General features: G+C 35.9%; 1 protein-coding gene, 1 non-coding gene and 1 pseudogene across 4 annotated transcripts; 2 read left to right on the forward strand and 1 right to left on the reverse strand.

Moving 5' to 3' along the window:
- Window positions 1-42,956: 42,956 nt before the first annotated feature.
- Window positions 42,957-43,034, forward strand: Trnaa-ugc (transfer RNA alanine (anticodon UGC)). The gene has a single exon. It is a non-coding gene; the product is annotated as a tRNA-Ala (tRNA).
- A 14,231-nt stretch (window positions 43,035-57,265) lies between these two features.
- Tnks2 (tankyrase 2) lies at window positions 57,266-114,264 on the forward strand. Of its 3 annotated transcripts, XM_047552385.1 has the most exons (28): window positions 57,267-57,754; window positions 67,658-67,882; window positions 70,931-71,026; window positions 72,305-72,341; window positions 72,804-72,879; window positions 73,441-73,535; window positions 75,700-75,766; window positions 79,031-79,217; window positions 80,196-80,317; window positions 82,764-82,855; window positions 82,944-83,022; window positions 86,096-86,267; window positions 89,310-89,389; window positions 90,632-90,691; window positions 91,874-92,019; window positions 92,797-92,962; window positions 95,024-95,243; window positions 97,904-98,013; window positions 98,646-98,834; window positions 100,772-101,024; window positions 102,047-102,129; window positions 103,184-103,304; window positions 104,599-104,696; window positions 105,515-105,589; window positions 107,499-107,604; window positions 108,991-109,177; window positions 111,231-111,387; window positions 111,922-114,264. In XM_047552385.1, exons 1-28 carry the CDS (start codon window positions 57,556-57,558, stop codon window positions 111,982-111,984), a joined length of 3,561 nt encoding a protein of 1,186 aa, XP_047408341.1. In that variant the 5' UTR covers window positions 57,267-57,555; the 3' UTR covers window positions 111,985-114,264. The 3 variants fall into 3 exon arrangements, with proteins under 3 accessions (XP_047408343.1, XP_047408341.1, XP_047408342.1); XM_047552387.1 differs by lacking the exon at window positions 98,646-98,834 and having other exon boundaries at window positions 57,266-57,754; XM_047552386.1 differs by lacking the exon at window positions 90,632-90,691 and having other exon boundaries at window positions 57,268-57,754.
- LOC124984590 (single-stranded DNA-binding protein, mitochondrial-like) lies at window positions 62,552-62,996 on the reverse strand (annotated as a pseudogene).
- Window positions 114,265-141,785: the final 27,521 nt, after the last annotated feature.

Consider the following 141,785-nt stretch of genomic DNA (forward strand, 5'->3'; position numbering starts at 1 on the left):
ACATGTCCTCCCTGCTCTTTCTCCTAGTGAGTTTCTGGGGTCTTAGAGAAAGCAACAGGTGTCAGGAGTGGGAGGACCAGGGAGAGGAAACCCAAAGGAAGTCAACCATGCCCTATTCCCCACCAAGCCCCAGGGCTTGACATAGCTATGTCTTAAGGAAGAATCTTAAGTGAAATATAGAGTTCTAACACTTATGATTATAAAGTTTTATTACTGAAGAGAGATTGTCTTTGTGACAGCAAACAACTAAAAAACCTTGTATTAGCAACAGGTCACTAGATACACTAGGGGACAGAAAGGAATCAGTTCCACAGAGCAGGTTCGAGCAGGTGGTGGAGAAAAGAATGAAGTTGTTTTCCCCTTGTTACCCTCCAAGAATCTGCTCTTACAATGTAATGATTGCCTAGTTTCTCCTGGAATCCCCAATATTCTGCCAAACCAGCAGGTTGAAAGATGTCATCGGCATGGTGATTGGCTGGACTTGAATCCCAATTCTGTACTTTCAGGTTTACAGGAAAGTAGGTAGGATGTTAATTCTCTATGTGCCTCAATTCACTTACTGGTAAAAAGTGGGTAATTATAGGACCTACCTCATGGAGCTGCTGAGATTCAGGATTCAATCACTGAACAGGGTCTGGCACATAATAAGTGTTCCATCAATAATAGTTATTATCATCATCCTCATCTTGACGATATTGAAATTGATCAATGATTTGTTCATTATCTTTTAAAGAAGAAGAGAAAGAGGCTAGGAAGCATTTGGAATCTTGCTTCAACCAGAAAAGGGCTGATGACCCTCGATGTGAGTCTCTCACAGGGAAATAACATCATCTTTGCCAGCGGTCTATTTCCAAGAGTTCAATGTTCTCTCAGAGTCACCACCAAGAAATAATTGTTGAGCAAATGAGTGAAGAAGAGAATGAATGGATGTCTACTCTGCCTCTGCTCTGGCCACCTTGATGTGGTTTCTGCAAAGCCAAGTGAGTGGTAAAAATTCCTAATCTTGCCTTACCCTCAATGATTTTCCTGGGGCTCTTCAGAAACTTCCCAGCATGAGTCCCTCACTCCAAATTGTGACAGCTAAAACTTTAGCAGGCCGCCAAAACACCTGGAGTGCTTATTAAAATGGATCTCTGGGCTCATCCCAATTTCTGGCTTGGTAGGACTGGGCTGAGAGTTTGCATTTCTAACACTTTCTGGGTCCTGGGGTCACATGTTATGAAATATTGTTCTAATGCATAGTTGCATCACCCACTGATTTAAAATCATAGAGAGTTTCCTTTAAGACTAAAAGTTCAAAGTAAAGGCCATACTCCTTAGACTGAGGACTTTTCAACATGGCCCCAGTCCAGCTTTCTGGTCTTGTTTCCTTGTTTCCTTGTTTCCCCCTCAATTCTTTAGCCACACTGAGCTACTCTCCATTTCATGAATACTCTAGCAGCCCTGCCTCTGCACTGTTCTTCACCCTAGAACATTCTTCTCTCCTTCTGTTAATAAAGTCCTATTCATCCTTGAGGGCCTAATCCAAACATCAACCTGAGTCACCTTCCCCAAGTCCCTCTGGACATATTGTGTGGCCACAATACATTGTACCTAGCCCTATCGTCACCCATGTGCATTATCTTTTAGGTATCTGTCATGTTACTTGACTGACTTTTCTCCTCCAGCCATGATCTTATATTATTCCTATTAATGCTCAAAGCCCAGTACAATGCTGGCAAGAAGTGGTTTAATGCAAACATGATGAATAAGTGAATTTCATTCTGATATTGCCCAGTTGATATGTACAACCTGCTCTACAGATGTTTACAGTAATAATTAGCTATTGTTAGAAAAATATTGCATCACACACACACACACACACACAGATACACACACACACACACACACACACACACACATTCCAACAATAAACTTTTGTTTTTTTTCACTCAGCTAGGGCAACTCTGCTTCAGACAGCAGTTTGACTAGGCCTGGATCCAATTTGCAGGATGGTGTCAGTCTTACTCTCCACGTTTCCTCATCCTAGGCCCAGGAACTGTGTGGGACTTTTTCTTCTTGTGTTGGATCACAGGAGCCCAAGATGCCAAGCCAAATTACACAAGCACATTTATAGACTCTGAGTACATCACATCGCTAACGTTCCATTGGCCAACACACATCATGGCCAAGACCATCAATGAAGCAGGTAATAAACTCTGTCTTCCACAGTGTCAACAAAGCCACATGGCAAAATATATGAAGGCATAATATTATAACAAGGAGTCAATCAAGCAGTGGAAAGGAAGAATTGGGAATAATAATCCAGCCTACCAAATGTACCTTTTCCCACTGTGGAACTTCATTCGACTTTATTCTCTTCGGATGACTCAGCGGAATCCCAGACACCGAACAAGTCTCTATTACTAACCCCAAACATTGACTGGGCTATTTCTGAACCTCCATTTCTGCAGCCACAAAATGGGCAGATTATGTTCTTTAAAAAGGTTATGAAAATGTCTAGAAACCAGAAAAACAGTTGTACCTGATCTTTTGATCAGAAACAGAAAAGTTGCACTCTAGCTATTTCCACCACCTTTCTTAAGAAAATGATTGCCACTGGTTATACAGAAAGGTTATTTTGAATTGGATTTCTGTTGAGCTGAATCATGTTTAAGATGTGACTAATGACTTTGAAATCCCACTTGAACTTCAGCCATGCCTACAATTGTTCAAGTACTTAAAAGTTCACCTAAAATATTAGAATTTCCAAAATAAAGTGCTGTGTTGTGATCTAAAAGTCATTTTAGTTCAGCTGATGGTTTATAAGCTGTGGGATGGTAAGATCCAGCTGAAAGTGTCCATTAGGATGACAGAGAGAACAAAGAAATCAAAGGCCCCAGATAGACGCATGTCCTTCTCTCCACAGCTAGGAAGGAAAAAAAAATCTATTGTAGTACTAAATATAGTACTTGTCCTCTGAAGACAAAATTATTTTTATAGAGTGCTGAAGAAGTAATCTGGAGCAGAGGGCACTGTGACCCATTCTTTGGTAGTTATGTAGACATAGACCTACCAACTTTCCAGAGAGCCAGTGAACTTGTTCATGTCTCATTGCTTCAACCTATGCCTGGGTTTGGAAACCCAGAAGGAGTGGACTGAGGCATTGTATTTTTCCCATATTTTTAATTGGTGCTTTATCGTTGTATATAATGGTGTGATTTGTTATTATGTAATTGTACATGCACACAGCATAACAATGTAATTCTGCCAATGCCATTCCCTAGTATTTCCCCTTTCCTTCCCCTCCTCCCTCTCCCTATTCCCTTTCCTCTACTCTACTGATCTCCCTTTGATTTTTATCAGATTCCCTACACATTTCTTTTAGGCATCATATTTTTTATATTTTTTTTTAGTTGTTGGTGGACCTTTATTTTAATTATTTATATGTGGTACTAAGAGTCAAACCCAGTGTCTTACACATGCTAGGCAAGCACTCTACCACTGAGATACAAGCCCACTAGGCATTGTATTTTTTTAAATCAGAATTTATGAAGTCAATATATTCATTAGTAAAACCCCCCTTTCTTAGAGAAATAGCACTCTGCCTGGTTCTGTTGAATACACAATCCTGGTTCTTTTGCAAAATGTTATAGAACCATGAAATTTCTCTTTATCAGTCCAACCCTTCTATTCATAATGCTACTTTTCTGAGTTAAAGGCCTTACGCTATGCTTGTACCTTTGTCTAATCCAAAGACTGACAAGTAGCCCTGCCTAAATAAGAAGGGGATCAAATGGCTCTCAGAGTATTTCCATAGAAAAAGCAGCCAACCCACCCCACCCCCTCCACACCCATACATGTGTTTCATTGCTAAGGATTATGTCACAATATAGGTCTTCTCCAGGACAGGGCAATGACCCCTAAAAGATTGTTGTGTCCCTTTTTCTGTTTTTCAGAGACCTGTAGCACGTAGCACACCTCCAGTCAGTAAACCTCTCCTCTTCCCACTACTCAGTCCCTTACCTGCTTTTAGAAACCAGCCAAGAAACCATCCCACATACATGGAGATTGCCAAAGAACAGAAGGCAGATTCTATGTCAAAGCAGACAACATGCAGTGTAGTCCTAAGATCCCAGGAGTCAGGGACCACTGACGGCATGGTGACTATGAGCGTGTCCCTTCACTTTGCTGCGCCTTCATTCCCTTTCTGATCTCTTCCTTGAAGGAGGTCTCCCAGTCTTCTCCATATTAATCCATCATTTGACTCCTTCATCACTTAACATAATTTGTAATTTTTTGATCTATTGACTGGTCTATCTTTTTACTTGCTCTGAATCTGTTCTCCACTAGAATGTAAGCTCTTTGAGGCCATCTGAATCCCCAGGTAAACCTGCCACCTGGCATATGGTCAGTGCTCAATAAACATTTGTTTAATTAATGAACAAATAAATGATAACAAATGATCTACTGTTAATATTCTGTGACTTTAGGCAAGGCAAAAACAAAAAACAAGCATGAGGATAGGAAATAAAGATTGGCTCCCTTTTGTAGTTTCCAGAAAAGAAATGGGTCAATGGATGGCAAAGTGAAAATTCCCTATTTGTCAGCTACACGTTCTCATCGCATTTTGTGTAGCACTACAGCAACAACTTATTGTTTTACACATTTGTGCTTTTAACACAACATGGGCAATTGTTGTGAGAGCAAATCAGAAAATCTCTCTCATCTTTTTGGTACTTTCTTGTCTTTCTAGTATTTCTCATCTGATCTGATAATTCATTTGAATCAACACTTAAGTACGGGACCTAACCTATTCACCAAGTCTATTCATTTTTCCACTTCCATTATGCACTTATTCATCAGAATTTTTGCATTTGTTCTGCTCAGTCTTACCATCAACCCAGCAAAAGTAAAAAATAATTAATGTAGCTGGGTGTGTAGGCACACATCTGCAATCCCAACTACTTACGGGGCTGAGGCTGGAGGATCACAAATTCAAGATTAGCTAAGGCAACTTAGACCCTGCCTCAGAATAAAAAACAAAAGAGCCGGGAATGCAGCTCAGTGGTAGAATGCCCTTGTGTTCAATCCCCTGTAACAAAACAAAAACACTGAATGTAGCCCTGTGGACTGGAATCATTTAATTTTTGTGTTAGCATAAACCATCTGGGCAAAACCACCAAATAAACTGCCATTAGTTACTTTTTAATATGATATTTAATTCAGACTGTGCTGACGGTTAAGCCATGGCTCTGGTCTCCATCCTCACATCACTCCACTGCCATTCGATTTGTACTCAATCAGGCCATCCCAATCTAATGGACAAATCACAGATAAATGCAGCTTATCTTTTTCCCTAGACATTCTTGTCTTCTTTCATTTGGTGACTTTGGATAGAGTTTTATCTGCTCTTTACTTATTTATTTATAAATAGTTAAAGTTATTTATGCTTCTGGTACTTGCCATTCAGAGTTGCTTCTGACACAGAAGTGGAGAGTCAGTTCTCTTTGAAATGTCTTCTCCATAAAAATATGGTTGTCTAATCTACTGAACTTCTCTTCTCCCCACCCCTTTATAGTGGTTTACTTTCCACATATCAGCGAAAACATTTGACCTTTGGTTTTTTGGAACTTAGCATGATAGTCTCCTGATCAAAACTACATATATATATGGTTGTGATCCTCCGTTCTAACCTTCTGAGAACTTCTGGCCACAGCAAATATATACATGCAGTACCAGATACTTGTGCAAAAATTTAAGCAAATTCTGGTGTTTTTATTTAGAGCTTGGCCCATCAGTTTTTCATCTCTCTGGGCTTATTTTCCATCTTTCTTCACTCTACTCAAATCAAACTATGCCTTGCTTCTTCTATAAGCCTGGTGTTTCCCTGAATCCTTGCATTCCAAATACACATCCCTGAAGTTTCAACTAACCTGCTGCCTTCTCCATGAAATTGTCCTAGGTCATCCCATTTGGAAGTGATCCAAACTCCCAGGAGACTCTTACCTCTATTGTAGGACTTTGCTTTGTCTGCCTTATTTTACAGCTATTTACAAAATGTCTTATCTTCTCTATCAACAATAAATTACTAGTACATAGGGGTTATCTCTTTTTCATCTTTTTGTTTCACAGAGTGATCAGTATCATTGATTTGTAGAATGAATAAATAGCTCTCATTTGCGATGTGAACTATTTGTTCTACAATCGGAGCCCAAAACATGTTATTAATAACAGATAATCTTCTATCATCCCTTTTGGACTCCAAGGTCAGCAGGGAGGTGGAAACCTAGTCAATGAACTAGAACAGTACATAAGGAGAGTTTTTTGCTTTAGTGTACATTCAGGTGCCTAGGATTCATCCAGGTATATCACAGGTTTATGGCAGAAATATGAATTCCATACTGAGCCAAGTGATAATCTAAGGCTACAAATAGAGGACATCAGCACCTCCTGCTGGAAGAAATAGGGTATACAGGTACTGACAGAGAAGCCTACTCCAAATGGTAAGGAGTACAACTCCTTTATTGTCCTTGTTTGGGTGATTCTGTTCATGTATACCCATGAGTTCAAAGCACAGTGAGTGAAGTGTCACCAGGATGGAATATAGGTGGGATAGTTCCAGGGGCCTTCTTAAGCCTGAAAAGAAACATTACCCAAGATAATCTGTGAATGGATAACCAGACCTGAGAGCTGAAAGCATAATCAGGAGAATCTTCCACATTGGGATTAGGAAAAATGGAAACAATTGGAGAACTAAGTATCTGAGCAAAGAGGAAAGAAGAAAGAGGATGAGGGTTGGGGAAGCAGAGTGGGGCTGGGTCTCTGATTAGCAAAGTTGGTGATCTTGGGAATCACAAGCAAAGAAAGGAGTAAGGTTTGGATTGTTCAGGCAATTTTGGGAAAGTAACTGCTTAGAGAAGAAAACGACATACAACCCAAGACCCCCAAGATCTCATTCCTTATGTAGCTTTATTATGCTCAGTGAAACTTTCATTTCCACACTCCATTTCACAAGTCAGGAAGCCAAATTTTTGCTTCATTTACTCATTCACAACTGACTAAATGAAACATTATTGAGAGATGTATACAATACTTGGTTTTAAAAAGATGTCCACTCTTCATAGTTATTATAAAGATGTTAATTCTTCCCCTACTTGCAGTTAAAACCCAACAGATTTTTTTTTTTACTTTAGACAATAGACTTAAAGCATATATGGAAGAACAAACAGGCAAAATTAATTTCATAACTTTTGAGATAGAATGCTTAGAAAGGGTTTTGCCCTACTGGCCATGAGAATATATTATAAAGTTGACATAATCGAGTCAATATGGTCCTACCACAAGAATTAATAAAATCAATTAAACAGAGTAATTAATCTAGTTATATACACCAACATCTAAAAGAACATAATATATAATGAAGAAAGCATTACAAATGAATGGGAAGAAATATTATTTAATAAATGGCAGTAAAAAAATTATTTATGGGAAAATCAGCTTATAGCCTCACATTTTGCACAGATAAATTCTGTGTATTAGAAAGAAAATGTAGAAATCAAACTAAGAAAATATAGGTGAATTTCGTCATTTGCTACATAGTAAATGACCTTCTAAATATGACAGTGTAAAAAATAAAAAAATATATTATTTACGTTGAACTTTTAAATTGCTATACTTGAAAATAAGATTGTTAAAACTAAATTACAAACTGGAAAATATGTACAACAACGACAATACTCAATAAATAAAGGACTTGTATAAGTCAGTAAGAAAAACACCAACAAAATTAATTTCAAGATACATAAACACACAATGCACCAAAAGTAAATATATTACTGATTAGTAAGCATTAATGAAATGCAAATCAATATAATAAATATTCTCCAATGATGATGTTTTTCAAATAATAACATTCTGTGCTGGCAAAGAATTTAATAAGAAAAATGCTCTCATGTACTACTAGTAAGAACATAGAACTTTTCTGCTCAGAAATCTTATGATAACTAATAAGAGCATTAAAAAATTCACATCTGCCAGGTGTGGTGGTGCATGCTTGTAATCCCAGTGGCTCTGCAGGTTGGGGCAGGAGAATCGCCTCAGTTCAAAACAAGCCTCAGCAACTTAGGGAGGTCCTGAGCAACTTGGCAAGACCCTGTCTCAAAATAAAATATAAAAAGGTTGTCCCAGTGGTCCTGGGTTCAATCCCTGTTACAAAAAATATATTCATATCCAGGCTTGAAACAGGTGCCTTTGATATCCCAGATGCTCCAACCTTGACTGGTAAGTGGTGATTACCACCCTTGAGTTACTTCAGCAGTAAAGTAGGGAAGTGATGCCCACAGCCCAACATTCCAGAATCACAGGACCCTCTAGAGCACCTGGGGGGGAAAGATGTACACAGGAACTCAACCTAAGCCTGCTCAAATGCATATCTTTCTGAGCTCCCAAGAAGATTATTATGTCCAAGATGGCCCAGGACATTTCATTTGAATAAAGAGGAGAGTGTGAAGGTTGGGGAAGCAGGGTCAGGGTAGGTCCCTATGGTACAGCAATGAAAGCCATGAATGAGCTGCCTTTATTCAAATTTCAGCTCTGCCTCTCACTTAGCATTGTATCCCCTGACCACTTATTTGACCACCTATTTAACCACTCCAAGCCTGTTTTCTCACCTGTAAAACCAAGCATAATATTGCCTACCTTATTAAAGTATTAAATGCAAGAAGACTTGCTATAGCATAGACAAAAAAATATTTGATAAACACTCACCTTTCTATTGCCGTTGTACTCTTTCTAGTTCTGGAGGATAGGTGACCATTCCTCATCAGGCCATGCAGAGGCCAAGAGCACTGCTAGACAGCTGCCATCAACTTTCTCTGCAAGGGGAATCTCTTTCTCCCATGCAGGTCCTTCAGAGATAAAGCTCCTTGAAGCCCAGGACCATGAAGTTTTACTAGCTCTGTGGGAATCCAGGTGAGCATCCTGGGTCCCAGGCCTTGGCTGAGGGCTTCTTGGGGGCCTAGTAGAGTCAGAGTTTGTGTGAGAACCAACAAGGAGATGCAGACAATGGCCAAATTCCTTTCCTACCAGAAACCCTGCAGTCCATACTGGCTCATGCCAGAGAGGTTTTATCAGGCTGTCCTAGAACAAAGCAGGATGACTTTGTCTCAGGGCCAAGTCATAGACCATGGGCCAGACTCAGCTACCTTGGAGCTATTGGATCACAGAGAAGCTCTAAGACCATGCTCCACCTACACTCTGCTAGGGGCAGCCTTGTGCAGGGGCATGCTGGCCAGGAGTTCCTCAAAACTTTCACATGTGGGGTTCCCTGTAGGAGGGGAACAATTACCAAACTCTCGGCTCTGTCAATAGAACATGAAGAACCTCTGTTCTCAGCCTCCCCAGGATGATGGTAGCCTCTGCTCACAAGGATTTCTTGCAGAAACTCACTCTGTGGAATGCTGTGATCTTGGTGGTGGCTATGCTACTGTGAGGGCAGAGCTTGATCCAGGATAGGTATCAGTTCTAGAAGTCCCCTCTGCCCCAGTGAGGAGTTTCCCAGTGCCTTTGGGATCATAGATATTCAAGAATATGTGCAATCACAACCCCCTGTTCCTCACAGTCAGGGAGAAGTCAGTACCCCAAAACTTAGGCTTGGAGCTTGACCCATTAGGGTTTTGCAAGGGAGGTATGCACAAGTGACCAGTCCCTGAGAAATCAGATGTCTAAGAAAGGAGTCCAAGGAAACAGGTCAACAACTTAGAGATTTATGGACTATGTTACTATGGACTAAATTATGTCCCCCCCACCCAAAATCACATTGAAGTAATAACCATAATATTATGGTATTTGGAGATGGAACCTTTGGAAGTCATTGGGTTTAGATGAAGTCACAAGGATGGGGCCCTCATGATGGAATTAGTGTCCTTAAGCTGGAGCTGTGGTTCAGTGGTAGAGCGCTTGACTAGCAGGTGTAAAGCACTGGGTTCAATCCTCAATACCGCATACAAATAAATTAAAGGTATTATGTCCATCTAAAACTAAAAATATTTTTTTAAAAAAGAAGGAACACTAGAAAGATTATTTTCTCCCTCTACATAAGAACACTCTTGGCAAGAAGAACCTGATTAAGCCACTCTTGGGCAAACAGCATTCAATTTGCAATACTGACTCAGTCCCAGTGTATGCTTAGAGCTGCACCCAGCACTGGGCACATCTTTGAATAAGACCAACCTACTCTCTGTCTGCACAGAGTTTCCCACAGGAATTAGATTGCACCAGGAATTACAGGTGCACTGATAATTGCAGAAAAGACTTGTTGGCAAGAAAAATAAAGGTCTTCATCCACTTCACTCAGTTTTCCTAATGAAGATAATCTGAAAATAGGTATCAGACATAACAAATTATTTATACCTAGTGTCCTGAGAGGTAATGAAAGGTTATTTTGGAAAAGGTTGGGAATTCTTTGTGGTGGTGATTTACCCTGAGTGTCCTCGAGGCTGATCAATAATCCATGTCAGTTTTATACTCCATGGGCACCTAAATCCTTCCTGAACTTTACCTACTTACTAGTTCTTTCTATTTTACCATTGCTGATTTAAATAGCACTTGTGAATTCATTCATTGTCTCTAAATCTTTGTCTTTCTGTGTAGAAGAATCCTTAACTCTTCAGTGGATCATCTCCCTTTACCAATTAGCACCCCCTCGATTTTTCTGCCCCACTAGGTCATTCTTGAGAAGGTTGTTCAGAAATGGTAGAAAATGCAATTTCATTGCTGATGCCATTTGCTGGAATCTGCCCACATTCTTCCTGTGGCCAAGTGCAAGCTCTTCCCTGCCTGCCTCTCCAAGCTGATGCTGTGGAACTGAATATTGGCATCTCAGCTGAAGTTCCTATTTCTATCTAGCACTAAGCCATGCCCATAATAATGTTCAATAAACATTTGACCAATTGGTAGAAAATCTGTTTATTTTCTGACCCACTGCTTCCCATTGCCCTGACTCATATGCTTTTTTTTCCATATTTTTATTGGTGCATTATGGTTGTACATAATGGTGGAATTTGTTATTGCATATTTGAACATGTACACAATATGACAATATAATTTGGCCAATATCATTTCCCAGTGTTTTACCTTTCCTTCCCTTTCTCCCTCCCTCAGTCCCCATTCTCTACTCTACTGATCTTCCTTTGATTTTCATGAGACCCTATCCCACATTTCTTTTTCCTTTTTTCACTCTAGTTTCTACATATGATGAAAGAAAACATGCAACCATTGGCCTTCTGAGTTTGACTTATTTTGCTTAACATTATGGTCTCAAGTTTCATCTATTTTCATGAAAATGACAATTTCATTTTTATTTATGGCTGAATAAAACTCCATTGTGTATACATGCCACATTTTCTTTATCTATTCATCTGTTGATGGACACCTGGGTTGGTTCCATAGTTTGCCTATTGTCAATTGTGCTGCTATAAATATGGGTATACACATATTGCTGTAGTATGATGATTTTAATTCTTTAGGACATATACTAAGGAGTGATATATTTGGGTCATATGGTGGCTCCATTTTTAGTCTTTTGAGGAACCTCCATACTGATTTCTTTAGTGGAATTTACAATTCCACCAACAGTGTAAAGTGTTCCTTTTTCTCCCCATTCTCTCCATCATTTATTATTATTTGTATTCTTGATAGCTGCCCTTTTGACTGCCGTGAGATGAAATCTTAGGGTAGTTTGGATTTGCATTTCCCTATATGCTAATGAAGTTGAACATTTTTCATATATTTGTTGGCCTTTTGTATTTCTTCTTTACAAACATGTCCGTTTGTTTGCCTGTTTATCTATTGGGTTGTTTGTTTTTCTGTGTATGTTAAGCTTTTTTTAGCTCTAAATATTCTGGATATAAATCCTCTGTCAGAAGATTAGCTAGCAAAGATTTTCTCCCATTCTGTAGGTTCTCTCATCACATTCTTAATCATTTCCTTTGCTGCACCAAAGCTTTTTAATTTGATGCCATCCCACTTTTTAACTTTGGGCATTATTTTCTGAACTGTAGAGGTTTTATGAGAAAGGCGTTGCCTGTGCCTATATATTGGAATGTTGATCCTGTTTTTTCTAGGAGCTGCAGTTACTGGTCTAATTCCTAGATCTTTGCTCTGTTTTGAGTTGATTTTTGTGCAGGGGGAGAGTTAAGAGTCTAATCTCATTCTTCTACATACAGATGACCAGTTTTTCTAGCACTGTTTGTTTAAGGCTGTCTTTTCTCCAATATATGTTTTTGGCACTCTTGTCAAGGATCAGATGACTATACATGTGTGGGTTTGTCTCTGTGTCTTCTACTCTGTAGCACAGGTCTATGTATCTGTTTTTATGCCAATACCATGCAGTTTTTGTTACTACGGCTCTGTAGTATAATTTAAAGTCAGGCTTTATGGTACCTCCAGCATTGCTTTTTTGGCTTAGAAAAAACTTTGACTATTCTGGGTCCTTTATTCTTCCAAATGAGTTTTAGGACTGTTTTTTTTCTAGTTCTGTGAAGAAAGTCATTGGTATATTTTGATGGAGATTGAATTGACTCTGTATATTGCTTTTGGTATAATGACTACTTTAACAATATTAATTCTGCCTATCCATGAACATCTTTCCATCTTCCTGTGTCTTCAATTTCTTTATTCAATGTTCTATAATTTTCATTGTAAGGCTCTTTCACCTCCTTGATTAGAGTTATTTGTAGGTTTGTGTTTTGTTTTTGTTTGTTTTGTTTTGTTTATACTATTGTGAATGGGATTCTTTTCCTGATTTCTTTCTCAGCAGATTCATTATTGGTATACAGGAAAGTTATTGATTTTATATGTTGATTTTGTAATTTGATACTTTGCCATTTGTTTATTAATTATAGAAGTCTTTGGATCTTCTAAATATAGGATCATATCATCTGCACACAGTGTTAATTTGACTTCTTCCTTTCCTATTTTTATACCTTTAATTTCCCTCTCTTGCCTAATTGCTCTGGCTAGAATTTCTAGTACTGTACTACATATGAGTGGTGAAAGTGAACATCCTCATCTTGTTGCAGATATAAAAGGAAATGCTTTTTTTTTTTTTTTTTTTTGGTGTTTTTCCCATTCACTATGACGTTGGCTTTGGGTTTTTCATATGTAGCCTTTATGATGTTGAGGTAGGTTCCTTCTATTCCTAATTTCTTTAGTGTTTTTATCATGAATGAATATTGAATTTTGTCAAAGATTTTCTCTGCATCTATTGAGATGACTGAGTGATTTTTGTCCTTAATTCTGTTTATGTGATGATTTAAATTTATTTATTTGCATATGTTAAACCATTCTTGCATCCCTGGGATAAAACCAACTTGGTCATGATGCACAGTCTTCTTAATATGTTGTTCAATGCAATTTGCTAATATTTTATTAAGGATTTTTGCATCTATGTTCATGAGGGATATTGCTCTGTAGTTTCCTTATCTGGTTTTGGTATGGAATGTGACACTGGCTTCATAGAATGAATTTGGAAGTGTTCCATTCCATTTCATGGACTAATTTGAGGAGCACTGGTATTAGTTCTTCTTCAATGGTCTGATAGAACTCAGCTGAGAATCCATCTGGTCTTGGGCCTTTCTTTGTTGGAAGGCTTTTATTGTTGTTTATATCTCATTGCTAGTTATTGATCTGTTTAGGTTTTCTACGTCCTCTTGATTCAGTTTTGGCAGATCATATGTGTCTAGAAATGTATTCCTTTCTTCTTGGTTTTCCAATTCACTGGAGTATAAGTTTTCAAAAAATACCCTAATGATCATCTGGATATCTGTGGTATCTGTGGTGAGGTTTCCTTTTTCATCTCCAATTCTATTAATTTGGGTCTTCTCTCTTTTTCCTTTGGTTAGTTTGGCTAAGGGATTTTTTAATCTTATTCATCTTTTTAAAGAACAAACTGTTCATTTCATGGATTCTTTATATTGTTTTTTATTCTCAATTTTATTGATTTTTTACTTTGGTCTTAACTATTTACTTCCTTCTACTGGTTGTTGAAGTGGTTTGTTCTTCTTTTTTAAAGGTCTTAAGATGAATCATTAGGTTGTTTATTTAGGATCTTTCTGATTTTCTTACATAGGCACTCATAGCTGTAAACTTTTACTTAGAACTTCTTTTGTGGTGTCCCAGAGATTCTAGAATGTTGTATCACTATTCTCATTTGATTCTGAAAATTTTTTAAATTTCTCCCCTGGTTTCTTCTATCATCCATTCATCATTCAAAAGAGTGTTGTTCAATCTCCATATTTTTATATATTTTCTATGGTTTTTGGTGTTGATTTCTAATTTCATTCATAGCGGAATGAAATTAGAAATGATCTGATAAAATGCAAGGAATTATATCTTTTTTTGTATTTAAAAGTTGTTTTGTAGCCTAAAATATGTTCTATTTTGGAGAATACTCCACGTCAGGCGTATATACTCTTTTTTTTTTTTTTTTTTTTTTTGGGGGGGTGCTGGGGACGTATATACTCTTAAAGACCTAATTTTAGGTCAGTTTTTGAGGTGGGGCAGGTACCAAGGATTGAACCCAAGAATACTTAACCACTGAGGCACATCCCCAACCCTTTTTATATTTTATTTTGAGACAGGGTCTCTCTAAGTTGTTTAGGGCCTCACTAAGTTGCTGAGGCTGACTTTGAACCATCTTCCTGCCTCAGTCTCCCTAGCCTCTGGAATTATAGGTGTGCATCACTGCACCTGGCCTAGGCCAAATTTTTGACAAACTATCCCAATCTTTCCAATTCAGAGACTCCTGTTTCTTACTATTATCAGCATTGTTTTCAAAGAGTACTTAGTATGTGCAAAAAATATGGAGTTCCCAATTATTTGAGTGTGTAATGTAGACTATACTGGAGCAGAGGGAACCCAAAGGCACTTAACACAAAAGGGATTGAGGGTGGAAAAGATGAAACATTGGATAGGTAAGGAAAGTACTGAGTCAGACTTTAAATATTAGTAAGAGCAGTGAAGAAGGATGAGAGAAGACAATCTAGACGCAGAATATAACATGTGCAAAGACACAGAGTGTGAGAGATTGTGGTACCCTGAGGGTTCAACATGGCCAGAGGACAGGTTGGGATGAGAGTCCTAGGAGATAAGTGTATTTTTCTTTTCTTTCTTTTTTTTTTTGCCTATTCTTTGTTTCCTCATAGCTCTCTAAAACAATTCACTACCAAGACAAAACATGGCCTCTATTCATAATTATCAGTCCCCCCCAAAAAAAATATCAATTGTGAATTTTTAAAAATAGAATTCAGGGAAATTTTATAATATGATCCTTTATTTACAAAATAAATTTATTCTTCAATATTCAACAATAGAATCATTCATAGAAAAAAGAAAACCGCATTACTTGATTTTTTACTTATCTATAAATTATAGACATTTCCCAGTATCTTTACTATTCTTACACACCATTTTTATAATGATTTTATACCATTTTATAGCTACATCTTAATTTACATAACCAAATACCTTTTGATGAAGATGTGAGGTTTTTCTTTCAGTCATAAGTTATACTAAAATAAACTGTCATGATAAATCAAAGTCTCTATCCATAATTATTTCCATAGAATAAATTCTATTTTTTTCCAAGCCAAACTGTATCGAGCTTTATTAGAGATACTTTTCATAAACAAGCATGGTATTTCAGGCAGGACATGGGCAGACAATCATTAACAGTATACAACAACTTTCAAACTCCCTTCTTGGATGGACTACCAAAATCAGAAAGCCACTACAAAACTCAGTGAAGTCTTCATTTGATGCTCTGAGCAGGGAAAGCTTAGAGTGAGGGTTGATATTTCATTTTAACATGTTGTTTAACAACTTTTCACAAGCCAACCCTGACTTTCAGGAAATGAAATGAAAATGGCAAAAATTATTTATCTATAGATCCACAATCTACAAAAGGAACTACTGCTCTTCTGAGGGACATTATCTCAATGATGTCACTGGAAAATCCAGATTGCCCGACACACTGGTAAAACCAATTTTTGGGAGACAGATCCCAACAGGCCTGAGTTTAGGAGAGATAATTCTATGCCGAAGGCAGAGAGGGAGAGGAGGACATAAGATGAATTTGAGTTTTCCCATACAGCAAAGCATTTGTGCCAAGGTGGCTATGTGTGCCAACCTCAGGTAATCCCTCCTCTTGGGAGACAAGAGGAAGTCTCTCAAAACTAGAAGGGAAAGGTGTTTTTCCCCACAGCAATCCATCCAGCTTTGGAAACATTCTACTAGTGACCTATGCTCCTTCCCCCGAAAACAATAATGAAGTGTTCTGTGTACTAACGACATAGCTAAAAAAAAAAAGTAAAACAAAATTCTACATTTTTATAAAACTTGATAAAAATAGTATTTCAAACTGTACAGTCACCAGAAGTACACAGTTATCAAAAATGCCCATACTTCACTTGGCATCTCCAGCACCTCAGCTTTCTGTGCCTGGTTGTTTTGGCATCTCTCTTTTCTGCGGGGTTATTCCCATCCTTGCCAGCATCAGCTTTTCCCTTTTTTCCTTTGGGTACCTTCTCTCCCTTCGTTGCAGGGGCCTTTTTAGGCTTGACCTCTGACTTTGGAGGAGCAGGTTTATAGCAGCAACCTTGCGGATCTTCTCCGTGGCTCGTCCTTCACCTTGGCTTTAGCTCCTTTAGCATCCCCTTCAGGCTTTCTCTTGGGCATGGGGACGACGTGGCAGGACGACGTGGCAGGACGACGTGGCGGGACGCAGGCGCTGGACGCAGGGATGCAGCGGGGTGCGGCTTTGGTCATCCCGGGGTTGGTTCTCGCCTCTTGATAAATTCTTAGCAGTGAAAATGCTGAGTGAAACCCATTAAAGACTTAAGATATATATTGCCTTATTATTTCCCAGAAGTGTACTGGTTTGCCAATCATAGTAACTATTTTTCTCTCCAGTATTATTATCATAAAATTTAAAAGTCCTTTCCGATTTGAATGGCGAGATGACATCCTATTACTTTGTGTCAAAGACTTTCTGAGGGCTGGGGTTGTGGCTCAGTGGTAGAGCGCTTGCCTAACATGTATGAAGCACTGAGTTTGATTCTTAGCACCACATATAAATAGATGAATAAAATAAAGGTCTGTCAACATCTAAAAATATTTTTTAAAAAAAGACTTTCTGAACGTCTAAATTTTGTTAATTGGTTTGCCTTTGTTCATTCACTTATTTACCATCTCAAAAAGTTCATTTCTCTGACGCTCCACACTTGTCTAGTGTTGTTATTTGCAAAGTCCTGCACTAAGTACCTTTTCACAATGGGTTATGTTTATTTTATGCTTATTGATCATTTATCTTTGATTCTATCACATTGTCAAAAATTATAATGACAGTAACTCAGTCCATACTTCCCACAATTACATCTGGAACTTCCTCATAGATACGACTTATGTGGCTAATTCACTAGTTATCTGGTAACATTCTGTAATTATGAAGTTTTTATTTAAGCCAACAGTCCCACAGTTTTTCCTCTGGAAAGAGCTTGGTGAATGCCATTTGCTCAAATGATTTATTTACATCTAAATGGTCAGTTGATCTACAACATTTTGTGACTCTATCACCATTTGACATACTCCATCTGAGCTGACAGCTACCAAAGGCAATTTCAGTGTCCAACATTTTTTCTGAGGTTCTGTTGCTAGAGGCATATAACAATAATCATGTGTGAACTGACAGGAATGAAAACCAAGTCTTAGGTTTAAAAAATAGTAGTGATAATAGAGAATCTCTCTAAACTCAGGAATCAATGGGTTTATTCCAGTACTTGGAAAATGTTGTCAGTGTCTAGAGTACACATTAATCAGAGTTTTCTTGGGAAAACAGAGCCCATGACAATGGATTTAATGCAGAAAAGTTCATACTGGAAATCAGTTATAAGGTACGGGAAAAATTAAGAGGCCAAACAAAGGATGATGAGGCAATCCAGAGATTCAAAACTAGCAAACCCAGAAGACAAGACAACAGAGTGGCGGATGGGAAATTCAAGATACTCCCGAAAACAGAGAAGTGAGGAATAGAACACCCTGACTTATCCTTTGTTTTTATTTTCTCCACCCTGCCTCCTAGGTGAAATGTAGATAGAAATTAGTTGGCCAAGAAACTTGGGAAATGCATTCTAGAAGGGAAGCCCGCTTGAGATTTAAAGTACATATGGGATCTCATGTCAAATAAGCAAACAAGTATCACAGAATACCCTCAAAGAGTTGGAATGTCGCCATAATAAAGATAATTTTTCTCTGATCATGGAAGAAAGTTTAGTGTCTCAGTCTGTCTAGATGTTCGAATTTCTTGTCCTCAAACTCTAGTCTCCCCATGAGTAGTTCCCCCACATGAGCCCAGACCCATTTGTACTTGCCACTCTTGATCTCTGTTTGCACTTTGATCACTGGTACTTACATTTCATCATCTTTGTCCATAGAGGCTGATCTAGACTCTAATCAGCTTGACCTCCATGCAACTTTTCAAAGGCCCTAAACTTTGTGCTTATATCCACATTTCTGACCTTAATCCATCCCTACGATCTATCTGCACTTCCCCATTTCAGCTGTTCTTTCCTCACAAAATCAATGTAACTAATGTTACAACTAAACTCATGTATACCTATCAAATACTGGAAGGAGTAAGGAGAGAAGGTAGAATGGTATGAATTAAATCCTCACCTGATGCAAGAGGTTAACAGGTAATATTTAAAGTTGATAAATCAAAATGGAGCTACATATACATATTAATTTGGGACCTGGAAATAAACACCAGAACTGAAAACAGAAATAATTGAGAAGAAATAAGAGAGTTGCCTTTGGGTAGTGGAGCAGTCAGAGTAAGAAATGGAAGAAGGGTCCATAGTTTTTCATTACAAATCCTCTGTATTCACTGATAACTTTTCCATCATAGCCTCTATACTCAGATTTTGCACTTACTGCCTGAAATATTCTGCTCAGATGTTCACATGTTCATTCCTGCAGTTAGTTCATTCAGGTCTTTGCCCAAATGTCACCTTTTTAGTGGGTCCTTCCCTGAGCATCTATACCACTAAACACCTTTTAATCTATATGATTTTCTTATTCATTTTGCTTCTTATCTATCCAGCCCAATTATAGTGTAGCACAGTGGCTTTGTCTCTCTTGTGCACTGGTAAATGCCCAGCACCTGCATCAATGACTAGAACCACTGACAAACTTCATGAACAAATCATGCATGGGTATTATAAGGTGAAAAAAAATTAATAACCAATGTATGTTTTTTTAAAAAAACTCATTTTTTCTTTATTTTTTCTCATTTGTTTTTGTTTTGTTACGTTTCTTATAGGAGTAATTATGCCTGAAGTTTTCCAAGTTGGTTACTCTTTTGTACACTTGTCCTTCACATCAGACTGGCCAAGTGCAAAAATTAGTATCACTAGGCAAGAAAGAAGAAAGCTCCCTGGCAAAACATCTCCTACCTATGAGGATACAGGTTTCCCATGATGTCACTCAAGGAAAAAAAATTTTTTTTTTTTTTTTGCGGTACCGGGAATCGAACTCAGGGCCTTGTGCTTGCAAGGCAAGCACTCTACCAGCTGAGCTATCTCCCCAGCCCAAAAATTTTTAAGAGGAGGTCAAGTTCCAATGAGGAATGACATAATCGAAGAATATAGTAAGTGTTAGGATTTGTTTGTTGTCTCAAAATAAACCATTATTTAAGTCTAAAAAACTTACAAGAATTAGAGATTAGACAGTCTTATTAGCTTAGTGTCTTTTAAATAAGGAAGTCTAAAAACTGCACTTTTCAAGGACCTTAATTCACTGGAGTCAATGCGTTCTTCTCCAAGTTCATTGAAAAGACAAGTAATTTCTTATAAAGTAATTCACAGATACTAATAGCATCAAACAAAAGCTACTCTTTCATTTTTTCAAAGAACTTCGCCTTCAACTTTGCTTAGTGAGCCCCTGATCTGCTGGAATCATTGACTCAAATCAAGTAGATAAGACAGACTAGAGTGCAGAAAAAGACATGCCAGTCTGGGCACAAGGTTGCAATGGTTAATTTTATGTGCCATCTTGACTGATCACAAGGTCTAGTTATCTATTGTATCATTTTAAACATGTTTTAATATCTTTCAGTTTTTTGATCTCAAATATGTGGGTTGCTAATTCTCTTATTTGGTCTGCTGACTCTCCCTCAGGGAGTATTTCTTCCTTATAGGTTTGTATTTCACTGCAAGCATGCATCTAACAAGGATTTAGTGGGGGCTGGGGTGCCTGTGGGAATGTCATGTGTTCTGTATTACAGAAGAGCTGCTACAGAGAGGTTTGTTACTTGCTTCTACATGGGTTCTAGCTCCATGAAGAGGTCTTAGATTTAGTTTCCTATCTTCTAAGGATCCAAGGTCACAACTTCTGTCCTCAAATATAGATATTAAATCTTCAGCCCCTGGTCCCATAGTGTATTTCCAGACTCCTATGTTCCTGAACCATTGTGATATCAGGTTAAGTAGTTACACATCAGGCATCATATTCCTTAATTGCTTTTGGCATCCAGGAAGTTCTCTTTCATTAGTTTGAGCTTGGCTATTGGATTTAAATTTTTTGTTGCATTATTTTGTCTTTTATTAACATGTACTTGAGATGAGGAATGAAGACAATATGGAGAATCTCAATAAGCCATGTCACCAGAACCCAGGAAAAAAATGTTTTTATAAATTTTTTTATCAAACAGAAAGCATATATTATCTTGACAAAATTCTTACCAGAAAGCAGGGTTTCCATTTCCCAAACTATTTTGTTTCATTTCTTCAGCTGAAATTCCTTCGTTAAAAATAAGCAGTAGATTCAAAATTTGGCACCTGTTATATAATGCAATCTTCAGATTGCCCTTTTGTATGTTGCTTTTATCTTGAAGCATTAGAACATAGCTGTTTCCTGTATCATTAAAAATTCATCAGAAGAAATAATTTTTATCTCACTGAAGTATCATAATTTAGCATTCCCTTATACTAAATATGGTCATATTTTCTAGTGCTTCATGTAGATAACACTATGATGATTATCATCATACTTAAACATTTGCCCATACTTTTGATTGTTTACATATTTGTAGACATGTATTTACATATATTTGTATTTACTCATTTAAGCCAGTGAGAAATTGGGAAACTTTTTCTTCAGCAAGAATTTAATCTAACTTCTAATGCACTAACAGAAAGAGAATGATTAGCAACTATCCTCCAGTAAACCGCAATGTCATAAGAATATTGTTTGTTTTACCAAAAGTTGTTCCTTGATTACGAGTCATGAGGAGTCAATGATAAAGGAAGCCCTAAATAGATTTCATAAGTGTGTGTTTGAATTTCACAAGCTTTTCATATCTCCCCAGAAAGCCAAATTCATTTGGTATTTTAATACACTCTTCCAACTTTACTTTGTGAAGACTGTCCTTCATTTTCCTCTCCACATTTCCAAATGACATCAGTCTTTAAAGTCCCAAATCAATTGCTATTTCTTTCAGTTGCTCACCTTACTAGAATAATTACCAAACTTCCGCCTCCTCTATGCCCACAGCACTCCTTATACTTAGAACATCAAAATACTTCCACTGTGTCTTATCATAGTTGTGTCCATATCTGATCTCCCACTTTCAACTCGATGATTTGAGGAAAGAATCTTTATCTGATCCATCTTCATATGCCCCAAGTACCTAGAACTCTAATTCTGCCTCAGCTTGGAAAGAACTCAAGGAATCATTCTTATAGAGTTCAATACATAAATGTTAACAACTCTAACCATAGAGTATTATTTTTATTAACAACCAACAATATGTATTTCTACTTTTAAAGGGTAAAACTTAATTTTTACTCAACTATATTGAGAAATTTTGTCCTTTGGAATGCAAATACAGCCTGGATAAAAGCACCAAGCACTAGATTTGAGGACATCAAAATTTAAGTAAATTTATGTGATTCAGGCAGAACTAAAGTAAAATTCAGAAGCTTGGTTAATCTGATTTATCCATTTAACATTTAACTAATTTTATCTATAAGATGGCTGAAAATAAGCCTAATTATAATGCTAAATAGAAAAACTAAATGATTTTTCCCTCTTTGAATTACTTATAATCTTTTTTAACAATAGTAATAGTCCTTAACTACTTAAGGAATGAATCTAAGCACTAAATGACTTTTTTTTCTCCAGTACTGGGAGTTGAACCCAGGAGTACTCTACCTTTGAGCTATATTTCCAGTCTTTTTATATTTTATTTTGAGAGAAGTTCTCACTAAGTTCCTGAGGCTGGCCTCAGATTTGCAGTCCTCCTGACTCAACTTCCCAAGTTGCTGAGATTGCAGGTGTGAGCTGCCATACCCAGCTACCAAATGACTAGTTTATATTTACTAGTTTGTATTTTTCCCCTGTTAACAATAAGGTTATGGGCTGGGGAGATAGCTCAGTTGGTAGAGTGCTTGCCTTGCAAACACAAGGCCCTGGGTTCGATCCCCAGCACCGCAAAAAAAAAAAAAAAAAAAAAAAAAGGTTATAATGGATTGATGGATGAATAAGTGATAAAGCAAATATATCACATGTTAAAAACTGATCATTTAAATCAGGGATTGATAAACTTTCTCTGTAAAAGGTCAGACAGTAGATACTTTAGGTTTTGCAGTCTGTCAAAAGTATTCAACACCGCTATTTTGCAAAAGCAGCCAGACACAGATGGGAACTAATGGTCATGAATGTGTTCCAATAAAACTTTATTTACAAAAACAGATCAAGGAAATTAGAATTGACCAACAAGCTGTAGTTTGTCAACATTTAATCTAAATGGTGGGTATAGAGATATTCACTATGCAATTCTTTTACCTTTTCTGTATATATTGGAAGCAATATGTCCATGAATTATCCAAAGTTTTTTAACAATCATGCAAAAAGTTAAATATTAAAAGCTTATAAACTGTCCCCAAGTTTTGGTTCTTATATGTGTTCTTTGATAGAGTCCTCATATGATAAAATTTAAATATCGGATTTCCTTAGGTTTTGATATTAAAATTATTCTGAGCAGGAATAATTGATCCAAAAATGGTTAATCCTTGACAATGGTAAGAAAATTTTCCTCCCTGTTTTTCTTGGTCAAAGCTACAGTGACTTTCCACTTAATTGTGACCTTTTCATTCTCATCAGGAAAGGGGAGGTGAATGTTTTGTACCACTATTATATTATACACAATGTATGTGCCTTTTTGCAGGTTTTTTTACATTCCATTTTTTAAAGCTGACATTATCTAAAGTTGACAACAGTGACTTTTCAAATTATGTTATTTCCCCCTTTGAATAATTTCATCTATATGGTGCTCAATATAATTTGAAATATTTTCACTTTCTTAACAATGTGGACTTTTTTTAAACTACATTTTATGGAAGTTGTGACCCTGATTACTTTAAAATGTTAAAAGGAATCTAAATTTGTGTGTGTTTAGAATATTATCAGCTCTGGTAAACACAGCAAGATGACAACCAGGCTTTAACACACACTTTAGGATCATGTGACCTTCTTGAATTGAGCAGAAAAATATTCTGTTTTGTAGTCACTGCCTTAGTTCAAAATCCAAACCAGATGTTAGGTGTCTTCTTCCCCAACAGAATATTTCTTCCAGCCTATGAAATCATCTGGCCTTAGTGCCAACTGCTCAGACCAACTGGTCACTATAGGAAACAAAAAAGTATGAACAGGGATGAAAATAGTCTATGTTGTAGGATCAATTGGGCCACCCCAGTCATAAGTGCTTCCATTGTGATTCCCTGCCTAACTTATGCTTCTTAGCTTTTTTAAATAAATCTCTTGTGTAAGACCCTGTGAATCTCTCTAGAGGATCCAAGGATTTGGCCTTTGTCCTGTGCCACAGTCACTTACACTAAACACCCATGTTCCTCATTCTGGGTAGTTATTTTAAGTAAAGAAACTGAGGTTGAGAGGAGGTATTACATGACCTCCCCTCCTGCTCTGAAAATCCTGCCAACCCTACTCTTCTACGTCTGACTCAGCATCACCACTTCCTGAGAGGACAGCTATCTTACAAATGGCCACTTTGAGTTCAAACTCTGAAGTCAAATAATCAGAGTTCAGCTCTCACAATTACCCTTATGAGTTCTAGATTTTGGTTAAGCTACTTAATCCTACAGAAGTAGACAGATAATGGCTCCAAAGGGTAAGTCCAGGTTTTAAACCCTGGAACCTGTGACTGTTACCTTATATGGTGAAACTTTTGTAGATATGATTAATTAAAGGGCTTGAAGTGCAGAAACTATCCTGACTGTCCTAGGGGGCCCCAAATGCTATCACAAACATCCTTAAAAGATACACAGAGTAGACACCACACAGAGGAGAAGGCAATACGAAAAGGGAGGCAGAGATTGGAGTGATGTGGCCATAAGCTAAAGAATCCAACAGTCACCAAAAACTAGAAGAGCCAAGGAATGAATGCTTCTCTGGAGCCTCCAAAAAGGGCCAGCTCTTCCAACACCTTGATTTCAGACTTCTGGTTCCCACAACTGTGGAAGAATAAATTTCTGTTGTTTTAAGCACTAAGTTTGTGGTAATTGCTAAGCCTCAGTTTCCTCATCTGTTAAACAGAAATAATATATGCCATGCTGGATTGTTACCATAACAAAATTAATAAATATAAAATACTAGTTCATTGTCTGGCACATAGGAGGCATACAGTACACAGCAGTAGCTACTCTTTCTCTTACAAGTATCTTTATTATTCTTGAATATGGATTTTTTTAAAATATGGTATCTTACCCTAAACCTAAAAGTATTGTTTTAGGAATCAAAACAGCCTGTAATTCCTACTATCCAAGAGGCTAAGACAAGAGGATAACAAGTTTGAGGACAACCTTAGAAACTTAAGGAAGCCCTGTCTCAAACTTTGGAAAAAAAAAAAAAAAAAAAGCACTGGAGATGTAGCTCAGTGGGTAGAGTTCCCCTGAATTCAATCCCCATTACCAAAAAGAAAAGAAAAGAATCAAACAAAATACCCATACCCAGTGATATCATATTCATATAGGAAGAACTGCAATACATATTTATAATTCACAGCAAAATAACATCTTTCATCAAGAAGCTGTCTTCTTGCTATATTATTATGATATATCAAATCTATTCATGCCAATAATCAAATAAGCCATGTTACATTTTTCCAAGTATCTAATTGTGCATTTTACCATAAATTATATGTTGAAGATGGAAAATAAACATTTGCAGCTGTCTTGAGAACAGCAAATCTAAATTTGAATTGCTGAATTCTAGAAAAATGACAGATCTTGTTAATATGCTACAATTTGTTTAAACCAACATCAATTCTTACTTATTCAGAAGTTGAACATTCACTGAGATATAATTAGGGGAGAGTAGGTGTTTTATGTGATGGAAGATTGACCCTTTGAACACAGAGGTGTAGTATATAGGGAAGTAATCATTCACCTAATAAATAATGAAAGCTTCATGCTGAGTACTACAGGGTACAAGGGTGAATAAGAGGGACTCTTTACTTTGAAGGGACATATACAATAATAAAGGACATATAAATATAAACAGATAGACTGAAGTTCAGAATAATAGTAAAGCTAACATTTACAAGGATTCATTATGTGCCAAACACTGTATAATCCTTTCTATGCATTATCTCATTTGATATACACAGTGGGGTATGAGTTTGTTGAGATGAACCCAACTATTATATATAAGCAAAAAGTTCTAATTAAATAATAATAATAATATACACAGTGGTGTTTTAGCAAGCTTAATTTACCCAAGTCACATAGTTTAAGAACAGGAGCATAAAAAAACCACAAGATCAATTTAAGAAAAATGTAATGGAAAATAAAATACAGCAGTTCACAGGAGAAATTAATTCAAGTGATTAATTGTTTAAATAAATGTTTCATTTTTTAAAAAAAACAATAATGTGAGAAGGAAAAACACAAACATACAGCACAGGGAATGATAAAGGAAACACAAACAAATATAAAGATTTTAAATCTCTATTAAATAAAACCTTTCTGTACCAGGCACGGTGATACACACCTTTAGTCCCAGTTACTTGAGAGCTTGAGGAAGAAGAAGCAGATCACAAGTTTCAGGCCAGCCTCAGCAACGTAGCAAGACCCTCAAAATAAAATTAAAAGGACTGGGGATATAACTCATTGGTAGAATACTTGTTTAGTATGTGCAAGGCTCTGGATTTAATTCCCAATATCAGAGGGGGAAAAAAGAAAAAGAAGAGAAGGAAGGAAGGAAGGAAGGAAAGAGAAAAGATATATACACACACACACACACAAACACACACACACACACACACACACACACACACACATAACATGTATATATAAAGATATATACACATATATACATATATATAACATGTATGTATAAAGATATATATATACACACACACACATATAATGAAATCTCTAATGCAAAGGTAGTAGATGTGCTAGAACAATATCAAAGAATTTTTTAAGCATGCCAAAAAATATCCCCCCAAAGATATTAGGTTATAGTCCCATGTGGTTTCACAGATTGGTTCTTGCACATCTTAAAGAGGAATACATAATTCATATGCTAAAGAGTATAGAAAAAGAAATATTTCCTCATTCATTTGACCAGGTGGCATAACCTTGATAATAAAACCTTTAAAAATGGGGAAAATATAATTAACTCACATATAAGAATTTTAAATCCTAAAAAAATTATTGAAAATTATAATCCAGTAGTATATTTTAGGATTATCTTCATTTGTAATTTAATTAATATAATTCTCCATATTACCAAACTGAAAACATTAAAAACTATATGATCATCTCAGTAGACATATATATAAAGCATTTGACATAACCCAACATCCATTCCTGCTGAAATTTTCAGCAAACTAGGAATAAAAGGGAATTTCCTCAACACGATAAAAAATAACCTTGAAACCTACAACTAATATCAAACTTAATGGTAAAAACCTAAATTTTTGCCACCTAAGAACAGAAACACAACAAGAATATCTGCTTTTACCACTCCTATTTATCATTGTACTGAAGATTCCAGTCAGTGTAATAGGCAAGAAAATGAAATAAAAACCATCTTGACTGGAAGAAAGATATAAAACTGCCTTCATTTACAGATGACATCTCTGTAACAATCTGATAGAATCTATGAAAGAAGCTATTCGAACTAATAAGTGAATCTAGCAATGCTACCGTGTGCAAAATCAATATACAAAGATATAGTTCTAAATATACTAGCAATGTGGAATCAGAATTAGAACTTTTAAAATACCATTTACAATCACAAAACAACTGAACTATTTTAAGGACAGATCTGACAAAAGTTAAGGAAGACTTACAATCTGTAAGCCAGAAAACACTGAAGAAAAAATGAGAAATTAATATGGAAAGATATACCAAGTTATTGGGTTAAAGACTCAATATTGTTAAAATGTGAATGAGTTTTCAATGTTCTTGTACATGTCTTTCTGTGAGTTATGTTTTTATTTCTCTTAGGTAAATGCCTGCATGTTAAATATCTGCATTATATGGTAGGTGAATGTTTATTTTTATAAGATATCATCAGAACTTTTCCCAAGTGACTATCCTGCTTTTTATTCTCACCAATGATGTATGAAAGTTCCAGTTTAGGGTGAAGTGAAGGTAGGAGTTGACTAAACACAATCATGGGCAACTTTTTGGGGTGCTGAAATTGTTTTATACCTTTATGTGGGCTTGTGTTGTACACATGCACGTATTTGTCAAAACTCAGCAAATGTACACTAAAACTTGTGCACTTTAGTATATGTAAACTTTATATCACAAGAAAAGTATTCAAATATTGAATACTAGTTAATGATATGCTTATTGAAATACCTAGTATGAACTAGACTGATGTTTGCAGTTACTTTTAATGTAAAGAAAAAGGAATAAAAATAAGATAGATTGGTGGGTAGAGGAATGATTGCAAGGATTGCTATCTGATAAAGCAAGTACATAAAGTATTAATGATGAAAGTTTGTGGTTGATCACAGGTGATCACTGTAAAAGTGTTTTTAATTTTACCATGTGTTTAATACATTTTAGTATATTTATATAATCTATATTTTATGCATAAATATATAAAAATATTTCTTGCTGTGCTGCTGGGGAATCAAACCCAGAGCTTCATGCATGCCAAGCAAGCACTCTACCACTAAGCCACATCCCCAGACTTGTTTAATAATTTTTAAGTTAAACATACACCTATTATATGAACAAGCCATTCCACTTCTAGGTACTTATTGGAAGCATATGTATATACAAAGACTTATTCATGAATAAGTTTTTAATTCATGAGTAATATAGTTCTTAACAACTTTATTTGTAATGGCAAAAAACTGGAAATAACCCAAGTATTCATCAACAAGTAAATGGATAAAAAGAATATAATATATCCATATTATGCAATAGTACTCAGTGACAAAAAGAAATAAATTGTCAATGCATTCAACAACATGAATAAATCTCAAAATAATTATACTATATGAAAGAAAATACACCAAAAACATTCATACTGCATGACTCCATGTATAGAAAATTCTATAAAAAGGAAAAAAATCTATGTTGACAAAAAGCAGAAAAATAAGTGCATAGAGATGAAGTATGGGGAAGAGAACAGGGAGAAAAGAATTATAAATGAGAATGAGGAAACATTTGGGCCTGGTGGTGATTGCTTTACAGTTATATACACATGTCAAAACTCATCAAATTTTATACTTTAAATAGATGCAGTTTGCTTATGTCAATTTTACTTCAATAAAGCTGTTTTTAAATTCTAAGTAAAATATTAAAATTTAAATCCAGATGGAGATCCAAGATGGCGGACTGAAGGGAGGCTGTGTTCCTTGTCGCTCTGTAACCCGGGTTTCAAGCAGAGGAAATCTGTTTCTCTGTGAGACAATTTTTGCTGCTTATCAAGCCCCTGCTGTGACCCCATTTGTCCACCTCAATCACCTGGAGTCTGCCAGTATAACGACTACATTTTGAGTGCAGATCGCTCACTGACTGCCACTTATCTTCCACCATTTGCCCATTTGCCTGCCTCTTGCCTGCCCATTGCCTGCCTTTCACCTACCTATCACCCACTGCCCGAGGTCCACCTGCCAATCATCCACCAGTAGCCTGCAGACTGCCTGCAGACCACCAGTGGATTGCCAGCTGCCTGCTGTTGCCTGGAAGTCCACTGTCACAGTACCTGCAGGTTTGGTTACATGTGGCTGCCACAATTTTGGAACAACAGCCAAGACCTACAGGACCCCTCAGCCTGACCAACATCATCCCTCCTCCAGGACCCCAGCCCCTTCGACCACATCCCACATGAACTCGGCACCCGCACTGTAGCTCCCCATTTGCCAACACGTTGGGAAGTCAGTGTAGCCATCTTGGATTATCCTGGAAGTGGAAGCTGCCATTTTTAGGTGGTGCCAATCCCATCCTGAGATGCCTGCTGGAGACTGAAAGCTCATTTTCAGGTACCTATCATGCATCAGGCTACTGAAGACTGGGAGGTTTGAATAGTACATGACTGTTATAGTGTAGGGGTTTTTTCTCCTCTTTGAAATTTTTTGAGTTTTTATTTATTTTTCTCACTCTCTCTATTTTCCTTTTGTTTTCCTGTTTCCTCAGAGTATCTTTCTCCCTTTTCTCATGCTAACAATCAACTTCTTTTGATTCTACTTTCACTCTTCCTATGATCTAGTACTTCTATATACTCTTTTCTTATACCATTAACAGTTACATCCTACATCCCTCCCCATCCTCTTTGTCCACCATTAGAAATTGTAGACTTCATTGCAAATTTATTTGTTATACTGAACATAATAATTGGACTCATCCTCTCTGTTTATTATGACAATATTGTTAACATCTTCATAGGGGCTATTTCATTTAGGGCTGCATATTGTCTGTACTGGGTGCTGTAATATTGATCTCCCCACTAAAGAAGATGTTTTGGAAACCTGCAGGGTCACTATAAGCCTATGGGGGGAAACTGCAATGCCCCAGATCTGCACTGCTAGAGGGGAAGATATGTGAACAACATGAAAAAACAAGGGAAGAAAGTGTTCCAAACAAACCAAGATTCTATATTAATAGAATCCAATGTTGTCACGGTAGAAGAAAGATCAGAAAAGGAGTTCAGACTGTACATAATTAAAATGAACCACAAAGCAAAGGATGAGATAAGAGAACAAATGCAGGCAATGAATGATCATACCAATAGATCATTTCAACAAAGAGATAGAGATTCTCAAAAAAAAAAAAAAAAACAGAAATCCTTGAAATGAAGGAAACAATAAATCAAATTAAAAACTCAATGGAAAGCATCACCAACAGACTAGACCACTTGGAAGACAGAACCTCAGACAATGAAGACAAAATATTTAGTCTTGAAAATAAAGTTGCCCAAACAGAGAAGATGGTAAGAAATCATGAACAGAACCTCCAAGAACTATGGGACATCATGAAAAGACCAAATTTAAGAATTATCAGGATTGATGAAGGCACAGAGATACAAACCAAAGGAATGAACAACCTATTCAATGAAATAATATCAGACTATTTCCCAAACCTGAAGAATGAAATGGAAAATCAAATACAAGAGGCTTACAGAACACCAAATGCACAAAATCACAACAGATCCACACCAAGTCACATTATAATGAAAATGCCTAACATACAAAATAAAGATAGGATTTTGAAGACTGCGAGAGAAAAGCATCAGATTACATATGTGGGAAACCAATACGGATATCAGCAGATTTCTCATCCCAGACCCTAAAAGTTAGAAGGGCCTGGAACAACATATTTCAAGCTCTGAAAGAACATGGTTGTCAACCAAGAATCTTATACCTAGCAAAAATAACCTTCAGATTTGAAGACAAAACAAAATTCTTCTGTGATAAACAAAAATTAAAAGAATTTACAAATAGAAAAAGCCTACATTACAGAACATTCTCAGCAAAATATTCCATGAAGAGGAAATGAAAAACAACAATGGAGGTCAGCAAAGGGAGGAACTACCCTAAAAGAAAAGCCAATCAAAGGAGAAACCAAGTCAAGTTAAAAAACAAAAATAAGCCAAAATGACTGTGAATACAAATCATATCTCAATAATAACCCTGAATGTTAATGGCCTAAACTCATTAATCAAAAGACATAGACCGGCAGATTGGATTAAAAAGAAAGACCCAACAATATGCTGCCTTCAAGAGACTCAACTCATAGAAAAAGACATCCATATACTAAAGGTGAAAGGATGGGACAAAACATACCACACACAAGGACTCAGTAAAAAAGCAGGAGTCTCCATCCTTGTATCAGATAAAGTGAAGCCAAAGTTAGTCAGAAAGGATAAGAAGGACATTTCATACAGCTTAAGGGAAGCACAAATGAGGAAGAAATAATGATCTTAAATATTTATGTCCCAAACAACAGCATATCCATGTACGTCAAAAAAATCCTTCTCAATTCCAGGAATCAAATAGACCACAACACAATAATTATGGGTGAATTTTACACACTGCTGTCAGAATGCATGAGAAAATGCTTTCCTCTCCTGAGTCCTATCAATAGAGTATGTTGGCTATTTTAGATTTTTGCCAATGGAGAGAGAAAACAGTCTTTCATTCACAGTTTTAATTTACATTTCTCTTTTTTAATGAGTGAAGTTAACGATCTTGTTGTTTATTAATAGCAAATTTTATTTCCTTTTTCTATGTTTTAAAAGGGTTATGATTTTGTCAATTTACATGTTAGGAATGATAGCTCTTTGTGATATGAACTGTAAATATCTCCCTTAGTGTCTTTTTAAAAAGTTCGTTCATGATTCTTCTTTCCACAAACAATTGATTCTTACATAACAAAAAGTACCAGTGAAATAATTTATGACTTGGGGAGTTTGAGTCTTGAAAGGTTAGATAGTTCTTGTTAACTACAGATTTGTAAAGGAAAAAAATTTCAAGTTTTCTTATTATTATTTAATGGTTGTGTAATTTAAAAAATATCTTTGGTACATATGGAATTTATCATGGTATATAAGGTAAGGCAGGAATATTACTTTAATTATCCCTATAACATTTATTGACCACATCTTTTTCCCAGTGATTTGAGAGGATGTCATTTTATACATTCAATTTCTATATGTATCTGAGTGTATTTACTTCTAGGCATTCTGTTTTGCTAATTGACCAGTATGATACTCTTAAATTATTTAGGCTTTTAAAAATGTCTTAATGTGTTTTAGTGCTCGTTCCCCTTCTATGCTTATTTTTTTTCACTAAGTTTAGCATCAGGTGATATAGCTTAAAACCATTAAGTTTTCATTGACATTTTGTTAAATTTACAAATTAATTTACACAATAATATGGACCTTCTATTTGTAGAAAGTCTATTTTTTTTCCTTCAGTGGTATTTTAATTTTTATTTTTAATAGGTCTCACATTTTTATTGACAAACATATTAATATATTTTTGTTAGTTATATATGAAATCTTTTCTTCCATTAAATATTCCAAAAGATTGTTTGAATAGATGTAAACTACTGATTTTTATATGTTGAATTTGTACTTGGTAATCTAATTGAGCTATCTTACTGTTTGTAGTAGCTATTAATAAGATATCTTGAATCTTCAAAAAGAAATTTAAATCCAGAAATTTATTTTAGGATTTTTTAATCAAGTGAGATTTATGCAAAGATTATAATGTGGAAATATACTAATTAACATTATCAGCTGTATTAAGTAATTGAAATACAGATCTCTAACAAAATAAAGCACCTTATTAGAAAAACATGCAAAATCATAAAGAATGCATTTTTAAGAAATAGAAATGATGAATAGGCAAAGAAAAATATAAGTAACACTATTAATCTCAGAAATGCATATTAAAATAATGAGACAAAGATATTTTTGCCTGTTAAATGGGCAAAGATATAAAAGCATAAAAACACTAAGTATTTGCAAAAGTGACTTTTTGTTGCACTGGACAATAAAAGCACCAACAAAAGATAGAAAATAGGAGATTTTGACATTTTTATTTTAAACCACTCATGACTGTTTTCCTTTAGATGGCCCTTTCTCATAGCTACAGATGTCACCAGATCCCATAAAAGTTTCTTTTCCCGTCCTCTTGCGGGAGGGAGGCCTGGGATCCTAAAGGGTTCCTGCAATGTCTTGTCCTTAGAGGTTTCCACATCTGCTGACTCCCCTAACCTTGTTCCCATGTCTCTGTAAAGGGTCCCTCTATTAAACTCCCTTCAATGACCCTTTGAGTGTGGTTTCCTGGCAGAACCCTGACTGAAACAAAACCCTATCATATAAGTTTATTGTTGAAACATTCTCTGTGCTTGTGTGTTTGTGTGTGTGTGTGTGTGTGTGTGTGCACGCATGTAAGATGAAAGCAGACTTAGAAATGGGCAGAGACACACAGAAAAATATCAAAGTTATATATACCAAAATGTTATGGGATAGAGTACATAAACACACACACACACACAAGCACACACTCACATTTCAACTCAATAAATCATAATGAACAATAAATAATAATGAACATAGAAAAGATAGAATGAATCAGACCTGATTTTCCTATGTGTATATATGATTATATGACCAATATCATTCTACATCATGTACAATCACAAGAATGAGAAGTTATACTCCATATAAGGATAATATGTCAAAATATATTCTACTGTCATGTATAACTAATAAGAACAATTAAAAATAAATTCATTTTAAAAAGAACAGAATAATTGTCAAAAATAAGGCTATTGTTTAGCTTCTTGTACAAAAAGTTCATTTAGACCTTTACTATATACAGACTGTTTAAAAAATGCATGCTAATGAGATATAGTCAGGTAGAATTAAATGCACACACACACAGACACAAACACACACACACAAAATTAATGCTCATAAAAACTGGTGAAATCTTAAGTGCATTGGATTTTATCAATGCTAATTTACTGAATATAAAGTTCACAAAATAAAAGGTGACAATTTTTATACCCCTTTGTTAAACAGTCAGGCCTCATCTCTCTCAAATTCTCCTCAAATCCAGGCCTGTCCCTTTGGTTTGGATTATTTATTTCTTCCCTGCTCAACATTCTCCCAATCCCCCTCCCCATGCCTATCAACTCTCATTTTCTATACTTGACTTCCCAGGCAGATGTCTCACCTCCACTCTCCTTAGTTCCTTCCCTACCTTCCTGCTTGCTCTATCTCCCTTTCTTTTTCCAGTTCTCCTTCTCTTCCCAATCTATAAAGAGTGGAGTTATTCCAGGTCTCTCTTTGTCCCACTGTATACTAGACGATCTCATCCTTTCTCAATGATTTTAATATCAATTGTATGTTACCAACTCCAAATTTTTTTTATCTCCTAACCAAGTTCTTTCCTGACTTCAAAATTCATATCACCAACTGCCTTATTGACAACTCCACTTGGATGCCTCATAAGCTTCTCACTTCTCAGATGTCAAGAATGGAACTCTTGGGCTGAGGATGTAGCTCAGTGGCATAGGGTTTGCTTAGCACCCATGAGGCCCTGGGCTCAACCCCCAGCAATGCCACCAAAAAAGGAACTCTTGTTCTCTGTATCCTCTTTCCCATCCAAGGCTATTGTGCTATTCTCCTGCATCTCAGTAAATGACATTTCAATTAAACCAGTTGCCCAAACCAGAAACCTGGAAGTCATTACTGATATTTCACACTTCCTTAATTCCCAGATTTAATCCATCATTAATTCTTCCCGATTTTACCTCCAAAATATATCTCAACCCATATTCTTCGACTAAGGATTTGGCCTGTCCCAGCCACCTTTGTTCCCCTCCATAGCCCTTGTCATAACCTTTTGCCTTTATCATTTCACTTCCACTCTTCCCCCTCCCTAATCCACAGCACACTTGCTAGGAAAATATTCTCAAAATGTAAATCTAATCAACTCTCTTCAGTGACCTCTTAATAAAATTAAAATGAAAATCCAGAATCCTCACATCTACATCACCTGGCTTCTTGGATCTTTTCAGCCTCACCTCGTCTCTTTCTTTGATCTCCCATTTTCCTTCCATCACATTACTGTTTTTTCAAGTCTTCAAACATACCAAATTCCTTCCACTTCAGGGGGTCTGTATGTGCTTTTCTCTCTGCCAAACCACTCTCTGTGAGTCTTTGCCCATCTAACTCTTATTTATCCTCTGGCTGCAGTTTACATGTCACTCTCTCAAAGAGGCTTTCCTGACCATCATAATTCCCAATCTACATGAGATCTCTCTGTGACACAATCTTGTGCTTTGCTTTCATAGAATTTACATTGGTTTGCATTGTATACCTACTTAAAAGTTTAGTGTGTTTTCCCACTACAACTAGTTTTTGGTTTGGGGGGAGGTTTTTTAGTTGTTTTGTTTGTTTGTTTGTTTGTTTGTTTTTTTAACACAGATTGAACCCATGAGCACTGACATCCCCAACTCCTTTTATTTTTGATTTTGAGAAAGGGTCTCACTACACTGCTTAGGGCCTCCCTAAGCTGGCCTCAAACTTGTGATCCTTCTGCCTCAGCCTTCTGAGTCACTGGGATTATAGGCCTGCTCCACTGTGCCCAGCAAGATGAGATTATACAATGCACGAGGACAGGTTCCAGAAAATATTGGTTTGACTCATCACTTTTATACCCAGCACTCTACCCTGGCACATGGTATTCTGTTTTTGATTTTCTTTTTTTTTTTTTCCCATGATTGGATTAGTGAACATGTGAAGATTCAGCCCAAGCTTCACTTCTTCTATAACACAATCACCCTCACTACCCCCCCACACTGGTAGATTTTAGCACTTGTCTCTTTGTTCCCCATTTTGTTCTGTACCTATAACTCACACTCCTCTCTACTCAACTTTGGTGTCTCAGTTTAGACATCATTTCCTCCAAGAAATCTCAATACCTCCCCCACATTCTTCATTAATTATCCATTTGGTTAACTACATCCTTTCTCCAGAATGTGACTTTATGTCCTGTGTCTGTCTTGTCCACTGCTATATCTCCAGAACACAGCACAAAATATTTCACACAGTAGGTAACCGGTAAGTATTTGCTGAATCAATTAATTGTAAATGCTTAATAGTTGTTAATTTTTAAAAGAAGAAAATTGATGGGCTAAGGTAAGTAGTTTTCCAATTCTAAATTATCTCTTCATTAACCAAATGTTCCAACTCACATAGTTAGAATTAATTAATGTTGGAGAATTAATTAAAAACCTGCTTAAATACTTCCCTCCCTAGAAAGAGGAGAGTAGACCTGCTTCTACTGAATCAAATCAAAACTTTTCTATGTGACAAACATAATCTCAATAGGGAATTCTAAAATGACCCTCTACAAGTTCCAGAACCACACTATGCTGTTAAAAATATTACCAATTTAATTTCATCTCCTACTAATGGAATAGAAATAAATAAACAAACCAGATTCTCTAAATTGGCTTCCAGGACAATTTCAGGGGATACTGCAATCATTGCATAAGATGAGTGCCCAGTTTTCCACACAATTGATTTTTTTCAGAAGAGCAACCAACCTTGGAAGGATCCAGAAATCAATTGATTAGACAAATGCACACTCAGCAACAGCAAAGTTAGCATAGTGTTTAAATCAGCAAGTGAAAACCAGGGAGACCTTCACAGGCACTATTCCAGTAAAGACATACCCTGAGAACAGAGTACAGCAGATAGAAATGACTAAAGATGTGCTGATACTAACTCAATCACCAATGGTATATGACAAGTGCTGTTTTTTATAACTATGTTGCAGGCACCATAGTTTGGCTCGTTTGGCATCCATCTCTTCCTTTTCTTTCTTGGTTTCTTCTACTATAATAGAAGAGCTAAATAAGCTCTTATCCAGTTTCTCTTCCACTTAGGGGTGGGTAAAGGAATAGTCTGGGATAAATAAGACACTGGGAAAGCATTTCCTGATAAAGGAGGCAGAAGTAACTAGCTCTACCTTTCCCTCATCTTTCTGCTTAGACCATGAATGAAATGCCTGCAACAATAGTAGCCATCTTGAAACCATGAGGCAACATACCAATATGCAGAAGATGACCAGATAAAAAACCTGGATATTTGATAACATCTACCCTGGACTGCCTACTTCCTGATCTTTTCACTGTATAAGAAAAACAAACCCTTATCTATGTGAACCACTATCCTTGCAGCTGAAAATATTTCTGAGTGATACTACATCTACAACAATACTACTCAAAATAGGGTCTGCAAGCCAGCAACATCAGATTCAGCATACCTGGGCACTGTTGGTGAAGGAACTTCTCACCTCTGTCATTCCCCCACCTCCATCCCCACTACTGCCCAAGTTCTATTTCCAGCCTTCCAACCTTTCCCCTTTCTTCCAGTTTTCATCATGTCACTTCTTTGATATTTCACTTCCTTTCTCCATGTTTTTATTGTCCAAGCCACTGAGACTGAAAAGATTAAGTATTAGATGTGCATAATGCATTATTGGTAAAAATAGAGGGTTCAAAAGAAAATCGTAGACAGTACCATATATCTGGTGTGCACTTCAAATTTTTTAAGTACAAAACCAAAGTCTTGTTTTTTTCTCTTAAACTGCTCTTTCCCTTGTGTTAATTTCAATTAATGACACTTCCATTCTCCCAACTGCTTAAGTCAAAAACTTGGAGTCATTCTTGACTCTTCTCTTTTTTCTGCATACCACACTTGATCCATTAGCAAATTACTTTTGCTCCACTTTCTTAACATATCCCCAATCCAAACACTTCTCACCACTTTGCCACTTCTACCCTGGTCTCAGTCAGCATTATGTATTGCCTGAGCCATCACAGTAGTTTCCTATTTGGTTTCTCTGCCTCCATCTTTGCCTCCCTACAATCCATTTTTCAAAATATAGCTGAAGTCATCTTTTTTAAAATTCAAAGTTTATTATGCCTTGTCTCAAACCTTCCAATGTCTCTTAATGTGTGAAATATGAACTCCTTGTCATAATCTAAAAGGCCTTACATGATCTGGCCTCTGGCTACCTCATCAACATCAGTACCGACCACTCTTCTCTTGTCCACCCTGCTTCAGAATTATTGGCCTTCTTGATCTCACTTAGCCATGCTAAGCACATCCCTTATCAGGACCTTTCTATGTTTTATTCTCTCTACCTGGAGTATTCTTCCTCCAGATATATTTTCCCTCACCTACTCAATTGTTACCCTATCACAGTAGCCCTCCCCGAGTACTTTCTTCTAGAATAGAATGCTGCTCATCCTATGCTACCTTTTACTTTCTTTTACTTGATTGCACACATCACTACTTGACTTTATATTAAATATGCATTATTTACTTATCATCCCCACCAGTGTAAACACAAAACACACATCCCAGCATCTAAAAAAATGTTTGACATGGAATTATATCTGTTAAATTAATAAACTTCCTGTAGACCTGAGTTAAATATACCATATTACAATTCTCTACCATTTCCTCTACTTTTTCTAAGTTGATAGTTAAGGCAAATTTTATTCCTTAGCCAACCAACACTCAAGTCTCTTATTCCACTTTCTTGACAGTAAAATTCTATTTGTCAATTAAGCACAGGTTGGTTTCAGCTAGTCATTGGTAATCTTATCCTATGTTTCCATAGATTGTTAAATAATAGTTATTTGATCTCATCTTATAAAATGAGACATAAGGGTCACTTTACTAAAAAGTTTCCCTTCTCAAATAAAAATACAGAGACTTGGAAGTATCAAATTATTTATATCTGTCCATTCCTTCTTGGAACATAAATTGAAGGATATAATGCCAGAGTTGGGGGCTGCTATCTTGCAGTTACCAAGTGAGATATATATATTATATATATATATAATATATATATTAAAGATTAACCCAATAAGGATAGCAAAGTGGAAAGATAGGCCCTAAGTCTTTGATGACATCATTGAGTCATCAGCTATGACTGGAACTGCCCATTTCCAGAGTTCTTATTAAGTAGCAATAAATGTTCTTATAGTTGAAGCTATTGTTGGTTGTTTTTCTTTATTCACAAATGAAATCCTAATTAATTCAATTATTTTATTCAAGAATGTTTGTGAGAGGAAAATGTGATTTTTCCTTTATGTACAACAGTCTAGATAAGAAATGGGAGACAAGGAGAAAGCAATCAAGGGAGGAGGAAGGAATGAACAAACCCAAGTAACTTGCGAATGATATAACCCTGAAAATGAAGCAAGTTACAAGAAGGAGGGAGGAAAATATTCAATCTTCCTCGCTCATCATGTAACCTCAACTTCCTCCATTCTTTCCTGAACTGATCCTTCTTCTAATAAAGAAGAACCATAAACTGAAATGCTGCTTTTATACATCTACTACCACAATGTAAAACCATTAATAGTTTCTCATTAATAGCTTATCATCTATGACATAACATTTGTCTAGTTACTAAAGATTCTAAAAACCTAGTCACACCAACCCATTGAATTTATCTTCTACTCTTTTCTTACCTAAACCCTCCAGCTTAAATAAAAATGAAAAACTCTCTTTATTGTCCTTTTACTCCTTTACATCTAAACCACTGATCCTTCCACTCCCAGTGGTGAATGATTCAATAGACAAAGTAAGTAGATATTGAAGACACTAGCAACTATACTATTTAATGATAATGGACTGATTCAGAATTTTCCAACCAGAAAATCTGGAATAAATTGTTTCATCAGACATGTACATTTTATGATTTACAATTTTAGAATTGCTTTATTTTCAATTATATATGGTATGTGTACATCACATTGTAATTTTTCTTCTAAACATTACATTGGGCCCTGACCACTTAGAATACATGCGTTCTTTCCTCCTATCTAAATCCTTCTTTATCCCTTGGGCCCAAAGTCCAGTCTTCTCCAAGAAAACTTTCCAGACCAGAGCCGGGTCTTCCCTTTATTGAATTTGTATGATTTTTATACTCAAATTTTCACTTAAATGTATATATGTATTTGTATCATAATATTCTATGTGAATTATAACATCTCTCTAATGAGATTCAACGTTTCTTACAAAGGAATCCTCTAGAATGCATTGCACTTTTTAAAATCTCCCACATAATAACTAACATAGTAAGAATGTAATGCACACTTGTTAAATGGAAAGATTATAGAACCCCTGACCTGCCCATTTATGTGCGGATGGATGTTTGAATGTAAAAGCTTTATTTTACAAAGAATTATCTGCAATTTATTGAGCCAAAGAGAAATTCTAGCTTAACCCATAAAATAGTTCACCATAATCAACATCAATAAATAAAGAGTCAAATTCTCCTTTGGGAAGTGTTGCAGGAATCCATCAGTTTTAACCAATTGCTCCTTGCAAAGTCTTTCCTAACAAGGAAGAACCACACAAGCACTTATTTGATCAGACATCAATTATCTTCACCCAATACCAGTCCTTCCAAAATGCCCAGAACCATTACCAAATCAAAGGTATGAGTTTTAAATCAGAATATATATTGGCAACCAACAGCATTTTATGCTGTGCCAAATTGACTGCCAACATATTTCTCACCCTCTCCTGCTTATGACAATCTGGTACCTGTTTCAGTGACAAAAATTGGCAGCTAACATATTCCTTTCCCTTTCAGTGTTAGTGGACTATCCTGCTCTCTTCCTATCTAGGAATCATAACCAAAGACACTCTCCATGAGCCATCTTCAATATGCCATAGAGAAAGAACAAGAATTTGGGCACCCCAGTTTTAAACAGTGCCACTTCATGAGGTATAAGGAAGACCATATGTTTCTTCTGACGTGGACAGGGTCTGTTTCCTTTTTTGTATTCATTAGTTGATGTTCTTAGCAGGGAACATGTAGAATAAGCTTTTCCATGATGGGCTTATACGTTCGGAAATACATCATCCAAAATAAAAAGCCAAATTTCTGATTGTTTCACAGTTTGCATCCACATAGGCACCAAACCACCTTATTCTTTTTTTAAATTTTTTTTTAGTTGTAGATGGACACAATACCTTTATTTTATTTATTTTTATGCAGTGCTGAGGATTGAAACCAGTGCCTCACACATGCTAGGCAAGTGCTCTACCACTGATCTACACTTCAGCCCAAAATACCTCATTCTTTAAAAAATATTTTTAACAAAATATAAAGCCAAATTCATAGTTCCTTCTGCCTATGCCCAATGGCAAGTCATTCCAATTCTTACTTTTTCTTTTTTGTCTATTTTCTTTCCCTTCTACTCAATTAAGAGAGAAATTTTTTGTCGCTGGTATTCACTGCATTTCCCTTTTTCCTTTTCTGATTGGGTACCTAGGCCTCACTTTTCCTGCCCTCTATCTGAATAAAACAAAAAAAAATTTTTTTTAACTAGACTAAATTGTAGGTAATGTATAATCGATATTTTAAGTTTAAGATATAAAAACTGACTTCCGTCTGATATCTTTAGATTTCAATCCTTCTGTATTTTATTTCTTGGACAAAGAATGAAAAACGTGTCAAAAAAAAAAAAGGACTTATAGGAGGGGAAAAATCAGAAATTTCTATTTCTCACTGATTTTTTTAAACAAGGAGCATGCGAAAGGATTTGCAGGACCTGACATCTGTTTTTTGAAGGCACTGGGCATTGAGAAATTCTAATTCTAAATTTGCATATGTTTAAGGTGAAATAAAGTGTTAAATTAGAATTTTAAGAATAAAATTTATATTTTGTACCCAAAAAAAGAGATTAAAAACCGAATGTAAATATAATTTGATTCATTAGATAATTTCTGTATACATCTGAATCTAGTCACAAAGTATTTTTAAGGAGAAACTAATTATCTTTCCTCAGGAAATCTGTTTCAGAAGATTGTGTGCTGTCAATATCACATTATAATAAGATAACAAAAATAAACTACTATTAAGTCCTTCCTATTGAAATCAGTGGCAGGAGTTTAACAGGCAATTCAGGGCTCCAGCTTCAACTCTAATCAATATCAATGTCAACTCTCTGATTATCGTATGTTCCATTTAATGAGTAACTAGCTGCAGAGTAAGATCTCAATTTGATTGCAGCATGTTATGTACAAACAGACCACTGGTCTTTCTATTTTTAACACAGTTAAAGAGTAACAAATATGTTTTTAAAGGCCATGGAAAAGTACCACATGTCTGGGAAAACTGAAAAAAATAAATGCTCCTAATTATAAGGCAAAATATTTTCATATTCTGGACTTGATTTTTCCTCAAAATACCAAGAGGATACAATATGAAATATTGAGCTACAGAAATAATAAATAACTTCCACCAACATTTATATTATTTAAGTCTTGGTTGTCTAGTGTGAGGACTAGGTCAAACAAGTTCAAGCATAACCAATATATTTTTTAAACTTCCTTTGAGGACTTATCAAGATTTGAGTCCCATTTCTACAACTCAAGAGCTGTCACTTAAGAACATAAGTAAATTTTCTGGTTCTCAGTTTTCTTATTGGTAAAATAAAGATCATACCCCCGCCAATGGGTTGTTGAGAGAATACGCATAAAGTATCTAATTTAACACCCAGGATATACTGAATTTCCTTCAAATTCTTTTCCCACATGCCCCATCTTTAAACTTTCACTCTTACTGTTAGGTACCAATATGGGTATATGACTATCTCTTCCACTCCTTGATAACAATGAGTTGGACGAAAATCTTTTTGTTGACAGATGTCCTTGCAAAATATATCATTTTGTGTACATGTAATTTTAATTTTTATAAACAATACTGTGTAATATATCTCATTCTACTTCTTATTCTTTTCTGATTGTGGGTTTGGAGGAATTCTTTGCTTCCTATTGTGATTTGGGAAAAATATAAAATCTGTCTTTCATGGGCTGGGGAGATAGCTCAGTTGGTAGAGTGTGTGCCTTGCAAGCACAAGGCTCTGGGTTCAATCCCCAGCACCCTCCCCCCAAAAAAAAGAAAGAAAAAAAATCTGTCTTTCACAATTCCTTTTCAAAGGCAATTCAAAAGTGAGATTTTACAAGTCAGAAATGCCCAAACTTGCTTGGAACAACTTTATCTGAAGAGATTAGATATACATGCAGAGTAAATACATGATGAAAGAGTGCAGAAGTTTTTTATCTTAGGACTTTTGTGGGAGGAGGGGTGGATGCCCCAGGTGCACAGAGTTGGGTTAATCATATTCTTCACTTGGAGTCCCATTATCATTATTGGTTTGTGCAAGGCCTTGCCCATATTTTATTAATTCATTCTCCCATTAACCCCCATTCCCCACTCCTTCCTCCTTTATCTCCCTGTAGGCAACTATGCCAATGAAAATCTTTTTGTTTGTGTTCTTGCAAAATACGTGGTTTTGTATAATGATAAAGGTGTTTGAATTTTCTTAATAGTGTGCCTCTGTCTATTTCTTTTGTTTTATTCTGCTTTTAGGTTCATACATATTCCATATGTTATCTACACAGCTACTTCTAATTCTTACCTTGTTCGAATGGTATGCAATCTCCACATTTTACCTAACTGCTCTCCTAGTGTTGAACACTGAAGAGAACATCCAAACATCGACCACCATAAATAATGCTGAAATTAATATTCTTACATGAGCTTCCATGTGAACAGCCAAAGCTATGAGGAAAGGTGTATGTACACAGTATTTCAATAAGAGAAAGCTGACTCACCCATGAAGAGACCTGGAGATTCTAGATACAGAACCAAACCAGATAGAGAAATGGACTTAGAGATCACAATCTTAATTTTTGCTTAGTTTTGTTTTAAGAATGAAAATGTAAAGATTTCAAATGTTGCTTTTTTTAAAATTTGACCATACAATAGTAAAATGATCTTTGGGGAAAATCCTACCTATCTGCTTTATTAAAATTATCATCTGAAGGGGGGATTTAAAGCAAAAACTACTACATCAAAAGCCATCACTAGTGCAGAGTTAGTGAACCAAAATTTTATGGTTTAAAACAAAAGCTTTTTAGAATTAATTTTTAGAAAGTAAAAGTTACCCCCTAAAAACACTCTTATATTTTTCACTGTATACAGTTTGTCCATAAGAAATCAAATTTTTAGAGAGTTGACTATCTTCTTCATTCTTTATTCCTAAATAAATACATAAAATTCTGTCAAAATTCATGCTCTTATAAAAGTTACTGAAAATAATAGAGATCATGTGCTATTAAAAATAACTATGCTTTAAATAACTTGACATGTACATCTGTTGACTCCATTAAAGTTACATTATCCTTGAGGATATACATTTTTTTATTGATTGATTGCTGATGTTTATTACTCATTTTCTAGATCCACCTGTGCTAAAGCAAGATATACAAGTTAGTAATATTATCATAGTTAAATTTCACCACAAGTATTGTCTTCTCTTTGATGAGAATGTCAGACTCATCTAGGTTTTCCTGCTCACACAGAGGGAAAAAATTTGTATCCCAAAAAACCAAAAGCCAAATATTTTCTCTGATATGAGGATGTACATTTTGAATCTAACTTAAGAATATATGTATGTATCCTAAATCATAATAATTTCCAACAACAATTAGGCTACTTCTAGGAATAAGGCAATAATAGATCAAAAACATCACAATTCTATAACCAGGATGTCTTATAATTTTAAAACTAATGCATAAACAAAAATAAAAATGCAGCATTTTTTAAAGTAATAAATTTTAGCTAATTTAAATATATGCCATTACATATTCACAAGAATGGCTAAAATCAAGTGTGACAATATCAAGTGCTGAAGAAGATACAGATCAACTGAATCATACATTGCTGATGGGAATACATGCAGGTACAACTCCTTCGATATACAGTTTATAATGACCTTAATTATGCCCACCCTATGGCCCAGGAATCCTACTTTTAGGTAAGAAATGAAAATATAGGAACACACAAAGACTTCACACAAATATTCATAGCAGTTTTATTCATATTAGCAAAAATTGGAAACAACTACATGTCCATTAACAGGAGGAAGGATAAACAAATTGTGATATGTGTGTGTATATACATACATACATACATATACACATATGAATGCAATTCAGAAATGAAAAAGAATGAAATATGTATACTCAAGACAACATGGATATGTCTCACAGACATTAGACTAACAAGAAGCCAGATACAAAAAAGAGTTCATACTGTATGTTTTTATGAAATGCATGAATAGGCCAAGCCAGTAGCTAACACTTGTAATCCCAGCTAGTCAGAGGCTGAGGCAAGAAGATTGCAAGGCCAGGGCCAGTCTGGGCAACTTTCCAAGACCCTGTCACAAAATTTTAAAAGGGCTGGCTGGGGATGTAACTGAGTGGTAGAGGGCTTGCCTAGCAAGTATTGCAACAACAACAAAAAATAGGCCTTGGAGGGACGCAGAAAGTCTAATTGAGAAGGGGTATGATGTAACATATGATGTGTTGCCGCCCACAGCAACAATCCCGCGGGAATTTATCGGAGGTGGACTGGAAATGAACTACTTCTATTACTTTATCTGTGCTGCTTTCTTGCTTGCTTGCTTATTTGCTAGTTTATAGAGGAAGAGAGGCTTTGCTTAGAGGAAGAGAGACTTTGCTTAGAGGAAGAGAAACTTTGCTTAGAGGAAGAGAGACTTTACTTAGAGGAAGAGAGACTTTGCTTAATTTTAGAGGTACTACTCTTTCAGAGAGGCTATGCTTATCAAAGGTCTACTGCTTCTTAAAGGTGGGTCGCTTCTTGGAGGTGCGGGTGCAGCGTGGGGCATGTGGCCTGCGTCCTGCAACCTGCGACCTGAGACCTAGAGGTGTATTCTTAGTCCAGCGTTCTGCGATCTGCGATCTAGAGTTGTCTGCTTGGTCTTGCGTTCTGGGATCTATAACCTGCGACTTAGAGGTGTGGCTTTAGTCCTCCGTCCTGCGATCCCCGCCCAGGTGAAGAGAATGTCTTATATACACTAAGGCAGTCAATCAGCTTAGGATTAAGTAGCACGGTTGGAGCATGCACCACGGTACCAATCAAGAAAGAATGAGAAACATCTGTTGACCACTAGCACAGAGGAGACATTAACTAATCAGGCAAAAGTAGATCATGCTGTGTTAACACTAATTATGCGCCACCTCTTGGCTCAATGCCAGCTGCCATCCTAGGGCTACTTAAACATGTCTCTGCATGATGTAACTCTCTAGGACAATGGATATGTTTTCTATCTTGATTTGGGTTGTGTTCACACAGGGAGAGCCATAGGTAGAATCACTGAGTTATACACTCAGTGTATGACATCTCAGTGTCGAAAATTCCCATTCGCAGTGCTTTCTTGTTGTCTTTAAAACCCAAAACCACTTATTCTCATACAAAATCAACACAGTTTAAATTGCCAAAATCTATGACTGTGATTCCAAACTGGTATTCAAGGAATCTAAAGGCAATTTGCCAGTTTCAGAGGGAAAACACAATGAATAGACTTTTTTTACACACCTTGGAAAATTTTGAAGTTCAAATTTTATTTTTCACAGAAAAAAAATCTCTTTAGTGTTAAAAGTTATTCTGTTCTTTAAATTTTTCATATGTGTTACAAGAACTTTATTAGTCAATTCATCACTGATAAAATTCAGTAGAGTAAAATTTACCTAAACTAACTTGTTTATATCATTTTGCATTAATTTTCGTATTTATAAAATTTGAAGTTTTTTACTGTTGTTGGATTATATTTCCCTGGTTCAAAAATATATATCAAAGCTCAAAAGTGATTCATGGTAATATAAAAATAGTGTCAAAGATAACATAAATAATATCATTAAGAATTCTATCGCTAGGGCTGGGGTTGTGGCTCAGTGGTAGCATGCTCACGTAGCACACATGAGACCCTGGGTTTGATCCTCAGCACCACATAAAAATAAAAATAAAGGTATTGTGTCCACCTACAACTAAATATATATATATATATATATATTTTTTTTTTTTTTTTTTTAAAGAATTCTATCGCAAATCTACAATGGGAGTACAGAACTAGAAATTGATACAGGGTACTTTGAATATACTTGTTTCACGTGAAAGCTGCAAAAGAAAAATACCACTAAGTATAATGGCTGATGCCTGAACATAGGATTTTTGATAACTGATGATCCATTTGCTCTTAGTCTCTAGAACTCATCTGTTATCAAAATGTTTCAAACAGCTCACATCATTGAAACATTAAGGTAAATAAAGTACCATGATCTATCCAGTAACTAATATGCAACAAAATGCTGTTTTCCAGTCTTAAACTGAGATATCTTGATTGCCAAGGGTGAACAAGAGACCAAATTTTAAAGGCACCACTTAAAATTTCATTCCTTGTAATAAAATTCAGTATAAGTTATAGTATTGGTAGGAAGTTTATAATAGCCATAATCAATAAAATTGATGTTTTTCTCGTAGAAAGAATAATGGGCTATTAGCAAAGTTTATAACACTGAATTCTGAATATCCTGAATATAACTGTAGAAGGTAGTTACTATCACATATCCATGCTAGAAGTAGCTCTTTATGAATCTCTTCATAGCATACATATGGATTACACATAAAACAGAATGTACTTGATGATTTGTACATTTATAACTGAGAATCCATGCTGCAGAAGAAGAAACTATGGTTAGTAAATATCTTGTGAAATGGAAAATGTATAGTGTGTGGATTTAGTATTGAGAGAATGCTGGGTATGAACAGAACAAGTACGTGTTGCAATGCAAATCAAAGAGGCTGCACCTGAACATCAACATACAGGTGGCTGTAGTTACAGAGCACAGCCCAAAATTGACGTATGCCTTCTGACATTCACTCAGCATTGTAGGAAACAGAGTCTACTGTTACAATGAGCAAGGTGTGGCTAATATTAGTACATTAAGCTTGAGATAAGAACAAATTTTAAAGGGGTCAAACTTTTTCATGCTAAATATGACAACTGATCATATAAGCTTTTAAAATAAAGACAGAATAAATTTTATTCTAGATTCTGATAATGCTGGTAAAGATCATTTTAAAGACTTCAAAAGGCTTCCATAAGCTGCATATCTGTGTAATATACATAGTATCTTGACAAGCCAGAACTTATTTTAAGGTAAAAATATGCTGATAATCCTGAGGTGAAAGTGTTGGGATTTCATGAGAAAACAGATTTGTAATAAAAGAAAACTTATCCTAGAACTCTTGCTGGACTGATAGCTGCCAACTGAACTTACTACACTATAGCCAGGTGTTGGTTGTTCAGCTTACATCAAAAAAAAATATTCTGCTATACTACAAAATTATCTTCTTCCTGTCATCTTAAGGAGCATTCAAAACAGCCCAAAGCAGTGCATACTTGAACACAGTACTGCTTCTACTCTAAGGACACTCTATTCCCTGAACCAATGTAGGAAGCACCAATTTCTCCCCCTAGGCCAAGACCCCTTTCCCCACTTCCAGACCTGAATATAAGATAAAGAGCATCAGAATACTAGGTGCTTCTTTTTATATACTTAAACATAGCAGTTTGCAGTTGAACTGAGGGTTCGTATTCATTTTATTTGTTAGTCTTTTAAAATTAGTAGAACTGTTTCCACTAGATGGCTGTCTTTACCAAGAACTGTAAAAGCTATTCCAGCTTGTGATGATTTGCAAGTTTAAAGATATGTACATGTGCAGCCATTTAGAACGTTTATTCATACAAAGCATCTATGATTTTATTTTTTCATATCCACATTGGAAAAAGTCAGTATGTTGAAAATATAATGGGACTTTCAAAGAATAAATTTCATGTTGAAAATTTTCTTAAGAAAATAATGAGTTTCACCCAGAAGACAGGCTGAAAGCCAGACATATATAAAAATTATCTGTGTAATTGTTAATGTTTTCAGATCAATTGTTCATCATAAACATTGTGTTCTCATATTTAAAGGAAGAGATTGGCTATTGCTATTTATAGTAGGCATTTGTTTGGCATCTTTAGTGGTAAAAATGGAATTTATTGTATGTTACAATTTCTATTGAATGTCAGTGAAATTTGTTTCTTCCCATCACATGCTTTGTTATTTGATTAGTACTCGATGCCTTGTTATTGTACTAGAAGAAAAAATTAGCACCATGTTTGGAGAGGAATGGTTCAAGGTTGTTCAGTAAATATTTTATTTAAGTGTAACAAAACTAAGAAAAATGCACAAATCATAAGCATATAAAGAAAACCTTAGAAGATGGAAAGATCTCCCATGTTCTTGGATAGGCAGAATTTTTTTTCTTTTTTTTGCGGATTGAACCCAGGGCCTTATGCTTGCGAGGCAGACATTCTACCAACTGAGCTATATCTCCAGCCTGGATAGGCAGAATTAATATTGTCAAAATGGCCATACTACCAAAAGCACTATACAGATTCAATGCAATTCCAATTAAAATCCCAATGACATACCTCATAGAAATAGAGAAAGCATATTGCTTGATTACTTTTCAAATGATGAAATTAATGTAAATATTTTCATGCAATTGTAGATTTTATCGTCTTAAATTTTTTTGCTATTTTTCTGGTTACCCAAATAGCAAGCACCTAGAATAAGAACTAGGACTCTACCAGCTACCCAGCTTATTTATGCTTCTTCCAAGAAACTTCCCCAATGGTGACCATTTTCCTGACTTTTAGTATAATAGGTGATTTTTGCCTGTTTTGAAGCTTACCTGAATCAACTCACTTCTTTTGCTTTCCACTCTGTTTGTTAGTATTCTCCGTGTTATTTTCACAACTTATTCATTCTATTATTTCTGGACGGCCTGTCTAGTTTCCAGTTTGGAGCTGTTTTGAATGGTGTTTTTATGAAGTTTTGGTTTTGTTTTGTTTGTGGTGCTAAGGGTTGAACCCAGGGCCGCATGTTAAGTATGTTCTCTATCATCAAGCTACATCCCCAGCCCATAAGGTCTTACATGTACTGTAAGTCAATGGGTGTGGGCATTTCTTTGGGTGGGTATAAACCTAGAAGTGGAATCTCATGCTAGGTCATGAGATTTGCATATATTCAGCTTTAATAGATACTGCTAATTTTCTAAGTGTTTGTACCAATCTACACTCCCACTTGCAGTACATAAGGGTTCCATTACTCCAATTTCTCTTAAGCACTTGGCATTGTCAGTTCTTTAAATTGTAGCCATTTCAATGGATATATAGTGATAGCTCATTGTAGTTTTAAACTACATTTCCCTGAAGACTGATGAAGTTGTTTATACATTTACTGGTTGATAATGTTCCAATCTTTTGTTCATTTTCTATAATATTTTCTCATTTTTTTATTAATCTGTACGGATGAGTTCTTTATATATCTGAAGGTCATCATGTCAGTGGTAAGATACAAATATATTGTAACTATCTTATCCTACTTTAGGGCTTGACTTTTTATACTTTTAATGGTATCTTTGATGAAAATTCATCAAATTATTTTCCTTGATGGTTAGCATACTCTTAAAAAAATCTTCTCTTATTCCAAACTTATGAATACATTCCTATGTGCTTTCTTCTTGGAGCTTCATTATTTAACCTTTTCTATTTAAGTCTAATCTAGCTTCAATTGCTTTTGGTGTATGGTGTGAGGCACAGGCAAAAGTTTATCATTTTATATGGGTATCAAATTGTTCCATCACCATTTATTGAAAAGACATCATTTCACTACTATATTACTGTTTCTTATTTGTCACAAATCAGAAAATTGCACATATAGTCAGTTTTTTTCTTGTCTTTCTATCCTATTTCTTTGATCTACTGTCTATCTTTGGGTCCATGGCCTTCGTTATTAAAGTAATGTAACAAGTCACGATATCTAGTTGTCTAACATTTCTCTCCCAGCTTTGTTCTTCAAGATTATCCTGACTCTAGAATGGAGGAAGGAGGAACTGTATAGAGGGGAAAGAGGGGTGGGAAGGGGGGGAAGGAAAAAATAACAGAATGAGTCAAACACCATTACCCTATGTAAATGTATGATTACACAAATGGTATGCCTCTACTTCATGTACAAACAGAGAAACAAGTTGTACCCCACTTGTTTACAATAAAAAAAAAAGATTATCCTGACTGTTCTTGATCCTTTACAATTCCATATAAATTTTAGAGTCAATTTATACATTTCTACAGGAGGAAGAAAAATAACTGCCAGGATTGATATTGGAAATGAACTAATCAATAAAACAATTTGAGGGAAAACATACCTATGTGGCTTCATATTGTGTCAATTTAGCTAGGTAAAACTACATCTTCCCAAATTCCCTTCCCTAATCATTTTAGGTTAGGGTGGACTACAGAAGACTTATTTTGCAGAAAATTTGGAGAAAAGAACAAAGAAGTAGCAAAAATTTTTGTGTTCCAACGTCAGAACAGGCAGGTATTGTTATTGCTCATGTACGTTGAGGCTTATGGTTTGGCTCCTCTTACTGGTATGAGAACAATAATCAGACCTGTAATTACTCCAAGTTCCTCTGAATCCTTTCAGCTTCTCCATTTCCTAGGCAAAGTTCACCTCCTGCTAGACACCAACATCACCAAGGTTGGAAGTAGAGAGAGCTGAGCTCATTCAGGTTTCTATCCTAGTCTACCTCTTAATATTCTTCCTTTCTCAACTGCCTGCCATACAGATTTCAAGTTCTAGCATTAGATACAAGGACAGCAATCTTACAGAGACTGTTTTACCAGCCCCCTCATTGTGGAAATTCACTTTTAACAGCTGTATATTGTGTTGGGGAAGACACTAGGAAAACAAAAAGTTAACCATATATTACGGTTACTGGCTGGATTTAGCAAGGTATTAGAAAATAGGATGATCTCCAATGAAATTGACTGATTTCAAACAAAAATGAAAAGGAATAAAAAGAATCCATAATTGTGGGCATTAAAGGACAGAAAAAGAAATTGAGAAAAACTGTGTGCAACAAAGAGCCAATAAGATTGAGATGGGTTGTGCATATATGAATATGTAACAACAAATTCCAGTATTATGTATAATTATAATGCATAATTTAAAAAGTAAAAAAATTAAACTAAAAGTTTGGCACCATAAGTCTGGAGGAAATATAATTAAAACACACTCAAATCCACATCATATGCCTTTAATCCTAGTAAGGAGTCTAAGGCAGGAGGATTGCAAGTTTAAGGCCAGCCTGGGCAACTTATCAAGACTGTTTCAAATTTTTTAAAAAAATAAATAAAAAGGGCTCAGTGGTAGAGTATCCATAGATTCAATTCCCAGTAAAGCAAAATGATGATGATGATGATGGTGATGATGATGATGATGATGATGATGTCGAGACAAGTGGAAAAGAAAAGAATAAATAAAAGGGTTGGGCTTCCTTCCCAAGACCAATGGCCTTAAAGTAGCTATCATTAAGAGAGAAAAATTCAATGGCATTCAGGAAGCAGGAAATAGTAAAGTCTGAGAATTGTATCTGCAAAAGAATTTAAGTGCTATTACAGGTATTAACTAGAAGGAAATTAATCTGAAACCAATTAAGTTTAGAAGGAATTGTTTTGCCAAAAACAAAAAGTAACAGGGTCAACAATAGAATGTAGACTAAAAAGCATTCAACTATTCCATCTTAAAACAAACTTTGGGTTCTAAAATTTGCATAGCTGCAAGCAGGCTGAGAAAACTGTGCAGTCCCCATGAAGGGTATATTAAGATAGTATGGTATTAGAGGAAGGATAATAAATAAATCAGGTGAATGAAAGAGAATCCAAAACTAATTCATGAATATGAGGAAGTTTGATATGGCATTGTAATTCTCTTCTTAAAGGAGGGAGCACTTAATAAACGGTACTAGGAATATGTATTATCCTATAATAAATCCCAAAATCAAGTCTATGAGTACTAATAACTTAAGTATAAAGGTCAGAAGTTTTAACTTGCAGAAGAAAAAGAATAGCTGTACAACCATGGGGTAAAGGAGAATTCTTAACAGAGACAAAAACTCTAGGTGAAAATATTTATAAATTCAACTACATTAAAATTGAGATATCTCATTGAGAAAGTGTGAAAAACAAACTACCTACTGGGAGAAGATATTCTCAACACATATAACTGATAGGATTAGTATCCAAAATTTATAAAGAATGCTTATAAATTGATAGCAAAAGGTAAACAACACAATCAAAATGGACAAAAGACAAATGGGCCTTTTACTTAGAAAAAATTACAAATAGATTATACACATATGAAAAGATACTGCTATGATTTGAATGATGGTATCTCCTTCAAGATTCATATTGAAATTTAATCTTCAATGCAATACTATTAAAAGGTTTGGCCTTTGCAAGGTGATTAAGGCTTGAGGGCTCTACCCTTATGAAGGGGATTAATGCCCTAAAAAATGGTTTAAGTTTGAAAGGAGCTCTCTCTTGCTTTCCACCCCTTCTGCCATGAAAGCACACAGTGTTACTCCCCTCTACAGGATGCAGGAACAAGACACCATTTTGGAAGCAGAGAGCAGTCCTCACAGGACACTAAAGCTGCTAGCTAGCACCTTCATTTTGGACTTTCCAGCTTTCAAAACTATAAAAAATAAATGTTATTGCTTAAAATAACCCAGTCTTGAATACTTTGTTATAGCATCACAAACTAAGATACTCAATTTTATTAGCTTTTTTTGCCATCTTAATCATTTTTGTTTTCCCTTGGTACTGGGCATTGAACCCAGAGGCGCTTAACCACTGAACCACATTCCCGGCCCTTTTTACATTTTAGAGACATGGTCTTGCTGAGTTGCTTAGGACCTCACTAAATTGCTGAGGCTGGCTTTGAACTCACCATCCTCGTGCCTCAGCCTCCTGAGCTACTGGGATTACAGGCGTGTGCCACCATGCCAGGCTCATTTTAACCATTTTTAAGTATATGGTGCAATAATCTTAGGTATACAGTATTTTCCCAGAAATTTTTCATCTTATAAAACCAAAACTCTGTAAGTATTAAACAACAATCTTCCATTTCCCTTTCTCCCCAGCCTCTAATAACCACTATTCTACTCTCTGTTCCTGTGAATTTTACTACTATAGATACCCTACATTATGAGTTGAATTGTGTCCCCAGCCCTCCACTCTTGTTGAAAATAAAAATAAAAAGGGATGGGGATGTAGTTCAGCGGTTAAGCACCCCTGGGTTCAATCTCTGGTAGCTCAGAATGTGAATATATTTAGAGAAAGAGCCTTTAAAGAACTAATTAAATTAATGGGGTCATTTGTTGTGGGTTTTAATCCAATCTGACTGGTATCCTTATGAGGTGAGGAATTGTGGACACAAAACAGACATCAGAGTTGTGCATACAGAGAAAGGACATGTAACAAAGAGACAGGCCTCAGGAAAAACTAAACCTACCAACTACCTGATCTTGAACTTCTTACCTCTATACTGTGAGAAAATAAATGCCTATTGTTTAAACCATCCATTTTTTGGCATTTTCTCATGGCAACCCTCAACAAACTAAAACATTTCATACAAGTGGAATTGTCTGTGACTGTTTTATTTCACTTAGCATTGTATCCTATAAGATTCACTCACGTTGCCAGGTGCAGTGGCACATACCCATAATCCCATCAACTTGGGAGGTTGAGGCTAGAGAATTCCAAGTTCAAGGCCAGCCTCAGCATTTTAGTGGGGCCCTAAGCAATTTAGTGGCACCCTGTCTCAAAATGAAAATAAAAAGGGGTGGGGATGTGGCTCAGCAGTTTAAGCACCCCTGGGTTCGATCTCTGGTAACCCCCCAACCAAAAATAAGATTCACTCATGTTATAGCATATGACAAAATTTCCTTCATTTTGAAAGCTCAATAATATTTATGTATGTGTGTGTGCATGTGTGTGTGTGTGTGTGTATGTATCACACTTTGCTTATCTATTCACGGACATCTGTTTGTATCTCTCGGCTACTGCAATGCATTTAGGAACATGAGTGTGCAAATATCTCCTCGAGATTCTGCCTTCAATTCTTTTACATATATATACTAAGAAATAGATCAGATGTTTAATCTTTTTGAGGAAATACTATACTATTTTCTATAATAGATGCACAATTTTATGATTTCACAAACAGTACCAAAGGATTCTAATTTCATATTCTCATCAACACTTGTTCTTTCTTGTATTTTTGGTTTTGGATTTTTTTTAATAGTAGACATCCTAATGGTATGAGGTTATCTCTCTTGTGGTTTTGATTTGTATTTCTCTAATGATCATTTGCTATTTTTAAAAATGTCAACTAATACCTCTCTGAGGTACCATTTACATTTACCAAGATGGAAAAATAGTCTGCCAATTCCAAGGGTTGATGATAAAAAATGGAAACTCCTATACACTGCAGGGGGATAGACATTAACAATCTCTTTGAAAAACAATGGGTGTTATCTTGTAAAGTGAACATGTAGGTTTCCTGTAATCCATTATTGCAGTGTTTTTCAAAACTTAGGTCACCACTTACTAGTGAGTTCTGTGATGTATTTTTTGAGTCCCAATTAGCACTTTTTAACACATAGAACAGGAAATTAGTGTTTCAGTATTTTAAGAAACTTTCATTGAATATAGGTAAGTGTTTCCCTGGTTGAAGACAACAAAGGTATTTCTTATATTCTGAGTAGTGGCCATACTAAATTCTTCCACAGGTACACTAGAAGAGTAGATAAGAATGTTCATAACAACAAAAAATTGGGAACAAACCAAAGGTCCAAAATTGTAAAATTGTGGTATGTTAACTTAAAGCAACTCTATAAAGCAATGAAAAGGATGCATAAGTCTCAAAAACCTTTAAGTGAAAAGAAATTACAAAGACTGATAATTGTATAAAGCTCAAAAACAAGTAAAGCTAACCAAGCACAGTCGCTCAGCCTATAATCCCAACTACTCAGGAGGCTTAGGCAGAAGTACCACAAGATGGAGACCAGCTGGGCAAATTAGTATGACCCTGTCTCAAAAAAAGAAAAAAAAAAAAAAAAAACAAGTAAAACTATAAACAATGTGTTATTAGGAACACATACATCAGAAACAAATGCATAAGTGGAAATCACTAAATAAGAAACAATATAAAAAGTTGGCAATATATTTGGTAAGCGGGTAAAATGTGGAAGAAAAACAAGAAACAATCATATTCATAGTGTTCTAGTACTTAGGTGCATTCATATGCACCAAAATTTTAATTTATACTAAGCATTTTAAAGCACATATGATTACATAACTTACATATTTATAACAACGCTCATATTTATAAAAGTGCTTTTGTAAAAAGTGGACATTCTCTTCTAGCACAGCAGTGAGTCAACACTCCCAAACAAAAACTGGATTTCCTGAAAAACAGGTTAATACGATAGGGGAGAAATGCTTGTCAGCATGCCAAAGGTCAACATGAATAGTTATGTGAGCAAAATCAACATCTTCTTTTCAGTTTCTTGAGGTAAGGGGAGAGAGGAATAATCTTATACAACTATGTCTCTCCATTCAGCACGAAAATAAATTAGGTGCTTTCCTTGTATTCCTTGGACACAGAAAAAAAAATAATAATAATAATAATCACGCTTCACAAACGTTTTCTGGAGATGTGCATGCCCAGTATATTGGCACTACTGCTGTATACCGTAAACACTCATGTACAGGGAGGTCTTCAGTCAATACTGTGCAAATAACTTACTATGAAAAAGTAATTCAACAGAGCTACTTTAGAATTGGAATAACTTTCATCACTTTGATCTTCTTTATCTTGGGGCAGTTCTTCCAAATTTCACTCACTTCTGAAAAGTGGCTTACAAGAAACAAAGCAGTGGCGGGGGCTTAAGGAGTGAAACACGGTAAAGAAAACAGAAAAGAAATCCTGCAGGAGAAAAGGATTGTGGAAGCTTAAAATACAGAAAATTTCCACACTGACACTTCCAAAAGAATATGCAAGATCAGGGGACTTTCAAGGGCTCTTTTTCAGTGTATTAACAGGAAGAAAATTTCATCTTGGGAGATCTTTGCGCTTTTTTTTTTTTTAAAGACAATAAGCAGAGTCGCTCAGCCGCGGCCAAACCCGCTGTAAAGATGGCGGTGGGACGAAACCCCTTCTCCTGCCGCCACCTAAGACTTTCGCCTCACATTTCCCACAAACCCCTCCGCGCAGCCCCACTCGCCCCGAGCTGCCGGGACGGCGTCCGGCAAATGCGCACGCGCGGAACGACATCACGTGAGCTCCCAGGGCTCCAGCGAGCTGGCAGGAGGGGCTTTGCCAGCTTCCGCCGCCGCGTCGCTTCAGGACCCGGACGGCTGGTTCTCGCTGCTGCCGCTGCCGCGGGGCAGCCGAGGAACACCGACCGGAGCGAGGGGCGCGCGGCGGCGCGGCCATGGTACTGCGCCGAGTCCGGTGACAGTAGGGAGCCCAGCGGCCCGGGCCCTGAGCGCGTCTCCTCCAGGGGGCCTCGCCCTCCTGCTCGCGGGTCCGGGGCTCCTGCTGCCGTTGCTAGCGCTGCTGCTGGCGGCGGTGGCCAGGATCATGTCGGGCCGCCGCTGCGCCGGCGGGGGTGCGGCCTGCGCGAGCGCGGTAGCCGAGGCCGTGGAGCCGGCCGCTCGCGAGCTTTTCGAAGCGTGCCGCAATGGGGACGTGGAGCGAGTCAAGAGGCTGGTGACGCCCGAGAAGGTGAACAGCCGTGACACGGCGGGCAGGAAGTCCACCCCGCTCCACTTCGCCGCAGGTAACCCAGGCCAGCGCCGCCTCCCCTTGCTCCCGAGCCCACCTGCGCACCCCGGACTTGCAGGCCCAAAACCACGCAGTGCTCCTCTGCCCCCGACCTTTCGCGCAGGACTCTGGTCCTGGCGATCTCACTTCCATCTAAGTGGGGATTAAGGAGATTATGGGCGGGGAGCGTGCTGTACTCTCTGGAAATGGGTTTTTGGTGTGTGTGGTTTTTTGTATGGGGGGTTCGGACTTTATTTTCTTTTACAGTATCAACAATACCTGTATCAACTTCCGGTCTTGCTACCCTGAGAGGCCCTTAACACACAGGAAAGAATGGGGAACATAATAGATGAACCTTCTGATTTGAAAGACAAATACTTTCAAAAATTTATAGTTTTTCCAAGCTCCACTATAACTCTTATCAATCCTTTGAATTAAGTCTAGAGGCCTTTGTAAAATACTAGGTTGTAATTTAGAAGTTGGTTAATTCTGTTTGACACATTAGCGTTAATCGGTTTATCCGAGTACCCAGCAAGTTTCTGCAGAGACTAGAACTGGAAAAATCAAGTCGGAAAAACTGAAATCAGACTTAAATTAGGTGCGGGTAGTCGCTGCAACACAGCGAAAAGATGGTGCAGTTTCTTTAGCTTGGGGCTAACTTTGCCTCATTCTGAGATTGGGATCATTTGACTTACTTTTTTTTTAGATTCACTTTACAACGTTAGAATATTAAATTGCGTTGAAGTATTTAAAAGAGCCAGAAATGGGACTCTCACCTTAATTCCATAAAACCTGTATGCTTTTCACTTTCAGGAAAGGTTGTGACTATTTCTAACTTCAAGTGATTGACAATGGAAGTAAATCCTCATCCTTCGATAATCCTGGTATTTTACTTGGTGTATATCATTGTTTTAAAACTTTTTTTTTCCCCCAAAGCTGGGGGATACATTTTAAAGTATCCTTGTTCTTTGGAGGTAGGAATGAAGCGCTTGAGAAAGATTTCCTTGTTCACAGACATTGCTTGTACAGTTTCTACCAATTGGAGATTTGTTTGCTTTAACCTGTTCCCATTTTAAAATGTAAATACTACCAGGAAACATGCTTTCTTGATCAATTGCACCTTTGTTCTGTTTCTCACTGCGGAACTTTTTTAAGAGAAAAAAGCTTTGGGAGAACTAAAAAAAGCTTGTGGGCAGTGGAAAGAAAAGTGAGAATACTGAAGTCTTATCTCACCTCTTTCGCCATTTTGCTTTAGATTTGGGTGGTCCTTTTTTCGGTTAATTTGAATTGTCCTGTTTGACCATGTAGTCAACATTTAACCAACTGATTTGGCAAACTGTCACAACCAACTGATACATAATCCAAAGGGTAGTATTACTTAGATTATGTTCACTTGATCTGTGAGATAAAAATAACCAAGGAAGATCTTAGTTGCTACCTTTCAAGAATTTAGTGTATTAATGAGTTCATAAACTGAAAATAGTAATATTTAGAGGTGTAATGTTATGGTATTATCTTCTCACTGACCTTGTTCCTCTTCCACCTTCCCACTTTCAGTTCTGTTCCAACATTTCAAAGTATTTTTTACATAGATTTCATGTTCAGGTTGAAATGGAAAACTTAATATTTTAGGAACTGATCCACTGCTCATAATCTACTCAAATTCTCAGGTTTAGGTTATAAGATTAAGGATATAAGATATAACATTTTAGCTATAGCTTTAAAGTCCTACATTTAAACCCTGGCAGATTAGAAATGTATTTTAAAGATAGCTTTGTAAACAATCTAAAATATTAATTATATTAAGGAGAGGCACTTATTTTCTTAAGTAAGTACACCCAGCTGCATTTTCTCTTTAATATTGGAGAATACATTTCATAAACTGTTTTGTAAGACGATATTTATCAGTCATGTTAATGTATATGGAAGCATTCTGTCATTGCTCAACACAGGTGGTGGTACTGTGTAACTGCCTAACCAAGTAGTTACTTGTCTCTGCATATGGTAAAAGAGCATGGGGAGGGGAGTTCATTCTTTTAAAAAAATCTTTTTAGCCAGTTAAAGTTTGGAGATTTTATTGGGGGAGGGGGGCATGTTTTGTCTTTGGTTTGCTTCTCAAGGAAGAAGGAATGAGATGTATGCAGACTACAGAAAATGCAGAACAGTTTAGAAAAAATTGTTTTGTCTTTTCATTCAAAAAACAATTAATCAGTTCCAGCCCTAAGGGAGTTAAATTCTGTTAATGAAAAAGGTAATTAACACAAACAGAAATTTTTCTTCTAATATGTGTTTTTTTTTTTTTATTTTTTACTAATGAATTAGATTACATATGATTTAAGAAGTCATTTCTTAGGATCAAAGTTACTCTGAAAATACATCCCTTTTCATCCACCATCTGCCTGCCCCCCAACTACACACAGGATATGAATGATTTTTTGGTGACACATCGTAGAACTTGTAGAGGCAAGTTGGTGGTAGGGTGGCTTTAGCTTTAATTCTACTAAAAGGAAGAATATCTGAAATTCTTGACATTGTAAGCCCCAAGAAAACAAACTTAAGAAAGAAAAACTGCTTCTCTAACTTATTTCTGAAAAATAGGAAATGACACCACCTTTGGGAAAAAAAAAAAACACCTTGGTGCCCATTATAATAAAAGAAATATGGCCTTCCTTAGAATCTTAGAACTCAGGGTAAGTGGGTAGAACTCCATGGCTTAAGAATCTTAACTATTCTTTGGAGCATACACAGAAGTAACATTCAGTACTTCTGAATGTGTTTATTAGGTTCACAAAAGTTGGGTATATATATGGCACAGAGATGATATGTGTGATTGGGAGAATTACAAGTTGAAAATAAACTCGCATCACGAAGTCCCAGCTGGTTAATACTTGTTTTGATTTGTAGTAATGTTATTGTTCCATATCCATTTAGACGGGAATTCAATTAATATATGCAGTTGTGTAGATTGAATACAATAGGGAATTTTCCCCCCCCACCCCCCAGAGAAGGAAAGTAGAATTAGAGCTTCTGGAACATATGCAAACAACAGATAGGAAAACCGGGGTTACTTATTCGAGAAATGAAAAACCAGACCATTTATTGTCTTCACGTATGTGGAAGAGTCATGTATGAGTGTATATGATTAGTGTGCCTTCAGCAATCAAAACTAAGGCCAGTAGGACAAAGGTTACAAGGATTCAGACAAAGAATCTCCGTTGTGGAACTGGCTGGAAGTATTTATCCAAGCAGCAACTGGATTGGCATCTTTCAGAGATGTTATAGATGGTATTTCTGCATTAAGTTGGCAGTTTGTCTTAACGGTCATTCATTATCAGACTTGTACCAAAAAAGTAGAACAATTCCTTCAAGATTTTGACAGGTCAGCTGCTAAAGACAAATGAAGTTTTTAGGGTCGCTATTTATATCCTTCCCCAAAATGAGCCTATCAAAGACCTCTAAAAATCCTTGAGTACCGTTTCCCCCTTTAATTATGGGCCACCATCATATTTATGCACGTAGTGTATCTACTCTACCTGTGACTATAATTATAGATTATTATTTTCAGGATTGGGGTTTTTCATGTGAGAAATAATTAAATCTTATATGAACAGAAAACCCCAATATCAAGTAGAGTCTGTTCAAGAATTCAGAATCCTAGCCAGGCACAGTGGTGAACACCTGTAATCCCACCAACTTGAGAGGCTGAGGCAGGAGGATTTCGAGTTCAAACCCAGCCTCAGCAATTTAGCAAGTCCCCAAACAACTCAGTGAAACCCTGTTCTAATAAAATATAAAAAAGTGCTGGGGATGTGGCTTGATAGTTATGCACTCCTGGGTTCAATTCAGAATCCTTATATGTGACCAGTGAAATTCCACATCTTATACAACTGCAAGAATGGGATCCTAATTAAAATAAATTATACTCCAAGTGTGTATTTCTCAGAATACACTCTACTGTCATATATATCTAAACAGTACCCCCAAAAACACATTATATCTACAAATATGTGGTAGTCAAAAAAAATTTTAATTGAAAATGATTTGTTAAAACAATGAAATTTTCGGGAATGTCAATAATTGCACATATTGAGCAGGCCTACTTACTAGACAGAGTACAAATGCTGCATGTCATCTTATTTCATTCTTATGACAGCACAATCATCTATCTAAACCACTGTTAAATCATATTGGCTGACAAAATGCACAGACTTTTCTATGTTCAGTGGTTTTTAAAACAATATTTTCATTAATTCATTGCTAGGTGATCTCATGAACATTAATTATGAACTTTGAGAGGATAATTTTTTTAGTACTGTAAAATAGGTCTTTTTATCACAAAGCAATTGAGATAAAATAAATTATTTTAGCCTTAAAGCACAATAGAGTATTGGTTTCAAAGGATTTACAAAATCAATCAATTTTATAAGTAACTGCCATATTATATAGTGAGATTTGATGCCTGGGAATGAACTTCCCTGAAAATACCAGTTTTAGTCCTCACCATGATGTTTGATGTTGACATATAAACATTTATCACTGTGTGTCCTAATGGATTTTCAAATTTGTGATATCTCTTATTAAGCAATAAATGCCATTTGGTGTATATTTTTTTAAAAAATACAGAATTCTCTTTTTTTTTGACAGGATCTACTGATGTTTATGCCACAAAAAGGGGAAAGGCAGTGACAGGAAAAATGTTATCACTCATTTATATAAAAGGGCATTTTAATTCTTGTCCTTAGAAACTATAGAGACTACACATGATTCGGAAATGGGACTGTACCAAACAATAGCCAAAGAAGAATCGTCCATTTTAAGCCTTTTCTTTTGTCTGGTCACTCAGAAATATAATGTTATCAGCTATGATTGTTGTTGCTTGTTTCCCCACATTATTTTTATCCATGTATTCACCATAGTCTACTTTTCCTTCCACATAAATTTGAGATCCCTTTTTCACATACTGATATGCTACATCTCTAAGGCCTGGCTGGAACACTGATATCCTATGCCATGTTGTCCTTTGACTGATGTCACCCATTTGGTATTCTTCACTCCCCTGATCGCCATATCTCATTTGTTGTTAGAGAAAATATTGTTACTGAATTTTTTCCTTCCTTCTGTCTCAGGAACTGGTCCTGACCCACTGACCCAAGTAACTGCGCACGATTAAGAGATCTTTCAAGAACCAAATTGCTGGCTATTTCAGACTCATGTCTTACAAAATGATGAAGTACCTGTAATACAGGTCTTTGAAACATGGCTTCTATTTTCTTTTCTTATAATCTAAACTTCTAGTTTTTCCTGATGCTGTAGCCCCAAAAATATAGAATTCTTGACATGCTAAATCTCCCAGTGTCTTATCAAGATCTTGAACTTAGCCATTTTCCTTAATTCTCCCTGGATATAGAGTAGACAGTTGACTTCAGTAACTAGTTTGAAGTACTCTTCAGTGTTCCCCAGTTCAGATTGTCAGAATTTCATCTTTCTAGTGCCATGACTTAATCCTTTTCCAAGTTTCTTATCTTGCCAGATACTGTCTGTCCCAAGTTGAGATAGGCAAAGCCCTCTCCCTTATATTCCTTATTCTATAGAGATACATGTGAGAAATATCTTTTGATAAATTATGTGATGCTGGCCTACCTTTAGATTGGCAAGACATCATCATCTTATATTGGACCATTTGTATCATCAGTGGCCAATCCCACCTTTGTACTATAAAACAGGGATGGGGAAGTGGCATTAAGTGAAACCTCTTCAGAGGCTAGGTTGGTGTCTATGTAGTGACTTCTACTACCTCTGTGCTTTTTGGAAGCTAGTTAGATGAAAGCTTATTTCCAGTATTGCCACAAAATATGATACTGTTAACAGTAGTCATGATTGGCAAGACAGTTCCTGGAATTGCTGAAGTTAATGGCATCTGGGTAGTAAAGAAAATTTGACAGGTTAGGAGGTGAATAAATTGCTTTAGTTATTGGTCAGAAGTCATCAACTCTATTCTTGGGTTCTTGGTTTGCTATTCCAACAAAATATGAGGCATAGATTAAACAAATATATATCAAGCCCCATTGTTTGGTGGACATTGGCCTTGTCACTGAGTAAACTGAAATAAACACAATATCTGCCATTAAGTGACACAGTTATTGATCAAATAAACTTTATAAATAGACTTTCACTTCTCTGTTGGAACTTTATTGTAGATTCATACTTGATGTATGATTTCCTTAAGATTTTTACACAAAGCAGTGTTTGACCATGAGTGTCGTTCCGTAATTATAAAACAAAGTATAATGTGTCCTGAGCATTCACAGTTACCAACATTATATTTCTGATTCCTTTGTAAGGAGAGTCTTAGAATATTGAAATTGGCATTGACTCTTAGGATACGACTGTTCACATTCTACCTGACCAGCGAGAACATGATCAAAATATATCCTGTAAAACTATCTTCTCTGCCCCCCCCCCCCCACACACACACACACTCCCGACCATCAGTGGGTACTTAACAGAAGTGCTTTAAACTGTTCTTGAGACCATAAGAATAAAGATTTCATCAAGGGATTACCTGAGAGTATGGGAAGCATCTTAACTCTTAAGGTTTCACCAATATCCCAACAGTGGGAGATTTTTTTAGTTGTAAGAGCTGCCTTCTGGCTCCCTCCAAGTAATTTCCTTTAGTGCCAAAATGTGTCTTTAATTATTCAAAATCATCATCTACTGTATTAATGTAGTAAATTATCTCCATTCAACATATTGGCCTTATGATGAGACTTCGGAATCACTGTTCTCTCTCAGTATCCAGACTGGTTTAAACATCTTAATCATTAAGGAACCATGTTAGCATAATTACTGACTACTAGCAACAACTAATTGGTAATTGGGTGACCTAATTGAAGAAGACAGTACAATCAATAATGCCCAGGTAGTGATAAAGGAAGACTGAAATCAGCGCTGATGATAACTGATGACTTCTACAGTGCTGTTCTTTTACTTTACTCTCTGTTCTCATAGCCTGATTTATTAATATAGCAAATATCAACAAATGTTATGTACTACATACCAGGGAAGCAATGATGATCTAAGAGATACAAGACTCTTACTCTTTGTGGAACTAAGAATATAAGAGATAAGTAAGCAATAGTTACAAATTTTAATACTGCTGTAGAATTGATATTACTATAAACAGCAGAGACCAAAATCTCTGCTTTTATGGAACTTGCAGTCTAGTGAAGGAGATGGAGAAACATTAATAAAGAATGTTAATATAGAAAATAATGTGGGCGGTCAGAATGGAATGCTTTAGATAGGATGGATGGTCAGAGATGACCCTGTGAAGGTAGTGACATTTAAAAGACTAGATAATAAGTAGAAGTGAGGCATGATATATCCAAGGGAGAGCATTCCAGGCAGAAGAAACGGCTTTTACCAAGTCCCTGGCACACTTGATAAACCAAAAGAGAGCTGGATCATAGTTGGGAAGGAGAAGAGTGGTATAAATTTAAGTTAGAGAAGGTGATAAAAACTTGTTCATGCAGGGAATCTTGTAGGCTGCAATAAAGGATTTGAATTTTATTCTAAGAGCAACCATTTGAAACTAATGAATTATTTTAAACAAAGATATATTTGTTTTTGAAAGATCACTAGGGACAGAAGTAGAAATGAGAGGAGACCTTTTTAGGACACTGTTGGAATAGTTCAGGATGGAGGTGATTATGGTTGGAATCAGTGTCTGTGGAAATGGAGAAAAGCTGGGAACATGTGGAGTTTTATATACCTTTGAATTATCAAGATGAAGGTATATGAAGTAAACATTCTGAAACTTAGGAAGAAAGTCTAGACTGGAGATTTACATTTGAAGGTTGTATAGTCAGGTAGTTTTTAAAGTCATAGGAGTGGATAAGATCATCTAAAAAGATAATAGTCTTGAGGAATTCCAGCATTTAGGAATCAAGTAGAGAAAGAAGCAGTCCACAGGGAGATACGACATGTCCAAAGCTTGACCTCCTCATCCTTTGCTACAAACCTATGTCATCTGCAGCTTTCCCCCTGCTCGATTGATGGCAACCATACTGTTCCATCACTAAGACCAGAAACTTTGAGGTCATCCAAGACTCCTCGCTCACACTCAGTGGCTCTTGTTCTCTCTCATTCTCACCCCCTGTTCAATCCATTAGAAAACTGCTGGCTCTATCTCCAGAGTATCCAGACTCTTAAACTTACCACTATTCTGACAAGTACCGTAAGATTATGTTCCATGCCACCATAAGCTCTCACCTACTTCTGCCTATAACCTTCTGTAGTCTATTCTAAGAGCAGTCAGTAATGTAAATTATGTCAGGTACTTAATCAGCTCAGAACCCTGTGGTGACTCTCCATTTTCCTCAGTGAAAACAAAAAAAGTTCTTACAGTGAGCCTCAAGCCTCTTAATTTTTTGTCTTTATCTGGTCCTCATCACTTTTAACCTCATGTCCTTCTACGCTAACTCTTACTCTGCTCCAGCCACTCTGGCTACATTACTGTTGGCCAGTAAGGTAACTCCCTCATCTCTTTCAAGCCTTTAATCAAGTGTCACCATCTCAGCAAATATGTCTAGTCAGATAAGACAAATATGTCCTTTGGATTTGGCAATGTGGAGATTATAAGTGACCTTATTGGAAGAAGTTGTAAGGAAGAAGCAGAGCCAATTGAGTTTGGGAGAATAGAGAATGGAGAGTCATATAGATTGGGTTATGTGGAATAGCAGAGAAATGGTAAAGTGACCTTAGGGACAATACTTTTTATAAAATGAGAACATGTTACAACAGTGAACATGTTTACCTGTTAAGAATGACTTAGTTAGAGATAGTGTTCTCTAGTCAACTTTATTAATATTTATCATGACTTCAAATACCGTCCTTATGGTCATGACCAAAATATGTCTCTAAGCTCAGACCTAACAAGATTAAAACAAAGTTAATCTATTTAACTGTCTTTAACTCCTCAGTCAGTTAACAACCAGTGTGCTGTCAACCCAAGAAGTCTGTACTATTGCTTTTTCATCCATTGCTATGCTGGCATTTTAGGACTACATTCAGGGTTGGTGATTTTAGGAATATTCTTTTTTTCCTTTCCCTCAGCACACACATAAACCTCTCCATCTGCCTTAACTTCTGCTGGGGTCCTTTTCATTTCATAATTAACTGTAAAAAGGCATTAAGTATTAATATGTGAAAGTGGTAAGAAAATTGATTAGCACTTTTTGTTTTATTTGGTTGAGGGGGGCTCTTGAGCAGAACTGTAGAACATTGAGTACCTAAAGGAGGACTCCTGTCTGGGAAGAAGTTGCTTATGTTGTACAAGTGGCAAAGTAGGGACTCTTTTGAAAGCATTTGATTTGATACTTTAGTGTTACCCCTTTCTTACTATAAAGACAAACATAAGCTATAAGCTCATCTTATCTTGTTGCTATGACATAGTCCCCCACTTTAGCAGAAACATTTTATGAGACAGATGTGGGAAAGAAATTCTAGCAAGTTAGTTTTGTCACTATTTCATAAGGTAGTAATTTATATACTTAAGTTATACACTTGAAACACGAAAATATGTGCACACTAAATATGCAGAACTGTTTATTTACAATTAGAATCCTCTTGTAAAGCTTTTGAGCTTCTGGTCAGTTATTTTGTAATCTTTCCCTGAAGATGATAGTAGCAGGAATTAAAGCACTGCTGCTGTACCACAGTCTGCTTAGCAGTGCTACCCTTTGGATTTATCATTAAGAAGTGTTACTGCCATATTTTAGATCACCTTTTCAACAATTAATTCTTGGATTATTTAATCTGTTATTTTCCATTCTGAAACATTTTTAGCATGATTTAGACATACTGAGTGTACTTTATTTTCCTTGGCAAACTTAAATGTGAACTATTTGTTTTCTTCTAGGCTTTGGGCGGAAAGATGTAGTTGAGTATTTGCTTCAGAATGGTGCAAATGTTCAAGCACGTGATGATGGTGGGCTTATTCCTCTTCATAATGCATGTTCTTTTGGTCATGCTGAAGTAGTCAATCTCCTTTTGCAACATGGTGCTGATCCAAATGCTCGAGATAATTGGAATTATACCCCTCTCCATGAAGCTGCAATTAAAGGAAAGATCGATGTTTGCATTGGTAAGACTATTTACTTTTCTGAATTTTCCAGAAATTCTAACTATTTGAGTTTATATTAAATTCATTTGTTAATATCAAATTTTGCCAGACTGAATATAAATATTTAAGAATGATTTAATCTAAACACTATTTACTGAATTGTCTTTTTGTGTCTGGTACTTAGCTTAAATTTCTTTGCAGAATAGGGTACAAAGTTCCTATTCTCTGGAAACATGCATTCTTTTGGGAGATAAACTACACAACCAGGTAAAGATATGGTGGAAGTGAAGTGCGTGTTAAAGGATAATGATTAGGGTGGTGACTTGACTTGAGTCAAGTCTCAGGGCCCAGTTTCCTGGAATCTAGTCTTTTTAGTGGGAGAAGGGTAGGTAGGGACTTCTTTATAAACAGCTTTGAATTCTAGTTAAGGAGGTTGCTGTTGTTATGTAAGCAGTGTGCAATATTGAAAATAATTGAAGTGAACAGGTTCATAAAACTAGTATATTTTAGGAAGAGTAATTTGGTAGGGGGCTGGGTAGAATGCTGGCTTCAGGGAAACTAGTTAGGAAACCAGAAAATAACCCAGGTAAGAAATGAGGGCATGACCTCAGCTTGGAGTCCAAGAGATTAGAAATGGCAAGTTAAGTAAAGATGCATTTGGTGAAAAATAATCAGTCATTTAGAACATTTGAGCCTAACAAGTGAGACAGGATTTACCTGACAGGTGGATCCCTGACAAAAATTATACATGAGAAGGCTGAGTGTTTTTATTAGTCAGGGATTTGGAATTCATTGTCCCCTTATCTCCATTTTTTCCTGATGGTTAACAGAAACAGTTGAAATTCTTAGAACACATAGAAAGGCAGGTCTGAGCACCAGGAAAAGTTCAGGGACTCTGTGCTGGAGTTAAACTGACCTTCCTCCCCCCAAATCCCCACCAGAGTCATCAGATTAGTTTGAAATAGGTCATTTATTAAGATGCAAGATAAATTGCTTACTTACCTTTGTCCAATTCTCCTTTCCTGTGTGTTATATTAAATTGTTTGTGCCCTTTGCTCAGTCTATTCTTTGCACCACATAACCCATCCCTAATGCCTCAGTCTCAGGCATATAAACAATTTTAATACAATAACATGGAGTTTTCCAAATGTGGTAATAGACCTGTACTCTCCAATGTAGTAGCCAAGGACTTGTAATGGAGACTAGTATGAATTGAGGTGTTCTATAAGAGAAATATATACACTATTTCAAAAACTTAGTACCAAAAAATGAAAATATGTAAAATATTTCATTAGTAGTTTTATATTGTTTATACTATGAATATAAATACTGAATATTTTGATGTAGTAGGTTAAAATTAATTTAAATTTCTTTTTAATGTAGCTACTAGAAAATTTTAAATTACATCTGTGGCCTACATATTAGCTCACATTTTATTTCTATTGAATAGCACTATCAAATAAGACTAGAATGAAATGGAAATTAACCTGTCAAAGAATAGGAGCTAAGCTGAGCTCTTTTGTTCGTTTTTGTATTATCTGTTTTCTAATAACTCTTTATTTATAGAATGTATTGGAATATCTTCATATAACAAATAACAGTATGGAACATAACTAAAGGCTTTTCTTCTTATGTGCCTTGGATTATATCTTTTGAGGTTTTTGTTTTTCTTTATGGTTCAGAGGATTAAACCCAGGGGTACTCCACCACTGAGCTGCATCCCTAGCCCTTTTTTTTTTTTTTTCATTTTGTTTTGAAAGGCAGCTTGCAATTCTCCTACCTCCACCTCCTAAATCACTAAGATTATAGGTGGGCACCACCATGCCCAGGTGTGCCTTAGATTATAAGTAGCAGTTTTATTTTGTTGTTGTTGTTGTTGTTGTTGTTGTTGTTAGTTGTAGAGGGCACAATACCTTCATTTTTATTTACGTGATACTGAGGATCAAAACCAGAACCTCACGCATTCCAAGGCATCCAAGGCAAATGCTCTACCACTGAGCTACAACCCCGGCCCACAGTAGCAGTTTTGATATGGTATTTGTAAACCCTAGAAAGAGTATTTAATTTTAACTTAAAATTCAATGTAATTAACCTCAAAAAACTAACTTTGCATCCAGCAGCTCCTGTATATATATTTCCCCAGTTAAGATTTTTCCAAAGAATAATTTTCCTTGTAAGTAGTGTTTTATACCCTACTTGGCTTCAATGTATACCTACTTATTCCCTTTCTTAGACTCGCTTACCTTGCTATTGAAATACAGTGTATTATGGTGTCAAAACCAGACAAATCTGAGCAGCCTCCTTCTGTTGATTCATTTTTCACTTTCCTTGAAGAATAGGAAATTGATGCTGGCCTTACAGAATTGATTGAAAGCATAAGGGATTTTCTAGGTTTTTAATTTTTTGAAAGAATTTACCCATGTACAAAAACGAAATAAATATTTTAGACATGAACAAAAAAATTTGCCCATGTGTTTTTGGTTTTTTAATCCTGTACGTCTTATTCATGGGCTATCTATAGTTATAATAAGAAAGATCTTTAAACTACTTTTGAAACTTCTGAACCAGAACTCTTTACTTTATTTTTTTAATTTGTTGTTGTTGTTGTTGTTGTCGTAGAAACACTATGTTTATATTATTATTAATTTATGTGGTGCTGAGGATCAAACCCAGGGCCTCACACATACTAGGCAAGCACTCTACCACTGAGCCACAGCCCCAGCCGTCAATCAGAACTCTTTAAGAAAATGATTTACTAAAAAAAAATAAATAAATAAAAAAGCAAGAAAGAAAAGAAAATGATTTATTAAAATCAAGTTAATCAGGTTAGGGTTGTGGCTTAGTGGTAGAGCACGTGTGAGGCACTGGATTCAATTCTTAGCACAACATTAAAAAATAAAGATACTGTGTTCATCTTCAACCTGAAATATTTAAAAATAATAATAAATTGCAGTGGCAGAGCAGCAAGGGCTGTATTCAAAGCATAAAGTGGACCACTGTTACATATTAAAAAATAAAATCAAGTTAATCATAGTTACCATTTCTTAAAGTAGTGTTACTATTTTTCAGTGCTCTTACAACATGGAGCTGAGCCAACCATCCGAAACACAGATGGAAGGACAGCATTGGATTTAGCAGACCCGTCTGCAAAAGCAGTGCTGACTGGTAAGTCTGTGTACTTTCTTTGGTTATTCTAGGAAGAATATAAAGAACAAACTTACTAGGTAGACCATCTGCCTCCTGCAGTTAATGACCTCAACAAGGATTTTTAACAGTTGTCAGTTAGTTGCTATTCTTTTCCTCATCTAGAAAGTTGACAATTGATTTCCTCTAAAAAGATAAAGCTTTTTTTTTTTTTTTTTTTTTTTTTCCTTTTCAAATTCATTTGAAAATTTGTCATTGTTGCCTTTTTGGGGCAGGCATGCTAGATAAGTGTGTGTGATTCAGGGCACTTTTTATGTATCCCTAAATGTTTCAGATATATCTGACCCTTTATAAACTATTACTTCAGGGATGAGGGGAAAGTGTATTTTAATCATTTTTTACAAAATCCTTTCAAAAAAGTAGTAATCATCATCTGCACACACTCCATTTCAGTACCATGAAAAGTACTGATTTTTGTACTCTACCCTAACATAGTAACATCCTTGGAATCTATCTTTAAAAAAACCTTGGGGCATAAAGAAGCCTTGCCTTAGTAATCAGTACACAGTTCACATTGTAAGCAACAGTTTGGATGTTGTTTCAGCAAATCTTTATAGTTAAATTTTATTGATTTTATAATTGTATTCATTTATAAATGTTTTCAGCATAGTTTATAATTAATCAAGTGTTGAAAATCTTTTGAATTTATAAAGATTTAATGATTATGTTCAATTAGAGATGCAGTAGAGTTTTTTTAATATTGGTGTATTAGATTTGGGGGGGGGGGGTTATTATTGTTTGTTTTGGTTTGTTTCCTTTTGGTGTTGGGGGTTGAACCCAGGGCCTCACACCTGCTGAGCCTATAGTCTACCTCTGAGCTACACCCCCAACTCCTTATTTTGGTTTTGAATGTTTTCACATACACTTTAGTTAAAAAAAAATATACTCATTTTAGGGGAAAAAAGAAAAGGAGAAGTTCACCAATAATCTACCAACCCAGATAAAACTTTGTTAATATTTCCTTCTGGGCTTATGTTTCTCTATGCATATTAATTTTATGTAGGCATAGTCATACTTCATTTTGTAGCATGAAATTTTTTTTTAACTTTCATTGCAGAAGTATTCCATGTCCTCATAAATATTTTTAAACTGCATAATATTCTGTTAATTAACCCCTTTAAATTTATTAGAAATTTGTTTTCAATTTTATCTATTTTAAATATAATAGGCATCTTTTTGCATAAGAATGTAATTGATCTTTTTTTTTAACTTCTCATTTTTTTTCCCCCTAATTCACAGGTGAATATAAGAAAGATGAACTTTTGGAAAGTGCAAGGTATGTACTAAGGTTATTGAATATGTACCATGAAAAGTTTATCGTTAAAAATTTGTTCACAAAAGTATACTTTAAAAAGAGAATGATTTTAAAGGGAGATAAGTAGAGGAAAGGTACCAACAGGTAGAAGGTAAAGAGGGATGGGGGAAGTATTGGGGAGTGATAATGTCAAGTTATATCTTTATATTTTGTATTGTGTGCATGTATGAATATGTGACAACAGATCCCATCAATATGTACAACTATAATGAAACAATAAAAAATTGGGGGGTGGGGAATGATTTTGTCTTAATGGTCCCAGTACATGCCTCCAGATATGATTCAATAAAGAATATAAATTGCTGAACTGGCGATGTAGTTCAGTGTTAAGAGTGCTTGCTTAGCATGTACAAGGCCATGGGTTCAATCCCTAGCACCATACAGAACACACATACACACAGGTAACACTTATTTGTGTTCTAGGAGTGGCAATGAAGAAAAAATGATGTCTCTTCTTACACCATTAAATGTCAACTGTCATGCAAGTGATGGCAGAAAGGTACTTCCTCTTGTAACTAAGTTTGTGTTCATCTCCTGGTAATAGATAAATAAAATATTTGAAGAAAGTACTGATTTTTTTCTTTTAAATTGTAATTCAGATTAATTCTTAAACTTAGTAAATTGCCTTGCAAAGTGGCACACACCTGTAATCCTAGGTACTGTGGAGTTTTGAGACAGGAAGATCACAAGTTAAAATCCAACCTAAGCCAGTTGGCAAGACCCTGCCTCAGAATAAGAATTGAAAGGGTGGGCGTGTAGCTCGGTAGTAGATTGCTGTTGAATTCAGTCCCCATCACTGGAATTTTTTTTTTTTTTTTTAAACAAACTTAGTAGAAATTTATTGATAATAAACATTTTAAATTGTCTTCTTCCTGTATGCAGTAGTAAACTTTTATACTATGCCTTCAGTGTATGTTGTATCTTATAAAAAAACTAAACAGATATTAGACAATGAAGTTATAATTTGGTTTTCTGGTTTTATATTTGGGTTTTTACCTTTTTACACATTTTAATTCGTCCATTATGTGAATTTTATTAATTTATTTGGTAAATATTTCAGTCAACTCCACTGCATTTGGCAGCAGGATACAACAGAGTAAAGATTGTACAACTATTATTGCAACATGGAGCTGATGTTCATGCTAAAGATAAAGGGTAAGCATTTGAACAAAAATAAGGACTTTGTTTACGGTACACTTTGAAACTTTATAAAACATATTTTTTACTAAGCAGCATTAATATTTGTTAGGTTTTCACAACATACAGGTTGATTTGAGGACATAGAATTATAAAACCTCATACAGAGTACTTTATGGAGCATGAAAGATAACTGATGAAGGGATCTGTACCAAGTGCCAGGTGAAAGAGAGAGCTAGTACTACAGGAGTTTCCAGGAAGGAGCTATCTATGAGGGATGAAGTGTTTGGGAAATCCTTCAGAAAGATGTAGTACTTGACCTTCACTTTAAAGGCAGGTCTCAAATAAGAAAGCAAAGTGGGAAACATCATTGTAAGAGAATTGATGTGAGTTTAAGTGTTAACCCAGATGATATAGTACATTTAAGAATCAATGACCCTGGAGGTTGCTCAGTGATGGAGCACTTAACTGGCATGCACATGACCCTGGATTCAGTCTCTAAACATTGAATAGACCAGCTTGACTGAACCAGATGATTCATATGGGGAACAAATAAAAGTTAGGATTGGAGAAACAGGTAAGAACCAGATTTTAGAGAACTTGGTATCCTGTCCTGAAGAATTCAAACTTTACTCTATCATTGTGTGCAATTTGTGATCTGAAATAAGAGGAATTTCCCCCCCCTAGTAGAGTTGTTTCAGGAGGTGCATTCTGAAGCAATGGGGGTGGGGTGGGGTGGGGTGTTTAATTGGAAAAGGAAGAGCCTGGAGCTAAAAGAGCAGTTAGAAAAGTGAGCATTATAGGGGTTTGGACATAATGAAGATCTCTAATGATGGTAGAGAAAAATGAAAATAAATGCAAAAGATATTATAGTGTAAGAATGGATAAGATCACTTCAAAGTCTAGGCATGATGAGAGGGAGTAGAATAAAAGGAAATCTGTTTCATATCCTGAAGCTGAATGAGTTAGACCCAGTGAAGTACAAGAGTGAAAATTGTTTGGGGCAAAACATGAAGTTCATTTTTAGAACTTTTGGTCTTATGTGAACATGCTGCTAATTCAAATGGAAGTATGTACTAGGTAGTAGAGAATAAAATTGATGTTCAGGCAAGTAAAGAACCATGTATTCAAAAATCTTATGGTGGAAAGCCATTAGCCTTTAAAGAGAGATGTGTAGAACTAAAGAGACTAAATTGCAGATGGCCATCACTTACCATAGATCATCATCATAGTGGCTATGGCAGTTAATTAGTGATCCCCAAGGAGAATGAGAAGCTTAAAAATACAATTTTAATGTTGCATTATTCCTTCTCACATACCATGTTCTTCCATTCCCATGATGAAGGAATTGAATTTCAGTTTGTTGAGGAGTATAGCAGTTCACCTTGTAGGATTTTAAAAAATATTTTAAAGAAGAGCCAGTGTTTGGGCTGAGTCTGGAAAAGATATACAGGAAGTGAGCCAGTCCAAAGGGTGGGAGGGTATCCTATACCCTGTATGTATAAAGGCAGAGGGAACTGTTAAGTTCAGCATATCTTTACTAAAGGGAAAGGCCAAGAAGGGGTCTTGTTAAGAAGTCACTACTATCTCTTAAAAGCAGTGAGGAAACACTAAGATGTTAAAACAAGATTAGCCACATAAGAAAAATGTGACTGCAGCCAGGCATGTGACTCATGCCTATAATTTTGGTAACTTGGGAAGCTAAGGTAGGAGGATTGCAAGTTCAAGGCCAACCTTAGCAATTTAGCAAGACCTTGTCTTAAAATTTGGGGAGTAGAGGGAGGTGTGATGTGCCTTCCTGATACATCCCTGGGTTTGGTTCCCAGTACCAGGAAAAAGAAAAATCTGTCTATAGCTTACAGGATAAATTGGAATGGGGCTATTTTAGTAGTTCAGGAGAGAAACAACAATAGACCTAAACAAAGGTAGTAGCAGTAGTAGAAGAAGAAAAAATAAAAAGAGATGTGAAAAAGAATTGGGAGTTAGAATTTTTAGGACGTAGGGTTCAAATGGATGTTACCAAATTTTGTACATTTTTATTAGAAGTTCACATAAGCCATTCTCTACTTAAAACAAAGTATAAATTTAAAATAGTTTGTTTGAATATATTTTAATTTGTAAATTTTCCTACACCTAGGGAATATGTAATAATGCAGTCTTCCCCTCCCCCCTTTCATTGTAGTGATCTGGTGCCGTTACACAATGCCTGTTCTTATGGTCATTATGAAGTAACTGAACTTCTGGTCAAGGTTAGTTCTCTTACACCTTTCTGATTATTTTCTCCTATAAAATTTTCTAAAGTACATAGTATATCTGGTTTTTTTCCTGTGTCCAAATACTTGATAGAAGAGAGGCCATATTCCATGTACAGTGGCACACACCTGTAATCCCCATGGCTCAGGAGGCTGAGGCAGGAGGACCATGAGTTCAAAGCCAGCCTCAGCAACAGTGAGGTGTTCAGCAACTCAGGGAGACCCTGTCTCTAAATAAAATACAAAATATGTGGCTCAGTGGTTGAATGCCTCTGAGTTCAATCCCCGGTACCAAAAAAAGAAAGAGAGAGATGCCATATGTATAATCATGAAATACAAGTGATTAACAGGTTAGTATCTGACTGCTTTCCTATTTTTGAGATACCATATACTTCTAAATATAAAATAGGATTACCATCATGTGAATAGCAGATTCTGTAATTTGTAACTAAAGAAAGCAAGATTTAATGACTCATATTATTTAAACCAATTATATTTGCAAGATTTGCTTATTTGTACTTTAGGTTGAAGCAGGCTCACTTGGTAAGCTTTACTAGCAAGAAGCTTACTTTGACCCATACTGAATGGGAGTAAAAGATATGTATTATCCTTGAGAATGAATCCAAGGATTTACTATCCCTCAAATACTTTTCCCTACTCTCAGGAACTGTCATGGGAAGGAAAAGAGGGCACTTGTTTTTAATGCCTCTGTGCTTCCTTTTGGGCATATACCACCCTGGAATAAATTTTTCCCACAGAAACAATGTGTAGAATATAAGCAAACCTCTTTATAATGTAGCTATAGTATTATGCATTTGTAGCACTAATGCTTTTTGCTTCTTGTCAAACTGAGTCTTGAATTTAGTAGAACATCTGGAACATTACTTTGGAAAAGAGTGGAAGTATTTGAGGTGTAGCTCAATGGTAGAGTACTTTTATAGCAAGTGCAAGTCCCTAGGTTTGATCCCTAGCACATAAAAAAGTAAGATGGAAAAACTGGGACTGGACATGTAGTTCAGTGGTAGAGCACTTACCTAGCCTGTAATCTGGCACGAGGCCCTGAGTTCAGTGCTCAGTACTGGGAAGAAGTGTAGAGTGGAGTGGAAAACTGACTAGTGGTTATACTTAGACAAATGTTAGATGAGTTTAGTATACTATAGTAAAGTTCAGGAAAGTCAGGAGAAAGGAATTAGATAGGAATTGGAACTATATGTGCGGTCCCCAGCAACACCAAGTTGGCAGCCCTAGCAGTCTGGCTGGGAGAAGCTGTCATCTTAACAGTAGACATTCCGTGATTACTTTCCAAGACCAAGACATAATCTCTGAGTCAAATTATGAACTATGATACTAGTAGACACAAAAATGCAAGGAATTCTTTTAACGTTTTCCTTCTAAAAAGCCTCTAAATTTAAGGAAGCAAATAGGTGGATCTGGGAATAATGAGGGGAATTTTTTATTGGGTGAATTCTTAATTAACTGTGCAGAAAGTAATGATTTATGGGAATGTTAGCACCTTTAATGGGCTGCCAAAAGCTCTGTCTTTGCCTTCATTGTGATCCACATTTTCATTGTTGACTTGGTAAGGAATTAGAAAGGGATACTTATAAAATTTGCAGATTAACATGAAACTAGGAAGGATAAGTAAGCTTGGGTTGAAACCAATAAAATGAAATTTATCAGATTTAATAGGATCACTAAGGAGACAGGTTTATAAAAATGGGCATATAAGAAGAATGTGTGCAAGGAGAATATACTTTGATGTTTGTTTTAAAAAATTCTAGAGCTTAGCCAGGTGTGGTGGCACACACCTGTAATCCCAGTGACTCAGGAGGCTGAGACAGGAAGATCGCAAGTTCAAAGCCAGCCACAGCAACTTAGCTAGGCCCTGTCTCAAAATAAAAAATAAAAAGGACTAGGGATGTGGCTCAGTGGTTAAGTACCCTGGGTTTGATCCCTGGTACAAAATAGAAAAAAAAAAAAAACTATAACTTTTTTGTTGCCCACTGATTGGGTATAAGTATAAATTGTGATGTAACTACTTAAAAGGCTATTGTAATTTTATACCAGTAGTACAAGTATAGTGTTTATGTCAGGCTCACAATATTTTTTAAAATGAATTTCTTAGACTAAAGTGTGTTTAGTTGAGGGCATGGGGTGAGTTTAGAAACCATCTGATATGAAGGATGAGTGAAGGAACTTTGAAGTGTGTAGACTGGCAAAGAAAAACCTAAGAATATTGCAAATACTGCAGCAAAAAGTATCTCTTTGATGCCTAAAAAGACAAATGGAGCAAATTTTGAAGTGCATATATTAAATTATAAGTGAACTTCCTAATGGAGCTCTGTAGTACCTATAAAAAGCCATGTTAGCCAAGAATTGGCTCCCCATCACTGAACATATAAAAAGAAGTAGCTGGTTTGCTGTCAGGAATGCCCTGGAAAGGATTTTGTGTTTTATGAGAGGTTTAACTAAAATGACTTCTATAGTCCATCCAACTCCAGCACTTGGAAATGACTAAAAAATTGTTAAGTTTGACAAATGAAGTGTTAGCAAGGAAATGGAGCAACTAAAATTCAGAACATTGCTGTTAGCAATGTAAAACAGTATAGCCACTTTAGAAAATGTTTTCAAATTCTGATAAAGTTAAACGTTATACCCTATATTGACAGCTGCCTGTATAATGAAATGTTCCTAAGTGAAACAACATAAATGATTCTTAAAAACATGATGTGTGAAAGAAGTTAGACACAAAAATATACACTGTATTCTTGCATTTTTATGAAATTCAAAAACACATTAATATGCTACAATTCAGAATGGGGCAAAATTGCCTGTAAAAAGCACATGAGGAAGCATTTTGACATAATGAAAGTATCCTATATCTTGATTCAAATTATTGTAGTGTGGATATATATGTCTGTCAAAACTCACTAAACTACATACTTAGGAGTTGTGTATTTCACTGTATGTGAATTGTACTTCAGAAAGGGGTGGGGTTGGTTCTTGGAGAAGATTAGGTTAAATCTAACGCTTCATTCTTAATTGTTCTTAATAAGAAGAGTTAAGTGGGCCCTGTGGACAGGTCTAACAATCAGCAACTGTTTCTCCATTGGGAAAAACATTTTCATTTTGAATTAATTGGCTTAAAAAGTGAACTTTGGGAACATAACAATTTTAAGCTTACAAGATGTTAACTACACATAACTAATAATTGTAAATTCTTTTAAAATTGAACTTTAAATGCATACTTTTTCCTCCCAGCATGGTGCCTGTGTGAATGCAATGGACTTGTGGCAGTTCACTCCTCTTCATGAGGCAGCTTCCAAGAATAGGGTTGAAGTGTGTTCTCTACTCCTAAGTTACGGTGCAGATCCAACACTACTGAATTGTCACAATAAAAGTGCTATTGACTTGGCTCCCACACCGCAGTTAAAAGAAAGATTATCATGTGAGTATAAAAATTATGAATGTGCAGTTAAGATATTATGCTATCATTGACTTGAACACTTATCTTTCCTATTTATTTTTCTAAGAGTTTAAGTAGTGGAATATTTTCCTTAGATATAAGTATAGTTGTTTAGGGAGCTTCTGCTTACTCTAGGTGTGATGAAAAAATATATTTGTATTGGGTTTTTGAAGTCAAGTTATATTTTTTTATGTTTTTAGTCTTAAATGATATTCTTTTGAAATGAAAGCATTTGGTTTCAGTTGTATCTTTGATACGATTTTCTAGCTAATCTGTTCATTAAGTTAGTATTATTTATCAGATTGTCAGATTGTTATCTTGTAAATATAGTCCCCAGGTCTTAACAATCTTTATTCTTTATAATCTTTGGTACCTGGGCTGATTTCTGTGGTTTTCTGTCTATAACTGAAGTAGATGTAGTAGGAAATAACCACCTTATTCATACACATTATTACTACATGTAAATAGGCAACTTGAATTAGTTATATTTTTCTGGAATAATAAAGAATAATGGTGATTTCACAAGTCTGATGAATAAAAGAAACTTTGAAAAAATACTCATTTGTTCGTCATAGGTGGCACTTAATGAAACAGTTTGTCTAGCACCAGTTATCTGATAGATCTGAACAAAACCATGTGCTGTTGCTATTTTAACATAGGAGTAATTTATTGAGAAAAGTTCTGTTCTTTAAAAAATTCTCAGAACACTGTGGTCTGTGAATATATTGCAGTACTCCAGATAGCTCTAGGGTAATTATGTGTTTGAGCAGATCATGAATCAGCCATGGCCTAAATCTGTGTATACATGTGGGGATGAATTGAGCCATAACTGAGGGGAGCTGAAATACCACTATAGGATATTTGGGAAGATTATTTCCAGAATAATGCTGAGTGTCTTTTAGTAAGTAAGTTCTATTAATTTGATAATTCTCATATAGATTTAAATGCTTCTTCATCTAGATGAATTTAAAGGCCACTCATTGCTGCAGGCTGCTCGAGAAGCTGATGTTACACGAATCAAAAAACATCTGTCTCTGGAAATGGTGAATTTCAAGCATCCTCAGACACATGAAACAGCATTGGTAATGTTTCAGACTTAAGTTTTTAAAACACAGTAACCAAAAACATGCCAAACTCATCATAATGTTCTAATTTAGCAATGGCATTATTTTAAAAATCTAATTTTAAAAAATTAATGCCCACACATAAAGAAAAAATTCAAACAATATAAATAGCCTTACCATACCCCCCAAAAAGGCAATACTATTATAAGTTTGAGAATCCATCCAGAAAAAAATTATATTCATATATTGATATGTGTTATATATTTATCTTTTTTATAACTCACTATTAATAGCTGTACTTAATCTTTTATGATAAGTTTCTTCTCTTTGTGCCTTAATCTAAGCTATATGAAATTTATGTAAAAACCTATTTTTAAACATTTAGTATCTTTTTGCTACTTCTTTTAAATTATTCAGGTAAAAAAATAACAAAGCTGCAGAGTATAAGAAATGCTAATAAAAATTAAAACCACAACAGCATTAAAATGGTGCAGAGAAACTTGAAGGACTAACCTCATGGAAAAATATCTAGTATGAAAAGCTAATGTAGTTGTACCCCTTTATCTGTGGGGGATATCTTCCAAGACTCTCATGGATAACAGAAACCACAGACAATAGTGAACACTATGTGTCCTGGGTTTTTTTTTTTTTTATTCCTCTATACCCATGGTACAGTTTAATTTATAATTTAGGTAGAGTAAGAGATTAACATCGATAACTTCAATAACTTCACTGTAGCCAACCTCAGAACACAATTCTTTTTCTTTCCTTTATATTAATTTGTTTCAAAAAAGGAAGCACTTGTAACTTTAACATATCAAAATTATTAGCATAATTATTCTTGCACTTGAAGGCCATTATTAAGTAAAATAAGGGTTACTTGAACACAAATGCTGTGATACCTCAACACTTGATCTGATAACCAAAATGACTACTAAGTGATAATGAACAGGTAATATAGACAGCTGTGTACATACACTAGAAAAAAGAGATGGCTCACATCCTGTGCATAATGATGCAAGATGTCATTCATCACACTTCTCAAAACAACTTCTAAAACTCGTGAAGCTGGGTGCATTTTAATCCCAATGACTTAGGAGGGCTATGACAGGAGGATCACAAGTTCAAGGCCAGTGTCAGCAAGTTAACAAGACCCTAAATAACTTAGTGAGACCCTGTCTCAAAAACAAATAAAACTAATGAATGGTTTATGGAATTTTCCACGTAGTATTGTCAGACTGCAGTTTGACCTGAAACTATGGTAAGCAAAAGCATGGATAAGGAGGAACTATTGTACTACACATTGTTTCCCCCCCAATACCTTGCAGTTAAATACTTGTTATTGACCCTCAAACATAACTGTAAGTTAAGGATTGATGGGAAATTGAGGTACAGGAGCAGTTCCTTCTTGGCTTCCGGAGATTGCAGGCCCTGCCCCAGGATGGTGCAAAGGAGTAGAGGTGCATTTGAGGTGGATGTGATAAAGAATTCTTGGAAATAAACTATTTCCTTTGTTCTGTGCTCTTCTGATAGATGTCCTAGAGTTATTATCCTTGAGGTGCCAGAAGAGCTATGTTCACTAGTTGCATTTTGTTTTCTTAAGAGCAAAAGGGTAATTTTAGTGACTGCAACAGTATCAAAAAATGAATCTTTAACCATCATGAGAATGAACAAATTTCATGTATACTGTGTGTTTAGATGTGTATAGCACCTTTGCTTATAAATTAAACAGAACTTTTATTCTAGGGAGTTTCAGATTTCAGTTTTAATATTCTATACATTGATTTAGTCATTCATCATTCAGACATTATTGAATACTTGTTCATGAACATCATCCTGTAGGTTGAGGTTGCACAGATATAGGCCATGACCATAAGATACTAGGTTTCTAACTGGCAAATCCCTACCTTCTGCCTTCTGTGATATTAAGGATATCATAGATACAGATGCTTTAGCCTCGAACTCCAGATGGAGTTCTAAAACCAGTTGTATCAAACAGGTATTCCAAGCTCCTTGTTCTGCTGCAGCAGCTAGTTGAGCGAAGCACCTTATTAGCTATTAACCAAGTAGAATTCAAAGTGAAAGAACATTATTCTTTCTTCATGTAAAGAAACCCCAACCTTTGGGGTATTTTCTTAACTTTTAAACATAACATAAGTACCTTAAGATAGGTATCAGTTGCAGTAAGTTTTTCTTCACATCCGTAGTGGCTTTTTCAAATTAGATGACAAAATTTGATCAGAATATTTAACAACAGAAATCATTTAGTCCATAGGATTTCAGACCTTGTCAGAATTTGGTAATAGTTACTATCCAATAGAAAGCGTTTAGAGAATAAAGTTAGGTCAAAAATAAAATAAGGAGGTTAAATAATTTGATTATTCTTGATTGGAAACTCAAGTGTTCTTAAATAAAAATCAGTTATATATAGTCCTTGATTAATGCTGCAATTTAAATTATTTAGCATTGTGCTGCTGCATCTCCATATCCCAAAAGAAAGCAAATATGTGAACTGTTGCTAAGAAAAGGAGCAAACATCAATGAAAAGACTAAAGAGTAAGTATACTTTTAATAATTAAATATTATTGACATTTTAATCTTTGGAAAATATACTCATTGTCTGGCTGACTTTTTCTCTTTTAAGATTCTTGACTCCTCTGCACGTGGCATCTGAAAAAGCTCATAATGATGTTGTCGAAGTAGTGGTGAAACATGAAGCAAAGGTATACTTCCTTTTTGGTAATCTTGGTAACTCAACAGTTTATTTTCTATTCAACAGATGAAATGCATACTCCCTATTTACAAATTAACTGTTTTGTTTTTAATCTACACCCAAACGGTCCTGCAGCTGGGTGCAGTGGTGCATGCCTATAATCCCAGCTACTTGGGAGGCTGAGGCAGGGTTGGAAGTTTGAGACTAGCCTGAGAAACTTTTGAGAACTGTCTCAAAATTTTTTAAAGGGCTGAGGACATAGTTTAGTGGTAGAGCACTTGCCTAGCACAGGCAAGGTCCTGGGTTCATTCCCCAGTGTCACCCTAAACAAAAAATAAAGTTCCTTGGTTAATTTTTTCTGTATCTCTTTTTTTTTTTTTGCCAGAAAGTTTATGTATTTATTTACACGTATATTATCTATTTATGTACTTCTGTCTCTCTTCCTTTTATCCATACCCCACTATCACAGTTTTATCACAGTTATCTTTAAGGTCTCTCTAACAATACACTCTCCAGAATATCCCCAGCTAAAATCATACTGAATCTGAACAGTCATCTTTTCTTACCGAATCTTTTGTTCTTGGTCACAAAGATAACTCCTGCTGTTTACCCCAGTGATGGTCTGCCCACGTTTCATTCATGTAACTAAGCCAAAGAATTTAAATAGGAAATAAATTATTTAAGTAATTTAGATAAAAAACATTATACCTACCATTGGCAAGAAATTACTATTCATTAGGTCGCATTTGTACACAAATCATTTTAAACATTGAATAATTGTTCTTCTATCAAGCCTACAAATCATTTCTTATCTGGGAACTTCAAAAAATACTACTTAGTAAAAGATACACATTTCAAATTGGAAGAGATGACAGAGAGAGTCACCTGATTCAGCAATTTTCAACTCTTAGCCATAGATCCTTTCCTTCTTCAAATAAAATCTTTACTAGAAATTTACTATTTAACACAAGAACAGAGCTGCTTTGAATAACAGGAGAAGAAAGAAACAGACCCTTTTTCACTTGGGTGGCCCTGTGGCCCTGTGGCCCTTCCCTAATGTGTTTTACAGACTAATTTTCTTATCTGTCCTTTCTTCACTCAAAAAATGACTTAGAATTTTCCACTACTTTACATGTTGCTTCTCAGTATCCTAAACTCTTTGATTTGGAGGAGTTGTTGATAATATGTAATCTCGATCTTTCCTATTGTAAATTATTGAATAAAATAAAGTTTATTTCTGCTTGACTGCTTGGCATACTTCATTTGTCTCGCTAACTTTTCATTGATTGCTCTTTTTCATACATGTGGTATATTCCTTGAAGAGTTTTATCTCAATGTATATTAAATTTGAGTTGTGAAACTCAGTGAAACAGTCTTGACTAGGGTGACCAACCACCCAGTTTTATCCAGGACTTAGGGAATTCCAGAAACAGAACTTTCAGTGCTAAAAGTAAGAAAGTCCCAGGCAAATCAGGACAAGTTGGTCACCCTAATCCTAACACAAAGTACTACCCAAATAAAGTTTTGACTAGTGGATGTTTTTTACTCTTCACTGAGTTTAGAAATGTTAATAATTGCCCTGAGCTTTTAAAATAAGATTTTTCAGATTCTGTAAACACGAGAGCTAGCTCTTCATAGTTTAATGTTCATTGAGAAGGTGGTGGTATATTTCTCTTAAAATGTTCTCTGATTCCATGAATATGAATTGGCCAGTGTCTCAAAACACTGGTGGGCATAGAATTGATTACTAAAGAATTTAATTTTTCAGTTATATTTTGAAGAATTATTTCCATGATGGGAATGTGGAGGAGGTGGGCATGAGATAGGGGGAAGTCTTAAAGGCAATTTTTTTTTCCTGTGAAAAATTTCCAAGATATAGAGAAGTTGAAAGAATTTTAAAGAAAGTAATTATTTATATATCTGTCATCTAGTGTCTATCACCAGTGTTTTAATACATTTGTTTTATTACATATCCTTCAGTATACCATTTTTGATACACGTCAAAATAATTTGCACATAAGTATGTACGTCTCTTAAGTCCACAAGTGCAGCAACTAGAGTTCATTTGTTTATAGTTTTAAGATACCAAGTTTACATGCAGTGAAAATTCATAAATTTTAAATGCACATTTGCTGAATTTTTATAAATATGCACATCTGTATAACCAAAATTCCTGTCAAGATAATGAACATCCTCTGGTTAATGCTCCAACCCAGGCAGTGTCCACCTCTAGCAGTAACAGCCATTTTTACTTTTTCTGGCAGATTTGATTTACCTGTTCTAGACCCGAATCATACAATATGTACTTCTTTTGTGTAAGACTTTTTCCACCCAGTGTAATATTTTGGAGATTTTATCCAACTATGAACAGTTGTTCCATTGTGTTATTGAGGAATATTTTCTTCTGTGGATTTACCATGTATTTATCAATACAGATTATATGTTACATGATAAATTGGGTAGAAGATTAAGCCAATAGAAGTAAGTGTTTTAATACTAATTTTAACCCTGGCTTTGCTCCTGACTATTGTGCATCTTGGGGTTAATCTCCACATTTGTAGAACTCTAAGATCCTTAAATAGAGATTCAGCTTTCTTAAGCAGTGTCTAGCTCTAAATATAGTGAATCTGTAAATGATTTGTTACTAAACACAACTGTTACTCAGCATTTTAACCCAAAATTGGGTTTTCCTTCTGATGTCAGCCTTCATGAGTTGATAAATTTGTGCTCTAGATTTAAGCAAATATTTATTTTGGTTTCATAAAAGAATAATTGAGCTAGATGTAGTGGCACATACCTGTAATCCCAGCAACTCAGGAGGCTGAGGCAGGATGATCACAAGTTGAAAACCAGCCTCACCAATTTAGTGAGGCCCTAGATAACATAATGAGACCCTGTCTCAAAATAAAAAGGGCTGGGGATGCAGCTCAATGGTTAAGCACCCCTGGGTTCAATCCCCAGTGTCAAAAAAAAAAAAAAAAAAAAATTGAAAACTTCAAAATTGGTAGCAAATGTTAAATAAGTGGTTCAATGATTTTAAATTGCAAACTGCAGGCTAATTTCAGCTTTTCTGCATTGTTAAGGTTAATGCTCTCGATAATCTTGGTCAGACGTCTCTGCACAGAGCTGCACATTGTGGCCATCTACAAACTTGCCGCTTACTTCTAAGCTATGGATGTGATCCTAACATCATATCCCTTCAGGGATTTACTGCCTTGCAGATGGGAAATGAAAATGTACAGCAGCTGCTTCAAGGTATTAAATGTTTCCATGACATTAATTTTTTTTTAATTAACCTTTAAATTTTTAGCATTAGGTGTTATATGCAGGAACTGGTAATGAAAAGAAAATTGTTTTATATATTATTTTAAAAATTTTTTTCAGGGGCTGGGGATATAGTTCCCCATCGTCAGAGTGCTTGCCTGGTAAGCACAAGGCCCTGGGTTCAATCCCCAGCACCAAAAAAAAACAAAAGCAAAAGTAAAATTTTTTTGATACATGTATATAGGGTAATAATGTCTGTCTCATTCTACCGACCTTCCCATCCCCACCACCCCACCACTCCCCTCCCTCCCCTCTGCATAATCCAAAGTTCCTTCATTCTTCCCTTCTCACCCCCCACTGTGGATTAGCATCTGCTTATCAGAGAAAACATTCAGCCTTTGGCTTTTTGGGATTGGCTTATTTTACTTAGCATGATATTCTCTAGTTCCATCCATTTACCTGCACATGCCATAATTTCATTCTTCTTTAAGGCTGAATAACATTACATTGTGTATGTGTACCACATTGAAGAGAAAATTTTTGAGAATTTTTAGCTATTCATTCTTAATGGTACTCTTTACAAGTACTTAACTATCCAAATGTTGTGAAGTCACAATTGTGATTTCATTACAGTGTATATTCTGCCCAATCTCTGAGTAAATAGATGACTCTCAAATTTTATCAAGTAAATTTTAAGAGTAAGATATAATAGTTGCTATTTTTAAAGAAAGGAAAATCTGAAAAGATGGGTCTTAATAAGACAGCAACCTTTGTAACACATAATACCCTAAGTACTGGCACTGCTTCTTCATTCCTTTTTAGATCCAGCATATTTGAGTCACGTACAAGGTAACACTCTGTGGCTTATTAAAACCTATTTAAACTGGGTGCAGTGGCACATGCCTGTAATTCCAGCAATTTGGGAAACTGGGGCAGGAGTGTCATAAGTTTGAAGCCAACTTGGTCAACTTAGTTCCTGTCTCAAAAAAGACTGGGGATGTATAGCTCAGTAGTAGAGTACCCCAGCTTCAATTCCCAGTACCAAAAAAAAAAAAAAAGTACTATTTAACTATTGAATGTGCTCATGTTCTTTACATTTTAAAATATTTAGATCAGGTGTCTGAACTCATCACATGTTAAATATTTCAATGTAGAAATCCAGTCACATAATAAAGTATCTTTGCTTCAGGCATGGTAGCTCCTGCCTCTAATCCCAGTGACTCTGGAGATGAGGTGAGAGGATTCCAAGTTCAAGGTCAGCATTAGCAACTTAGAGAGGTCCTGTCTCAGAAATAAAATTAAAAGGGGCTAGGAGTATTGCTTGGAGGTAAAGCACCCCTGGGTTTGATCCCCAGTACAAAAAAAAAAAAAAAAAATATATATATATATATATACACACACACACACACACGCACACACACACATATATTGAATATATATATATATATATCAAAATATCCTTACTTACATCTCTACTTTCTATTAGAATCTAGTGGAGTAGCTTTGAGATCTCAAAGCTCAGATAAGAACTGTAATAGAGCAAGCATTCTTGTCTTTAACAGTCACCTTTGATGATCTTTATGTCTGTTGTCAGGGAATCACATTTTGAGAAACACAGCTTGAATAGGTGAAGGCAGGATGATGTAGTCTCATGGCATCTGCCAAAACTGAACTGAATACAGCTACTTTCAAGATTACCTTTTCTCTTCCATGTTTCACACATTCAATTAGGGATAATAACACAAATCCTATTCAGTCGCCTAATGATAAAATTTAGTCTTGCTAGCTTTATATTAACTTCTGTTATTTTTAGCTTCTCTTAATTTTCCAACTAGCTTCTGAATATAAATTATTAAAAGGAAATTTGTAAATCAAAGGGTGCTATATAATTTTCAAATTGCCTTCTAGGAAAGTTATGTGTACTATTTTATAAACCCACAGAAAGCATTAAGTTTTGTTTTTATTGTCAGTACTAGATACTGTAATTCTTAATATTTTTCTTAGGTGAATGTGCATTTTTAAATTAACAGAAAAAAATGCTTTTTAGTGCAAACTATAGAAATACTCTCAGTGTAGCTTCACATTTCCACTTTGCACATGAAGTAGGCAAAAATAGGATCTCATTTTAATTTGTATTTGATAATGAGCAGATTTGAACATAATTTTATGTTTATTGGCCATTTCTCTATTTTTTGTACGTGAATTACTTGTTAATTGTCTGTTTAAACCTTTTAGTATGCTCTCACAAGAACATGTTAGATATAGTCTCTCTTAAACTGTATGTTGAAATGTGATTTTTTTTCTATTTTGTTCTTTAGTTTATAAATTTGTTTAATGCTCTATTTTTGCCTGACAATTATTTTTCCAAATCAGTTTTCTTTTTTTGGTTCTGCCTTGGATGTTTTACTCTAAGAAGCTTTCTTATTTCAAGATATAAAGATATTTACCTATGTTTTATTCTAGTTCTTTTAAGGTTTTTATTTTTTATACTTAAATTTTGAGTCGTGTTTAGTTTATTTTGTTCTAAGGTAACAGATGTTCTTTTTTCTGAAGTTTTAAATGAGCTATAAAACAGAATTTCAGACCTATACATGACTTTATCTATCTTCTAGTTCAACTTTGTTCTTTAGAACTAAAAATATGGGAGCCTCAGGACATTGATTTGCCCCTGTTCAGATAACTAGTAAATGGAAGATCCACTGTTAGATTTCTGGCTTTGTTCTCCTAATTTAATGCTTTTCTAGCACTCCATGTGGCTTGATTATAGAGCAAGCCAGCTTTTATTATCTATTTTATGTTCCTTTTTGTTGCTTAAATCACATTTTGTAATTATACACACTTAAATATTTTGTTTATATAGTATTTCAAAAAGTTTTAAAGCAGTCTTAATTTTTTTTTCCCCACTGCCATGGAGATTTCCTACATAATCTATTGCACTATAAAAGAACATTATCTTTTGATAAGATGCCTCACTTGAAACTTGATCCTATTTTCTAAACAGAAATTAATCACTCTTTCCATCTCTCTTTTTAGAGGGTATCCCATTAGGGAATTCAGAGGCAGACAGACAGTTGCTGGAAGCTGCAAAGGCTGGAGATGTGGAAACTGTAAAAGTAAGATAATCTTTATGTATTTGTTAACCATGCATTTTTATTCTGACATCATTTAATGAAGTCCGCACTGTTAATAATGAAGAGCTTGGTTTATTTATATGTGCCTTGCTTTTAAAGGACAAAAATATCTAGTTCTCTGTAGATAAGGAACACCAAGTAATGAAAGAAAAGCACTTTTTAGTTTCACATACATCTCAGTAAATGTCAGATTTCACAGATTTAAATATACTTCATGTAATACCAGTCTTCCCAGAATAACTTTTCCTCAGATTCTCTTTGGACTTTTACCACACAAATATGTCTTAACTGCTTTACCAGATATTTCCCCACCTACAGAAATTATACATCCAGGTAAATAACTCAAAAGCATAATATTTTGAATGATCAAGACTGTTTTACAATTCAACTAATATAAGAATTTAATTCAGCATTTTTCTTGAATTAAATTATTCTTCAGTAAATGTAACAATGTTATTTTTCTTTTCTAAGTTGGTAAGGGAGTTTTCCCTTTAGATACTTTTTCAAAACTACTGATCCAAATTGAAGGGGCACTAGTGGGTAATAAGTTTTATAAAAAGCTGTATTTGTTGACTTAATTCATGACAAATTTAGCTATTTGGAATAATTTTGCTGTATTTCTGTAGGGTAGTCTCAATACTAAAGTCCTGCTGGACAAAATCAATTTTATATTTTCTAAGACAGAAATATGAATGTTGATCTCAAATGAGCTTATAGGAATTTATTCACTGGTCTTATAAATGAAGAACTTTCTGGAAATTGGTCCTTTCCTGTAGCTTTATCTTCATAGATATTATAGACATCTTAAATAACTTCAGGATTTTGGGATACTTGTAAAAGAAGTGGTCAGAAAATTAAGTTAAAACAAGTAGTTGAGGGACAACTAACTGATTTTTTTTCTATGTGGAGGCAAGAAGACTGATAAATTTTAAATGCCTGTTCACTTATACATATTAAAAAACATAATACTATTTAGTAAGCACAATACAAAGCACTTAATGAAATTTTGTTTTCATAAAGACAGAAAACAGTCTAAAGGAAAAGGTAAATGAAGAGGACACAAAGTAGAGGCAGGAATTGGATTTAGAGAATAAAGTAACACCACTGGATTAAGGAAGGCCATCTCTCCTAGTGATAGGTATTAGGCTGTCTTCCCTCCCCTCTGCTTCTAAAATTACTTGATAGACATTTATCTCCACCAGCCTTTTTCTTTTCTGTTCTTAGGTGGCTCTGTATGAATCTCTGGAACAAGAACATCTGCGTATTGAACTCTCGTGTCCTCAGTTATGTTTTTTTAGTGGTGATCCTTTTGGCTAGATATTTAATTGGACACCTACTATTAGAAAGCCTGTCTCAGAATGGACATAGTTAAACCTAGAGGCCTGTTGTAATACCAAACCTAACAGCACCTGGAACACATTAAAAATACTCATTCCTAATGCCCAACTTCATACCCTCTGAAACACCATCTTTTGAATAGGCCCCTGAATTTATCTGTGAAGTTCTTGTTTAGTAAACATAGAAGAGCTTTACTAGTCTAATGATAAAACCCCTTGAGGTGAACCCACTGACACCTGGCTCCTTAGTTTATTGAGCTTACATATTCCTGCTTTTAAGATAGGATAGTGAAAGGGGGAAAGAGTTTTTACTAATAATGAGTTTTTGTTTTTTGTTTTTTTCTGTTTTGAGCACTGTGATATATTATGTTGCTTTCCTTATCTAAACTTTCATGTTTTTCATGCAAAATACTCTGAGTGTTTACCTTTGAGACTTTCTCCACTCTGCCTCCTTATTTGAACCAAAAAACAAAATTATTTGAGTGACTGTTTTCTTAATTTTCCTAAGATTTACCAATAGCATTTTATTAATAGACTCTTTAAGTATAGTTCCTTGACCACCAACATCACTTAGAAACTTGTTAGAAACTCTAGTTTTCAGGTCCCTCCCAAGACACATTGAATCAGAAAATCTAAAGGCAGGACCTTTAGATGCACATGCAAATTTGAGATCCACTGGTCTGAAGTAGTACTTTCCAAACTTTAATGTGTGTACAAATAACCTAGGAATCTTATTAAAATGCAGATTCTAATTCAGTATGTAGGAGTCTGAGATGGTGAATTTTTAACAAGCCCCTTGACAACACTGGTGCTGCTGTGATCCAGTGTACCTCTACGTGTAGTTGCCACAAAATGGAAGTTATGATTGTGATGATGATACTTAGGTCATCTTTATGTAAGTAGTAGTAGTAAAGATAATATTTACCTACTAGCCGTATAATACAGGCATAAATGAGAGGACCAGAGTGGTATTCTCCGTAAACAACAAGATGAAATAAGAATAGATTCCTGAGAATACTGATTTAAAGAGATAAGAAAAAAAGCCAAATATTTGAAATTTCCTACAACATGGATTGAAACAAGAAATGAAACATGTAGCATCACATGTATGCTATGTTCAATCCTACAGAAACTGTGTACTGTTCAGAGTGTCAACTGCAGAGATATTGAAGGACGTCAGTCTACACCGCTCCATTTTGCAGCGGGGTATAACAGGGTGTCTGTGGTGGAATATCTGCTTCAGCATGGAGCAGATGTGCATGCTAAAGATAAAGGGTGAGTACCAACAGTTTCTAAGGCCTCTCTTTTGCTTACTTTTATTGGGCCTTTTAGGAAAATATTACTTTTTTTGGTACCTGGAATTGAATCCAGTGGTGCTTATAACACTGACCACAACCCCAACTCTTTTTTTTTTTTTTTTTCCTTTCTTTTTTTAAATTTTGAGACAGGGTCTCCCTAAGTTGTGGAGGCTGGCTTTGAACTTGCAATTCTCCTGTCTCAGCCTCCTAAGTTACTTGAATTAGAGTTGTGTACCACCTCTCCTGGTGAAAATATATTTTTGGTAGTTGATAACTCCCCACCTCCCCCAGGAGATGTCTGTTTTCCTAACATTGATTTAAATATAGCTTTTAATTTCAGTTAAGATTTTATGATACCATTTATATTCTTGCTTACATAATGTCTTACAACTTTGTAAGGGACAAGGAGATTACAGTATATTGTAATACTAGTTTTTATTTTGTTTGATTTTGATTTTGCAGGACCAGGTATTGAACTCAGGGATTTTGTACATGCTAGGCAAGTGCTTTACCACTGAGCTACAACCCCAGCCCTAGAGTACTGATTTGTAATGTAGTGTTTCATTGTTTGTTGAAGATATTTAAATTTTTCCAGTTTATCTAAAAAATCATTTTCCATTAAAAATATACAGTGTTCTACTAAATATAATCAGTATAATCTCTTAGTTCAAGAAATTTCTTTCATCAGTTGTATATAATTATTGAAATTAAATCATCCTTTTGACATTATTTTTCATTTTACTTTTCATTTCAGGGGCCTTGTACCTTTGCACAATGCGTGTTCTTACGGACATTATGAAGTTGCAGAACTTCTTGTTAAGCATGGAGCAGTAGTTAACGTAGCTGATTTATGGAAATTTACACCTTTACATGAAGCTGCAGCAAAAGGAAAATATGAAATTTGCAAACTTCTGCTCCAGGTACATTGAAGTACTTACTGTGGACAGTCGAATTATCTAGAATATGTTAACAGTTTTGTTTTTTTTCCCCAAACAACTCTAGTATAAACTTAAACTAGTAAGAGTAGAAAACAGAATTATCTAATTCTGTAACTAGATTCCAGAAAAAAATGCCACCAATTTTAAATTTTCATCTACCAGTATATTTACCACACAGATTTATTTTTGTATATGATATGATCTCTGATTATTATTTTTTTCTTGTCTAATAATTTAACTTCAAAATACTTGGTGGATTATATAGTTTATAAGCCCGGCTTATTTAGCATAAAACTGATGACACTGGTTTAATTCAGATACCAGTAATAGCAAGAGGACAAGATTCATACTTTATTTCATTGTGAAGAGTAAAAATAGTTATGAGCTGCATAATGACATTTCACAATGGACTGCATTTATGGCTGTGCTTCTATACAATTATGTAGCTGAAATTTTTTAACATTTTCTTTTTTATTCTGTTTAGATATGCATGATTGTAGAGTGTACTTTGATATTTTATACATACATGGAGTATAACTAGTTAGGATCCCATTCTTGTGACTGAAGATGGCATGGAGTTACACTGCTCATGTATTCATATGACTGTAGGAAAGTTATGTCCAGTTCATTCTACTGTCTTTCCTAGTCCCATCCCCCTCCATTCCCTTCATTCCCCTTTGTCTAATCAGTGAACTTCTGTTCTTCCCTCCCCACCCACCCTTATTGCATATGAGAGAGAACATTCAGCATTTGGTTTTCTGGGATTGATTTCTTAGCATGATAGTATTCAGTTCCATTCATTTACCAGCAAATGCCATAATTCATTCTTCTTTTTGGCTAATATTCCATTATGTATGTATACCTCATTTTCTTTATCCATTCATCTGTTGAAGGGCACCTAGTTTGGTTCCATATCTTTGCTATTGTGAATTGAACTGCTATAAACATTGATGTAGTCGCATTACGATAGTATGCTGCTTTTAAATCCTTTGGGTATATACCAAGGAGTGGAATAATTGGTTTAAATGGTGGTTCCATTCCAAGTTTTCTGAGGAATCTCCATACTGTTTTCCAGAGTGGTTACACCAATTTTCAGTCCCACCAGCAATGTATGAGTGTACCTTTTCCCCCACATCCACTGTTACTTCTATTCTTGATAATTGCCATTCTGACTAGAGTGAGAAGAAATCTCAGTGTGGTTTTAATTTGCATTTCTCTTAATTGCTAGAGATGTTGAACATTTTTTTCATATATTTGTTGACCATTTGTATTTCTTCTATGAAGTGCCTGTTCAGTTCCTTTGCCCATTTATTGATTATTTTGTTTTTTGGTGTTAAGTTTTTTGAGTTCTTTGTATATCCTAGAGATTAATACTCTGAGGTGCAGGTTGCAAAGATTTTCTCCCATTCTGTAGGCTCTCTCTTCACATTCTTGATTATTTCCTTTGCTGTGAAGAAGCTTTTTAATTTGATACCATCCCCTTTGTTGATTCCTGATTTTACTTCTTGCACTTTAGGAATCTTGTTGAGGAAGTCCATTCCTAAGCCAGCTTGATGGAGGTTAACATACATTTTCTGAATTTAGGTACACACAGATACTTAAGCTGTATTACATTTGTCTGTAGTATATGGCTTATAGCTTAGGAAGAGTAAACTATCCATACAGCCAAGGTATGTAGCAACCAATACTGTCTAGGTTTGTGTTAAGTACTCTGATGTTTGCACAATAAAACATCTCCTGAGGATGCTTTTCTCAGAATATGCCCCTGTCATTAAATGAAGCATGACTGTAGAATGTAATGTTTAATGACAGTTTAAAACTCTGTTTTAAACATAAAAACCTAATAATACTTTACAGCTTCTTTGTTCTTTTTATTTTAATTTTCTGGTATAGGTTAAATTTTAATAACAATCATTTTAATCTTTAAGGTACAGTCTCAGTGTAAAGTGAATTTCTTTGGTATGGTTACATTGACTCTCTTCTCATTGATAAAGGGCACACGTAAGCCAGTTTTTCCTCCCTTCCTATTTTTCACATGCCTAGCATGGAGCAGACCCTACAAAGAAAAATAGGGATGGGAATACTCCTTTAGATCTTGTTAAAGATGGAGATACAGATATTCAAGATCTGCTTCGAGGAGATGCAGCTTTGCTTGATGCTGCCAAAAAAGGCTGTTTAGCCAGAGTGAAGAAGTTGTCTTCTCCTGATAATGTAAATTGCCGTGATACCCAAGGCCGACATTCTACACCCCTACATTTAGCAGGTAAGTGAATGATTTCACATATTTAGGCTAGTGACATGGTTCATTTTACCTGAGTAAAATATTTCCTGTAACTAAACTTGAAAGATTCAAATCAAATGTCTTTTAATGCCACCATTATATACTCTTTCATGTACTTACACTGGGCAACCATTCTTCAGGCTGTTAGCTAAATTCCAGTTCACTTTAGTACTAGTATGTTGCATCCATAAGAACAATTCAAACAGGCTGTGCCAGTCACCATGTGCTTTGGCATCTTTTACTGTAGTTCACTGTATTGTTTGAATCATTTTTGACATATATGCCTGCTTGAGCCAACCTTCCTCAAGGAAATCTAGCTTTTCATTCTAATAACTGCTAAGTACAAACAGCAAAAAAAAAAAAATTGTTAAAATGTTTCAAAAGTTACATAAACCTCTTGCCAAAGTTATTTCTTGTTTACTTTACAAAAACTGCCATAATCAAGCCAGACACAGTGGCACACACCTGTAATCCCAGTTACTCAGGACACTGGGACAGAAATATCACTAGTTCAAGGCCAGCCTCAGCAACTTAGTGATCACTGAGTCTCAAAAAATAGAAAGCACTGAGGATGTAAGAAAAAGAACCTCCCATAACCAAATACCAAAGACTAGATGACTTTAAACAACAGGAATTTGTTTTCTCACGGGTATGGAAGCTTGAAGTCCAAGATTCAGCAGGTCTTACCAGAACACTAGTCAGGTCAAATTAGGGCTACCTTGACAGCTTCATTTTAATTTAATTACTTCTTTAAAAGCCCTGTCTCCAAATACAGTCACATTCTAGTTACTGGGGTTAGGTCTATAACCCTGTAACAATTTGGGGGAACAGAGTTCAGTCCATAGTATTTTTTCTAAGTTTTCACTCATAAAATTGGCACAGACCACCATTGTTTTTTAGTACATTTGTACAATGATGTGCCTCAGGGCAGCTTCTTCAGCTTCAGAGCAGATGACAAAGAATAGGCCATGAAAATCACTGGGCTAGCTACAGCTAATACCTCAGTAGAGTTTCATTGTATGCACCGTTTATCTAAACATAGTTTAAAACAGAAGAAAAAAAATTAAGTAGTGCAGTTGTTTCGGCTGCTTGATATAAGATAAAAATCTGTTTTGAGTTCATTTCAGTCTTAGTGTGTTGCTAGCATTTAAAAGATAGTTTGGGGGGAGCCAGGGGCTCAGTGTTAGAGTTCTTGACAAGCATGCACAAGGCCCTGGATTCAATCGGCAGCACTGTAAAGGAAAAAAAACATAATTTTGTCCAGACTCAGTGGCACATACCTGTAATCCCAACTACTGGGGAGGCTGAGGCAGGAGTATCACAAGTTTGAGGCCAGTCTGGGCAGATTAGTGAGAACCTGTCGCAAAATTAAAAATTAAAAGGCTTGGGGATATATAGCTCAGTGTAAAGCACCCCCAATACTGGAGAGAAAGAAGTCAAAAAAAAATTTGTTTTGTTTTGTTTTATTTTTGCCTTTAAATTCTCAACTTTATGTAAATGTGGAACCCAGTGTCCAAGAAAGTTAATCTCTTTATCCATGTGTCTTTTAGATCATTTTGGAAGTTATAAGCCATAAATGCTAATAGGGTTAAGAAAAAGTCTTTCTACTTCCATTCTCAGAAGTTTGTAAGACAAGCTGTGACCTGACCTCTGATTGGAAATTGTGCTGTATATATTTATATGAGCTTTTGTATCTCTATTGTAGCTTACCGAGAACAGTTAACGTTGCTGTTTAAATCCATATTGTCTTTGTAAGTCACAAGTAGATTATATACACAAAATATTTTGGCCCACTTAACACAGTGAAAAGTATTATACCTAGAAGGTATAATATTAATTTGAGGCCTAGAAGGACCGTTAGATTAGTGTAATGTTTAATTTGGGGGAATTTTGTGGTTTTTCTTACTTGATCTTTTTAAATTCTTGCGCATTAGGTCCTTCTGCAAAAGGATAAAAACTACAATAAAAATGTGAGCAAAAACATTTTGAATCATTTTCAAGTCAAGTGATATCTGTTTTTGTATTGGCAAAGTTAAGTTTCTAATTTGTTTTCTATGTGTCAAATAAAATATGCTGTCCCATAAGAGTATTACAGCTTACAAGATGATAGCTAGGAGTGTATAGCAAAAAATACTAAGCTTTACTTCATGGCTTTAGCCAGACTTGTGGAAATATGTATCCCTAAGTTCTTTATAGCAAAAAGCATGTCTTTGCAACCTTCTGGGGAAGAGTACTACCCTGAGACCCACTCTGGTGTGCTTCCCCCTGCCTTGCAGCTACTTGTATTCCTAACTTGACTTTTATAATTGGATGTCTGTGACTTGCAACCTTTGAAACCATGGAGGTTAGGAAGTTGTAGTAACCAGGAAGGCAAGTTTTAAATGGCAAGATATAAGCAAATCAATCAGTGTAATTTGGAGAGTCCCCAAAACACATGGATGTTCTCACCAAAAGCTTCTAGCTTTTGAGGCCAATGGGAAATTTTTTCAAGAAGATAAATTTTTAATGGACTCCATAATTTCAGATTTTAATAAAATCTTCTTTTTCCAGTAATGTCTATGCTTTACAAATATTTATAGCTGTGTTTGAGAAACTTTTTTAAATTTATAAATAAAAGTAATGTTACTTCTTTTCTAAATTAGCTGGTTATAATAATTTAGAAGTTGCAGAGTATTTATTACAACATGGAGCTGATGTGAATGCCCAAGACAAAGGAGGACTTATTCCCTTACATAATGCAGCGTCTTATGGGGTAAGTTCTCTGGCATTGCCTTTTAACCTATTGAATTTTCAGAGTGAAAGTCAGTATTGCAGTTTGTATGAAATTATTTGAATTTATTTTATATGAAGTTAAATAAATTCCAAGTTTTAGTTTTCAGTTTATTGTGTCTTGTTTTATTATCTTCCTTTGCACCTGTTTCAATGAGATATGATAGTTTCATTTTGTATTTTTTGGTGCCCAGAAAACTCACAATGGTTCACAGGAATATTAGAGATTGAAATGCATGATCCACTCTTAAAACAATCAAGGATGTTATCATTGCTGACCTCTGTCAGTGATATAGTTTGAATAATTGAAGAATGTTGCTAGTTTATAGATTGATATTCAGCAGTTATAACACATGAATAAGTCAGAAGTCATTAAAATTGTTTCTGACTCTGTAGAATTCTTAACTATTTTCTAGTTTCTCAAGTTACTGAATTATCTACTATAATTTTTAAGCAACTACCCATAAATTAGGATGTTGGAGAGAAACAGCTTTACTTTTCATTTCCAAAGTAAGTTTGAAAATATGGAAGTAGATACAGAACTAATTTCTTCTTAAAAAATAAAATGTGATTAAGTAATATGTCAGACTGTAACTAAAGTATTTTCTTTCACAGCATGTAGATGTAGCAGCTTTATTAATAAAGTATAATGCATGTGTCAATGCCACGGACAAATGGGCTTTCACACCTTTGCATGAAGCAGCCCAAAAGGGACGAACACAGCTTTGTGCTTTATTGTTGGCCCATGGAGCTGATCCTACTCTTAAAAATCAGGAAGGACAAACACCTTTAGATTTAGTTTCAGTAAGTGATGGGCTCTTTGAAAAATCTCAGTGCTTGTCTGACCTTTTAAAATTCACCTGATACGTGTAAAAAAAAAATCTTCATAGTGAATGTGGCAAAATTTGGTTTTTAGCCCATTCTTATTTAGGATCTCTTTGGTATTAAAATATGATAATAAATTATCAGTTATTATATACTACTGTATCATTGTGTACTTTGGAGATGGGAAAAAGAGCACTAAAACTGCTTTCATTAGTGGAGAAACAAAGCAAGCCCAGGCTGGGCACAGTGGCACACTCCTGTAATCCCAGTGGCTTGGGAAGCTGAGGTAGGAGGATCTTGAGTTCAAACCAACCTGAGCAATTTAATGAGGCTGTGAGCAACTTAGCGAGACCCTGTCTCTAAATAAAATATAAAATGGCCGGGATGTGGTTCAGTGCCCCTGGGTTCAATCCCCAGTTCCAAAAAAAAAAAAAAGGCCCAGGCCTTCCATAAATGCTGTTACTATGCATACAGGGCAAAAAATAGTACAGACCATGGGTCTCTTGTCTCTCTCACTGAGTACACATTAACCAGAGTAGGAAAGGAAAAGAAAGAGAAACACTTTTTGAGACAGAAAGAAGAGTCTTTTCTTAAAGCTGTTTTCTACTGAGAGAGATTTTGTTGTACCTAAACAATGAGAAGCTGATGTAGTTCAGCTTCATTTGAGGTTTAAATAGATTTTTCTCAGCAGGCTGACAGCCCAACTGTATTTGCAGCATTATTTCCCTAGGAAACTCTCTCAGTTCTAAGCTGCTTGAGAAGTAAACCCATGTATTCATTTACCAGATAGTATTAAATGACAGTGATAGTGAAGTAGAATGCTGTAGAAAACATGCACAGGCTTAGAGTCAAACAGATCTGGACTAGAATTCCAGCTCTATCACTTGTACAGTTGTACAAGTTGTCTAGTCTCCAAACCTTAGATACATCAACTATAAGTATACCTGGTCAATATGAGAATTAAATAAGGTAATATGTTTAAAGTCCTTGGCACAGTATTAGGTACACAGTAAATGGTACTGTTATTATAAACAAATGTTGTATACAATCAGTGAGTTCCACAAGATTGCACAGATTGAAAGGGAGGATGATGAAGATTAGAACAGGCAATAAAAATGACTGAAAACAAGTACTTCATGCTGAATGTTAATTGCTTAGTATCTTAATTGATCACTCTTAAAGAATGATTATATGTCACTAATGAAACAAATTGATGTACTGGTCAGTTTGGGGGCCTTTTTTCCCTGATTCTGGCAGATTTGATTAAAATTGATTATCTTCGTTACCAAAACAAAAACATTTTTTTTTTAATTTTGAGGAACAGATATATCACTGAATATTTTCCAAGAAAAGCAAACATAATTCTCTTTGGTGAAGTTTCATATGTAGGTTGAATTTCTTATTTCAGAGTAATTGTAATAAGGGTGTAAAGACCTTTGAAAATACATATTTTTGTAATTCATTTCAGTCAAAATTAGAATTTTCAGGAGGGGTGGGGGAAAGGAAAAATAACAGAATAAGACAAACTTCATTACCCTATGTACATGTGTGATTACACAAATGGTATGACTCTACTTCATGTACAGCCAGAGAAATAAGTTGTACCCCATTTGTTTACAATGAATCAAAATAAATAAATTATTTTTAAAAATTAGAATTTTCTTGTTTGCCACATTTAGTAATTTTATTTTTATTATATTTAATCTATAAGGGATAATCTGATTATATTTAATAACAGTTAAGCTGAATACCATTCTGTTTGCTTCACTTTTAAAATAATCAAGTATTTACCAGTGTTTTAGTAGAGCTAGGGCACATTTGCTGTGACTGTCTTATTTTTAACTGCATTCTATTAGGTATAATAGAATTTTAAAACTGGCCTGTGACAGATTTTCTCTCTTTTAAATGTACCATAGGCAGATGATGTTAGTGCTCTCCTTACAGCAGCCATGCCCCCTTCTGCTCTACCCTCATGTTATAAACCTCAAGTGCTTAATGGCGTGAGAAGCCCAGGAACCACCACAGATGCTCTGTCTTCAGGTCCGTCCAGCCCATCAAGCCTTTCTGCAGCCAGCAGTCTTGACAACTTATCTGGGAGTTTTTCTGAACTGTCTTCAGTAGTTAGTTCAAGTGGAACAGAGGGTGCTTCCAGTTTGGAGAGAAAGGAAGGTGAGACATTATGTAAAAATGACTTTTTAACTGGTATTATTAGCCCCATATTTGTCATTTCAAATGCTTGAAAGTATTTCTTCACTTTAAATACTATTATTAATACCAAATCAATTAACATAGCCTGTAAGTTTTCACCTTTTGTGGTTTTCTTTACATTATTAATAGAATTCCTAATGAAACTTTTTCCTTTCACGTTAAAAGTTGATGAATCTTACTGCTGCAACCTACTCTTTGGATATAAATCTTTTGCCTGTCAAAATTCATCTCACCCTGGGCAAGGATGTTAAACTTGTTTTTGTAAACTTTTTGTAAGGGAAATTACAGTCTGAAAGTAAGATTTTTATTGATTTTAAAGATACAATTAAAACTAAAGTTTAAAACAAAAAAAAGAAAAGTTATTTGGGATTTTTTTGTTTTACCTGAGAAGGTGTAGGGCAGACCCAAAATGGCTATAGTTAGGTTCCCACACAGAGGCTTTCAGCAGGCTATGTTTAAAGTGTGTAATCAAGGTCATGAACATGCTGATTCAGCATATGCAGTCAAGGTCATAAACATTTGCTTGGGAAGATGCAACATTTGCTTATGTAACCCGTTGGCAATGTGCCTTCTTTGTCTGGCCTGCATATAAAAAAGGCCTATGGAAATGGTTCAGGGGCTAAACGGAACTGGCCTAGGCAAAATGGGGCTAGAGCTAGAGGCTGGGACTCTTGCTACCTCCAAATAAAAATGTCTACTATCCTAACTACATCTTGCATCTTCCATCTGCCAGGATCCCAAATCTGTTTCCCAGGGTCTGAGCCTTCACCCAACAGAAGGCCTCATAGATTAACTCTTTGCTCTGATGTTGAAATTTTATAGTCTGGCTTAGCAATTTTTAATGTTACATTCAGTATTCTAAGGGACTATATTTTGCTTCATAATTATTTAATTCAAGTAAATTAGAAACATCAGAAAACTTTATCATTATAATGTTGTATATTATGATGTGAAATTTTTTCTGCTTCCCCCCCCAACCTCAGTTCCAGGAGTAGATTTTAGCATAACTCAATTTGTAAGGAATCTTGGACTTGAGCACCTAATGGATATATTTGAGAGAGAACAGGTGAGTAGATGAATTGTATTGCTTAGTTTAATAGTTTTGAAAACTCAAGGAACTTAAGTTAGGCTATACTTGAAATCCCTTGAACCTTGTAAGCTACTGGAGAGAGAGTGGTTTCTTTGTGTTTTGGTTTTTGGTTTTTGGTTTATTTGGTGCTAGGGACTGAACCCAGGGACTTATGCAGGCTAAACACATGCTACTACTGATCTACACTCCTGGACCCAAGAAAGTTCTGTTTATTCAGTTCTGTTGTGTCAGTCACTACCTACATTTTTTCAGTTGCTATGGGAAGGTATATAGATATGCTATCTGTACATCTAGGTTTTTCTGGGTAGTTCCAGTTTAAAGTGTTCTGCCAGAATACATTTACTGATATTTTTTCATTGTTTTTCAGAAAAAATAGTTACTGTAGGCTTGTACCCACAGGAGCTTTCAGTCTAGTTTTGGAACTAGAAGAACATATGAAGAGTTTGGCATAGATTTAAGAAATTCAAAGAAGGAAAAGATTACTGTGAACTGAACTATTCAGGGATAGCTTCTTAGAAGGTGTACAGATAAAACAGGATTGAATGGCTTCAATTTCATGAAGTGGGAATAATGTATTTTAGGTAAAAGGGTTAGATTGAGAGTGATACAGAAGTACCACTTTATTGTAGTCCAGACTCTGGAGGAATCATTGAAGCCATTGTGTAAACAGGGTTAGATGTAGAGTGATGGCAGAAAAGTGTAGTAGAAGAGATGAAATGGGGGCCCAGTATGTAACTCAGTAGTAGAGCACTTCTTTAGCATGCCCAAGACCCTCAATTCAAGCCACAGTATCACAAAAAAGAAATGATATACCTGTGTGGTTAACTTGAAGATATATTCATGACTCAACATTTTTGTTCCAACATTATTTTTATTTTCAACTTAATGAAGGATTTATTTTCATATCAAAACTATGCAAAATAATTTGGAGCAAATTCATGAATCTAAATTATTTTGAGAAAACCAGTATAAGATGAATGTCCAACTCATGAATAAGCACTCCATAAATAGTTTCATTCTCTTTTGTAAGATCACTTTGGATGTGTTGGTTGACATGGGGCACAAGGAGCTAAAGGAGATTGGAATCAACGCTTATGGACATAGACACAAACTAATTAAAGGAGTTGAAAGACTTATCTCTGGACAACAAGGTATTTCATTTTAATAATTTCTGTTCCCAGAATATTAGTTTATATAAAGGCAGCCTTTAGTATAGTAAGTGATAATATTAAAGTTTGTGAGAATCTGTTTAATAGAGCACTAATTAGAATTCAGGACATCTAGAATCAAGGCCTCTGCTAACAGTTAAACTTTCTTAGCTGCTAATGTTAACTATGTGAGCCTAAATACTAAACCATTCAGAAATTTAAGGATTTCCTTAGCTCCTGAAAATTGAAGTTAAGTGAGATGTTTTGTGAAGGTACTCTAGCTCTAAAATTTTATTATTCTAAAAAACCTGAAACTTAAGTCTCTTATAGCTAATGCTAACATAACAGATAATGACTAGGTATTAAGCTAGCCCATGAAACAATATAATAAATCTCTCATACAGCTAAAATTCTAAGCACTTGAAATAAAAATACTGCAAAATAATAATGTTACAACTGACGATATTAAACAAAGTTGGATGGTATTTTTATTTTCTCATTAATGTTAGTAATTAAGGAAAGGAAAATTGCATTCACTCAACAGGTATTAACACTTCCTGTGTACCAGATCTGGTTATTAAAATGTATATTGTTGTAGGTGTTAAAAAGTCACCTTTTAGCTTCATTGTTAAACTCGAGGGAGTTTATGCTGAGGCCAGAAGCGTCCTATAATTGAAGTTCTGGCCATATAACTACTGCACAGTTAGTAAAGGAAGTAATTTAAAAAAAAATGTGTTACAGACTTATTAAGAAGGGGAGATAAAGAAGAGAAAGATTTTCTGAAGTATTCCCACAAAACTCTTAACAGCTTATCCGATCGAAAATTAGAGGTCTGAATGCAATGTGGTATCCTGGTTTCAATCCTAGAAAAGAAAGGGGACATTAGGTAGGAAAATTAGTGAAATCCAAGTAGAGTCTGACTCTTACACCATGGTTATATGAAGTGGTATAAAACCAGTGGGGAAGATGGGTGAAGGATACACAGTACCTGTCTGTACTTTCAGCCATCCTATCAATCATATATTCCAAAATTAAAAATTGGTAGTAAGCTAAACTGGGCCCTGTGGCATATGTCTTGTAAACCCAGCTATTCAGGAGGCTAAGGCAAGGGGATCACAAGTTTGAGACCAACCTGGGCAACTTAGCTCCAGACCCTGTCTAAAAAAATTTTTAAAAATCAATAGTAAGCATCAGATGAATCAGATACTTTTGGTTGGTGGTGTTTTATTGGCAGTTTTTTGTTTTTTGTTTTTTGTTTTTGTTTTTGTTTTTTTTGTCTTCAAATTGTATTTCGTAGGTCTTAACCCATATTTAACTTTGAACAACTCTGGTAGTGGAACAATTCTCATAGATCTGTCTCCTGATGATAAAGAGTTTCAGTCTGTGGAGGAAGAGGTATGTTCATATTTCTTAAATAAATGAAAAAAAAAGATAACTCAGTCACATATTATTGTTAGTTCTGTTTGCTAAATTGCCTGGAGGTTTCCAGATCTGTCTGGACATACAGTATGGTTTTTAAAATCATTCTTTTTTGCCACCTGGAAAACTGAAAATAAGCATTTAAGACTTAAGGCACACTCCCTCAATAAATTTCGAGTCCAGTTACTTGGTTCAGCACTACAGTTGATACCGATACAAAATTCTGTTGGAAAAGAGTTTGCTTTCATTTGAAAGAAAATGCTAACATTCTGTCCTTTCCTTAGTACAATGACAAAACCTAGTGACTCAGACAAAACCCAGAACATGTAGATATTGTTTAGGAAAATTTTATTCCAGTGTTCCTTCCAAAGAACTCTAGAATCTACTGACTACTGAAATCTTTGAACTTTGCCCTCCTTACACTTTGAGTAATACATGCCCTGTGTGTGTGAATTGAGCACAGAGCTACAAACTTTAAAGAGACTTAGTTCTAAAACTCAAAAAACACTTATCAGTGAAATACATATTGTGCTTTATTAGGGTAAAATCAGAGAAAATCATTTTGCTTTTCTGTATGTTTAATTCACTTTGCATTCTCTTTTTCTTTATATTATATAACTTTCACCTGTAAATATTGTTTTCAAGATGATTAATACTTCTAAAAAAATAGCACTCAATTTATACAAAATGTTAAAACCTATCTTGTATTCTCAAAAGTAAAATCAAATGAATGAAGTCACATGTTCTTCAAATCAAAAAAGACATAAAGGCTAACACATTTATTTTTCCATCAGATGCAAAGTACAGTCCGAGAGCACAGAGACGGAGGTCATGCAGGTGGCATCTTCAACAGATACAATATTCTCAAGGTAATAAATTCAGTGAAAAGTTTCCTGAGACCATAGTTTCTAAATCCTAAAGCATGAAGTAACTCATAAGAACTCAATGATCTGTCTAGCCCAATAGTTCTTTGACATAGCATCAGGGATTATTTTGGGGAAGAATATATCCTTGGAGAGTAAAGATCCTCAAAGTTCCTCTACTGTTTTTAATAACCCAGTAATAATTCATTCCTTATCAAGCATAATGAAGTTAAGGAGTTATGCTTTATCTTAGAATAAAGATAAATCTAGTAGGTTCAAGACTCTGTTAGGTAGCTTCTCACAGTGGTGACCAAAATTCCAGACAATAACTTTAAAAAGGAAAGGTTTATTTTGTTTCACAGTGTTAGAGGTTTCAGTTCCATAGTTGACTGGTTCCATTGCTCTGGGCCTGAGGAAAGGCAGAGCACCATGGCAAAAGGAAGTGGCGGAGGGAAACTGCTCAGCTCATAGCAACCAAGAAGCAGAGAGACACTTTGGGGCTCATTTCAGATCCAGATCTTATTTACAAGGACTTCAAATATATGGAGTATTATTAATGTGCTTTATTGTAAGAAAGCTGAATTTTGTGTGGTTTATGAAAAGACTCCACTTTCATAGTAACACCAGACTGTCGTTGTGGTGGTAGTGGTGGTGGTGGTAAGTAGCCATGTTACACAATTTGGCCTATAAGAATCTTACTGTCAGGCTGGGGATATAGCTCAGTTTGTAGAGTGCTTGCCTTGTAAGCACAAGGCCCTGGGTTCAAAGCCCCAGCACTGAAAAAAAAAAAAAAAAAGACTCTTATTGTCTTAACTGATTTCATTTACTCTTCTCAGGACCTTTTCCAGTGTTCCTATATTTTTCTTGAGCTATAGCATTCAAAAACTGCACACAATACTTGAGATGCGTAATAATTTTGTACTAACTACATTGGTATAATTTTAACAGTAACTGTAAAAGTAGGACTTAAGATTAGAATATCTGGCAAATGTATTCCTAATACAAAAATTTAAATTTCAGTGAATAGTGTCAAATACTATACAATTATAATATCAGATTGGTATTTTTGAGATAGGGAATATTAAAACTATATTTAGTTTGCTTTGGTTATACTATCAGAAATCAGATATCATTATGCAAGAACTCATTATGCAAGTAAGGGATCATAGTTATGTGTGGAAGTTTTATTAAGCATATTTGATTTGTGTTGAGCCAAAAAAGTACTTACAGCTCCCAGGTATACTCTAGGGACCACCAGGGGGCTGTCACATCTTTAAAACAGCTAAAATAACAGCATTAGGTTTGTGAGGTTTGACCAAGAAGTATTCCTGATGAGACCATCTTTAAATCTTTTCCAGACAAAAATTTTAGAAATGGGAAGCTAAAAGGAGGAATTAGGAATGTGTGTGTACATTTTAAGAATTTTTTTGTGTGACCATTTCAGATTTTTTTTTAATTAAAAACAGACTAAAAGGGTACCTTGAGCCAGATAAAGTAGGAAAAAAAAGACCATTATTCTCCTTCTAATACTTCTATTACAGAACTCAACATGTCTGATTTGCATGCATTTTAAAGCAGTTTGGTAATAATTTTTTATTTTAGCAATAATTTGAAATTTGAGTAATTTTACAATTGGAGTATTTTAATTAGTTTACAGTATTCTTGATCCCTTCATGTATAGCCATGTGTATGTGGCCTTTTTCTCTTTGAAGTTGTTGATTTCCAAAATACAGCTATACTTCCAGCGTTATGGTGGACATACTACTTTTAGTTGACCAAAATAATACATATATTACATTTTACAAAAAAAGGTTTGCCTCCCTTTTGTCTAAACATGCAGCCCAACTTTTGATAAAGATGAAGTAGATAATTATTAAGACCTAAAGATTTTATTTTTCGGGTTTATTTTTTATAGATTCAAAAGGTTTGTAACAAGAAACTATGGGAACGATATACTCACCGGAGAAAAGAAGTTTCTGAAGAAAACCACAACCACGCAAATGAAAGAATGCTATTTCATGGTAAGAGTCCTCTTCCCCCAATCCTACCAGTATCCTCCTCCATGTTAGGATAGGTTTTGCCAGGTACAGAATAATAATGCATCTATATTTTTCCTGTCATTTTTATAAATGCATCCAATATTTCTGTAACTTTTATATTTATATTGTCCATTTGTTTTGAATTGGTATATTTTATAATGGTGGTTTATAAATAAGAATACATGATGGAAAAACAAATAGGAATGTCAACTATTTGTGGTTTGTGGGGTTTTGTTTTTAGGTAGTAGGTTTTGACTAATGTGATCACCCTGAGAAATTGTTTTACTTTTAACTACTTGATGGAATTAAAATAAGGCCTGGAAATCGCCTATAAAGAATGTGTGCATCGGACTGGGGGTATATAGCTCAGTTGGAAGAGTGCTTTCCTTGCAAAGACAAGGCTCTAGGTTCAATCCCCAGTACCACCAAAAAAAAAAAAAGTGTGCATTCTATTCTGAGTAATTTGTCTGTATTTCTGTCAAATGGAATTTGACATACTTTCCTATCACTTGAGAAAAAAGGATATTGATTTTGATTAATCACTTACCTCTGTTAGTTTAGCTTTTCCCGTCCCCATTCTCACTCTATCCCTGGCTTGGTTCCCACACTTGGTCTGACACAGCCCTCTCTTCTCATACATGCAAGGAAGAAAAGTGCTGTTTATAGATGGAATCTTGTGTAGCAGATGGTGAAAGACAGAGGACTGTAAGAACAGAAGAGGTATAAAAAAGAGAATATGAATATGACAGGTTCCTTAGGCCACTTTTGATATCTAGAAAGAATATATAGATAATGGGCAGCATTATAATACCTTTTTGCATTCAGCTTACTTTATTAGGTCATTTATGAGACTTCATTCTGGATTTGCATGAATTTGGGAACTGGAATTTAATAACTTTTATTTCAAGTAATCTTTTTCTAATTGAATTTGTCCTTTGACATCTTCGCCACCCACCCTATTAAAAACATTAATTGACATTAGGATTTCTTTATTCTAAAATAAAGGCTTGGAAATCACCTATTTAAAAATGTGTGTATCCTATTCTGAGTAATTTATCTGTTTTTCTCTCATGTGAAATTCAGTATTTTTCTTTGTCCCTTGACAAACAGGGACACTGATTTTGATTAATCACTGGTTTGATTAAACCAGCTGACAGTTAACTTGTTACTTTTTTGTTTTAGCTTTATTATGGTGATAGTGTTGTGCTGTTGCATGTTTAAGAATTTACCTTCTGGGGCTAGGTATATGACTCAGAGGCAGAGCACTTGGCTAGTATGTATAAGACTCTGACACCAAATAAATAACTTCTAAGAGGTTTTTCTAAGCTAAATTTTTAAATTGTTGTTACCAATCTATATGTATTTCAGGGTCTCCCTTTGTGAATGCAATTATCCATAAAGGTTTTGATGAAAGGCATGCATATATAGGTGGCATGTTTGGAGCTGGGATTTATTTTGCTGAAAACTCTTCCAAAAGCAATCAGTATGTATATGGAATTGGAGGAGGTACTGGATGTCCAGTTCACAAAGATAGATCTTGTTACATTTGCCACAGGTAAGAGATTCACTTGTTCTCGTTTATTTTGATAAGAATCAGATAAGAACTGATTACATATTTGAAAAGTTTAGGGGACAAGGCACTATGTCTGACAACCTTAGGTATCTACACTAGATGTATTTTAGGTTGCTTTTGGCTTTTCACCAATTATAATAACTGATATTTACTAAATGACCTATACAGGCCAAGCATGATTCTAAGTAGTTGCCTGTTCAACTCATTTACTCATCAGAACACCTGATGCTTAAAAGAATCCCGAGTAGAAAATAATATTGGGAGATTGAGGCAGCAGGATCAGAAGTTCAAGACTAGCCTGAGCAACTTAGACCCTTTCTTAAATAAGATTGTTAAAAAGGGCTGGGGGTATAGCTTAGTGGTAGAGTACTTGTCTAGTGTGTGCAAGACCCTGGGTTCAATCCCAGTACTGAAAAAAAGGAAAGAACTTCAGGCATGAAAGAGACTTTCTTATAATACTTGAATCTTACAGGACTGTGGACTCTAAAAATTTAGTTGCGGGGGCTGGAATGTAGATCAGTGGTATACCTCTTGCCTAGCATGCACAGGGCCCTGGGTTTTATTCCCAGCACTGCAAATAATAATCTAATATTCACATGTTAGATGGCATTAGTTGGCAAGTTAAATCATTTCTTGTAATGCCTGAGGGAGTCTCCACTATAATATGATCCTAGATCCCCAGTTGGTAATATTACTACTGGAAGAGAGATAATTAAAACACACTTGCCCACTGTACACACTTTGTAATACTAGCTATTTGGGAGGCCGAGGCAAGACAGTCACAGGTTTGAGGCCAGCCTGAGTAATTTAGCAAGACCCTATTTCAAAATTAAAAAATAAAAAGGGCTGGGGATGTAACTCAGAGGTAGGGTACCCTTGGATTCTATCCCCAGTACTGCAAAATTGTGCCGAGGGGAAGAGCTGCAGTACTGGAGAGAAACAAGGTAGCAATAGTTTATTTGTTTGTTTACTTCTTGTTGTTATTTTCCTCCTAAATTTAGGGAGGGACTCCTACGTTCATGATCTCCCACCCCTTCCATTTTAGATCATAAATTGGACTGGTTAGGAGGCTTATAATTTTCCAGAGTCTTATAAGCTGAATGCTGTTTTTACTTGTCATATGTAGTCTGGAGACTAAATAGTTCTGATTACTAGTAGTAAGCAATGTTCTAGTATATCACCATTATTAGAAAAGAATGTTTGATTGTCTGAAAATAAATTTATCCCAAAAGCAATAAAGTGAATAAACTGGTTTTGTGGCCAAAACTTAAAACTATAAATTGAGTAAGAAAAGCAGTACTCAAGCTGGGCATGGTGGTGCATGCCTGCAACTTAGCAGGACCCTGTCTCAAAATAAAAAATTTGTGTTTTTGCTGGGATACAGAAAAGATGGTAGAGTCTGTAACTCTATAAAGTTATTCCATTTTTCAGTCTTTTAATTAAAATAAGAATTAACTGGGGCTGGGGAGATAGCTCAGCTGGTACAGTGCTTGCCTCGCAAGCACAAGGCCCTGAGTTTGATCCCCAGTACCGCAAAAAAATAAATAAATAAAAAATAAGAATTAACTAAATTGACAGAGTCTTTCACTAATAAGTAGTAGAAGTTGGGACAGTGGTACACACCTGTAATCCCAGTGACTCGGGAGGCTGGGACAGCAACTTAATGAGGCCCTAACCAACATAGTGAGACCCTGTCTCAAAATAAAAAATAAAACGGGCTAGGGTTGTTCAGTGTTTAAGTGCCTCTGGGTTCAATCCTCAATACCAAAAAAAAAAAAAAAAAAAATGTGATAGAAGTTATTCTTATGAAGTTCTTTTGTGGGTGAAATGATAAAGACAATAGGTATTTAGCACTTGGGATGTAGCTTAGGTAAAACTCTTGCCTACCTCTCTATTCATAGCACAGCAAAACAAAAGTCCTAAGTGTTTATATATAAAAGGATTTTTTAAAAACTTTAAGTAGACACACAAAATAATTGTTACATTGGTGTGTGAATTTTGTCTCCAGGCTCATCTCTTCCTTTTTATGTTATAGGCAGCTGCTCTTTTGCCGGGTAACCTTAGGAAAGTCTTTCCTGCAGTTCAGTGCAATGAAAATGGCACATTCTCCCCCAGGTCATCATTCAGTCACTGGTCGGCCCAGTGTAAATGGCCTAGCATTAGCTGAGTATGTCATTTATAGAGGAGAACAGGTAATTTCATTTTATTTGTTCATCTTCAAAAATGCAACTTCTTACTGATCTCTTATTCTTACCATCTCTTATATTGACAAAACATACTGCTTTGAGAACTGGATTCTTTTGAAATTTTTATTTGGGAATAATTACAGACTTAAAAAGTTACAAATAAATAAAAACCAACTACTGTTTTTTTCTAATAAAAATTCTTACTTTTAATAAGCTAAATCTGTCTGTAGCTCAGAAGTATATAATTTTTTCCTGCTTTCAGTGAAAAGTTGTACTAGAACAGCATTCTCAATAGGGGATAGGTGTCAGAATCACTTCAGTTAAAAAAACAAACTTGTAGTTAATATTCACTTAAACCTGCTGATTGAGAATTTAAAGGATGACTGACTGGAGTTAAGGCCAGTATGTTTTGAGAAAGGCCCTTGTTCTATAAGGCTAATTTAGGACCTCCTCCCTAAATATTAGGAATCCTTAAGGAAGTTCTCTTTATCTTTCAAAATAATTTGTTTACTTATATCTGGTTTAATCTTTCTCTTCCAGGCTTATCCTGAATATTTAATTACCTACCAGATTGTGAGGCCTGAAGGTATGGTTGATGGATAAATAGTTGTTTGGGGAAGGAAACTAATTCCACTAAACCTAAAATCACTGAAGCAGCTGGTGACCTCTAAGCTTTTCTCCTTTGCTGAAAAAATTCATCTTGCTTCCAGGCCTATGGCAAAAGGATAAAAAATGTGAAAGAAGTTTAACATTCTGACTTGATAAAGCTTTAATAATGTACAGTGTTTTCTAAATATTTCCTGTTTTTCAGCACTTTAACAGATGCCATTCCAGGTTAAACTGGGTTTGTCTGTACTGAATTATAAACAGTTAACTTGAACCTTTTATACGTTATGCATTGATTTTAACAGAAACTGTAATGCCCTCAACAGAACTCATTTTACTAATACAGTACTGTGTTCTTTAAAACACAGCATTTACACTGAATACAATTTCATTTGTAAAACTGTAAATAAGAGCTTTTGTACTAGCCCAATATTTATTTACATTGCTTTGTAATATAAATCTACTGTTTTAGAACTACAGCGGTTTACAAAATTTTTCATATGTATTGCTCATCTGTACTTCATCTTGCATTAATACTGATCAAGTGATCTTTATGTTTGATTCCAGAGGCTGTGTTGAGTTGTTAAAAGAAACGTAGTTGGGAAAGATTAATTTATCAGATTTAATTTGGTGATGAAAGCATTTCTCTCTCAGTAGAAATCTTTCTCTTTAAGAACATTATGAATACTCTGGGGATTTTATTTGTGATGCCTTTGTATGTGTAAGACACACATTCCAAAGAGCTCTTAACTATCTTAGGTCCTGATTATTAAAGAAGCTTCTTTTCTGGCCTCAAACTCTAGGTTTTACTTAGGTAATTTTTCTAATGTCATTCTGTGACAATTAGAGCAAGTGCTCCTGTTTTTTTTATAGAGGTTAAATCTTGCTTTTGAACAATTATGGTATTCTTTTTCTTGGAATGTAAATAAGAAATTAAATTTCAGAGTTGGGAAAAGTAATCCTGGATAATTGCCCAGTTGGTTCTAATTACCTTAAATCTAAAGGGAGGGGGGATAGCAAATAGGAGTGGGTAGTTTTTTATCCTACGTGTTGTTTGTTTGTTTTCTGTTCTTTTTTTCTTGATCTTATTATATTTATAGCCAATCTATACATCATGGGTAAACTGAACCCAGAACCATGAATGTAGGTGTCTCAGTCTTTCCTTGGCCCCTGAATGGGCAAGTGCAGTGAGACAGGTACTTTCTGATCCTGGGTTGCCTCTCCATGATGCAGTGCTTAATTGGAAATATGCTTTCCTTTGTGCACCTTCAGGTGACCAAACTTGTGTCCAGTTTGGCAGCTGTGGAGGGAATTGCTATCCCATAAAATGCCATTCCTGTTTTCTGAAGTAAAACTATGTTTTCTACAAATTACACTTGGGCATCCTGGTATACATGCATTATGGCTTGGCATTCTATTTTACCTATTCACTCTAGCTGCCTCAGAAGTCAAGGAAAGATTTTTATCCACTTAAATCTTTATAAGCGTTCCACTTCACTCTCTGTATCAATTCACTTTTGTTTGACATTTTATTCAGTCTTTAAATTAATTGGCCTTTACAGTAACCTGTATATAAAGTGCTAGAGAGTCATGTTTCTTGTTCTGAATGAGAGTCAAAGTAATTACATTTGTGGAATTGTTTCTGTGATATAAATTGTGATCATTATTTAAGAGGTCAAATCCTGACCTTGAAATACTTTTATACAGCTCTCTACTGATTGCAAATATGATCCTAAAGTCATTTCTAAAATACAAATGAAGTATGCCAAATTTTATACACATTTTTCAGGTTCTCTAGACCTCTAGGTTTTATAATTAGAAAATAATGAGATGAATTAATGGATTTATATTTACATACCTTTCCTCTCAACATTTAGCCCATATCACTCACTCACCCTGTGAGTAAATTTGGATTTGTTTGTCATGTAAACCATTGTGGTCTATGAGTTTACAATATTGTGAACTGTGTTATTTCATCTAATCCATTACTTAGTGTGTTTTTCCATGAGCGATTATATTGTGGTTAATATGTTAGCATGGCAATATTTTCAGGTAGCTTTTTGATTATTGGGAGATTGGGATTTGGGGTTTTTTAGTGCTTTGCATGAAATACCTTACTTTTAAAATGATGGAATTGCTTTTTCTTTTTCCTTGTGATTTTTTTTAAGTGAAATTTAATTTTTTGTGTGAGTAGTAATATTGTACCCATCTTGAGTGTCTTGTACTGTATCACATTCCATACCCTTCATTTAATTCTTAATAAACTGTTCACTTGTTTTTCTGGGTAGCATGTTAATTACTGTTAAAATATAAACGTGTTGAATGGTCTTTGAGAAAATGGATTGAGATTACAACAAACCATAGAGGAAACAATGTAGTTCTAAGTAATAGTGATGAAGAGTGCAGTTTAAAATATTGAATGTTGTGGCCATATGTACTCAGATGGCTTAAGATTAAAGTAGCTATGGGCTGGGGTATAGCTCATTGGTAGAGTGCTTGCCTAACATGTGCAAGACCCTGAGTTCAATCCCCAAGACTACCACCAAAAAAAAAAAAATTTTTTTTTAAATAGCTGTAAGATGACTTTTAGACATTTAGACCATCCAATGCAACTTTTGGTAAACCTTAAAACTCATTCCTGGAAATTAGTCTTCTTAACTTATAAAGAGGAATATATTTTTGTTTTCTATGCCATATAAAAACATTGATAAGTTTCCAAATCTCAAAGTTAGTGGTATTTTTTTCTCTTAAAATAAAGTATACTAGTGTATGTATTTTATATTTCAATATGCTAAGTGACCATGTGTGTGATCAATTCTTTACTGTCCATAATAAGAGAATGATGGTGCAAATAATTCTTAAGTCTGACTTTGAAATACATTTCAGCAGCTTTATCTTCCTGCTTCATTTAAGATAATATTGAAATGTTTACTATTTCCTAAGCATGCATGCCGATGTATGATGTGATCCAATTGTTTGCAGGTTAATGAAGCAAGAAAACATGCAAATAAATTTCCCAAAGCTCTTATGATTAGTACTTCTGACTGTGCCTTTACCTACTGTCCTGTCCTATTAGAGGACTAGAGTGACAGAGGAAGTAAGTAGTGGTATCCCTTCTTCACTAAGAGAAGTGCAGATTTCTATAAAGGCAGACTGTAACATTGCCTTTCACTGTCTCCTGAGTCCCCACATATATCACATTATGCTTACTCGCACAGGCAAGTGACCCAAAATACTTAATTACACCCCCCTTAGAAAGTTCTTGTTCTTCACAATATAAGACACCATTATTAGAAATGTCTTCTCCACTCTGGCACCCACTCATCCCCAAGACACAGAGATACACAGCTCCCAAAATAGCCAACGTATTATTGATCAGTGCTAAACAAAAGTGGTCTGCAGATGGGGATGGTCTACCAACTATTACGCTCTCATGGAGAGAGATGAATACAAAAAGTAAGGACAGAGCTGAGGATGTAGCCCAGTGGTAGTACACATGAAGCTCTGAGTTTGATCCTCAACATCACAATAAAAGGGGGAGGAAATAAACTTTTTAAACAACCTGATGTTCCTGTGATATTTATTTAATATTTACAAAAATATTGGTCTGTAACAGATAAGAAATTTAAAAAAAAGTCTTCACAAATCACTTGAAAGATTTAAGAACACTATCTGCTTTGTGTATCAATGGAACCAGCACCTAGCATGTCTGGCATATAGTATCAGTAGATTTTTTTGTTGAGTGAACAAAGAGTGATTAAGTAAGTGGTGTGGTCAGATGGATCTGAATCTGAATTTTTACCCTACTTCTCGCCAACTGTGCAACCTCAATCTCAAATAAATTACATAACCTTTTTAAGTTTTATAGTGCTTATTACCTCAGGGTTATTGTAAGAACTAAATGATATTCCATATGTACAACTAAGCTTTGTACTTGGCATGAACTGTTTATCATACTTAACATGAACACCTAGGCTTCAGATTTCCAAATTGTCATGATTTTTAAAACATTTAACCACTAATCTCTTTATTCTTATGAAATCTTAAGAGGGTAAAATAAATCCCTAGGTGCTGAGATCCTGGCAACCTGATTGGACAAGGAACACATACCCAAACCCAAGCTGCATGCCTTCCTAGAGTAAACAATCCCTTCTCAGACGCCATCATCCAAAATTCTAAACAATCCATTTGGAACACAAATCAGTAGACACGATATTGGAAGATTGGCATCCCACAAAGTAGTAGAATAACTATGGAATAAGAATGTTTTAAGTGGTGGTGGGCTGAGGTAAAAGAAGGGATAAAAACCATTAGACAAAACAGGTGGGGTAGCACACTTGTATTTTCAGCTATTTGAGAGACTGAAGCAGGAGAATTGCAAATTTGAGGCCAGCCTGGACGACTGAGACCTTGTCTCAAAAAATAAAAAGCGGGGTAGCTCAGTGGTAAAGCACCCCTGGGTTCAATCCCAGCACCACAGGGGGAGAAGAAGAACAGAAAAAATGAATAGAAGCAGTGAATGCAAAAATGGTACTTGAAGGAAGTGAAATAGACAAGGTAATCAAGAAAAATAAAATATAATGTAAAAATTAAAATGAGTTGGGCTTTTTAAGAAAAATAAAATATAATGTAAAAATTAAAATGAGTTGGACTTTGTGGCACATGCCTGTAATCCCAGTGGCTCTGGAAGCTAAGGCAGGAGGATCTCGAGTTCAAAGCCAGCCTCAGTAAAATTGAGGCACTAGGCAACTCAGTGAGACCCTGTCTCTAAATAAAATAGGGCTGGGGTTGCTGGGCTTGTGGCCCAGTGGTAGAGTATAGCCTCGTACGTGTGAAGCACCGGATTCGCTCTTCAGCACCACATAAAAAAATAGTTATTGTGTTCATCTACAACTAAAAATATTTTTTTAAAAAATAGGCTGGGGATGTGACTCAGTGGTCAAGTGCCCCTGAGTTTAATTCCTGGTACCCGGTACCACCCCCCAAAAAGGGCGGGGGTCCAAACATTTCCTGTAAGAGTTTCATAAGTATGTTCTTACAGACAATTAAATAACGAGCAGATGGTTCCAATGTTCAACTGTTCTGGAGTGGAGAAAAACTTCCAATTTTAAAGTACAGCAATAGGGTAATACTAAAAGGAATGACTGTTAATGCACATTTCTTTAAAACACCTACAAACAAAATCCAGCAGAACCTTAAAAAAATAACACCAGTAAGAGGAGAGAGAAACCACAAATGAGCATAATAGAACCAGGGGATGATGATTTTTTGTTTGTTTGTTTTTGTGGTACTGAAGATTGAACCTAGACCTCATGCATGATGAGGCAAGCCATCTGTCACTGAGCTACATCTCCAGCCCTTGAAACTGCTCCTTATGTTTAAGTAGGATAGCTCTCAATTTTTTAAGTTAACTTTGTACTTACCTATCTTAACTGAATTTTCTTCTTGTTCCCACATTTTTTCAGTTTTTGATTATTTCTTTAAAAATAGCCAGGCGCAGTGGTGCACTGCTGTAATCCCAGCAACTGGGGAGGCTGAGGCAGTTCAAAACCAGCCTCAGCAACTTCATGAGTCCCTAAGCAACTTAGTGAGACCCTGTCTCAAAATAAAATATAAAAAGGGCTGGTGATATGACTCAATGGTCAAGCACCCCTGGGTTTAATCCCTGGTATCAAAAAAAATAATAATACATAATGACCAGTTGGGAGTTTATGTCAAAAAGCAAGGATGGTTCACTATCAAAATTATTTAATTCACCCTATTAATAACTCACAAGGCAGAAGTTAGATAATCCCTGGGATTCTGAAAAGACATATGTACATATATGCATAATAGATACACATAAATGAATTTCATATATAAACGAAAAACTAGCGTTTAACGGAAGAATACTAGAAACATTTCCTTTTGCATCAAGAACCAGGTAAGACTGTCCATTATCACTATTTAACATTGTTCTGTAAGTACTAGTAGTATTAGTCTCAGGAAGAAAAATAGTTTAAAAGGAAAAAGTAAAATGACTTTTAATTGATGTTAACAGAAAAAGTGTGGGAACAATAAGAAAATTCAGTAAGATGGGTGAGTATAAAGTTAATTTTAAAAATTGATAGCTGTCCTACTTATATATAAAAAGCAGTTGTAAAAATATAATAATAGGGCCAGGAGTGGTAGCACACACCTGTAATCCCAGTGATTCGGCTGAGGCAGGAGAATCAGAAGTTCAAGGCCAGCCTCAGCAACTTAGCAAGATTCTCTGTAAAATAAATAAAAAGGACTGCAGATAAAGCTCAGTAAAGCATCCCTGGATTCTATATCCAGTACCAAAATATAATAATAATTGTAGAAGAGTTTCCCCCGCTTTTTTTTTTTTTTTTTTTTTCAGTACTAGGAATTGAACCTAAACAAACTAGGCAAGTGCTGTACCACTGAGCTACATAGCCAGATTTTTTTTTTTTTTTTTTTTTTTTTTTTTTTTTTTTTTTTGAGACAGCTTGCCCAGGCTGGCAAGTCATCTTCTAAAAGAGATCCCATTTAGGGCTGGGTAGATAGCTCAGTCAGTAGAGTGCTTGCACTGCAAGCACAAGTCCCTGAGTTCCATCCACAGCACCGCCAAAAAAAAAAAAAAAAAAAAAAAAATCCCAATTATAATTTAAAAATACGGCAGGTGTGATAGCACATTCTTGTAATCCCAGCAACTCAGAGGGCTGAGGCAAGAGGATCACAAGCATGAGGCCAGACACAGCAATTTAGCAAGGCTCTGCACATTTAGTGAGACCCCCACCTCAAAATTTTTAAAACAGGCCAGGAATGTAGCTCAGTGGTAAAGCATCCCTGGGTTCAGTCCCTCATACCAAAAATAACTTTATATATACATACAATTGTGTATATATATGTACATATATATACACAAATATGTATATACAATCATATACATAATTGTATACATATACACACAAATATGTATATATATACACAATCATATGCCAAAAATAATTATATATATATGTGTACACATACATATATAGGTATAACCTAAGAATAAAACTAACAATTAGAAGAAAATGTTTAATGTTTCTTAGAGACACAAAATAAGACCAGAACAGAATGTGGCATGCTGTTCTTGGACAGAAAAATTTGGTATTATTATTTCATTTATTCCTAAATTAATATACAAATTTACCATGACCTAATACCATATTAAATATTAACCCATTAGAGGGAAGCAATGGAAAACTCTACAAACTGACTATACTGTTACTATGAAAAATAAACAAGGATTTTTATTTAAAAATATCTGGAAAAGAATACTTCCTGAGGGGATACCAGGCATATCACATACTAAAATAATTTAAGGATATTGTTATTAAACAGTAATACTGGCAAATAGTACATCGAATGGAACAAAGACTCCAGAAATAGTCTCAAATCCACAGTATAAGACAAAGGTAGTTGTTATGGAATGGAGATGTGGCCTTTGGGAAGTAATTAGGTTTAGATGAGATCATGAAGGTGGGATCCTCACAGTGGGATTAGTGCCCTTATAAGAAGAGATGCCAGAGAACTCTACTTCCTGGTCCCAATCATGGGAGGACATGGTGAGAAGGCAGCCCTCGCCATAACCTACACCTACCAGCTGCTGAGAATGGCCTTGAACTTGGGATCATCCTGCCTCTACCACCCAAGTTGCTGGGATTACAGGTATGCTCCACCTCTCCTGGCTGGATTCCTTGTTTTAAATCCCATTGTATCATCTCCCCCAAATCACTCTCAATCTTTACCCTGCACTATCTTTTCCTATAACACTAATTGCATTGTAAGTTCAATATAGAGGCTAGAGGTGTAGCTTAGTGGTTCAACACTTGCCTAGAATGTACAAGGCCGTGGGTTCAATCCTCAGCACCACAAAAAATAATGATTCTGTATAATTTATGTATTTATTATATTTATCATCAGTCTCCCACTTACACTAAAATGTAAACTTCAAAAGAATGTATTCCACTGATATAACCCCAATGCCTAGAACAGTGCCTGGCATATATATGGTGCTGAATAAACACTAAGCAAATGAATGGGCTTATGTTAATGATCTTCACTCAGTTTTTTTTTTTTTTTTTTTCACTCAGTTCTTTTTGAAGTCTCACCATTATAGCTGAATAGTGGTACCACTACAATCACCAGGTCTACTATCAGCAATAACAAAGTCAACAATCAAAGTCTTTTTAAAATTCACCACCAGTAATAATATCAATAATCATAGTTGTTTCTCAATTCCACTACCAGTCATACCAATAATCACAATTACCATGTAGCAAACACTACACTAAGAGCCAGATAGTCCACCTGGAAGATATTAAATCTGTCTTCCAGATGAGGGCACTAGGGCTCAAGGGTTACAGAAATTTACTCAAGACCCAAATCAGGAAAGTGGAGAGTCTTTTCTGATTCCCTTTCTGTTGTGTTTGGAAACTTTCAACCTAAATGCACTATACTCTAGAGTAAATAGTCCCAAGGAGGCAGAAGTCTCCTCAGGATCTGTGGGCATGTCATTGGTCACTTGTGCCCCACAGGAATGCAGGATGGGTAGGTATCTGCAATGTTTCTGGTACTTGCTGTCTCAGATCATGGCTAATAACTGCTGTGTCTCTGCTGCAACCCCTATTCCCCACCCCAGCCAGACTGCAGATTTGCTGGAGGAGCTTTATATTCCTCAAATCAACTTGCCTTCCAAGAGGTTTGAACCAAGGAGGAAGTAGACAGAAATCTGTGTCTGCAGTTCTTCCCCCTTGAAACAGATGATCCAAAGGATGTTTTTACTTAGAATCCTAAATCTGCTATATTTTAAACTGACCAATTCACGGAACAGATGGATTCTGGATGAAGCTGTAATCTAGAGGTTGAAACTGATTTCTGTTAGCTGTTTCAACCCCACATATTTGTGAATAATGGTAACTCTTCGGAGGGGGTAGTCATGGAGGATGTTCTGTTCCAAAAAGAAAAAGAATGCTTCTGCTTTGACCACATAATAAAAAGAATGAATCTAGGCTGAAATGACCTGACTCAAGTTTAATAGATTTTTAATATAAAAAGGCTAGCAGATTCCAGTGGAAGTGAATATAGTGTATTCATATTTATACACAGGGATTAAACAAACTAATCCAGCAGGAGTCTGTGCAGGCAGTTGTTTAGGAGCAAGATAGACCCATCTGCGTGCAAAGAATTGTGAATGAAGGAGCATCCATGGCTCAGTGGGCAGGCAGGGCACAGGGGAGACCACCAGTCTGAATAATCAGACATTCACATTTCCCACTGTTTTGTTCTATTGTATCCAAATGTGAGAAGCTGCTCTTCAGTCCTCCGCATACAAAGCTCTTTATTGGACTTTATTGAGGCATGATCCCAGCTGCTTTACTCAAACTGCCAGCCTCTGAAGGAGTTGGGCTTGATGGTGTCTGGCAGCTTGGCTTTGCCCCCCAGTAGATTTATGAGCTGTGAAAGATAGTCAAATTAACACCCTAAGCATTCCTGATAGGATTAGAGGCCTGCATTTGCATACCACCCTGACACACCACACCATCTTTGTGTCTTCTCAGTCCTTCTGGGTGGGGTTTGAAGAGGGCAAGTAGGAGGTGATGCCACACACCCCTCTCCCAGCTGGCTATACAAATGGTCACCATGCAATTCCAGATGATGTTATTTGGCATTTAACATCTTCTAATGGCAGCATCTCCCAATCAAAAGGACTGAACTGAAGGGGCTGAACTGAAGGAATCCAGCCCTTTTCAGGACTAGATTCCTGTCCATGACTCCCAGAGAAAGAAAGAGCCAGTCTCTTCTCTGAGGTGGGATGAACTCCCTTAACTGCCCTGAGGAGCACTGGGAATAGGCCATAAAACAACCATATTTACAGTAACTGATTGTTCTGATTTTAACAGTTGAGCATGTTCATGGTAGAAATTTTGGAAATGCTGAAAGCACAGCAAAATAAAAATTACCCACAATTCCATTACTTAGAAATAATTTACCATTAACATTTTTATGTATTTCCTAACTGTTTTCTATGCATATAGGCAGGTGATCTGATGTTTGCTTTGGTTTGGTTTGGTTTGATGTTGGGGGTCCAGGCCTTGAGCATTCCCTCTATCACTGAGCTATCTCTGCAACCTGTTGTTTTTAACCAAGCCAGATCATATTTATTCTGAATCTTTTTATTTTAATATTGTATCCCAAGCCTTTGCCATATTGCTGCCATCTTTTTTGTACTGTGTGAGATTCACTGACAGAATAATCACACTATCACATCACATACTTGAGCCTGGTGAAATGAAGTTACACCCAGTGTAGAAGCAAGAGATGACTGGGGTGGCAGAAGTTTACATATGCAGTTGAAATTTCACAAAACCTCAGGAATGGAGTGAAACCAAAACCTAATGTTTAGAAAGGTTAAAAATAACCCTGATTCTCCATCCTGCCTCATCGGCAAGCTCTGATCACTCTATGGCAAGTCGTAATACTGTATTCCTGCCATTGGATATTTCTTCAACTGTGTATTTGGCTTTCTCGTCTTTTATTTTCAGGGTTAAATTGTTGTTTGTGGTAAGAAATGGATTTTCAATACCCTCAAACCCTAGTGCCTAACCTTGTACCTATAGAAAATTTCATTTTATGATTTAATTAAGGACTATCATCAAAGAATCATTTAGATTATATTAAATAGAAGGTTGTTTGTTGGCTGGGGCTGGGGCTCAGTGGCAGAGTGCTTGTGTAGCATGTGTGAGGCACTGGGTTCGATCTTTAGCACCACATAAAAATAAGCAAATAGAGGCAATTCTGTCCATCTACAGCAACAAAAAAAAAAATTAAGAAAAAAAAAAAAAAAAAGTTGTTTGTAAATCTATTGTATTGGAAAGGAATTCCCAATGCTGGCTATGGTTAGAATCATCTGGGGAATTTAAAAATACTGCTTCTTGGGCCTTAATTCCAAAGATTCCAATTCACTTGCTCAAACATGGATTTAAAATATCTCAAGAAATTCTAACAATCAGAATTGAGATCTTCCATATTTAATTACCTGTAAAAATTACCTTCCCAAAAAGTGTGCTTGCTCCATGAAGACAAGGAAGGGCCATGTCAATCTTGATTGTGACAATGCCCAGCATCCAGCCCAAGCTGGGTACATTTGTATTAAATGAATACAACGATGCTCTTGAAGTTCATTGATTTAAGTCCTAAGTGTCAGCCTGCTTAGACCCACCACTCACTTTTGGGGAAACTGAAGGTTTTGAGAACTAGTTTGAACCAAATTTGAAAGTAACAAAGGAGGCAGCTATAGAGAAACCTTTAGACAAGCAACCTGGGTATGTAGGAATTTTAGCAAGAAGCAGGGACAGGCTCAATTGGCCTTGAATATGAGAAAACCTTATGAAATTCCTTATGAAAGCAATTACATCCCCACCTCCACCCCAAGGAGCCTAGGAGCTGTATGAGGAAAGTGAGAGGTGGGGCCAGTTAAGAACCTGCAATAGAAAGGACTTGGCCTAGCCCAGGGGGCCGTTGAGACACCCATGTTCACAGCTGTGCTTCTGCGATCCTGTAATTCCAAGCACGAAGTTGTGCCATAAATCAGAGCTCTGGTGGCTACAGCAGTGTTCAGAGGGGTGTCCCAGGGAAGATTGATTAGAATTAGTAAGTGGCGGGGCGGTGGGGCAAGGGGACCAAAAGCTGACATGGAACAGATCCGAACACTAGGAAGCCAAAGAGAAGAGATGCTGAATTGGATTTTCTGCAAGTCACTGAAATGATGAAGGGAGTCAGAGGACAGGCTTCTTTAGAAGAGTGTTTTGTTCTTGCCCTGAAGCAAAATCATAATGGCAGAGCTTGGTCAGAGGGAGAAGTCAAAGTGTAATTTTATATATTTATTATATATTAATTTTTGAATAGGTATTTGTGTGTGTGTGTGTGTGTGTGTGTGTGTGTGCGCGTCTGTGTGTGTGTGTATCACATACATACACACTTATTTATATATTTTGGGTTCTGGAGATTGAACCCAGGGCCTCACACATGCTAGGCAAGTGCTATACGACTAAGTTAAACCATCATTCATTAAAACACAATTTCAAAAAGAAAAATGCACATAGCATAGAATTCCAAGGTATAAGGAATAGAGGGTGGAAAGCAAGTTTCCCTCCTTTTCCCTCCCCTAGTACTCATTTCCCTCCATAGAAGCAATACTCATCATCAGTTTCCTCTGTATTTCTTAGAAAGTATATGCTTAATCAAATATGTTTTTTTTTCCTTTCTTGTAAACACAAATAGTAGTATGTAATGAAAACAAATGAAAGAGAATACACAAAGAAAAAGAAAGGGAGACAGACCTCAGCAATGGTTCAGTGATGCTTTATTAAGCGACCAAGAAGTACATTTTCAAGAGGGAAAATGGCAGCTGGCTACAAGAATGGTCTGAGTTTTCCAAGGTTTAGCAGGGCTGGGTCACAGGAGGAGTTGCTTAGTTACTTTTGGCAGGCTTACTTTAGGTGAGAAGGAGAATTTGGGCAGATAAAGGAGATTTCAACAGGTCAGATTCCTAAATTCCCTTGTTCCCTGAGGGTTTTGTAAATCTCCATTTTCTTCATGTAAGATCTTTGCTTTTTTCTCTTGACAATATAGCCCCAAGATATTTCCTTGCCAATATAATGTTTCCTCAGTCTAAAGGAGAATTTTTAGCCAGTTGTGTGGTGCATACCTATAATCCCAGCAACTCAGGAGGCTGAGAAAGGAGGATTACAAATGCAAACCCAGCCTGGACAACTTAGCAATTACCCTGCCTCAAAAAGAGCTGGGAAGGTAGCTCTGTAATAAAGTGTCCCTGTTCAATCAGAGTACCACCAAAAAATAAAATAAAGGACTGTGGGGTGTGTGGGTGTGGGTGTGCGTGCCTACCATGCACAAGTCCCTGGGTTTGGTTGCCAGCATGAAAGAGAAAAGGGAAGGGGAGGGGAGGGAAGAAGAGAGGAGAGGAGAAAAGAAAAGAAGGAAGGAAGGAAGGAAAGAAAGGAGGAAGAGGAAGGGAAAGAAGAGGAAAAGAAGGAGGAGGAGGGTGTAGAAGAAAAATTTGAAATGAAATCTCACATATGCTCTACATTCTCTTAACTTGCTAAGTCCTTGTGAATTCCTGAAATCTGTCATGTCAGGTACCTGCAGGTCTCCTACCCCATTCAGTCCTCATTCATTTTACACATTGGTGTTCAGCATAAGGATTTGTTAAAAATAGAAATTTAAGCCTGTTATATTCCCTTGAATTTCATAAGAAGTTTGTGAGACCCAAAGAAGTTGAGTGACTTGCACAGATTCATCCAGCTGGAAAGAAGCAAGGGTCTCTCAAATAATGCCCATATCCTGTTCTTCTCAGGCCAGGATCCTAGTCCATCCACGTTGGCCCAACCAGAGCTCCGCCTTCTTAGGACTGTTTGTGTCTTCAATAGACAGTTATTGGAAGGTTTTATTTTTTCTTACCGTGCTGGGTGTGGAAACTAGTACCTAACACATGCCAGGCAAGCGCTCTTCCAATGAGCTATGATCCCCAGCTCCGGTTATCAGAAGGTTCAGCCAGCCCCTCTAGATGATTTTTGTGCATGTTCACCATTTGAAACCAAAGAATTGCTTAAAGAAAGTGCATCTGGTGTTCTGGAAGAACAACTAGAAGAGTGTTAGGGGAAGGAGGCAACAGGTAGGCATCTGTCCTCCCCAGCAGAACCAGGGGCAGCTTAGCACAAGGCAAGGAAACATTCGATCCAAGAGCTTGCAAGAACTGTGAATCAAAACAAAACCGTCCTTCGTCAAATAAAGTCCGCTCATGGGGAGCTCCAGGGAGTTAAATCCCTGTATGAATTAGCTTTATTATTATTATTATTATTTTCAGGGCTGGGGATCAAATGCAGGGTTTCACGCATGGAAGGCAAGCACTCTACGACTATGGTGCCATATTATTAACCTCTAGGAATCTTTGCATCTCTTTGTAGGAAAGCAGGAAGGAAATTCAAGGCATTCATTTGGTCTCATTTGTTCTCCCTTGAAGCACTATCTTCAACTATGACCCCATGAGATTTACAAGGGCAGTTTTGTGACTTAGATTCATGTCACAAAGGCTTTCCCAAATCCAGAGAGTGAAGGGTCAGGACCAGGAATGGGTCTGAAGGGAGACTTTTTTCACTAGTCCCCTTGCAGAGGCAATAAAATAACTGTGCTTTGAAACCAACAAGTTGAGATAAGCACAGTGTTGAAGAGGAGAAACCGGCCTAAAATGAGGTGAATCACAAGCAAAGCCCATTAACAAGGATGGAAAGTGTATTTAATAGGAATTTAAGTGTAGATTTTTTTTTCTTTTTGTGGCCCTGGAGATTGAACCCAGGGTCTCACACATACTAGGCAAGCACGGTACCACGGAGGTACATCCTCAGCCCTGAGTGGTATGGCATGTTCTTTAATCAGAGCTTCCTAGGTCTCTTAGAATGTCCCCTAAAAAGGGTGATCAGACCCTGTGGTCTGTGATCCAATGAAAATGCACTCTGACTCAGTCTGGATTAAAAGAGTTTTGTTTTGTTTTGTTTCCTGTCATCCTTTCAAATGATGGAACTACCATTCAAAACAGGAGATAAATTACAAGAGGCCATTTCATGCCGGAGCAGTTACAGAGTAGAACCTCCAAGAATGCTCAGCGAGAAAGTGGTGGGTCAATCATTCTGCTTTGAGAGCTGCAGGGATACAAAGCAGCTGATGGGTGGAGAGAGCCCTAGCTTCCAGCCCCAACCAGCTTGTCTCAAGTAACAAGAAGGAATAGTCTCCCATGGTATCTTCCTTAGGTTGTTCTCATTGTGATTAACACACCCAAAATTTTGGCAATCCTTGGGCTTTTTTTAATAAAGAGGGGGAAATCATTTGAAAATAGAAACAAAACTATTGTCTATTGCCTATATAGTTATGATTATAACACACACCTAAAGATGCAACAGATGAATTGAAAGAAGAGGGATTTTTTCCCACAAATTGTCAAAATGTTGCATTTTGTGTTCTCTTAGGTGAGAAATCACCTTGTAAAATTTAGACTCTAATTAGTGCTAAAAGGCATTCTTTAGGAAGGCCTAGGGGCTAGTCAGCTTTCCATTCCTATAACGAATACCTGAAATGATAAACTTATAAAGAGAAAATGTTCATTTCAGCTTACACTTTTAGAGGTCTCAGTCGGTGGTGAGTTGGGTCTTATCGTAGTACATCATGGCAGAAGCATGTGGTAGAACACAACCACTAACCTCATGACTGAGAAGCAAAAGAGAGAGAATCTTTCCCCACTGGGGCATACCCTCAGTGACCTTAGAACCTCCCACTAAGCCCTACCTCTTAAAAGTTCCACCACTTTCCAATAGCACCAGCTGGAGACCAAGCCTTTAACACTTTTTTGGGGACTTTTGGGAGACATTCAACATCCAAACTGTAGCACCTGGTTGGTTTTTGTTGTTGTTTGTTTTGTTTTATTTTGCAGTGCTGGGGATCCAACCCAGGGCCTCAAGCATACCAGGCATTAGCTCTACCATTCAGCTAAACCCTGAGCCCCTAGGATCAAACCCAGGGTCTCACACATGCTCGGTAAGTGCTCTACCACTGAACTATATCCCCAGCCCTTTTATTTATTAATTTATTTAAATTTTGAGACAGGCCCTCATTAAGTTGCTGAGGTTGCCCTTGAACTCTGCCATCCTCCTGCCTCAACCTCCCAAGTAGCTGGGATTACATACATATGCCTCTGTATCCAGCTTTTTTAAAAATTGTTTTTACTCTAACTCCAATAAACATGTCCTGAGTGCTTACTAGAAGCAAGGCAGTGCAGAGGAGAAGGAAGAATAAAAGAATAATTACTAGCACCTATTACATGCCTGCTGGCCAGAGGTTTTCCTTCAGAAAAATGTAAAACATCACATTCCCTTTCTTTGCTTTGGTAATTCCCCAAATTTTGCTGTACATTGGAATCACCTGGAATCTTTTTTCAAAATATGGATACAAGACTTTAATCCCCTGGCATTCTGATTTGTGATGTGGCCTAGGCCATGAGGAGTTTTAATAGCTCCTGAAATGGTTTCGATGTCCAGCAAATTTGGAGAACTTCTGGCTTAATGCCTTATCTTTCTTCAGGAAAACTGCAGATGGCTTTCTTCTCTTTATCAGCTCCATCCACCCTGTGGGGTGAATCTCCTGCAACTTATCCTTAGGCCTCTTTATTCTACACTCCTCCTCAGGAGTACTGAGAGATGCCCCAAGGCAAGACCATGTCCCACTGCGTCTTGAATCCCCAGGGCCTGAACCATCATGAGCTCTCTGAGTACTAACTGAAGGAGTAAAATAATTCTCTATTTGGACATATCATTTTACTCATTCTGTGAATGCCAGTAGACTTTCTCTGGTGAAAATAAATGTTTTGAATTTGCCCATTCTCTCATACTTTGCAATTTTCATGATCATTGTAGTACATTTTAAAAGAAAGCATTTATACCATTTTATGTTTTATATATTTTAAGATATGTTTGCCAGTTGTAGTTATCAATACAAGCAAGATCCCAAAATGCAATATGTCACAAGAAGTTAAATGATTATACGTGGGTCAGGATTATATGTGAAAACATATTCTCCATAGACTTAAAACCTGGTTTTCTTCTTATTAGAAAACAAACAAATAACTTTATACTTCATAAAATTAGAGGTAAATTCTTGAAAGTATATCCTTTTTATTTGATTAAAATGGATTTCATGGAGCGGCACACACATTTTTGAAGTTGTATCAAGCTTTGCATGTCCACACTGTTGCATCTCCAAAAAGCAAACAAAGAAGTAGATTGGCAAGCAGTCCCCTGAAACACTGCCGAAGCGGTCAGATTGCAAGGCTGGGGGTCGGGCCTTCAGAGCCACGGTAATTGTCCCCACGTTCCTGCCCCGCATTTCTATTTCCCGCGACGTCCGCAGACTTCTAATGTCGCGCTTTGTAACCCCGCCGGGTCGCGTGAATGGCGGCGAAGGTAACGTGACTGAGGAGCGCGGGGACCGCCCGGGAGGGGCGCAGGCCTGGCCAGTGGGAAGGTCGGACGCTGAGCGGCGAAATCACCCCACGGCATCAGACCACCGTCTCCATTCAGCAGCGGAATGTGGGCGGGCGGAGGACCTGCGGCCCCTCGCCCGCGGTTAACCCTGTGCGCGCCCGCGGCGGTGCGCAGCTAGGCGCCGGGAGCCGTCCCCGCCCGGGGCCATCCCTGAGCGTTGCGCAGGGCACCCGGCGCCCTTCGGTGAACGGTGCTGCGATTTGCCACGTTCACGTTCCTCTGCATGTACCTGTGGCTCTTTTGGTGTTTATGTCTTTTTAAGTCTCGCCTCTTAATCACCGCGATTGCGTTCCCCACAACCACATATTCCCGCCACAGTTCAAATAATTTAGAAAAGACATTAAGGTACGATGCGGGTGGTTTCGCTTGCTGGAAGTCACTGCGCAGTACCCAGAAGAGGAAAGGCAGTGCCCCAGCAAGCGCTTAAAACTGCACAGAGAATGTGTATGTGTGCGTGTGTGTGTGTGTGTGTGTGTGTGTGTACTCATGCATGCTAAGCAAGCACTCTAACACAGCTACAACCCCAAAATTTCTTTATGACCTTATCATATTCCTAAATTAGAGGTATGATGGGTCTCCAGTGAGTTTTCCTCCAAACTTTTAATTCAGAAAATATTCAAATCTACAGAAAAGTTGAAAATATCGTATAATAATGCAATAAACCTCTGTGTATCTATCCTTTACCTAAATTAATCATGTGTTATCGTTTTGCCCTGTTCACTTTATCATTGATGTGTGTAGGGAGATTTCTTTTTCCTGAATTATTTGAAAGTACATTGTAGGCCTCATAATACTTGGTCCAGAAATAATTCAATGCAGCAACTAGGAATAAGTAAGCTTTCTTACATAACTACAATTTCATTGATCAATATTAATACCTAAAATATCATTGATTCAACCTAAAATATAGGTCATATTTAACTTTTCACAGTTTTTACCAAAATATATCTTTTATTTTTTTAAACCAGAAATTGCACCCAGGGACACATAACCACTGAACCACTTCCTCAGCCCTTTTTTTAAATTTTGAGACAGGGCCTCTAAGTTGCCAAGGCTGGTTTTGAACTTGTGATTCTCCTGTCTCAGTCTCCTGAGTCACCTGGATTACAGGAGTGTGCCACTGTGCCTGGTTCAAAATGTGTCTTTTAAATAAATTTGTAATATCCAGAGTACATAAGGATTCATGCATTACATTTAATTGTTACTTGCTCTTTATGGTAATTTTATTTTCTTTTTCTTTTTTTAAAACTGTGTTGGGGATCATACCCAGAGCCTCAAACCCTCTGCCAGAGACCTACAACCTTCACCCCTCAATACTGATTAATATTTTCAATCTGACATTTGTGTTTGGTGGCTGAAGTTATTCTAGGTCTGTCTTTTCTGGGGGACTAGTTAGCACATTCTTAACCTAAGCTTCTGAGTGAAATCCTTTGTTGCTGAGCTTCTGGTACATATCCTGGGTTTCCTATGCAGACAGCTATACTTCCCTGGCTTGTGGACTGACCCAACCCTGATGCAAGAAAGTTTTCTTTCTCAGGTCCTCTCCTCCAGAGCCAAATATCTCCTAGAGATCATTGTATTAAGTCTTTTTTGTTTTTTTTCCAACCTCCCATTATATTTATTTATTTATTTATTTATTTATTTATTTTTGTAGTTCTGGGACCCCCAGGGCCTCTTGCATACTAGGCAAGGTGAATGCTTAAAAAAAAGAAAGAAAAAAGAAAAATAAAAAATTAAGCCAGGCACGATGGTGCACACCTGTAATCCCAGCAACTTGGAGGCTGAGGCAGGGGGATCACAAGTTGGAGGACAGCCTTAACAATTTAGCAAGTCCCAAAACAACTTAGAGAGACCCTGTCTCAAAATAAAAAATAAAAAAGAGGTGGGAATATGAGTCACTGTCCCTGGGGTTCAATCCCCAGTTCAAAAAAAAAAAAAAAAAAATTAAAGAGCACATGGGTTGGTTTTATCCCAGACATGTCAGGGTGGTTTAATATACACAAATCAATACATGTAATTCATCTCTTAAATAGAATTCAGGATCAAAATCACTTAGTTACCTCAATAGATGCAGAGAAGGCCTCTGACAAAATCCAGCATGCATTCATCATAAAAACACTGAAGAAACTAGGGATAGAAGGAACCTACCTCAAAATCATAAAGACTATATATGAAAAACCAAAAGCCAACATCATAGTAAATGGGAAAAAACTGAAAGCATTTCCTTTAAAATCTGTAACAGGATTTCTGTTCAAATCTGGAACAAGAGCAGACATCCTATTTAATACAGTGCCAGAAATTCTAGCCAGAGCAATCAGGTAAGTGAAGAAGGTAAAAATGGGAAAGAAAGAAGTCAAATTATCACTATTTGCAGATGATATGATCCTATGCTTAGAAAATCCAAAGAGCTCCACCAGAAGATTGCTAGAACTAATAAACAAATTTGGCAAAGTAGTAGGTTACAAAATCAACCTAAAAAATCAGGTTTCCTATATACCAATAATGAATTTACTGAGAAAGAAATCAGGAAAGCAATCCCATTCACAATTTTAAAACCAAACCAAAACAAAACAATACAAAAAAAAAAAAAAAAAAAAAAAAACCCTAGGAATAAATTTAACCAAGAGGTGAAAGAATGCTACAATGAAAATTATAGAACATTGAAGACATAGGAAGATGGGAAGATTTTCCCTGTTCATGGATAAGCATAATTAATATTGTTAAAATGGCAATAATACCAAAGTATTAGTTAATACCAAAGTAATATGCAATCCCCATCAAAATATCAATGACATTCTTCACAGAATTAGAAAAAAGTCCTAAATTTATTTGAAAAAATAAAGGACCCAGAACAGCCAAAGCAGTTCTAAGTCAAAAAATCAACACTGGAGGCATCACAATATCTGACTTCAAATTATACTACAAAGCCGTAGTAAGAAAAACTGCATGGTACTTGCGTAAAAACATAGACTAGTGGTACAGAATTGAAGACAGAGACATCTAAAATCAACCGATCCTTCCACAAAAGTGCCAAAAACATACATTGGAGAAAAGACAGTCTTTTTAACAAATGGTGCTGGGAAAATTGGTTATTATTCATAGGAGAATGAAAGACCCTTATCTCTTCCTGCACAAAAATCAACTCAAAATGGATGAAAGATCTAGGAATTAGAACCGAAACTAGAAGAAAACATAGAATCAACACTCCAATATACAGGCACAGGCAATGACTTTCTCAATAAGACCCCTAAAGCTCAGGGGAAAGCGTCAAGAGTTAATAAATGAAATGCCGTCAAATTGAAAGCTTCTTCATGGCAAAGGAAACAAGAATGTGAAGACAGAACCTGCAGGATGGGAGAAAATTTTTGCTAGCCCATCTTCTTACAGAGGATTAGTAATCTAGAATATGTAAAGAACACAAAAAAAACTGGACACCCAAAAAAAAAATTTAATAAATCGGCAAATGAATTAAACAAACACATTCCAAATGAAGAAATACAAATGGCCATGAAATATATGAAAAAATGTTCAATATCATTAGTCACTAGTGAAATGCAAATCTTATACCAATCAAAATGGCAGTCATTGAGAATGCAAACAATATTAACTTCTGGAGAGGATGTGGAGAAAAAAGGAACACTTTTACAGTGTTGGTGGGCTTGTAAATTAGTACGACCACCATGGAAATCAGTATGGAGCTTCCTTGAAAGATGAGGCATGGAACCACCCACCATATGAGTCAGCTATACCACTTTCAGTATTTGTGCTACAGAATTAGTCATCATACTGTAGTGATACATGCATATCCATGTTTATAGCAGCAGAATTCACAATGGCAAAACTATGGAACCAGCCTCGGTGTCCATCAGCAGATAAATGAATAAAAAAAACATGTTTATACACACAATAGAGTTTTATTCAGTAATAAAGAAAAATAACATTGTGTCATTTCCAGGAAAATGGTTGGAACTTATGATAAGCAAAATAAGTCAAACTCAGAAGGTCGAGGATCTTGTTTTCTCTCATGTGGAAGCTAGAGAGGAAAAAGGAAAAGAATGGTGAGGAATTGGGATCCCATGAAAATCAAAGGGTGATCAGTAGAGGGTGAGTACTGGGGAGGATATTGGCCAAATTATGTTGTTATATTCTGTGTATGTTTGAATATGGAAGAACAAATCCCATCATTATATAAACTATACTGCACAATAAAAACAAATGTGAAAAGGAAAGATGTTGAAGAGAGTTACCTTTCCCCTTCTGCCAGGTGAGGACAGAACTAGTACCTTTATCAGACGCTGAATCTGCTGACACCTTAATTTTGAACCTTCCAACTTCCAGAACTCTGAGAAATAAATTCATTATTTTATTTTTTTTGAAAGAGCATATATATACCTCTGTACTTGGGAGGGCTCAGTTCTAGCACAGCTTGGTCTATAACCTTAAACATCCACTTTTGGAACAGCACTGTTTAGACCTCAGAGAAATGCTTCTCCATATTTCTTGGCCTGTGTCCCCAAAATATAAGGTAACCGTGAATGCTCCTGATCTTAGATTGATTCTCTTCAGAGTATGAGGAAGAGTTTGTCAGCAAAAACACTTAGGACTGAGAAGAGATGAATTAACGTGTCAATCCTTCCTCTCAGCAGAAATGCAATAAATTCTTGCACAGTGACTTTTTATTATTATTTATTTCCCGGTAACACTACAAGACCAATTTCTTCTCTTCTGCGTTCCAATTTATGTTTATAGAAGTATTCATGAATAAGAGTAGTGTTCACAGTATAGGTACCACCTTTTTTTTGATTAGTAAGCAATTCATATAACTCTTAAACTTATGGGTCTGAACATTATGTGCATGAAACACTAGAGTTTTCCATCAGCAACTAAAGATGGACATTGAATGCAAGCATTTGTAATAAGTTTATGTTTAATAAAATCTCAAAATATGAACGAGTTTTTAGATTTATTTAAATAATTTTGATTTGAAATTATTTGTTTTGTATTTTTCTTTTAATTTAAAGGACTTTTTGTTTTGTTTTTGCAGTGCTGGGTACTAAACCCAGGGCCTCTGACAAGTGCTTCACCACGGAGCTATACCTTAAGACTTTCTTTGAATTTAGTAGGTAGATAATTCTAATATTGTAGGAGAAAATAACCTTTATGAAAATATGAAAATAATTTAAATGACTTGATTTTCTTATTATTAAAAATTCACATCTTTTTAATAAAGATCATCAATTTTTGTAACTACTAGATCTTATTATATTTTATTTATTTTAATGTTTAATTTTTCTTAATTGCTGGGGACCAAATCCAAGGTCTCAAGTATGATAGATAAGCACTCTACCACTGACCTGCAAATCCAGGCCCACTTTTATTTTTAACCCCTAAGTTCACAAAGAGAATGAGTACTGGTTAAGACTAAAATAGGAAGTATCAAAATGAAACTCAGAACTGCAAAAAAGCTGAAAGGAAAAGAAGGAAATAAAAAGTTGTTAAATGACCTATTCATATTTTTTAGCACTCTAAACTATAAGATATGATTATCTTGGCTAGTGTATACCAGTAATTCTAGCAACTGGGGAGGCTGAGGCAGGAGGATCATAAGTTCAAAGCTACCCTCAGCATCTTTGAGCCCCTAAGCAATTTAATGAGACTCTGTCTCAAAATAAGAACGAAAAAGGGCTAGGGATGTAGCTGAGTGGTTAAGCAGTCCTGGGTTCAATCCCTAGGACCAAAAACAAGCAAACAAAAAAATCAAGAAAAAACAGATGATTATCTTATATGTACAAACAGAAAATTTGAATTTTTTTTACTACTGATGATTCAGTTACTTAATTAAATTTGGATAAAAAGTTATTCTCATCAAATCTGCAACTTGAACAAGTGAATGAAATGTTTTGCACCTCCAAATTCTTATTGTTTTTTGCAATATTAGGGATTGAATTCTGGTCTAAATGAGCTAAATCCCCAGTTGTTTTATTTTATTTTATTTTATTTTATTTTATTTTATTTTAAGACACGATCTCACCAACTTGCCCAGGCTGGCCTCAAACTTGGAATCCTCTTGCCTCAGTCTCCCAAGCACCTGAGAATACATGTGTGCACCACCACACCTGCCTGCACCTTTCCATCCTTAACTAAATGGAGATATAATGATAATGCAAATCAGTGATGATAAGAAAGAATTATTTTTATTAAAGCACAAATCAGAAAGCTCAAATGCTACTCTGAACTATTAGGAAGTGGAGAAAATTATATCCATGAAATTGACAAATTGGATCAGAAGAAGAGCTCTCTGGAACTTTAGTTTTTGGATAAGCATCCTGGAAAATGACCATTTCATCCCCTGGCAACTGAAAATGTTTCTAGCAAAACACAATTTGATTCAAAAGAATGATTATCCAATTTTCCATTGAATGAACCCAGCAGAAATTGTAATATTTTACTTTACATCAAATTCCTTCAAATGAGAAACTAGAAATTGGCTTTTATATGCCAAGCTCAAAAACAAAATATCCTGTAGCTACTTTTGTGTCTCACAACCAAATTCATGATTACCTTTGACCAGTGAAGAACCTTTGAAAGCACACATTTAAGTTCACTGCTGAAAGTATACGACTGTCACTTGTTCATTAAACAAAAACAAAAACAAAAAGTATATGCAATTATTGGAACTTAAAAAAAGGCTGAATTAGCAGCAATTGATAGATTCGCAATGACAACTAAAGGCTAATACAAAGCATTAATGTACTAGTCCTAAAATAATAAAATATGTCTAATACTTAGTCATACATTGTGACATTTTTCATGGCATTAATAGCACATTATTTACATAAGTAATGGGAAATTTCTAGATTTAGTAAATATGACTTCAAAAGTTAAAACTAAAACAGCCAAACAGGTAAGAGAGTTAGGAAATAATAAAATAAGGGATCACTGGGTGGAATGAAGAATTCTAAATGAAATTACTAATTTACTTAGAAAAACAAAAACTGAGCTGGCACCAACATTATGGTCATAGAGCTCAGTAAGGACCCTCTAACCCTTAGACTTGAACTTTCATGTTCAATACTTACTTATTTTTATTTATTTAAGACTTTCATTTATTTGTTAATCTCATGTCTGCCTATTTTCTGACTACTTGGTTAATTCTAGACTTATTAGTCTATAACTGGATGAATTTGTGTATATGCTGTTTTTATAATATCAGCATAAATTTTTTTTCGTGGTCTTTTGAACCAGGTGGAGTAGGCAAGGGAACAATTAGGTCAGAAAAATTTTCGTTTCTCAAAGAATAATTTATAAATTTTTTTTTCAGTGCTAGGGATTGAACCTAGGGTCTCACACATGCTAGGCAAGTATCCTACCACTGAACTACATCCCCAGCACTAGAACAAATTCTTTTGAAGATAAGATAGATCTTATGAGGCTTGATTACACCTAAAACAAAACAGAAGAATCTTCTTATGTAACCAAATGCTTAAAGGAGATAATAAATAGTTTTTTTCTCTTTGTGTATGTGTATGTACTTTCTGAGAACACAATCATTTTCAAGGTCAAAGAATAACAGGTATCAGTAGATGGCAGACAGTGGTAGGCTATTTATCATTATAAACATTTTCTTTATATTGATCTTCTCACTGAATCAGCTTTTTAGAGCATAACTCTGCTGTGAATGGAGTCGCTCACAGTTCTTCCAGTCTCTTGAAGCCAATGATTTTTAAAAAAATATTTTTAACTGTAGATGGACACAATATCTTTATTTTGTTTATTTATTTATTTTGATTCATTATACACAAATGGGGTACAACTATCGTTTCTCCGGTTGTACACGAAGTAGAGTCGCAACATTTGCATAATCATACATGTACATAGGATAATGATGTTTGTCTCATTCTGTTATTTTTCTTCCCCCCACCGCCTCCCCACCCCTCATTTTCCTTCATCCTTCCTCCATTCTTGCTCCCTCCCACCCCCTGTTATGTATCATCATCCATTTATCATTGAAATCATTCAGCCTTTGGTTTTTTGGAATTGGCTTATCTCACTTAGCATGATATTCTCCAGTTCCATCCATTTACCAGCAAATGCCATAATTTTATTCTTCTTTATGGCTGAATAATATTCCATTGTGTATATATACCCCAGTTTCTTTATCCATTCATCTATTGAAGGACACCTATGTTGGTTCCATGGTTTAGCTATTGTGAATTGAGCTGCTGTAAACATCGATGTGGCTGCGTCACTGTAGTATACTGATTTTAAGTCCTTTGGGTATAGGCCAAGGAGTGGGATAGCTGGGTCAAATGGTGGTTCCACTCCAAATTTTCTAGGGAATCACACTGCTTTCCAGAGTGGCTGCATCAATTTGCAACCCCATCGGCAATCTGTGAGTGTACCTTTTTCTCCACATCCTCGCCAACACCTATTGTTGCTTATATTCTTGATAATAGACATTCTAATTGGGGTGAGATGAAATCTTAGGATAGTATTGATTTGCATTTCTCTTATTACTAGAGATGTTGAACATTTTTTCAGATATCTGTTGACTGTTTGTAGATCTTCTTCTGTAAAGTGTCTGCTCATTTCCTTAGCCCATTTATTGATTGGGTTACTTGTATTCTTGGTGTAAAGTTTTTTGAGTTCTTTATAGATTCTGGAGATTAGTGCTCTATCTGAAGTGTGTGTGGCAAAGATTTTCTCCCACTCTGTAGGCTCTTTCTTTACATTGTTGATTGTTTCCTTTGCTGAGAAAAAGCTTCTTGGTTTGAATCTATCCCATTTATTGATTCCTGCTTTTATTTTTTGTGCTTTGGGAGTCATGTTAAGGAAGCCTGGTTCTAAGCCAACATGATGAAGATTTGGCCATACTTTTTCTTCTATTAGGTGCAGGGTCTCTGGTCTAATTCCTAGGTCCTTGATCCATTTTGAGTTGAGTTTTGTACAGGGTGAAGTAGGGGTTTGGTTTCATTTTGCTGCATATGGATTTCCAGTTTTCCCAGCACCATTTGTTGAAGAGGCTATCTTTTCTATTTATTTTGTTATGCAATGCCAACAATTGAACCCGCGCCTCACACATGCTAGGTGAGTGCTTTACCACTGAGCCACAACTCCAGCCCTAAAGCCAATGATTTTAGAAGAAACTTCATCTGTTTCTTTTGTCTTTGCAGAATTAGTAACTTTTCTGGCTAAGAAAAAAATAAGTAGTAGAGAGGAGAAAAGGTTTCTCCTCACCCATTACAAGGTTTATGGCTGACACTCCTCTATCAAAAAAAAAAAAATGCTGGAAATATAATACATGCAGAGAATTCATTGTTTCTCCTTGTGACCAAGATTGACTGGGAATTGCAGCTTCTCCTCCCCAGCACTGCAAAAAGTACAATACTATGTATAACTAGCATTTAGGTTGTCTTTTTGTTTGTTTGGTTTTTGTTTGTTTGTTTTTTTGTATCAAGGACTGAACTCAGGGGCACTCAACCACTGAACCACATTCCCATTCCTATTTTGTATTTTACTTAGAGACAGGGTCTCACTGAGTTGCTCAGCCCCTCACTTTTGCTCAGGCTGGCTTTGAACTCGAAATCCTCTTGTCTCAGCCTACCAAGTGGTTGGGATTACAGGCATGCGCCACCTTCCCGACTTTACTGGTTTATTATAAAGAATGCAGATGAGAAAGTGCACAGGGTGAGGTGTTAGGGAAGAGGAACAGAGCTTCCATGCCCTCTCCAGGTACAACATTCTTCAGGAACCTCTACGTATTCAAATATTTGAAAAATTCCCTCACTTTCGATATTTAACAAATACCAGGAAGTCTATGAACTTCAATTAGGATATAACAATAAAGTGGTTAATCAAGGAATTTTTATGCTGTATTGAAATTTATAAGACTACATTAACAAAATAATACACTAGTCACAGGCTAAATTATTTTCTAAATAAGATCAACATTCAAGATCAGTTAGGTATTAAACAATAGTTGTTTATTATTTTAATGGTGAATGAAACTACACAACTATTAAGAAAGGAGGCCTCCTCTGCACTTTTAAACAAATTTACCATTGAGTAGCAGCCAAAGATTGAGGCTGTGGCCCAAATGCTCCTGCTGGTCCCTCTTATATCCTACCAGTTGGTCCCATAAGGTTTATTGTCCTACTAGCAAATAACTCTAGCTCTCGGTTTTTGATACACACCTTCCTAAGGTCGCCTTTCTTACTTTTAATCACACACACCCTAATCTTATATGGAGGTCATTCATTCTGGGTACTTCACTAAAAATTTCTGTAACTCTGTAGGTGCCAGCCAACCACAGTTCCACAGAGCTATTTCATCCTCCAAATCTTCCTGAGGATTTGTGTTACGGATCTTAAAGGGGCTTTGCAAAACATCCAAAACCATCTAAGAAATTCCAGCAACTTGGGAGGCTGAAGCAGGAGGATTGCAAGTTCCTCAGCAACTTAGGAGACCCTGTTTCCAAAAAAAAAAAAAGAAAAGAAAAAAAAAAAAAAGAAAGAAATTGGCTGCTTACTGGCATGCCTATGTGGTTGAGACTAATGATGTGAGGTAAGGAATTAAAGGCAGAACTGTACTAAACATCCTCTTTCCTCTAGTTTTCAAAATGTTCCAAGCCTCTGTGCTCCATGTGACTGTGTGTGAGAGTGTGTATTTTCTTTCTTTCTTTCTTTCTTTCTTTCTTTTTTTTTTTTTTTTTTTTTTGTAGTTGTTTTTTTTTGTTTAATTGAGAGCATTCCTGAGCTTTGGGCAATAATTAGAAAGGGATAAGAAGAGAGAAGATTAAATAACTACCTCTAAATTCTTGTATTTCATCCCATGGCACTATCAAGGAATACTTACACAGTACATGGTTAAGCATAAACTTTGACATTTCACCCTTTTGGGAATTCCATACTAATGCTCTTCCCTTTACTTCTCTCCCCACATCTTTAAAAATCAGTGCACAAGGGCCCTATCTCTATCTCCATTTGGAGAATTGTTCTCATTGAAATCATTGTGCCCAGGAACAAAAGAACATATGGATCAAAGGTTTAGGATCTTCAGCCCCACCACAATCACATGACTACCCAGCTCAAAGGCAGCCACTGTCAAGTGAAGAGCTAGTTGGAAGCTTCAGGCCTTTCAAGGGGAGTCCCTGTGGTAACCTAGAAACGCCCCCCACCCCCAACATACACACATCACTTACATTGTTTTGCACTACGCTGCCAACATTCTTCTGGGAGACTCTGTATTTAGCCATTTCAAGTTGTACCCCTAATGAAAGCATCTTTCTTTCGTTCTTTCTCTCTCTCTGAAACATGCAATCTTGCCTCCTTCCAACTCCCAAATTCACTTTGGTTATTCATGGGAACTTCAGAATCAGTTTGCCTAGTTTGTACATTCCAAAATCTTATTGATACTATGATTTTTTTTGTTTTATTTTTGTTTTCTTATTTAAATTTTTATTTTTACAGACTGCATTTTGATTCATTGTACACAAATGAGGTACAACTTTTCATTTCTATGGTTGTACACAATGTGGATTCACACCATTCATGTAATCATACATATACATAGGGTAATACTGTCTGTCTCAGTCTACTATCATTCCGTCCCCCACCCCCTCCCACCCCATTTTCCTCTACACCATCCAAAGTTCCTTCATTCTTCTCTTCCCCCTCTTCGCCACCTCCCCATTATGTATCATCATTATCTGATACTATGATTTTAATAACATAATTACATATAATTTTAATATATATGTATCCATATGAATTTAATCTATATACCCATATACACATATAGTATATATGTATAAATCCAGGGAGAATTGACATTTTTTAAATTAATAATTATTCCATGTGTTTTCACTTATTTCAGCCTTTCTTTTATGACCTCCAAAATATTTCTATGTTCTTCTAACAGTTTTCCCATATTTCTCATTGAGTTCACTCTTAGGTATTTAACCATGTGCCACTGTTATTAATGGTATCTTCCACTGCGATTGTCTATATTTGATGACCTCCAATACTTTTTTTTTCCAGTGTTGGGGATCAAACTGAGGGCATCACCCATACTACTACTAAGCTCAGCTCCCAATAATTTCAATATGGATAAAGTAGGTTTCTTTCTTTAAATAGGAGAGGAGAATCTTGGTCTGCTTTTATGGCTGCTTTGACAATTTGAAATGGGGACAAGTCTGAATGTAATGAGCCAAAGGTCATGGGAGGGACAAAACTTGGGTAAGTTCATCAAAGCCCTGCAGCTGTAAGCTTTGGTCAGGAACTAAAGAGAATTGTTCTTTGAAGTTATAAGAAAGCTGTGAAGCTGGGAGGTCAACTGTGGTTCCCCAGACTCCAAGACCACATATGAACTCCTGGACAGAAACGTTTTCATTTCCTTTCAAGTCCTCCATATTGAAGGAGATCTTCCAACCTCCTATGTCTTCATATTAAAGATATGAGCACTACATACTGTTCTTATCATCACATAAGAACATCACATTCTCTCTTCTCCACCTACACATTTCTCGCTCACTTCTTTCTTTTTCTTTTCTTTGTTTTTATTTGGTTTTGGGTTTTTTTGGTGTCTGTGTGCACGCTGAGGATTGAACCCAGAGCCTCGCACATGCTAAGCACAAGATCCACCGTTGAGCTACACCCTCAA

The sequence above is a fragment of the Sciurus carolinensis genome, chromosome 5, assembly GCF_902686445.1.
Source record: "Sciurus carolinensis chromosome 5, mSciCar1.2, whole genome shotgun sequence".
NCBI lineage: Eukaryota > Metazoa > Chordata > Mammalia > Rodentia > Sciuridae > Sciurus > Sciurus carolinensis.

Coding starts and splice junctions, on each gene's coding strand:
- Tnks2 (XM_047552385.1), top strand. CDS start 57,556: ATGTCGGGCCGCCGCTGCGCCGGCGGGGGTGCGGCCTGCGCGAGCGCG. Junction 90,692..91,873: donor TTGAACTCTCGTGTCCTCAG/TTATGTTTTTTT, acceptor TCAATCCTACAG/AAACTGTGTACTGTTCAGAG. Junction 98,835..100,771: donor CACCTTTAGATTTAGTTTCA/GTAAGTGATGGG, acceptor AATGTACCATAG/GCAGATGATGTTAGTGCTCT.